The sequence below is a fragment of the Histoplasma capsulatum genome, genomic scaffold, assembly GCF_000149585.1.
Source record: "Histoplasma capsulatum NAm1 scaffold_2 genomic scaffold, whole genome shotgun sequence".
Lineage (NCBI taxonomy): Eukaryota > Fungi > Ascomycota > Eurotiomycetes > Onygenales > Ajellomycetaceae > Histoplasma > Histoplasma mississippiense.
This window is the reverse complement of record NW_001813981.1, coordinates 213,312-335,207: the sequence shown is the minus strand read 5'-3', so window position 1 is coordinate 335,207 and position 121,896 is coordinate 213,312. Positions and strand designations below refer to the sequence as shown.

Sequence of the window (121,896 nt, the reverse complement as noted above, 5' to 3'; positions counted from 1 at the left end):
CCGGCTCCCTGTTGGCTTCCTGCGCTGTGGAACTCTCCTCTGCCGTCTACTCTAAAGTTCTAACCATTCGGCAATTCAGCTTAGTTCGTGCTCGATGTTTTGTTTTGCTTCTGGCATTGGTTTATTTTACTGGTTTATTCTGGCCTGCTATTTGCTCATGTATTTTTATCACGGAGGCGAATAAGGCTATGCCATATTGCATGTCCCCGGGGGGTATATCGAGATATTGCAGATATATATTTACGTTGTTGTTGTTGTTCATTTGAGGGCGGGTATTTGTTTGCTCCGATTTTTGTTCACATCTTCTTCATTTCTTCAAGCCTGTACGAATGAATGCACTTGCTTCTACGAGCCGTGTTTCCCCAGTTACCTAAACGGTATTGTGATGAAAAACTTGCGAAAAGTATGTGCATTTCGAATGTAACGCCCGTGGGGCTCTCGTGGACATGGATATCATCTATCATCCACTTAAGCTGGCGATACACACAAGATAATTCCTTTCCCAAGAGGGGAGGATACATCACCGTTGCTTTCTATTATCTATTGCTAATTTTCATCCACACTGAGGTAATATTCCGAGATAGAAAGAAGTGTGTTGGGTTAGGTGGGGGGAAGACATGACGGCCATTCATTTTCCATCGATCGGTTTAGTGCATCCATTGCACGGGTATTTTCATTTTTAATCATCACTCGGACTCAGCTCGTCCCATGCTCATCCGTATCGCCATCCATATCGCCATCCATATCTGTGTCATCCATATCTCCATCCAAGCCCTCAAAAACCATAAACTTCTCCCCGCTCGCCTCCGTCTCTTCTGGAACAACATTCCCATCCTGCACCTCACATTCCTTCAGCACAGACTCGCGCCCAATCCTGCAACGTCGCCCAATAATACAGCCTGTAAGCTGACAGCGCTGGTCCACCACAGCACCATCCATGAGCAAGCAGCGCGTCAGTCGCGCACCCGTGGCAATGTGGCAGTTGGCGCCAATCACACACTCCTTGATGACACACTTTTCTTCGACGGTTACGTTCTCGGCGATCAGGCAGTCGGCTTTGGTGACTGTGCATCGCTGGGCGATGCCGGCTGGATGGGCGATTTTGTTCATGTGGGCGAACGGGGACGCAGCCTCGCGACCAACGTCGTTGATTGGGTCTAGTTTTGCCAGACGGAGTGAGGTCGACAGAAGGAGGGTAGAACTGTCCACGCGCCGTATTAGAGGGGCGGAGGGTTGTGAAGGGTGAATGTAGGCGAGGATTGGGGGTACGGAGAGTTTTTGTGGGGATGCTGGGTTAGGATTGACGGTATCGTCTAGTTGAAAAGGCAAGGTGTGTTGGGTTGGACGCGGTCGAGTCTGCTTATGTGTCGCGCTGCTGCCGTCCGGGTTGATGTTGGAGTGGGAACTTGATTTTGTTGTAGACATGGCTGTGATGTCGATTTCTTCCTCGACACGCTCTTCGGCTACGAAACCACGGCTATTTGTGGCCTGGTTGCTGAAAACTTCTCGTAGGCTTAATTTCTCGCCTAGGCCCGTTTGCCATTCGGCCTTCGCCCACCATCCTATCAAATCTTCGCTGACGCTTTCGAATTTCTGGTTTCTTTTAGCCATGTCTTTCACCCAGTACGGCAATAAGTAGATATGAGCATCACGGTAGGTGGTTAAGAGCTTCACTCTGCCATGGCTTCTAAGGAGTGAAGGGCGGATCAAGAAAGCCTTCTTCTCGGCCATTGTGTTTTTCAGTGTATCCATTGGCGCAGCGTACACAAGTTTTGATAATGAGGCGCGGCCGGATCCGTTCCCGCCTGGTCCGCCATTGACAACGGCAGCATCATCTGTATCCAGGGGTGTTATGGCCAAGAAATCGGCCACCTCCCCTTTGATCTTCTCTTCTTTGGAAGTGGGTATGGGGTACCATACCCCGAGACCGCCTCTCCTTCCACCATGCTCCCCGCCAACGCCAACCATGCTTGATACGCGGCTTGAAAACGCTTCACCGACTGACGAACCATCCAGAGCTCCTTGGCTTGACATCCACGCTTCGAGGAGCGATTCGCCAAGCAAGTCACATATTAGGTCGCAAGGAAGAAGCATAAAATCGGACCTGATACATGCTTGCACATCAGGTAGTCGCAGAAGCTCCGAAGTACCAGTAGTGAAGGTTAGGTCTCGAGGTGCAAGCACTGATGGGGATGGAGAAGGTAGCGATGTAAGATGTGGGTTTTGCGATAGGGCAGCCTCTAGAGCGGGCTGACTTGACTGAGGAGTAATAAGAGTTATATCTGAGGCGTTTATTAGAACATTTTCTAATGACAAGCAGCAATTGTATGTGGGATGTTGAATGAAATGATTTCCGCAGTTGATTATGACGAAATATAAGGTTTCCTTTGAATATAGCAACCTGGGCACCATATGCGGCATGTATCCGCAAGTCGATCCACCCTCAACATACAAAATTCATTCTTGTATCCCATGTTGATGGCGGTAAAACGCCCATTGGAGGAGATCAGGACTAAATAATAAATAAATAATCTGTGAAATATTCCAGAAGCACTTACTCGTAATGCCCATGCGATAGCACCAGTCTAGAGGGTACCAGACCATAGGGCGGTTCGCAATTGGAACAAGGGCTTTGGGGAATTCCTCAGGGTTTGAAGTAAATGTATTCAAAGAAACGCCAGGGCCACAGAGTATGAGAGCCTGAAACCCCGCATAGGGTACAACAGAGGCATGAGGCATGTTTCTAGCTGACAATTCGAGAAGCTGACAAGGGATCTCCTTGCCCCGCGACCTGCGTTGATCACACTATCCTTCCCAATCTTCAGGATGACACCCCGCCCACCGGCTCCGTGCCCTGAGCTTTCGGTGGAAATTTATATTATAAGCAGCTTCCCAGAACAAAGAAGAGTGAAATAGCGGGGATGCCAATCAATGCTCAGCCGAATTTGCTGAGGGTAATAGGAGCGTGTCCGCAGGAAGAGCCGTGCTGATTCAATGTCTGCGCGCTGGCGGCTTTTTTTTAGCTATATACTCCGGACAGCCGTTGTCCTGGATCGCAGTGGAGGGCACAATATCAAAATGTATATGATAGATCGTGTCGATCCGAGATCTCCGATCAATTTTTCCTTTTTGTTATGTCCACGTGACTTATATGCATGTATCGAGCAAACAATGCAAACACAGCTCGCGTCCCCAGCCACACGTTTAATCCCCGCAAACAGCGCACGGGAAACTACACAACGCGCTCGCCGATGTCCGAGGTTGAAATCTTATATACAATACGGGGTAGTTCATGGTTTATAAACACTGATTTCGTTGTCTACTCCCCCTTAGCCCCTCCACCTTTTCCCTTACCTCTTGTGGAGGACTACAATGTGGCATTCTTGCCATCTGCATTGATCGCCCGCTTGTGGATATACTTAGACATTGCGATTATTTACCCCCTTATTTGCACAAAAACCAATTATACTTCTGTTCCCATGTCAAACCAACCTTTTTCCGACAGTCGTCGTCGCCACAGTGGTCCCGGTGGCTTTAGTTCCACCGGTAGAAGGACTGCTCTCGGTTATTGGCTTCCTCTCGCTCTCACTGTCGGCGTCGCCGCCGTCAGCCTTGCTACTTGGGTATGGAGCGAACGCCGCGACGGTGAAGACGACGATGATTATTACGAGGATAAGGAACACCACAAACGAAGGGATGAAAATGTTCCAGGAGGATTTCAACCTGGCGCTGAGAGCAGCCAGCCGGAAAGTGGATACGCGAAGGCGACCGGGGCCCATGATGGAGCTCACCCGGAAGATGCGAGTGTCATATCGCGAGTCCAAGGTGCATTGCGACGAACCCCAAGTCCACAGCAACTGTTCGACGGCGCTAGCAGGAGAGTCGCTGCTGGAGTGGCTGCTGCTGGAGCTGTTGTTGGAGGTGCGTTGACTGCGATCCGCGAAGAGGGACCGAACGATTTTGAAGACCATTCCCGATGGACTGAGGAAGCGAATTCCCGAAGTGTTCTTGCGACTGCGGGACCTCGCGCCATGACAGGAGCATTGCCGCCTCCATCTGTGGCTCCAACGGCACATGCACCTAAAACAAAGTCTAGAAAAACCGTGGCCATCGTGGTGTCTTCTGTTGGATTTGTGGAGGATCAAGACGATTCGGAAGGGCAAATACCAGAACATGTAGGTTTATTATTCAAAATACTAGTCGATGCAGTTGGAGCTAATCCACCATTAAATAGTCTATCCTGTCCCATCTCCCTGAATACGTCGAACCCGATACTGCACGAGTTTTCGTCTTGATATATGCTCCTGGGTTGCAAGCTCACTCATCCAATTCCCCAAGTTCGTCTCGACCCACACCTTCTCTTTCCTCTTCCTACGCCAACATTTCCCCGGAGGAGGGAACTGTAGAAAACACACAAGATGTGTCCAGCCTCGATATCATTGAACCTCGTCCTGCAGGGGATGATTTCGGGTCGGCGTCGCCCCTTTTCAAGGCTCTCTACAACCAAGCCCAGTCACTGGTCGACAAGGAGACAATGATTCTACCCTTTAGCACACCAACTGGACACGTTCACATGCTTCGACACCTCTCTCCAGAAATTGTATATATCCAAGAAAGCATGACCGGCAATGACGGTGAGTCGGTTAACCAAATTACCGCATGGGTTCGACAAGTTGTTGTTGTAGTTGGTGCGGAGGGCGGGCGCGGTGGGTTGGTAGATAGTGACGACGAGTCTGCAATAGGTGCAGATAAGAGTGAAAAATGGTGGCAGAAAGAAGGAGTAACAGGCCTAGGCAAGCGACTTGATGTGGTTGATGGGCTAAGAACTGGGGAAGACTGGAGACGGCGTGTCTGTGGCCATGACTGAATGATAGTGCCGGATCCCCTTCTACTGACACTTTTTGTGAAATAAAACGTTTTGATGTTTTCCTAACTCACGATATGACCACCCTCCCAAACAATTTTTTATTATCCATTCTTGTACGATTTTATTCTATCTACGTATTTGAATAGGGCTCTTTTTATCTCGGGGTTGTTTCCCCTTTAGGCTATTCCATCTCTTTTATGATTTTTTACGTATTTTGTATTTTATTTTATGCTCCTTCGTTCAAGAGATAACGCATTTTCGTCATTTCGTCAATCAACTTATAACACCTTTACTTCCAATTTTCAAACCTCAACCAGTATGCTAAGTTGTCTGACACTCATTGAACACCGTTTTAATCGACTACGTCAGCGTAACTTTTGATTCCTTTTTCGCCGAGGTTGAACTAAATCAATTAGTCAACTACCTAGGTTGACGCTAGATCGAATCCGTGTAAATCACGTGATATAAGAGCAGGTGACATCCGTGGAGCCTCATCCTTGGCATCAACCAACGACAATTAACGACAGTTCATACAACGATGATAGCCATCAGACTGGCAGTATATCTCGACTCCATTAGCGTTCCGCCGTCTCGTCCAGTATACTGTGCTGTATAGGCATCTCCTCTTTCAATCTGTTGTCCACCGGAGCCGGTCGTGGGCGTGCCGGTCGCCGTTCCGTTATCCGCACCTACTCCCCACATGTCTCCCTCATCGGCTTTCTATCAATATTCGGGGGTTATAATATTCTTATCCGTCCTGTTTGATAGCGTCTGAACTGTCACATTCGGGCGCTAGCAGTAGAACCCTCCTTAACTGCATGGAAGCGTCTTCCAGCATGGCGACAGCTGTGTCCACGAAACTTCCCGCGCCCAAAATCAAACGCCCTCCTCCGTCCTACATCCAGACTGGGATCAATGGCGCGAAGCCTTCACAGCCATCTCCATCCCCACTGGGTTCGGCTTCAAATCGTGCTTCGCTCGCCAAACAGCCATGCTCGGTGACTCCGATAAGTGCTACCGCCGCAAATGGCGCAAATAATCGCCAGCCAATGCGCCCCAGGAAAGAGGCTCAGAAACCAGGAGACTCTGCATCTCGTTTACAGCGTCTGTCGATAAAGCATCCTGGCGCAGATGGAGCTATTACAGATCGGAATCAGCTGAAGATGTTTCCAGAGCCATATGGTTCGTGTTCCCTATCGTGAATTTTTCTCTCGACAAAGTATGAAACGCTGACCTACTCTGACCACATAGTGAAAACTACGTCCTATATCCTCAAAAAATACTCGAAAGTTCCGCCATCCTTAACTATACATTTACATCCCACCCACTTCCGTTTCGACCAGCAAGATGGCAGCTTTCCCTATAACTCTGAAATGAAGATTTTCATGAAGCACTTGAAGGCTGGCACAGTTCCTCACGACATGATGGAGGAGTTGGTGAGATGCGGAGTCCGCTTCTATGAGAGTGAGTATTTGTTATTATTATTTATATCTTTGAAGCTTCGGAGTTAATTTTGAATAGATTGCCTCATTGTCCGCGTCGTGGATCATAAATCCATCTCCACGCAATCCAACACCTCATCCAATTCCAATTCTGGGGAGAAGAGCTCACCTTTTTCCTTGCACAATTACAATCAGCACATCACTCCTTCACCATTTGTTCCATATCCGCAACAGAATCAGTCGAAGATAAAGCCTACCACCAATGGATCTTCAACAGGTAGCAGCCATAAAGCAGACGAGCAGCCGGTATCAGAAACAAGTAGTGACACTGTAGTACCCAATGGAGTGAAAGCGGGATCTAGCAATTCAAAACAACCAGCCATGAAACCCAAGGTGTTCACCACAGTATTACATCCCACACCTCAGTCTCTACTCGCAGAATTAACGTTGTTGTCCATGACGCCTGATCCACGAGTAAATCGTCGCCAGTCCCAAGCATATCCCGCGTCGCGAACTGGATCAGCTGTCCAAACGCCTAGTATATCTACACTTCCATCTTCTCCGATATCTGACCGTCCGCCTCCAGCAAAGAGACAAAAGATGATGGTTGAACCATCAGAACTTCTAGAAGCAGAGGCAAAACTTATACATGCCACAGCTCCACCACTCTACCTAGAGCCGGTTGATTCATTGACCGCGAGTGCGAGTCTTCTCAAGTTTTTAGAAGATCCTCGACATCGCAACAAACCGCCTTCACCAAAGACCAGAAGGCGGACTGTCGCAGAGTTAGCTGCGGATGAAGCATTGGCTGCTGAAGAGGAACGATTTATGCTTATCATGGATGAGAGGCTGGGGCCTTCCACTTCTGGCAACGCTGGGGGAGCGAAGCCTCCTAATGTTGATGACGAAAGTGGTGCAGCTCCATTCGAACCTAGATTTTCAAGATTCAAAACTCTCGAGAAAATTCGCCATGAACATGAAGAGAAAGCTAAAATCGAACATGAAAAGAAGCTTCAACAAGACCACGCTAAAAGGTTGCAGCAGGAAGCTGAGAAAGAGAAACGACGGGCAACAGAGCAGCGGTTGGCAGAAGAACAAAGCCGGGAAGATAAAAGAAGGGCGCAAATGGCGGCAGCAGCAGCACACCATGCCCAGGTGCAAGCACATGCCCAACTTTTGGTTGCACAAAATCGGGCCCGCTCCCAGTCCCGTGGAAACCCTGCTATGGGAATACCTCATCAGCCGCAGCCTCGACAAATGGTTCCAGCGTCTCAAGGTCAACAGTCATCTCCACCAGTCCGGAATGTAACCCCTCATAGTTCGTCACCTTTGGCAGGAAATTTGATGGGACCTCAGATGAACCAAGGAGTTCCAATGGCTATAACAGGTTCCTCACAAGGAGTGGGAAGTCCACTTCAAGTTACATCAGGTGTACAACATAGCCATCCAGCTGTTATGGCACATCCGATGGTTAATACACGAAGCCAACAGGGTCAGAGTAGACATGGCACTCCACAGATGGGGCAAGGGACCCCTGCTATACAACATGCCACACCAATAATGCGCAATGCAACTCCCACGCAGAGAATGACACATGCAAGTCCCAGCGCTTCTACCATGGCTCAGACCCCTGTTATGAACCATCCCATAATGGCCAATCCCCAGATGAATGGTGTGATGATGACCCCGCAACAACAGCAGCAAGCTATCCTGCAGCAGAGGCAGCAACTTATTATGCAGCGAAATTTGCAAGCCCAGGCCGGCACTCAACAGTTCACGCCTCAGCAAATGGCACAGCTTCAGCTCCAGGCCAATATGCACGCACAGCAAAGTATTCAGCATGCCCAGCCTCAACAACACCCAAATATATTTATGCAACAACAGGCGCAGACGCAGGCGCAACAGCAGCAGCAAATCCAACAACAGCAGCAAACCCAACCGCAGCAGGTGCAACAGAACCAGTTCCCAAATGCAGCTGCTTATCAAGCACATGTCATGCGATCTCAGCTGGCACAGCTGCAAATGTCACAGGCCCAAGCTCCTCACGGCCAACAGCAAGGGAGCCCGCAACAACTCCCACCGCAGCAAGCGATGCCGCAAGCAAGTGGTGTAGTTGGGCAAGGCCAAGGAGCACTTCCACCTCGCTACCGGTTACTCTACACGCAGCGCATGCTGCCACAAGCTCAAAACGAGGTACGCGCGAAACTCATACAGCAATTCGGTCATCCGTCTGGCTGGCACGATGCCGTTCGCCAGCAGTTCCAAGAACAAGTAGAGAAAATCGCCAAACAATATTTGTTTGACTTTATGAAAAGGGAGGGTCAACAACGGGCCCAACAAGCGCAGGCACAGGCACAGGCACAGGCACAGGCGCAGGCTCAGGTTATCCAGCATCAACAGCAACAGCAGCAGCAGCAAGGCATGATGAGTAACAGTATTGCTAAATAAATCGATTCTCATTATTTTTTTCATTCTGTCTTTGCTTTCCTGTTATCTTAGTTTGTGCTGGGCGCAATCTGAAAGAATTTTTACTTGGGGCATCTGGCCTTCCCTATTCTTACCCATTCTTTCTCACCTGTTTAATCTCCAATTCCCCACCCACCTTTATGATCACCACCTTCCCAACATAGTCGCCCACCAGTTCCCCATCTGCCATTAGCATCCTATACTGTATTTCGCTCTCTTCCTTTTCTTCCTTAATTTCTTTCGTATTGTACTTGTGTTAATTAGGCAGATGACCTACATGACTACTACGGATGGCTTTCGTGGCATACCTGGCTTGCCCAATAACCTAAAACAAAAGGTTCATCCATCTTTCCCAGATGTTGACTTTGTTTTTCTCTCTCTTCTCTCCCTCATCCTTCCCCTTACTTCCTACTTACCAATGGGCAGGCCTCGGGGTAGAGAGAAAAAATTTTTTTTTTTTTTTTTTCCTTTTTTCGATTTTTAATATGGTTGGGTTTATTCGGAATTTTTTCAATTTACTATTGGTAGGTCAGGTTAGGGCGGTTAGGGCGAGGTAATTCGATTTGGCTGAATTGACTCATGACATACTATTTTTTGTTTCCCTTTTTATTTTTTCCCTTTTCTATCTTTCGCATGATTCCACTTCTGTCCTTCCTTTGTTGGTTTAGCCTAATAACAATGGCTGTGTGCGGCTTTATAAATCGGTAATTATTACTTCCCTTAGCCTTTTTCTTCATCGCTGCTAAACCATGTTCATACAAGAAGTAAGTACGTCACCATTCAAGCTTAATGTATGTCTCCTTCTTGATCGATCTATCCAGATGAACTTCTCTTCTAGGGATAATACGCCTGACGAAGGTTTTATTTTCTAACCGCAAAGGGATTGCTGCAGGGCGAGATAAGAGCCCCGCATAAGCGTTTTCCAGCCTTGAATGCGAATGTCATGCATGGGATGGGGTAAAGCCTGGCCGCGGCCCGCACTGCGGAAGCAAACATATTTATGTCTATTGTTAGAAATATATTTATTGATTAGAATTGGATAGATAATATATACTGGATTTCTCATTGGATGAATTATGTATGTAATGTACAGAAAGTGTAGACATACCACTGTACGTTACATGCACACAGTATTGACTGGAAATTTCAAGGGCGAGAGTGCTCTGGAGAGCATAAAGTCATGCTGCATCCAACACACCTCCAGCTTCCCCGCTCATAATCTCAGTCAATGTCATTCCAGACAGCAATCCTCTTCAGTATATAATGACGACGGTCGCCTGGGACGGAGCGATATGCCAGTCAAATTGGGTTATGACGTGTGAGATGATGCTTCGCAGGAATATTGATGAAGTACGCAACACATTGTATCAGCAGGAGAATGGGTTCCTCCTTGGCAGGGCTCGATTTGTCAACGACGAAAATGGTTTCTTAGGGTAGTCAGAAAAATACGTTTTCGCGTAGTGTGCAGTGTGTTCAGTGCCCGTGCGAAAGCCTTATTGTCGCGGACCATGCGGCTTGCGTTGCCTAGTCAGACGCACCGGGGAAAAGCAAACAAGATTTCCGTAAGTAAACCTTAAGGTTGATGCAAGTTCTCAGGCAGAATTCCATCGGAAAGGTCCTCAAACCTCCAGCGCTACCCCACACCAACTACGATAGGCGTTAACGGTGGCTTGGGCATAGCTACAGATCCAGGACTCCACCAAGTACGTGCGCATGTCGTGGATTCCTGCAGAGGTGGGATCATTGGTCTCTGGGTCATGGCATGGTACATGCAGAGGCTTGCCGCCGAGATGCAGGAAACTGTCCGAATTAGGGTTATCGCGGCTTTACCGTCAAGACCTCATATTCTTCATCTCATCCTTCCGCCCTGAAATTTGCGTTGACTAGTTATTCCAGGTTTTGGTGGATTTCCGTCCATTGACTGACAATCATAGCAGCTTTTATAGAAAAGGGTTTGTAACGCTGATTTGACCTAGCGTTGAATGAAACACATGAGAATGGAGTGCTGTACTGTATATATGCTGTGCACATACATAGCAAACATATCCCTCAAGAGCTTCTGATACTCCTAGACATTGACCTAGAGTGCTTGACTTGTCAGCTTCAAAGGGGCATCATGAATCGTGAATGTGCAACAAACATGATTGGACATTTAGGGAAAACAATTGGGAGCAGCGGAGTCACTGCATGGTTTTCAGCCACACGAATCAGAGGAGGAGCAATGTAAAGCAGCATTTTGGTATGGATTGCATTAATTTCGGTACTCAAATTCACTAGACTTTTCACTCAGTCCCAGCATTTCGTTCCACATCAATCGTCTCGAGTCCCATGTGTAAAAGGCAAATTGGTCAGTTTTGTTGTGGCGTCCAGCACTAGCAAGAGACATACAGGGACACTGGGGGATCAGCATGCGAAAGGTCCACCTTTGGTCGAGCGCCACGAAGGTGGGATGCGAGCCAAGGTAAGCTAGATGCTAACTGGTGCGGGTGATGGAAATTTTTATGCGTTCAAGATTGATTCGTGCGTGCGAGTACTGGTAGTCGATGATCGATGCCCGGACGACAAATCACAAATTTAATCAGGGATTCATTCATATAAAAATTGGACTCCACGAAGTCCTCTGATTCATTCGCGGAAGAGCGAAAGAAGCCAACAGTAGCAAACTAGCTGTCCCAAAGTCTTTTGCAGGCATCTAGATACATTCAAACAAAATGCCCGATCTTAGAAAGATCAGAGCATTGAGTTTTATTGACGGGAGAAGCCGCGTTTTTTTTTTTTTTTTTCAAAGAAAATTGAGGCTTGCGTTTTGAACATTGTATTTTCACCTTGTTGGAGTAGTGAGAGTCTGCTGAGACATTCTATGCTTTGCCCTGCGTTTAAAAGAGCACAGCGGTTGATATCTGGTAGTCCCAGAACATGAAAAGGGATAAGGACATCTCAAGTGTACATGGGGCTGGAGTAACGCAATGTGCGCAATGAAATTAACCTCCTAATGGCCGGAAATTCTCTTGGGTACGAAGGGCTGAACCCAGGCCTTGAGAGGTCAACACCTAATGATATCTTCAACTGAATGTTGAATCATTTGGATTTATCACTTTCGGCCTTCCGGACCGCTTTAAGCTGTTCTTGGGCTTGGCAATAGGTCAATAATGTAGATATGAGAACTCGAACATGAAGGGATCATCTGTACCGATTATCTGTATCGGAAACGCAGACTAGCTCGCACCAATTGGAGGAAGGTTTACTGGAAAAAGGTTCGTCATCTCAGTCTGGCCCGAGAGTGACTAAATCGGGCCGTGCGGTAGCTAGCTGGTTTGGGTGCGGATCAGCATTTGTGGATAATTTAGAGATTCAAGCGAATCTACGGAGTACGCTGGATGCCGCGATCTCCAACTAATATTTTAGGCTGAAGCGTATCTATGGCACGTTGGAGTTGCGGGCCACTGGTAAGCACAATCAAGCCCTGCTCACTGCGTGCGGCCGTCCGGAACGAAGCAAAGTTTGTTTGACAGAAACTGGTTTGATGGAATGTCGTATCATGATTGAGGATGCTCGTATAGATTCGAACGGATTATAGCTTGATTTTGGGCCAGGGGAACGCAACGGCGCGGCAACATCCACAGTTGGAGGCCTTCTCTATAAACCAATTGTCCCGCAGAATTTTTGCACACTAGACTGATCTGTAGGGGTATGTATACATCCAGGTAAATTTGAAAGTCGGTAGCCGTGCCACGGGAGGAGGGGACCAGTTTTAAATTCTTCATACGCACAATCGACGAATTATGCTAAACTTTAGACTTCTCACATTTGTAGGGATATGGGATGCGGTCACCTTGCCACAGATGTGGCGTTGGTTTGACGGTTTTGATTTTGGCATGTATATTGATGCTATATAGTTCGAAGGGTTACTACCCTTTCCAAACGGCTCCGGTAGTCATCCATGGTTCAGGATACGAGTTCGGCGCTTTCGGGAAGGAGGAAATATCGGCTGTGAGTATTTACCTCACGAATATTTAAATAATTCTCCCACCACATTTGTAGAACAAATATCTTCCATGTGCAATTACTTTCTGATTTCTCCCAGAAATCGAGCCCCCTTTGCTATTGTAAACCCTGTATTCACCATTCAGCACGAGGACATCCAAATCGACGCAAATCCTTCGTGGCATTTAACTCCATTACCACGACGGTAGATATCTGGTATTAAGGTATCTTTAGCAGGTTCGGCATGGACGATAAACGTCTCCCACCTAGCACAAATGCTAGACGAGCTGGAATATCGAACTTGGTTTCCGGTAATTTGACACCCCCAAACTTAACAGCCCCAGAACAGCAGACGTATGCAGAGCGGGGAAACAATGTATTGATTCAGGAGCGCCGTTCCACCTCTAATACGGGAATTCAAGGATAGATGCTAGATTTTCAGTCATCACTGGACGAGAGACTAACACATCAATATCCAGGTTCCCTTGATACGAAGGGTTTAGCGCATTCTGTACCCGCTAGGGTGTACGACAGAGCCACTGCAGACCACGATACATTACAGGGTTCCCCCGGCACCATTCGTGGCGATCAACTGCAGAATGCGACGTCCTACGTCCAACCTCCTGGGCAAGCAGACTACGGCTTCGGGTACGAAGTCCCTGGGCGAGAAGACACTTGGTTAGCGACGACGGCGGAACGAATGAATGAAACTGAGTCTGGTTTAGGGTTTCCTACCTCGGGGTATTGCTCGGGCGTGGGAGGAACGGGAAACAACGCAGCGTCTAATCCAGCATACGCCGGAAGGCCAGGCCCTAGGGAAAATCCTTGGGGATACGACAGCAATGGATACTTTGCTTCCCCAACCCATTCCTCAGATTTGGGACACACAACGACGCTGGGATGGACGGACGAATCACCGGGCGAAACGACGCCGCTGCAACAGCCAGCTCACTCTCTTGCAAGTGTTGCCAAAAAAATACCACCACATCCTTTCAAATGTGACGCACCAGGGTGTGGTGGTAGATTTTGGCGGCATGAGCATCTAAAAAGGCATTTGAAAAACCACACCAATGAGAAACCATTCGTCTGCTGGGTTCCCGATTGCAATAAAAGCTTTTCGAGAAACGACAACCTTAGGGCGCATTACGTCACGACCCATGGGAGAAAAGGAGGTCGGAACCGTTATGTAGCAACGCTGGATGAGAAAAGTTCAGACTACGACCCAGAATACCGGGGCGACCTGACACCAGATGGCCGACCACTCAGAGAATAACTCTTTTGGATGCGATGGAAGGCTGAAGATGTATGGCGTGGGCGTCTGGAACAGGTTTTGTGAGGTTTGGTACTAGCGAATGGAATAGAAATACTCTGGTGATTTTGTAGGACATATCGATCGATGGTGAATAATGAGGCCGCCCATTCATATGATACCTTTCGGCTGGGTTTGAAATTTGACTTCGGCGGTCTGCTTGGGCTGTGGGATTTCTCATAGACATGAGAAGTACATGCGGAGGGATTTCGTTTTGAGGCATCCAAAGAATACTTCACGGTGATAAAATAAAAAATAGCGGACTTGGGGCGTAAATTAGGTAGGATTCATAATATTAGCCAGAGATAGGCTTCACTTGAGGTTTTTTCAACTTGTTTCCAGCTTTGTAAGGATTTAGTGGTGTTCTCTGCTTAGGCCATGAAAGATAACAGGGGTGGACCCTCATCGAAGAGTCGGCAGAGGTGAGTACGCAATGGTGACTCCTGCTGGACTATATATGTATATTGTTATGTAAATTGTTAGGTTCCTGGAGTACAAATGGGATCTCTCACCAGTACGCCTAATGGTAGCATAGAGAGAGGAGCCACATCCGTATGTCGTAACCCACCACCCCTTTGGCTTGTCCCAAACGCCATCTTCATGATTTTAAACATTGGCAACCGAATCAAGGAGCAATTATAAAATAATTCATTCGAATTCTTCAGTCTGCTGGCGATTCAAATGACGGATAAATATAGGCCCGATGCCGGATAATGACCTGTCATATGCGGCTTAAACTTTGCCATGTTCGTAGTCTAGAAAAACAGTTAGAATTGGGCTACTGTCTCTCAGGCCTAGGTATTCAACACTGGTTTTTGAAGGGAAGTAGCTTGTTTTTACATTGGCGAAGCGGGAGCGTGAGAGGAGATCACCGCAGTTGACACTATCGGTGCTAAGCATTAGCAGGAAGGCCTATATGTTGCTGTCTTTAAATTGGGAACTTGAAGTCCGCCAATGTTGTCCCGCATGCGGAGAGTAAGATCACCTAGTTGCCGAAGTGTTGTCCGCAATGTGAGTCCAACGTGTTCGGCATGTCTGGCCCCCGGTGCGCGGAATGAAGAAAACGGGTCCAAGGGCTGCCGGGGCGTGCTTTGGAAATAAGTGGAGAGAGAGTATTTTCGCGCAGGAGTAATATGCTGAAATGGGGTATAGCGGAAATTGCAGTGGTGGCAAGGGCATATTCTCGGAATTCATTGAAATGTGACATTGAAAATGAGTTTTCTGTCTGCCCAAATACACTCGTACACATAAATTAAGGTAGCTTGTTTGCGCGAACTTATAAATTCTTCAATCTCGCATTGCGTCGTTCCTCTTCTCGCTTCGCATCCACGCGACTCAGGAAGTCCATCCGGCCCAAGTAACCTTCCTTAGCTTTACTATGCACGTCGAGATCATCTTTGATGCCTGCCCGATCGACATATTCGGCCCAGTCAAGCTTAGATTTCATGACCGTATTCAGTTTAGGTCCCTTGGGCTGTTCAGCTAGTCCTGGACCACCGGGGACAGCGATTGTCTTTTCCCAGCTTTTCTGGATCGAGTTAGGCGGGTTTGGATCGAATCGAGAGTACTTGCGCAGGGGCCTCAACAGCGGAATATAAACGGCATCGGAGGAGGCGTTGAGTTCGCTATCCGCTTTCGCATTGCTTGAGGTCTTTTTCTCCTTCTTCGCTGCCTCGGATGAGAGATACAGTTTTGCTTCGGCGGAATCCTTCGGGACAGTTTTCTCCTCGGTTATAACCTCGCCCGCGAACTTGTAGACTCGTTTTATAGTTATACTTTCTTCATATGGAAGAGTCTGCGCTGGATCACGCGAGTAATCACTTCTTGTTGCGCCCACTTTTTGTTTGCCTTCCTCAAGAGCTGGAGCTCCACGCTTCGGGGGAATTGGACTGGGTCCAGCAGCTTTCATCTTTTCCCACAGCGCGTCCACATCCACCGTAGCACCATCAGCCTTTGCTAGCGGGCGCCGTTCCTCCTTCCTGCATTAAAATAGAGTCAGTAATCCATATGCAAGTATCGTCCGCTCATAAAACCAAATCCCAAGAGAAATTAGAGAAATCACATACATCCGCATCCTCATACCCCTCGTCCTCACGAACCCGCCGCCGCCACCAACATCATCATCTTCACCGTCGTCAATTTCAAAATCATCCCCTTCGTCAGCACCAACCTCTTCACTATTCTTCTTTTGCTTCTCCCCCGCTTTCCATTTCCCCTTCCTTCCGCCCTCTTTCCTCCTCCTCCTCCTCCTCCTCGCCTTCTCCATCTTCTCCTTCCCAATTCTTATCGTAGCCTCGTCACCGGAATCAAACTCAGCATCCACAATAGCATCCCCATCATCCGGATCAGGTGACAACTTCCTCCGCTTCCGAGGCCGACCGCCAATAGCATATGAACTATCGCCATCGCCACCGTCCCCGCCCTCTTCCTCTTCCGCATCGCTCTCAGCAGGTGCGTTGACGTCAAAATCGGAATCCTCTTCGGAGTTATAATCTTCGTCCTCGTCGTTTTGATTTTCTCCTATAGCCACGGCGCCAGACATGTGTTCGGGCTCGGATGGTATCGCATTCGACACGCTATCGTGCCTGTTTCCTGATAAGGTTTGTCGGGCCATATTCCGTGCTCTGCGATTTCGAAAAATCGGGGGTGCTACGAAATTAGCGTTTTTTTATATACGTTTGCAGGTATGGTTCCTGGACTGTGACAAGGTTTGCAAGTGACAAGTCGGATCAAACCGGGGCGAGAATAATAAGTTTATAATTTAGGCTATGAAAGACGTACGTTCTCAAAGCCATCAACTAAAGAAAAGCGAAAACAAGTAATCGGTAGTTAACGCAAACTTGAAGCTTCAAAATCTCGCGGATCACCAGTACATGTGATCGACGTCGGAATTACTGTTGTTCCGTTACGACTCAAGACGTCGCCCCTTATGTCAAATGACTTAACTGGGTCTCGTTATTGAAAACATGCATATGCATATACACGAGTGTTGTGGGAATTAATGAGATTACTCTGACGATGCGTCTGCCTTCCTTCTTGGAGTAGATGACGAAATATATAAACCACTCACACTGATACAGAACCAATAGGGGAAAAAAAAGGCCATCGAAATAAGATACATAAGACATAATCATAAGCCAAAAACTCCCACCCAACCAACACAAAGGAAACAAAGGGTGGGTGAAATAAAAACAAAATAGGTAGACATTCAAATAAAGATATCATCATCTGGAGAGCCGGCACCAGGCCAAGAAAAAGGGCCCCCTCAGTACCCAAAATCAATAAAACCTCGATACAGCCAGCCCCTTAGAACAAAGAACTTTTCCCATCATGATCCTCATCCCTACTCTGTTTGCGCGCTCCCATCACTCCAGTCTCAACCTCAACCACGACCCCTCTCTTCCTCTCCATCCCAAACTCCATCCACCACCCCAGCAACGACGCAACCCCCAGCGCAGCCTCAAGCACAATCAACACACACATAAGCGCAAACGACGCATGTGTGTCCCTGCACAGTCGACCAAATCCATCCGTGGCATCGACTGGTCTGCCCTCCTCGTCGAGCCCATCTGCATAACCCCATTTGCACGTCCAGGTGTGGATAGTTTCGCCAACGTTATCGTTGTTGTTCACACGGGGGTCGGTGACGACGGTAGTGAATGCGACGGAGACGATGGCAGCGATGAGGCCGCTGAGGGCCACGATAGCTATGAGGCTGTTTAGGAGAACGATACGGGCGTGAGGCTAAAGGGTTGGTTGTTTTTTAGGTTAGTTTGGTAGACATATGTTACACATATAAGTGACATAAGGGGAAGGAGGAGGAGGAAGAGGAGGAAGGGAATACGCACAGATGGGAGGAAGGAAAAAATGAGATAGGCCAGGGTGAGCAGGGCGATGATGCTTCCGCAGGCAATCAGTGCCGTGGTCGGACGTAGATCAAGTTTCTCAGGCCAAAGGACGAGCCCCCAGTTTTCGAAAGGGTTAGTTTGTTGGTAGAAGCGAAGAGAGCGGACTTCGCAGCCGATGACGGCCAGGGAAATGGCGAAAATGATGCCAGAGATGGAGACACGGACCCAGTGGAATATTTTGGCGCGGCGCAGGTAGGCGGATTCATCCTCATCGGAGGCGGTTAGGGTTGTGGCATGGGAACCGTTGTGGGAGTCCACGAGAGAGAGTGGAGGGGTCATTTTGGTTGGAAAATGATAATGATGACTATTATGATGGAGCGAGTAGTTGAATGAATTGAAGGCAGAGAGAACGGTTCACGCCTTGCCTTTAGAGAGAGTTTTGTGTATTGAATAAATGGTAGGTTGCTAAAGTGAGAAAATGTTTCCCTATTCAATGGGCAACCGTCACAAAGCACCGACAGAGCGAATGATGACCTTGCAGCAGTGTCTATGTGACCCAGCAAGAGTGCAAATGAACGCTTCTTTCTTTCTCTTTAATTTATTGAATAAGGAGCAGGATCTATAGCTGGATAGATCAATGAATGAATGGACCGAAGCAACAGGCCAAGGCACAGCCCAGACTCGCACGGCTGCCAACCGACTGGTGGTAGAAACAAAGTAGCAACAAAACGAAAGCAAGAAACGGAGAATGTGAAGGAGTAGAAAGAAATATTGGGGGAAATGGAACGATGGGAAGCGGGCGACAATATGTTTTTATTGTCCAATTTGCTGCTTCCAACTTCCAACCCTGGTGGAAGACAACAATCGCATTCTCTGTGGGACGAGGAGAACAGACACGGGAGGGACATGTCGCATCCAACAGGAACACCCTCCACGTCGGATCCACGATTGGCTCTCCCAACCGGTCGATCAGCGCATACAGGAATGCGCGAGAGTTTCACTGCGCACACTCTGCAAAAGCCGGGCGGCTGGATTGGCCACTTTGGACGGGCTCGATGGCCAGGATGGTGATGCCGGGGCGGGTACACAACATATCCGCAACCACACAACCAACACATCGATATCCAATCAAACCAGATCCCAAGGGGCTTCCGATTTCCCCAGAAGCATGGACGGGGAGTGGGACATGGCCTGGATATGCAGCTGATTCGTCTGGGGAGTTTGGCGCCGAGTGGTGCAGAATCCCAGTGCGTTTGTATACGGGAAGCCGAGAGCTTCAGCGCCAGGAGCACCGAGGTGATTGGACGAAGGTCGAGAATAGCTTAGTATATTGGCCCAGAAATACCCGTTGATGTCGAACCATGAACAACAAAACAACATCGTCATCTAAGTTAGTTGACATCGTAGGCGTCTAAACTCGAGTCCTTTCTCACGCCGGGTGGATGGCCCATGACCTAGCAGCGGCGGATTTTCTTGCGAGGGCGTCTCCAATGCATTATTGATTAGGCTGCTCTACAGATCTGTATATTGAGGGGCTTTTGAGTCGCCTCTCTGTGCAGCAATACCAATTCAACGTCAAGGTAGTCAGACTATGGCAACAAATTCAATTCAAAAGTTCGGAATAGGAGGATTTTCTCTCGTCTTTCGGTTTGCGCGTATATATATATATTTCAAAAAGAAAAAAATAATAAAAATAAAAAACCGAAAAAAACCAAAAGCCACACTGAGCCTCTTTTACGTTGCTTTCTCTCGTGTTTCCTAGAATCATGCACACTCTGAACTCATCTTTGGAAATGAAACGCCAGAGAACCGAGAAGTTCGATACGCCGATTCGGATATATGTATGTTTGCTTGCTGTAAACTGTGGACTGCGAGGAGCGCGGCGGTCTCTCCAAGCTTGTCTTCAATCGTACTACTCCGTAGGTTGATCACCAGACAACCAGGTATTTTGACCTTTCACAGGAACATATAATAGTATACATGTAATAGATTTCTTATTAACCGCCCGGCGCCCCCGGCCCCGGGCTCCCTATTTCACCATTTCACTCCTGGAAAATAATGGAAAAACCTATGTACATACATTGGACGGAAGGCTGGGGACATGAACCTATTTTACTAGGTTACCCCACCTGATGCAAACGCCAAACCAAGGTAAGTCAAAAAAAAAAAAAAAAAAAAAAAAAAAAAAAAAAAAAAACACGATAAAAGCGAGGGATGTATTTAAAAATAGGAAAGGGATCTTAAAATAAAAATTCAATCACTGCCCAACATCTCCACCACACCTTCCAACGCCCGAACCTCCTCCGCCTCAACCCTCCGCCCCGCCACCACCGCCCCGTGCCCATCCTCCGCTCCGCCCAGCTCCCCATTCCTCATCAGATGCATCCGCGTCCGACTCTCAATATAGTCCCTCCTCTCCTCACGTTTCGGATCTAGCTCTATCTCCCCTGCGGATCGGGGCAAGGTTGACAACTTCGGCCGTAGTTGGGTTAGCATCGCACGGAGAGCGGGGAGTTGGGAAAGTATGAACGTCGTGTTTGTTGTTATGGGTTTGTGGGACGGGTCTGCGGTGTCGCCGATGCGGAGGCGGCGGGCGGTTGTGTTGGCGAAGAGGAAGGAAAGGTCGGGGGCGTCTGCGATTGCGGGTTGAGAGGGTATGGCTGGTGTCGTTGCTCCTTTCCGGTCGGGGGAGGCCGGCGCATGGGTATCTCTAAGGAGGATTGAGCGTAGCTGGACGATTATTGCGTCATTGCGGTCTGCTTCTTGCCGGAGTGCGCGCTGGAGTTTTCGGGTTTCGCGCAATTTTTGGCGTTGGAGGGTTATTGATTCTAGAGTTGGAGCGTTGGGGGCGCTGGGGCCGAGGGAGAGTTTCTATCATACAGACGAAGGGATAAGAGTTAGATGTAAGCGTTATTCTAGGAAATTCTTTCTGTTTTGGTAAAAAAATTTCCCCCACCTCGTAATGCGTCAACCGCACCCATCCGAGCAGGTCCTCCGGTACTGTCAGGATATTCCTTAACACGTAAATTTCGAACTTATCGAAGGCCTTATCGACCGTCGCCTCCAGCAGCGTCTCCAATTGATGTAGCCCATTCTCTATTTCCAGCCTCGCTTCCGGATACTGGATGTTCCCATCATCGTCCGTGTCCGGGATGGAGTCGGCGGCATGAGAAAAACCTAAGCGCTCTGGCGGGGCGTTCAAGAGACCATCTTCGAGACTGGAGATGGCTTGGTAGATCAGGTTATTTATGGAGTTTATTACGTCGTCTATCAGAGACTAGATAAACGTGCAGATAAGCATCTTTTCTATACGAAGCGCTGCTAAGGTAATGTAAGCACACGAACTTACGAGTGGGGTGTAGCTGAAATGTTCTGTGAGGAGGGCGGTTGTGGTGTCATTCATTGTTGCTGAAGAGATAGCGAGGCTGGCATGTTATATAGATACATCTATATAATTTCCCTGAGCAATCCGCTTTCTATATTCCCCACCCCGCCGTTTGAGATGGAATATTTGAGGTGAAGACACGTGAGCCGCGTGTCGCGTCAAGGTTTGTCGATGACTAAGTACTTGGACAGGACTTTGGGAAATTGTACGATGCTCACAAGAAATATTATAAAAATGGATTGCTTGATCTCGCTATTATTTTCAATATTTTAGACACTCACAGGCAACCACATCCACACACATTACAATGAGGGGAAGGGGAAATCTGACTCTGGGGCCATTCGCAGACCAGCCGGCGGGTATATATACAATAAACAGTTCACGACAGGGGGGTAAAGGAGAAAAGCTCATATAGCATTCAAAACATGGAAGCAGGTACCTGGAAGAAACAGAAGAGAGAGAGAGAGAAAAGAAAAGAAGGAGAAGGAGAGAGAGAGAAGTTCTTTGTCCTGACGCCTCGAATCTCCTCTCCAACAAGGGCAAACGCCTATCGATATCATACACAGCTTTCATACATCATTTACAACCCGAAAATTGCAAAGGCAGCAATTACCAATCCAGAGAGGGTTGCGGCATGGGAAATTTTCTGGGGTGCTGCGTTGCCTGTAGCTAAGAACGGATCAGCGGTTTGGGTCGGTGTTGGCCTGGCTGAAGAAACGGTAGATGAAATAGATCCGTCGGAGGGGAGAGCTATTCCGCTACCACCGTTGCTGCCAGGAGTTGGGTATATACCCCCGGTTGGGAGTGAGCCGCCAGTTGGGAGGGGTATAGGGTTGTCGCCCCCTTCGCTGCCACCGCCGCTAGAACCTCCTTCTCCACTCATAGCGATGGATCGGAATGCTTCGATGTTCTTATCTTGTGCTTCAGGGCTAGAGGGAAGAGAAAAGATGTTAGAATATTACAGACAACACTTCGCAGCGTTTAGATGACAGATGATTTTTGTTAATGAAAGGTGGGGGAACGGAACAGGGAAACATAATACATACGGATTGATAACCATGACCATGCCATTCTGGCAATGATTTTTCTGGCCACAGAACAACCATACAGGGCTGTTATCGTTGATCATAATCGTGAACACGGGCATTTCCGTAGCATCGGCCGACACGGGTAGGAACCCAGACCGAATACCTGTTCCGCCGCCGATGGGCGAACAGGGGTTATCAAAAGTGGACTGCGCAACGGAGTGATTCTATTGTAGATATGATGATTATTAGAAGCCTGCTTTCCCGATTCCAGAGAGGACATTTCGCCCGGATTCCCAGCTTCTTACCGCTGGATGGAACTGAAACTGGACCATCGAGCCAGGTTCAGCTTTAAGAGAGTCCGGATAGAACCTCTTGCTGCCTTCTGCATTGCCAACTTGAACAGCATGGACGGTAACCATGCCCTCTGGCGACTGCCGTTTCGTCGGCGCCCATCCGGCAATGACTTCATCCTCGACTTGCGCATAGATTCCTGTTGCCAGAAACACAGTCGATGCCAGCACTCCCCTGAGCAACATTTTTGTCGATGTGTATTTTCTGTTTTATCTAATTTACGCTGGTAAACGGATGGACAATTCCCCGATATTGTATAAGGAGAAAGAGAGGGGGAAAGCAATAGATAATATATATATATAGATTTTTAGAATACAAGCGACTAGCGTTTTGATGCTGTGGAAGCGAACGAGTGAAAATATGCGTAGATGAGAATAAATATATAGAGAATATATATGAAGAAGCAAAATAGAAAAAATTGAGACAGAAGAAAAGAAATCAGCTTTCGTCTTCCAGAGAGTGGTGCAAGAAAGAATGGAGAGGAGAGTTGGATAAAAGGGAAGCTCCAGAAATGAGAGGGAAAATGGAGATTTAAGACGCATTGAGAATATTGATGATGCATGAAGAATATTGGCTGTCTGCACTCCTAGATTAAGGCTTTGCGGAAGCCAGGAGGTGCATGTAGGGACTCGGAGCCGTCGCAGATTCCCACTATGGTATCAGGAAGGGCAACATCACGGCCCTGAGAATTACTCAAACAGGAATGGAGAGGTGCCCAGGACAGGATATGCAGGCGGAATGAATCGTGTTGCCTTTCGGGTTTCGAGGCCAGGCGTCAGATGCAAGTTGCTGTCGCAGCCATTGCTGCCCGTTGTGCCTGTGGAAGAGAGGTATAGATAGCCTGGTTGCATGTTAGAGAAAAGTTTGAGGAAGTAGAAAAGCTGAGTATGTATGGAACACATTGCAGATTCGACAGATTCCACAGATCCTACAGGACAAAAGAAGAAGTCTCCAAGAAATAATCTCTCAATATCTACAGAGGAGACTTGCATCAATCATTGCGAAAGCCCGTGGCTCTGGAGCAAGGGTGGATAGAACGCCTGGGAAGTGGGTTATCCCGACTTGAGGGTTCTCTATCTTTCGGAGCGGGTCGCACGGCCTGTGAGACCAGGGGCGATCGCTGTTCCATGCATGAATGAGGATGTTGATGTGAAGCGTGGAAGGCTTTGAAAGTGTCGCATGCTTGTTTGAGGTTATCGACGCTCGGTGTCCTTCCAGTGGGCTAACTCCACCCCTTCTACCTAGGTAGCCCCACACCTCGTCAAATCGAGGACAGTCTTGCGGAAGTGCGGAAGCTCATTGTAATTTAACTGCCTCTGTGTCAGTGAAGGCCATTTCGAAATATTGCCCAATTGTATCGTGTGTAGAGGTTCGATCTCATTCTTTCCCCGGCCTTCACTAAGTCGTGGTCAGACGTCTACGGTACAGCAATTATAGGCTGTCAAATCAGTCCAATCAATTCCTGCTCCTGCTTCCATGATCCGCTTTCAATTTGCCAGCGATGCAATGGGCGCGGTTGAAAAAGAAAGCAATATTGCGAAGTCGTTTCTAGGTGGCTCCATAATCCCAGGAGTGAACGCCATAGTCCAAAACCCTTTTACATCCTCCTTGAAGTAATACATATAGGTGATTAATTGCAATTGAGCGCCCAAAACTCCCTACCACTACGCCACCGAACATAGCCTATCCGAAAACAGCGGCTCATAGCGAAAGTCGTAAATCCCAGCGTTTCAATCATTTGATAACTCATAGCTTCGTCTGTAGAATTCCGCCCGCCTCAAAAATCAAGTACTAGCTGCGGCGCCAGTCTCTCTAAGTCCTCAATCTAGAAAAAAAAAACCGACAAGTAAATTTAATACAATTCCCTACAAATTTGAAGAAATTAAATTAGAGAAGGGGGGAAGAAGCACACAAAACACATACCTCTAAATAATTATCAACCCTCGCCCGCGCTCCCCCCCTTGTATCCCGACTGGCAGATTTACCACTCTGCCCTTCCGTCCTCTCATACGACGCCCGCGCCAACGCCTCCCGTACGAAAATATCCACGTACTTGGCCAACGCCCGCACGGCGTCCTTCGTGATCTTTGTCTTGTCGTCTTGGAAGTGGCGGTGCAGGAGCGTCGTGAGAAGTTTGGGCTTGATCAGCGGGTCGGAGGATTCGAGCTCCTCGCGTGGATCTAGCGGGGCAGGCTCGGTGATTTCAGCCAGAATGTAGTCTGGTTCGTCGGAAGGGGATCTGGAGCGGGAGCGGGATTCGTAATCCGACGATGGCGTAACTCGCGGGGATGAGTTGGGGCCACTGGTTGAAGGGGTTCCGGGCGGTGTGCTTGAGGCGCGGGTGTCATCGTCATTGTCATTATTGTGGGCGGTTGAGGAGGTTCGACGGCGTGTAGTGGAGGAGGAAGAGGCGGACTTTTGTGTTGCTGTCCGGGCTGTGGACTTGGGTTTAGGTTTGGGTTTGGATTTTGATCTCGTAGAGGTCGTTGAGGGTTTTGTTATGCCGGCTCCATTTCGGGGGCGAGGAGGGTTGAATGGAGGGCGTTTCCGTTTTGGTAGAGATATGGGAGGGTCCATTTGGATTCGGGGTTTATGGGGAGGGGGTTGTCTATAAATCTCCTCAATGCCCCTTGGGATGCAACGGTGACTGCTGGGAACCGTAAACAATGCCACGTGACAGCGTCCATTTAGTGCTTTATTTTATTTTATTTTTCTTTTTCTATTTCTCTACGGACTCGAGATGCATCCCAACATCCGCAGTACCGAAACCCTTATTCGCATAAACATAGAATTGTCTTTTTCTGCTCATCGACCATGCATTCACACAATTCCACAGAATGGGCAACAATAGCAAGTGGAAGCAAGTGAAAGCAGTTATTCCTAACAAACTTTCACATCCCGATGGATAAAAGAATTCCGCCGCTGCAACCTCATTCATATCCACTCCCCGGCGGCTGAACAATCGTCACCGCCAATCCTGCCTCTTCGAGAACCGCCTTTGTCCGCTCCCACGGCACCTCAAAAAGACCCGCATTCAATCTGCATCCCCATAATTCGCCGAGCTGTTCTTCTTCACAACCTCCAGTCGCAGCCAGCGCTGTGGTGGTGGTGGTGGTGGTGGCAGGAGAAGTAGTAGAACTCGCAGCGGCAGCAGCGGCAATCTGCCTTTTCAAATCCGCCATGGCTGACATCGTATTTTCGAGAATGATATCGGGCGGGCTCCGACTCCACCGCCCATAGTGCCACGATGTAAATAGGCAGATGATCCAATGCTTCTTCCCTGCTGGTCTCGACAGTGCCGTCAGTTCCCTGGAGTTGTGTAGCGCCCCGCCGCCAGCTCGTCCACGTCCACGTCCACGTCCGCGCCCGCAATTTGATAGCGGTGCTGTTTGGGACTGTGGCTGTGGCTGTGGCTGGTAGTCCGCTGGCTGCGGTGGAATTATTAACGCCGTCCCCTCGGGCAACTTGAAGGCGCGTGACTGCTGGCGGCTTGTCTGCGTCTGCGTCCATGTCTGAGGGTGGGAGAGATATTGCTGGCAGTGGGAGCGGAAGATTCGGTAGGCAGCGGGGTACTACGGGCGGGCAGGGATTTCGTTAATACCGGCATGTATGTTCTCACGGCGTGATCGAGATTCATCCGCCCAGAGTAGTTACACTGTATACGCATAGAGCTGTAACAATACGTACCTTCTCCTTAAAAGTCGCCGCGATCCCCTTCCCCCAGGACCCCTGGCAGTTACACGCGTCTATTCGTCAGGAGTCAGTATGGGGGCTAGCACGGCAGAGAAGGGAGAATGAGGATAAAAGGATGAATGATTATACGTACGAATTAAAGCTGCACCCTCCGGTGCATCGAAGAGATCGCCTTGGATTTCAGTTATGATACTCATCTCTTTTCTTTTCTTTTCTTTTGTTTTTTTTTTTTTAAAAAAAAATTATTTATTTTGGCCAGCGTTTGGTTGTTTTGGTTGCGCGGTTTCTTAACGTGTTTAGCAGCAAGTGAAATAGGTGGATCATGGATGGATACAAGATCATATGAAGCTATTTGAAATGGGGAAAGGTAGTCAGACTGACTGACTGACTTGTAAAAGAAAGAAAGCAACAGAGAGAAGTAGTGCAAGTGTTGTCAAAAACAAAACATAAGTCAAAAAAAAAAAAAAAAAAAAAAAAACATTTATATATCAACCGAATGATGCCAGTGTTGAAGAGCTTGACTCATTCATGCCTACTGCTGTTAGATTAACTCAGCGCTCGGCGTTGAAAAATGCACAGCACCAGATATAGATAACTGTGTGTCTGGGAGATGACATATTTACTAGGCAAGGTAAGGTTAAAAAAAGGGAAGAAAGAAAGTAGTCCATCAAATTGGTGGTGTGGATCACCAAACCCATTCCATAAACCATTTAGATTGCCTTTCTGAGGATAGGTTTTGTTTCTCAAATCAAACTCCCTTTGACCATTATTATATTTAGTTAGTGCCAGGCTTTGGAAAGCCAGACAAACTCTGGAGAAAACATACCTCATTCACAATACATATTTAATGAGGATGTAAGGTCAGATATTTATTTCTACCAGAAAATAAGAAATCAAATCTGCTACAGAAAAAGGGCGAAAACCTTACATCAAATTTGCAAACCCTCTAGTAGAGGTCCTGGAGGTTTAAGAATCCACTGACATATGCACAATGCACCAGTCCTATCCCCTGTCTGCAAAAGTACGTACATTACAAATAATGCCTATTTAGCTAACTTACGACCGTCATTAAAATGAATTCCATGAAAGGTAAAAGACAGGAAGAGAACAAGTGCATAAGCCAGCAGGGAATCAATAAGCCATACGGCTGGACTGTTGTGTGTCCTAACTAGAAAGAAAAAAGAAAACGAACTTCTCTTGCAAGCTGCTGGGACGACGGAGAAAGAGCTATTTGCTATATGGATCCTATGGGGTCGTACCATACCCCATCTCAAAACTCAGGTTTTCAACGGAAGAAAAGTTGCCGGATACTCTGGCATTTCTTGATAACGCGGTCCCTGCCCCTGAGTGCGCCCTGTTTTGGAGAAGCTAGCTCCATTTTGTCTTCTGGGGGAACAGTTGATGAAGCTAAATTACTTTCTCCATAATTTTTATTGTCATTATTGCCATCGTTAGTGGACGGATTCGGCAAGTCGTGTACAGGAGTACCGGGTCGGACAACGCTATTATTACCGTTGGACGTGTTCGATTTAATCTTGCGAGTGACACTGTGCGAGATGCTCTTGAAGATGCTATGATCGTCATTAGAGGTGCGCTGGAGTTGGTCAATCTCATCGCGGATGGTTGAGCCGTTTGTGGCGAAGTTTTCCTCTGCCATGGATTCGAACTTGATCACGCCGCGGTTGCCGGGGATGTTGAAGATATCCAAGATGGCGGTTTGGATCAGCACGGTGTGGCGCAGGTTGGTTATTGGGGCGATTGAGCAAGGCAGCGCGGAGACGGTAACTAGATAGGCGGGCTCGTAGCTACTGGCGAGCATCAGACAACAGTTGTGCTCGACGTAAAGGAGGATGGAGGACTCTGGGCGCTGGAATATCAGGGAGAGGTTGAGGGAAAGTTCCGAGAGGTTCTGGAAGTCATTTTCCAGCTGCATTTGAGTTAGATATCGTTGGTTAGCTTGACGATCCGCTGCTGTTTTCACTCGCTATTCAGGTTTCCAAAAGTGGGACTAAGCAGGGAAAGGGGGGCATTGGATGCCTTACAAGGACATTCGTTTTGATCTCGACAACAACGACGGAGTCCTGATTAACGCGGTGCCGAGGGGTATGATACGGCTCTCTAGAAGTGAACACTTCGTTGAAGTACTGGCTTCTCTTTTTCGCGATGTCCAGCTGACTGGAGGATTTGGTCAGGAAGCGGTTGGGATATCCATCAGTGGGAGCCCCGCGAGTCAGCTCCTTGGTGATGCTGTTGCTGCTTTCATGGCCTTTGCCGGGCGCCTTGCGTAGGCGTCGACTGGGTTTTGGAGTGACGCGCCTGTCAGACTCGACTGGGTTGCTTTGCACGGAGGTGAGGGGGACCAGTGTTGGGATCTTTTCCATGGGAGTTGGGTCTGAGATACAGCCTGTATGGGAGCGGGCTGGTGATGCCATGTTGGATGAGAGATGACTGTTTATTTCTCTTAATGAAGCATGCAAGGAGTGATATTTGGAATGCGGGTGCGCTTGCTTAGGAGAAGAACCTGTTGTTTACTACAACAGACAAAAGGAAGGGTTGAGATGACTGCCCGGGTGTGGTTCTTGTTCTTCATGGGACCCAGGCTTGCCATCTGCACAGTTGGTGAAGACACCTGAACAAACATTCACTTGCTTGTCAATGGAAAGACAACCTGGGAGTGATGGCAATAACAGCAGCGATGGTGTCATTCTGTCATGGAGAACAGAACAGCAGAGCTTCCGAGATACCTGCCCTCTTCATGATGGGAAGGAACTGGCTGCCTGCCATAGAAAAGAATCTCAGGCAGAAGAAGAAGAAGAAGCAAAACATGAGCAAAGAGAAGAAATCGGCCCGCAAGTGTTGATAAGAACACTTCATTGATGGGTTGGAAGGGAAGAACAAACTGAATTCCATGGCATATAAAATGGTATGGGAAAATGGGGGAAAATGGGACAAAAACATGCAAGGACCTCCATCTAATGGTGCTTCCATACATTGAAATATAGGATCCCGCATCCCCTATATCTGGAACCAGAAATGCTGTATGTTTGTCTATATGCTGCTCTGTAGCGAAATAAATTCACTGGTTCTTATCTAACTGATTATATAGTAGTAACAGCTTCTAATCTTTCCACATACCAAATTGCGGATGGGAATGGCGACCCTCATTCGGGTACAATATCAGACAGCACTGTTCTATAGACATACTCCAACAAAACCAAATGCGTTGCTGATTCTCCCTTCTGTCCGAGGGCAGTGTGGTATGAGTAAAACGAAACGAAACATCCGTTCCTTTTTGTTCCCCATCTATCCCCCCCATCTATCCAAAAACACCTGATTCAGAGATTCGAGAGTCAAAAAATATCCGGCGTGGTACGGAATAGTGTTGGAGGTGTCTATAATTTAACGTCAACGTCGGTGGGGTCATGGTATTCCAACTGCGGATTCTCTGCATGGGATGTATGTATCGACCGTCGAATTTCACGTATGCACGGAGCTAAATTCCAGAGTTGACCTCCATTTCCCTTGCTCCTATTTCAGGAGAGCCAAAGGGACCATACACATGTAAAAGCTACCTCGCTCCGCTGGGCCGGATTTGTTCTCGTCGGCGGTTTTGTGGGTTGGCTCGATCAAATAAGACTCACAGGTGGTAGGGCACATACCCTCATTTTTGAGTATAATGTTAGGCCCATCCGCCCACGCCCACACCCACCCAAGGGATTGTATACTTATACACAAGAACCCGCACTCTCGTAATATGTCTGATCTAGCTCCGGGATGTAGTGATCCACATGTTCATCCACTAACCGCTGAAGGCACGAGGGTGCAATTCTCCTTATCAGACCCACTCGCGAGCCCATCAGGCGTACCAGCGATGGCATCGACATCACCATCGCCGTTCCTTTCCACCACCTTGCCAAGCTCCTCGTTCTTCCTGACGAGGATATCTCTCTTCTTGGGCTGCATCGCTCCAATCTGCAGTGCCTCCTCTGGCAACGGCCGCACGTACGGCTGACATACCCACCACGGTCGCTTGTATTGCGCCACCGTAGCCTTCGAGCTGGGTGGTTGGGCGTCCGTTTTTTCATCTTCGATCTCCGACTTAGTTGCTCTTTCTTCCAGTGGTGTTTCGAAACGCTCCGGGAACGCGTCGTGCTCCTGTATTCCGGATTGAACGGCAGCCTCGACGAGTGAGACGATGTTTTCGAACTCGGACATCCGGCCCGCGCGGCATTTGGAGAGCACGTCGCGGATGTGGGTGTGTTTGGAGATGAGGGGGCGGAGGAGTTGGAAGAGGTGGCCCTGGATGGAAACGAGGTTGGGCGAGGTGGGTTTGGCGTCCTCCTTGTTCCTTTTGCGTTTCTTTTTGGGGGGCTCGTCGCCTTCTCCGTTTTCGTTTTTCTTTTCGGCGTCTTCAACTGGTGGGGATGTGTGGATCGAGTCGCACGTTGCAGGGTCGCTGTTGGCGTTGTTGGCACTGAAGGTGGCGGTTGGGGAAGACACGTAGAGTGGCTTCCTCTCGGGTGGTGGAACCTCGAGGACGTATTTGTAAATAATATCCATATATCGACGCAGTACGAAATCAACACGATATCCACCCTTCCTATCCCTTCCCACCCAATACTCAGCCCCATCTCTCTCTTCCCCCCTCATACCGCTGCCACCCACCGAGGACGACGGCGGCGGCCCGCTAAATATCGTCGGATCACACAAATTGCCCTCCGCACTCATCACGCCATCCGCCCCCGTAGCCTCCAAACACTTCTCAATATCCCCATGATTCAGAATATTCCCATTCGCAAAAATAACCGTGTCTGCCGGTAGGTTCTCCCGCAGATAGCGAATGTACGACCAATCAGCCAAGCCGGTATTATGGCCCTTTTGCTCGCGCCGCCGGCCGTGAACGGTGATGATACTCGCGCCCGCGGAAAGGATCATGCGGGCATACTCCAGCGTCTTCTCCTTGGTCTCCTGGATGCGGAACTTCGCCGTGACAGGGATGGAGAGCTGTGTGTGGAGCGTGTTGATGAGCTCGTAGATCAGGTCTGGGTGCTCCTGGAGGAATGCGCCGTAGTGGCCCTTGCGGGCGATTCCTTGCGGACAACCGAGGTTTAGGTCAACGGCGTCGCAGAAGGGCTCGACGGCGCGGGCGGCTTGGAGGAGATCATCTGGGTTGTTTGCGCAAAATTGGACTATGAGCGGTCGGTCGAAGGAGGGGTTGCCGTCCAGGTAAGGGATGGTATTTGACTGTGGTGCTCCCCCATCAATGTCATTTGCGGCGGGGGGGTTATGTGTCTTCGACCTTGGACGGGTCGCTTCGAAATGTTGCAGGCGGTAATTGGGGCTTTCTTTGAAGAGGCGCGAATGGAACATGGGAGAGTAGGCGAGGAGGGGAGGGGAATCCGAATCAGGGTTCATGAAAGATCGGGTGAGCATGCGCCATGCCTATACAAAAGAATCCAATATAAAACATGATAAGCTCAGGGATCACGATATCGCGATAGATATATATCTGACTATATACTATGCACATATATATTTACTTCGCATATTGGCAGACAGGGCCTAGATCAACTTACAAACTCGGACCTATCCACCATGGGAGCCAGTATCATTGACGGGCTCCCCAGGCTCTTGTAGAATTCCCTACCGAACAACTTCTTCGTTGGGTGAGCTGCGGCCATGCTCGGCGTGAGGAGGGCACGCAGCTTCGCCCAGGATGGGGCCTTCAGAAGAAACGCTATTTTGGCGTTGCCCGAAAGACAGCTATCTAAAAAATAGCAAAGCAAACGGGGGGTGAAAGATTTCGCTGGGAGAGTTCTGGATTTTTTTTTTTTTTTTTTTTTTTTTTTTTTTCCCATCGTTCGCGGCTTGAATTTTAATCCGGATCCGAAAGTCCAGCACCCTAGGGTTAGTTCTCTCCCGACAGACTGGTTTGCGAAAAGGAGCCATAGCTGATGAACCACAATAAGGTTCAGAAAGTGTAACGGTAAAACTACGCTACGTTACAATATGTTTATCTCAAAACCAGAATGAAGGTGTTCAACGAGGTAATATATGTAAGGGTCAGAATCTAGCACGCAACCAGCTACTGCTGGCCCCTGAAATATAAGAGCGATAATAGTCTCATCACTGGGTAAGATGGTCGGTCACTTATAGAGACATCGAATCTAAGGCCAGGGCAATCCTCACATACTGTATGACTATGGCATTGCACAGAGATCCGGCGACTGAGCGTGTCTTGCGCACGAATGAGGATATTCAGGCAATAGTTTGTTTATCATATCCTGAACTACTCCTACAGAGCAACAAGAGACATGACCCCCTCCACCCTTCATCTAACAAGGCTGGTAATGAGAGAATGGCGCCGCTCAATCCGTCGAAGGAGGTAGACTCCTATACATCTACATAGCGGTATAGAGACATAAATGGCGCCGGTGGAGTTGCGCTGGCCGTACCATCCCGTCATTTTATCCAACTCTTGTGGGTTATTATTTAGTCTTGACTAGCTTTAAGAATTTGCCAAATCCAATAATTTCCATATTAATTGAGACTGAGGCAAGCCTGGGATTCATCCATCACTCTTATAGAAAGTTGATGAGCCAGAGCTTCCAAAGGTGGAGCTGGAACAGAATCCCTGCTGCAAAGATTCTGCTCTGCTGCGTGGCTGTCTCTGATGGTGGCTGAGCCCAGGAGTTTTCGTGGACGCTGTCTTGGTTGAAAAAGTATTGTTTGAAAGGACAGGCAGTTGAAGTTGAGTCCACATCCACGATGCTGGCTGCAGACGCATGCATGTCCATCCACGGAGATAACGGGGTGTTTTTTCTCCATGATGAACTGGAATAGGCCTTGGAAAGCTTATCCACTGAGAATTGTCTCTGTGAACATTGCGTAAAGGAACACAGCCAGCGGGATCTTTCTCCGTCGGACCAGCAGAAGAATTATTCAATGGAATCTGAGGAATCTAAGGAATCTTAAATGGGGAGGTGATTCGAATCTTGGGGACGGGGCAGAGTCTTCTGGGCCCATGGACGTTGGGAATTTTCCTCACTTGTTGATCTGCTCTTTTTACTCGTTTTTCTTTTTCTTTTGCTTTTCTTTAATATTCTTCTTAACTTTTTTTTTTTTTTTTTTTTTTTTTTTTTTTTTTCTTTCCGTTGCGATGCCGCTGATCCGTCCGATAAAAAATGCAGTTGCCCGCATCCCTCCCCATCGCCAGGATCAAAGTTCGCGCTGATGGGTAAGCAGCGTCGTATGCCACCGCAGTCATGGTAGTCGTGGTGGTGGTGAATTGGCCGGAGGAGTCGAGAGATACAGCCGCCGCCGCAGGTCTGGAAAGCGCAGAGAACAATGATACCATGATTATGCAGCAGATCTCACCGTTGCCCCAAAAGGGCGAATCTCTGGCAGGTTTGAAGCGTACCTCCAATGTATATCAATGTATATGGACGCTTGGCAAGGCTCTTCGAGGGCTTTGGTTTGGATTCCTCTGTTGTTTCTATTTTAAAACCGGTTATTTCATGCGCCAGCTGTGGCACTTTTGGCAGTTGGACCAGGTTGGACTCTCGACCCGACGAAGGTTTCTGACCAGCGAAGGAGGAGGGAGAACACACAGGCTGCACAGCCCCCTTGGGTCCCTGAAAGCCCCCCAGCAGCAGCCGATTGGATCTGGGAGGGTAGAGGAGACACCTAAGAACCTGGCTATATCGGATATGGGATGACAGCCGAGACGCTGAGGAGGGCAATTTTTCTGGGCCAACAACATGCAGTCCATGCAGTCCATGCAGTCCATTCTGCACAGGATTGTGGTGAAAATAACGGACAATACCGTGTCTATACGGCCTTGGCAAGAGGACGCGTGTCCTAGGTGGAGGCTGGATGACTAAGGTCCTGGTTAGTCATCGGGTCAAGCCAAGCCATCGTCAACCAACTCTCTCTCTCCTCACCACCACCACCACCACCACCACCACTGCAAGAACACTCCACTCGCCTCTTCATCCCCCCAACAACCCACCACCGTTCGTTTTGATATCTCGTCTTTTGCCAACGATCCGATCGATTCTTTTCACATCGTCACTCCGCCCATCGATATTTTTTTCGCATCGAGTAGTTCCTTCCAGCGGCGTCAGTTGGTGGGATTCGAGTCGAGCACACTATTCCCTTTTCAACCTCCCGTATCGCCGGCTGAGGCCGTCTCGATCTCGAAGGGTTCTTTACCATCTTTATACACCGTCTCCTTTTGTCTCCTTCGCCATGGCTACGACTGGGGAGTTACAACCGCCAACTTCTTCGACGTTGAACAGTTGTATTGATCCAAACGATATCGACTCGTTCATCAATTACGACCAGCCGATCTATCCTTCTCCATCCCTTTCTCCCGCTTCGGCCAGAGCGAAAACTACAGCCAGCACCAGTTCTGTGTCAACCCCTGCGGCAAGTTCTGCGCCAAACGCTCCCAGCTTTTCATCCGCCAGCAGCAACAGCCAACAATCCTCTTCTTCCCAAGTCTTCTTCTCGGGACCAAGCCATGAATATGATTCCTACAAACAGCAGACTGGCCTCCCACCAGGCGGCCTGGCCAACACGATGGCTATTAACCGGAATATTGAGTTGGATTTCACGTTTGGGAACCAACATAATTTCGCCATGCCATCCGAAGCCTTTATAAACCCCACTCAAGAGATGGTTAACTTTGGCTCCTCGCCCCTGCCGACTATGCCGACATTCAGGAATTCGGGGATCGGACTCGATCTGGATCCCGACACACCAACTGACCTCATGGTTAACCCGCAGTTTACTTCCACGACAAGTAAAGCCCAGTTCGTCGATCCCAATGCCTTGGGTGGCCATGAACTATCACCACTCGCCCAACCGAGCCAAGTGGGGCGCATGTATCCTGGAATGCATCAGCAGCAAGCGGCTATGGCGAAGGCCGCTCAGCAACAAAGGCAGCAGGAGATCATCCGTCAACAGCAGCAGCAACAGCAGCAACAGCAGCAACAACAACAGCAACAACAGCCACAACAGCCACAACATGTCCGTCAGGCATCGAAGCCCCAAAACAAGGCCAGTCGTCCCAGCGATCCAGCTGTTGAGGAACGAATTTCCCGCCTCCTGCACCAGATGAGACAGAGCAGCGTGGCCACTTCTGTTGTGCGTGAAGAAGATTCCAAGCCCGTGAATGTTTCGCATAACTTAAAGCCGAAGAAGGACGAGGACGAAATGGATGAAGATGAACGTCTTTTGGCTAGTGAGGAGGGGAAAAAACTCAGTAGCAAGGAGCGCCGTCAATTGCGAAACAAGGTCTCTGCTCGTGCATTCAGATCCAGACGCAAGGGTAATGTTCCCCAATTACTTGTGTTGGTTGTGGATTGCTTCAACTAATGGCTTGAATACAGAATATATCGGCCAACTCGAAGGAGAGGTTGCGGCCAAAACTAACGAGACCAATGATCTACGTCTTCAGAATCGTGCGTTGGCAGAAGAAAATGCTCGTCTCATGGACCTCACACGCATGCTTCTTTCGTCTCCGCACTTCTCTTCATTTCTTAATGACATGTCCATGAACGGCCTCCCAGCTTCTCAGCCAGGACAGCAGCAGCAACAGCAGCAGCAGCAGGCCGCAAAGGATCCGAACCCGTCCCACGTTTCCGAAGATATCCAGATGCAGAATCAGCAAGTCGGATTAGCCATGGTTCCCGAGCAATCAGTTGACTTTGCAGGAATGGATATGAATACCCCAGGCTGGAATACCGGCATCGACATGAACTATAACAACACCCCCGTCTTCGCTGTTCTGGATGTCCCTCGAGGGCCCGATCTCGATAGTGCTGTTTTGTCAGGCAAATCATCCAACTCTGTTGGGCCCATCTGCACAGATGAAACTAAGGAACAGATTCCGTCGATCCAAAGACCACCGCCCCCAGTGGCTGATAGTTCTACTGAGGAAGATGAAAAGAGGAGAATGAAGTTGGCTCCAGAGGTGGAAATCGATGAGTCGGATCCCTCTCTAGCCCTATTCTATGATCAGCCAATGAGCAGCAGTTCTCCAGCAACGTCACCAACAACTTCTCCGACATTTGAGGATACGTTCGGCGGTATCACACCGGAAAAATTATTTGCTCGAATCGATCTTTTGGTTGACGATTATTACAGTTCTGCGACGACGGAGGGCCAGGGAGGATCCACCGGCTACACGGGTGTTGACTCAGCGACGATGGTACGGTTTGATCAACTTTGCATGAGCATAGAAGGTGCCTACCAACGTGTTTCGTTGGTAACTGCACACCTTGAAGACACACGGGACAACGATTCAGCATCGTCTTAGATGAAAAGGATCCAAAATTGGTTGAAACCTTTGCAAGCCGCTACTTTCCCGTTCTTCGCTATGCCACGACCGTCCTTTCTCACTTGCTGCTAATCCCATCCTTTTACTACTCCTGGTGTTGCCCCTTAGCGTATTTTGATCAGAACTTTGGCCTCTGCCACCATCTACCGTCTTCATTGTTTTTCCAACCATAAGTTTTATTTTTATTTTCCCCCCTTTTTTCCTGTGTTACTGGGCGTATAGAAACGGGACATAAGATTGCCTCATGCGCCTCGTGTGTTTTTTCCTCTTTCCGTTTTTACATCTCCGTTGTATCCCGGCTACTTCTGAGGGTTTGTCTGGGAGGAGTTCAGGTTGCTGTTTTTCAAAATTTACCTTTAGAGATATTTATATATACATACACGTGTATATATATTTGTGTGTGTGGGCGATTGCGTTTGTTCCGGTTTCCGAATATGTCAAGACTGTCCTCACTGGCTGTTCCCCGACCTTCATTTGCTGATATAATTTCCTATGTCCAGGCTCTTTTTTTTGTTATTCTTTTTCCACTCATCACGCTCATCTCTCTTACATGTTTATTTCATTTGTCCTGGTTTCCAATTTGACCTCGTAAATATGGATATATACATATATAAAGTTACACCTTGGCTCAGATATGGAAGAAAACTGCTCGGAATATAATACAATAATTTACTAGTTATAATTTATATACAGAATATATTTTCTTGCATCTGTGCAATTGAGTTGGCTGGTGCTGTTGGGCACTAGTTGCCCAGGTGGCCCTCCACCGCACGTGATTACCCACCTATACCACCACGGCGCTGCTGGTGATTGAAGCTCTTTTGCCCTAGTGGCCTAATAGGTTAACCATCCCACAGGTGCGACCCTCTGGGCTTAGTCATACCTGACTCATTCCAAACTCGACGTAAAAAAAAAAAGTTGTAACCTCCAACTGAATCAATGTAGATTCGTTAATCGTTTTCAACTTCATTTTTATGTAGAGAGTTGTTATCTTCATACTGATTCCTTCCCCTCATAAACTATTTTGTTTCCTGGCTATGTTTTAAATAGAAGTTGTAATTATCCTCTTTTCCCCTGCTATCCCACTCACGCAGCTGGTCGACTCGCGTCGGCCTGGAAGGGTAACATTTTGGCAAATTGGCGTCCCTCCGCGCCGCTGGAACGCTTCTGACGAATGCAATTCGCAGAAATTCCTCGTTCCCCGTTCCAGCACCTTATTTATGTCCCCTCCTGACATCCACTTTCAACCATAATACCCGCCATTTCACCAACAGAGCCCCGCGCAAAACTCCCAACCGGCTCCCATACAGAACCTCCGATTTCCCCAGAGAAATAGACCTCGAGCACCCCATTTTCCTCGCCCCAAAACTCGATCCCAAGAAACTAGGCGGCGTCCATCGGGATAGATACCTCTTCCGCGACCCCGACAACATCTCCCTGTACCCCGGCGAGCAGTCCTTCGATCCCACAACCGCCGCCCACCATCCAATGAAGTTCTTCTTCGAGTTCATCACCACCCCCACGGCAGACACGCCGGGCACAACTCTTATCGTCCACTTCGATGACAAGCGCTACCTATTCGGCCATATACCCGAGGGCCTGCAGCGGGCCTGCGGCCATCGCAATATCAAGTTGACACATGTCACGGACATTTTCATGTCCGGCAAGACGTCGTGGGCGAACAATGGCGGCCTGCTCGGGATCATCCTAACGCTTGCCGAGTCGGCGAATACCTCTGCCTGGTCGCAGAAGGAGGTGTATCGGACGAAAGCAGAGCGGCTAGCGAAGCTGGCGGCCGAGACGGCGGATCCGGTGCTGGCAGAGTCGTACCGGCGGCGGCTGGAGCATTTCCAGGAGCGGAGCAACAAGCTTGCCGTGGAGTTTGAGCGGAGGGGGAAGCTGGCTATCCATGGCGGGCCGAATTTGACGCATACGGTGGCGACGGCGAGGAAGTTTATTTTTCGGACGGGGATGCCGGTTTATATCCATGAGTTTAATGGGTTTTCCGAGGGGGGAGGAGAAGTGGAAGGGGAAGGGGAGGGTGGTGAGAGGAGGAATGTGGCGGAACCTACGTGGACTGATTCGCATCTAAAGGTGTGGGCGCTCTCGATATTGCCCACGTCTTCGCTTGGATCACCTGCTGGATCTGTAGGAAGTATGAAAAGTGCGCGGAAGCGAAGTCTGGATGAGTTCCAGGAAGGTTCTAATGCTGGTGCTGTAGTTGCTAGACAGGGTTTAGAGAGCGAGAATGCTATCGCCCTCGATAAACGTGCTCAGGACCAAATAGCCCGCCAGGCGGTGGTGTCTGACATGTTCAACTCCGACTGGCGTTTGGATTCTTTGGTCGAGATGCCACTTAGTGAAGTTCGGTACCCTGCGAAAATCTTCGTCCGTAACCGGGAAACTCACAAGCTCGAACCGTATACGGGCCCTGGGCCGGATGCCACCGATATCGTTCCCGATATGACGGTTTTAGTTCGGAAGCCATGGCCTGGTGCTCTGACGGAGACTCTTCCCCCCACTACCCCGTCGGACATATCGATTTCCTATATTATTCAACATTATGATGTGCGGGGGAAATTCAATGCGGCGAAAGCCAAAGCCTTGGGTGTCAAACAAGGTCCTAAGTTTGGCCAATTGACTGCGGGTCAGAGTGTGGTGTCCGAGGATGGGAAGATAATCACTCCGGAGATGGTTATTGGAGAATCTCAGCCGGGTGGAGGAATTGCTTTTTTGGATATCCCCACGGCCAACTATGTCGAGAATCTCGTCAATAGACCTGAGTGGACTACGCCTGAAGTGATGAGGGGGCTTACAACTTTTGTCTGGATCCTTGGTCCAGGCGTTGGCAGCCATCCGCTTTTACAGGAGTTCGTGGTCAAAATGTCCCAGTACAAGCACATCGTCTCCTCTATGGATTACTGTTCAAATTACCTCGCTTTCCCGTTTGGTTCCACAGAGACCACACACTTCTCCGTCCTCGACAACGAACGATTCCACGTGCCACATCATGATAACGTGGAACTTCCACAAAAGACGTTCCTTACGCCACCTTCATCGTCGCCACTATCACGACCTGCGAGTGACCCTTTGAAGTCGGTGTTCCTACCTGCACTTCCCAACTTACAAGTCGAGCTGCAACCGAAGTTTCTGATCAATAGCGATGGTGTCCATAAACCGCTCAATACAAATAGCATCACCAAACAGATATCTTCTCGTGTCCTCAAGTTAGCACGCGAGGCCAAGGAAGACATTAACAGTCCCGAGTTTCAGGATCTTCTGAAGAAAGTTCGCCAGAACATCCCCGATCAGGATGCAGAGATTATCACGCTCGGAACCGGCTCTTCCCTGCCATCGAAATACCGAACTGTTTCTGCAACTTTACTCAGGGTTCCTGGGGTTGGGAACTACTTATTTGATTGTGGTGAAAATACTCTTGGGCAGCTGCAGCGCACGTTCGCGCCGGATGAGTTGCAGGACGTCCTACGAGATTTAAAAGTGATATGGATAAGCCACTTGCACGCAGACCACCACTTGGGGACCGTGTCTGTTATCCGGGCCTGGCATAAGGTCACGCACGGAACTCAGTCTCGAACAGCGCCTCCGCCGGAGCAAGAGTGCGATCTTACGAAACTCATAAATGAGAAGAGGCTTTTCGTTGTCTCTAACGCGAAAATGCTCGAATGGCTGGCCGAGTACTCCAGCGTAGAGGACTACGGCTTCGACAATCTCTTACTCCTCGCGGCTGACCCTACGGTTCCAGATAGTTTCCACTATAACCATCTGGGCAGCGATGGACAACCCATCCTCGACGACCGTGGGAAGCCCCTAACAACATTCCTCTCTTTCAACCCTGACCGGTCACCGCTTGCCCTGCAACTCCAGCAAGCCACAGGCCTCAGCACTCTCCTCACCGTCCCCGTCATGCACTGCCAAGGTTCCATGGCTACCTCTTTCGTTTTCCCCTCCGGCCTGAAAGTCTCGTACTCCGGTGACTGCCGCCCATCGCGCGACTTTGCCAGAGTCGGCGCAGACTCGACCGTACTGATCCACGAGGCAACCTTCGAAGACGACATGCTGCAGGACGCTCAGGCCAAGCGGCACAGTACATGTGGCGAGGCATTGCGGGTCGCCAAACAAATGCGCGCGCGTAATGTAATCCTCACTCACTTCAGTCAGCGGTATACGCACAAACCCACCATTCCGCGCTTGAAGATATGGGCTTCTTCCCACCTCTACTCGCCCCCCCGCTCCCCATCCCACCCCCGCGCCCGCTCCGCATCGGGATCCCCACTCTTCAACAAGCTCCCCGCACGCATCGCGGCGTGGCGAGCAAATAACCCGCCGGACGTCCCCGTTTCGGAGAATGATGCGGCCAGTAATGGCAGTGACAATAACGGTGACATTGATAGTGACGATGACGGTGGTAATGCCCATGGCTTGGATTCCGAGTGCACAAAACCAATCTACGGCGCGCCCACGCCGGACGTGATGCAGCTGGACGGCGGGGTGCCCGTGCCCGTTGTCGTCGCTTTTGACATGCTCCGTGTCCGTGTTGGCGATATGCTGTGCGCGCAGCGCTATGTTCCCGTTCTCAATCGATATTATGATGCTAAGCAGGTGATGGCGGTTGAGCACGAGGAAAGGAGGGACAGAGCGAGGGCGCTGGCGGGTAAGGATGGAGGTGCGAGTGGGCTTGATGTCGGCAGGGGGAAGCAGAAGCAGGGAAAGAAAGTGCCGAAGCAGGAGGGCGGGGGGAAGAGGGATAAGCAGCATGGCAGACGCCAGTCCGGGTCTGGCGCTGCTGATGTTCCTTGGCTTGATCAACGAGGTCATGATAGGCAGGATGAAGCGCAGCTCTCTACGGGTGGTATGGGCGGTTAGACTTACTGGGATTTTTCATGTTCCCCATCCCCTCATCGCCTATCTATCTACTTTTTGGGCTTCCCGACTTTTCATGCCGGGATGGATGGCTATGTAGATTTTTATTTACATTATTTTTATATATATATTTTGAGGTTTTCTCGCTTTCTTTTTACACCATTGGGTTCTTTTCTCTAGGCGTTTTTTGAGGCTTGTTTATGCATGGAGGTGCTGTACGATAGATCGTTGCTACTTGACACCAAAAGGGCAAAGATGAGTATTGAATAATCGGGCATAAGTACGCCAGTTTCTTCCCGCTTGGCTTACGAAGTGATCGCTGGTTGTATGCCTTGGTAACTAAGCGCTAATCTTCTAGCCACGCTGAACTCGGTGTCCCTGGGCAAATGATCTTCTTCACTCCAACTCGCTTGAAGCTAGGACATTCATACACCGCCGTGCAAGACTCATAAGCAGTATGTATGAAACTACGAAACTGAAAACGTTCCCCACTAGGCTCGATGAGAAAATTTCCCGCGCAGCACTTGCAAAATCATGCTCTTCGCAACAATATCGACCGTTGGCACTGTGAATAAACCGAACTCAAGTCGGCACTATGACAACCTACAGTCTCCTGAGGAGCTCAATGCTTGCTTGCTCGTAAATGCTTCTTGCTCCATGCTCAAAATTAACCCGCCTAGTCCGAACGGCGCACGATATGTGGTAGAACTGACTTTTGGCTAGCAAACTGAGCGAAGTATCCACCGCTTGTTCAAATATTGCAATCTTCAAAGGAAACGTGCTGCTGTAGCTAAAAACAGCTTAACCCCAACCCCACTTCATACGAATATCCACCTACCAGCTACCCCTTTACATGATACAGCTTCCATTAAATAGATAGTACATCAACACCGGTTGTTTTCTCCTGGAAGGTCACTCGGCATGGTAGCGTCGGATATCTCCCATCACTCCACTTGGCGGTGGAACCGATTAGATGACGTATAACTCCTACATACGATAAGGAACTTTACCGCAACAAGTAACTTCGCTGTTTACGGGGCTAAGCAGAGAGAAACGAAAATATACCGGTTTTAGAGACCTTTTTGTCCTTTTGTTGGTAACAGGGTAAGGGGATGGGCTCGGGTGAGGCGGAAGCCGAATCTCCTTCCTATATAAAATAGTTCCCCGCAGCGTGCATTTCTGGAAGAGTTGATAGAGGTCAATATCTTGGTATCCGGTCAATATCTCTGCTGAACTCCGCGCTTCGCTCTGAGCGTGTCAAGTTTATTTTTTTTGTAGAGGCGTTTTGGGTTGATTGATGTCCTCCGATCTCGCGTCCCATCTGGGCTCAGTGCTTTGATCCTGCCAAACCCGTAGCTATGAGAGAGACACGCACTGCTTCCACAAAGACCTATACACTTAGCGATGGTATGTTGATTGCCTTGGGTATGGTTTCAAGAACCTGCGACTGACTCCGTGGTTTTTGGCCTATAGGCAGAGTAATTCCTGCCATTGGCTATGGGGCGATGCAGTGTTAGTTAGTCCTATCTATCCTGCGCAGTGTTGCTTACCTTGTAGACAACAAAAAATAAACTAAGACGCCCCAAAGATGGCATGGTTTTCCCCGACGAAGAAAGACCCAAAGTCACCGAGATCCTCAAACAGGCCATTCTCGCAGGCTACCGTTACCCGTTACATAGACACCGCACCAGGGTATGCCACAGAGGATCTCCTTGGAGAGGCCATCCGTGCCTCAGGCGTGCCTCGCTCTGCATTTACAGTCGTGACCAAGCTTCTCCAAACCCAGCATCACGATCCTGAGGCTTCGTTCCGCGAGTCCCTGGCAAAGCTTGACGTCGGCTACATTGATATTTTCCTCCTCCACTGGCCCAATGCTTCGGGCCCAGACGGGAGGTGGAGGGGCATTGACGAAAGACCGACGTTCGTGGAGACATATAAGAAGATGGAAAAGCTCGTCGGCCCTAAGTGCAGGAGTCTGGGTGTTTGTAGCCTTTCGCAGAAATCAATGGATGTGCTGTTGAAGGAGTGCACGGTCAAGCCGGTCATCAATCAGATTGAAGTGCATCCGTTCAATCCAAGTCTGAAGCTTGTGCCGTATTGCCTGGACAAGGGAATTCAGGTGATCTCTTGGGGGTAGGCCGTTTCTTAATTTTTTATCGACCCCAATCCATCTTTAGGGTTAATGGCCTTTGTCACTAGTGGGATAGAAGCGTATGCACCCGTATCGGCAGGGCAAGCCGATTGCTGACCATTTCATCATGTATCTTGAACCGGTAGACCGTTAGGTGGTGGACCGAAGAGCCTCTACTTCGATACTTCGTCCATGTACAACCACAAAACCCTGACCTCGCTTGCATCTCGATATAATGTCAGTATCGAATTGATCATGATATCCTGGCTGGTTCAGCGTGGGATCGTTCCGATTCCACATTCGGCCTCGCGCGCCCGGATGGACGATAATCTGTCCCCGGTTTCCTTGACGGACGAGGAGGTGGGGCAGATCAACGACGTTCATAAGGAGATCGGGCAGCGTAGGTTGATTGACTCTGTCGGATTTGTTTGGGGGGATGTTCCTGGAAAGGGACGTGCGATTATGGGGTGGACTGTGCAGGAAATGGGATGGGAGGACGCAGAGGGCAATGTATTGATTTAGTCCTCTGGCATGGGACTACACAGTATGTAAGTATATAGCTCATGGCTAGAACAAGGGAGCTAAATGTTCAAGGATCATGGATATTGAGGGCCATCCATTCTTGGTGTTTTAGAATTTCCGAATCTGCCGCGTATTGGAACCCATGACTTCCAACGAAATGCGTGCTCAAGAGCAAGAGGGGATCAGCTAGCCGATGAGCGACTCTTTTTTTCATTTATTATTATTTTTTTATCCCTCCCATTTTCTCATACCTTTACACATTCTACTCTGACTCTCCACATCCAATTCAGAAATGTGATAAGGCGCAACACACCCCGTTTCATAGAGGTATCAAATAATGTGCTAATTGGGAAAGCCGGAAAAGCATGGGAATAGAGATACCATGGGAGAGGAATCTCTCAAGAATGCAAGCCTGCGTAACTATGTAGGTGCGTAGTTGTTTGGGAGAGCGGGTGCTGCATTGGGCGAGAATGGCCAGTTCAAAAAAATTCGTGTAGATGCTCCCGATTTTCCGTTGATGGGTGAGAAGCCAAATAAATTGCTGTCTCAGGCCCAATATCCCGTTGGTTCCGGTTCCTCAGGAAGCCCTAAGCTCCCTGTAGTTAGATGTACGTTGGCGTGACTGAGAAAGGCTTTCGGATACTTCCATCTGCAACCATACCCCCGTATTGAGCAGTTTTTGCTGTTAGCAGGGACGAGGCAACTTCTCCTAGCGCGCAGTGCACTCTGTACTAGAATGAGTTCGCATCAGGGACTTTGTATGCGAACTTCGCCCCTTAACCGACTGCAAACAATCAGCCAAGCTGGAATATTTAAGAGAATATCAGCTCAATAGACTTGGCGGATGTTGTTGTCGCTGTTTCCGAACTGGATATTTAATCCGAACCATCTGCTGGGGCCGTATAGCCGTATAGCGGTACCAGCTCGATGCCTTGCAAATGATGACATTTAATGTCTGTGGAGGCACGATGCAGAGGTCGGAAACTAGTAACTATAAAGCGTCCCAACCCACGGGAGAAAGCATTCGACGAAAGAAATCCCCTGTCATTGTGCCCACAAGCGTCCACAGTAGCCTCAACAAATGCACAATGCCTATTCAAGAATGTAATAACGCAGAACTTCGTCAACAATGTCCCGGCTGGGGATAAGCAGTTCAATGCGGTTAGAAAATCGACGATTGGATGGTGGTTTTTCCTGTCGGCCGCAATCGTGTCAGTTAGCGCTGGTGCTTGCACCCAGAGTTCAAGGATTACGGCGTATACAGCTTACGCTGTATGCTTGGAATAATAGTCAAGACCCTCGCAGCTCTTGTTGTTGTTGTTGTTGTCTTGTAGTGTGAAGCGAGATTCCGTGCTGTAGTAAAAAGCAATTCTCATCACTCTTGCGCAGCGTAAAGAGCTGGAGCCAGGACTCGCAGAGCCACGGAGACAGGAACGAACGATATGCAATCAGAATCACCAACCCATGTCAGACCGGCCCGCGGGCCATCTCTGTCTCCAGCGCAAGCCGTGCGCAGAACACCAGCACAGGGGCTTCGGCAGGGGCGCAAACTGGGGCTGGCTGGCTGGCTGGCGAGCTGCCCAGCGTGGATGATGCTTCCTCGCCCTCATCCATGGCCATCCATGTGTCCATTCCCATTGTCTGGTGCTGGCAGGCATAAATATACAGAGGCCGCACCGCAAAGCAGCCCAACCGGGCGTTGAGTTTGCGGATTGATTCCGCCAATGGGTTCAAGTTTTTCTTCTTCCTGCCTGCAACACCCTTGCTAATGATTGTGGCCTTTGCTGCTACAGGAAACCAGTTTTCATTTGATCATATTGTCCAACTCGCGTTTCAGAAAAGCAGAAGTCTGCTTGGTTGAAATTGTGTAGAGAAGCAAGATCTGTTTTTTCTTTTTTTCAAATAAAAATCCTGCGCCCAATATACAAAAAGCCGCTGCTTGCCGCCTGATCTGTCTCGCCGCGAGCAATGGCTCAACCGGCTCAACCGGCTGAACCTGCTCAAGCCGCAGCTCACATTGTCGTCGACGACAGTGAGCATGAGGTTGAAGCATTTGACGATGACTTGTAGGTTACTTAAGAAATGTGACCAAGGCAGCGTGTTCGCTGTTCGCTAATCCCATCGCCACGGATATAGCTCAGAGACCAGCTCAATAGCTTCACCGATCTATCAATTTCGCATGTAAGATTTCGCCCGTTTCTTAACAGAACTCCTGATTTGAAAATAGCAAGCAAAGGCAAAATGGAATATAGATACAATGCTAATAGCTACAAAAGAGAGCATGGGCGACGATATCACGCATATAAAGACGGGGCGTATTGGGGACCAAACGACGAGATCGCTCAGGAGGTCCTAGATCTTGCACATCATGCATACTTGTTGGCCATGGGCCAGAAACTGTATCTAGCTCCTCTCAGCAAGCCCCAGGTACTGCCATCCTGCCATTAGATTTTACTACATCCGGAGTCTTGTATCTAACCACCTAAGTATCCCACAGAAAGTGCTTGATGTCGGAACTGGCACGGGTATTGTGCCTTATTTCTTTCTCCAAAACCCCCTTATTCCATTTATAACCTCCTGAGTCCCAAGATTCCTTTTCCTCTTTTTTTTTTTTTTCAATTGAATAATATATATTTGTTTCTTTTCTAATTTGCTCCAATCCAGGCATATGGGCTATCGACTTCGCAGACCAACATCCTGAAGCCCTTGTCATCGGCACAGACCTTTCCCCGACCCAACCAAGCTGGGTCCCCCCAAATGTGAAATTCCAAGTCGACGACGCAACCGACTACCCCTGGACCTTCCGCACCAACACCTTCGACTACATCCACGTCCGCGACCTCTTCGGCTCCATCCCAGACTGGACAGCCTTCATGAAACAGTGCCTCACCTGCCTCAAACCCGGCGGCTACCTGGAAGTCAGCAACGCCTCCGTCTGTCTCGAGAGCGACGACGGCTCCATCCCGGCCGACGCCAAGCACCCCCTGCGCCAGTGGGGGCGGCTGTTCCGCGAGTGCGGCGAGATCATGGGCAAGACCACGTCCATCAGCGAGAACCAGCGCGACGTCATGATCGACGCGGGCTTCGAGGCCGTGGAGGAGACCCGCTTTAAGCTGGTGGTGGGCCCGTGGCCCAAGGACCCCGTGCTCAAGCAGCTGGGCCGCTACCGGCAGCTCGAGTGTCTGCAGGGTTGCGAGGGGTGGGCGCTGGCGTTGCTGACGCGCGTGCTGAAGTGGGATGTCGAGGAGGTGCAGGTGCTGCTGGCGAATTTCCGCGCGTGTGTGAAGGATAGGAATATCCATTCGTATACGCCTGTGTCTGTGGTGGTGGGGCGGAAGCCGTTAGGCGATGGGCAGGGGGTGTAATTACTGCTTGATCCTGAGATTTTTTTTTTTTTTTTTTTTTTTTTTTTTTTTTTTTTTTTTTTTTGTTAGGGGAGAGTAGAGAATACCGCCATAGTTTTCGTTTCCTTCCTCATTTATTTGTTCGTTCGTCTTTCATCTCGTCGCACTGATGATGGCGAGGGTTCGGCGCAAGGTGGAATGGAGGCGAATCCATGACCTTTTGCGATATGTGATTACGATTTACGATTTCTGAGGGGAGGTCATTTATTACTTTTGTTGTTGCAAGAGATTTTTCCTAGGGAGGTCTTTTACTAATTTCCAAATGAAACAATCACCAGGCTACAAGGTGTTTTGGTACTTCGAATTTCTCTATCCACGAAGTAGCTATCTGGACTTTTTATATTACAACATAATGAAGTTTTACCATGTCATGAAATAATAACGATAATGATAAAAAAATGAAATTAAAAGTCAAAAGATCCATCCCCTCTATCCCCTTTTATGCCGTGTAACCATGAACTCAATAGCCAGCAGCATCATTCCCCTCCGCAAACATCCCACTGTCCAAATTCTTCGCGCACTCCTCGTGCCAGTTGCGCGGAGTGAATTTATCCGCAATATTCTTGAACGCCTCGAGGGTGCAAAACGTGTCATTGCCAGGAAGGTGGTTGCTGGGTTTCGATGCACAGCCGGGGATACGAACGGGCTGATCGTTATATCGAAGGCGGACGTAGTAGTCTTGAAGCGGAAGTGTGGGAATACCTGATGTGCTGGAGCGTGCGATTTTGGAGGGCTCTCGGAAGGATGGTGACGATGAGGATTTGCCGTGGAAAAGCTTAGACATTAGGCTGGATGGTTTCCGCTTCGCTGATGAGGTTTCTGCTTCTGGAACGTTCAGCTCTTCAAGGATATCGCCAGGTTTTTGGGCGTGGGGTCTGTTGGTGGCTTTGAAGAGTTCAACTGCTATCGAGGAGGTATAGGGCGGCCACTTTCCGTCGTTAAATGCACCCAGGCTGGTCAGGATTGCGGCGATTGTGGTATCGTGACAGCCGCTTATGGCGAATTTAACGACCTCTTTGGCGTCACCAGCTCCGTTTGTAGTCGGTTGCCAGCCGCCATGGACCGATGCATGGACCATACGATCGACTATATCACCCATAAGAGCGCCAATACCTAGTTTACGATATTCGTTGCTCTCCCTGTATCCGGTAAACCATTCGTCCATGGCAATTTTATCGATTATTTCAAGGGCCTTCGCGTCGTAGAATTCCGCAGGAAGGCGTGTGTTTGGGCCATGTGCTAGAGTGGAATTGATTGTGTCCAAGATACCCGAGAGGCGAGGGTGGGAATCCACCGCAACGCGGGGAGAGCTGGAAGGCATCCATTTGGACCAGAGGGAGTTGAGGTATTCCATATCCGCGGTCTGGTTCCCTATATCGATCAGAATTCAACCACCAAACCGGCAGTAGTTCCAAAGTTAGTCATGAAATCCTTATTACAACGGCTCATCACACATAAAAGTGTATTCTGTAGGTAGGGGAATGGGGCTGATGTTAAAAAATACATTTATCCGCTGCCCGCTGGGCAAAAAGGCGGGCCAACTGCCTGAAACGGTGGCAATTACTTTCATTGGGATAGAGCGTTTCGTCTGCAAATGACCGGGCCACAATGGTAGGAGGGCGGAAGTTCGCAGTTCGTGTGTCCGGAGGATACATTCCCCAAAAGGTCTGCTGCAGTGACTCGAGAGCTCGGGGGATGGGGGTTGTGCGGAGGTACATGTCATCGGTGTTCGACCTAACTTTGGGCATGAAACCTAGCTGGTCGACATAGAGGTATCGTAATCGTCGACCCAGAGCAAACGTGGACTGGCGACCTTTATCGGTCAATTCTCCTGGTAGGCTAAATTTTTACGAGGTATAAGCCGCTGGACCGGGGGGTAGATCCGTAGTAAAACTATATAAAAGTCCAAGACTTGCCAGATGCCTTCAATCTCTCCCTTAGGGCCTACTACCATCGCCGCCTGGTCGTTCTCTCCAAAGCTCTCCATCCTTCTCCGCCATTGAAAACTATCCCAGCTGGTCAGATCTTCTGTTGAGCTGGCAATTTGGGTGAGTCTTCGTGCGGCGTTGCAATATGGCCAATCTGGGGAGGTGGCATCAGCGTGTGCACTGAAATGGGGGTAGGACAGGTACGGAGGCGGGAGGCATTACATGTAGCCAGGCCGGTCTAAGCTATAAATTAGCCACGGGGAAAACAGGCAGATGGAAATTGATGATATTTATGAGAGCAGCAGGCGTACGTTTTGAAAACGAGAGGATACGGGCGTCCGTTCGCCTACAGGTGTGGGTTCAAATGTGAATACTAGTACCTCAATTTGGAGATTCAAAGGAAACAGCAACGGGTGATGGATTTACCGTGACGGAGAAACTATATAAAAAGCAGACAGGGGAGGTGTTAGAGTAGGATAGTTTTAACTCATTTATCTGTATAACGAGACTCACCACCTGGACCAATTGCAGCTGCAGGCCGTCTGGATAGAGCTTGTGTAGCTCTTCTTTGGAGTAGGGTTCGCGGGGCACAAGGGACGTCATTTCGTGGGGATCGAGCAGGGGACAGTAGAAAGAAAGGTAAAGAAGCAAGGGCTAAAGTGTTAATGTTGTAAAGAAAACTAGCCGAGAGAAATCAAGCATGGGTTGGTGGCGACATACAGGAGGAGTAGTGGTTGTGGTATAATAGGTTGCGATAGATGCTGAAGGTTTGGCGATAAAGGAGTTCACTTCAAATAAATAATCGAGGAATGAATTGAAAATATCTCGAATATTGAATATCGAATACTGTATCAACAAGAATTCTTCCACCGTATTGTGCCGCCGCACTGCGTCTGTTCCTATTTACTGCTCTAAATAAATACACGGATCCTGATGACTCCATTCCCGAGCTGCGTGGTTCTGATTGGGCCGTTGTGCTGGATTCCTGACCTCATCATCTCATTTTTCCTTCAACCCCCATTCAACCTCGCAAATCTCCAGCTTCAACCTGCCATGGTTTGCCCAACTCCTCTCCCAGCCCGCTGACGTTGTTGCCTCTGTATGGTGTGTCCACAAATCATCCATTCGTGATCTCTCTTGGAGGGAGACTTCTCAGCAACCCAACTCAAAACTCCAACTTCACCCCCCACAATGGTCAACCGCCGCTCATTCTATTCCGCGCCTGAATGAAATCCAAGGCCGATTCGTCCCCAGAGCACAGATAACATTAGATTGCTATCCGTAACTGACCCTGTTCCATTATACCTGCTCCTCCCGGAGACCCTCCCTGCCCAATTATAGTGGTCCGATCCCCGGCTGGCTCCATCTCTCTCTTGTCCTCTGGTTCAGTTTATTTTATTTGAGGGAATAAAAAAAACAGAGAACCAACAACAAACTCTTCCTCTCGATTTGATTTGTGACTGGTTCTGACGTCGCACACCGAGGCAATCCAGCGGCGTCTGGCGGTGTCCAAAGCCGTGTGTGAATCGGTGGCTTCCTGTAAGTTCCCTTCACCCCCAGATCCCCACGCAGCGAGGGTTAACAATAATAATATAATTAACTAATTATGGATTGGCTTTCGTAATGTTCATGTTGTTATTCTATAGACGCGTCCAACCTCCGGCCCATACATGCCAGTACAAAGCAAACCACTGATCTGGATCTGGATCTTACGGTCAGCATTGTTGGCGCAAAATGCAGGTGAGGACACCGCTTCTTCACTCTTTTTTTCCTTTTTCCTTTTTTTTTTTTTTTTTCACCCCCCCTCCTTCACCCATCCGTCCAATGCTATTATTTTTCCATTTCATTTCATTCTGTTTAATGATTAAATAATTATAATTTGGTTCGTTGGATCGACAATCATATGTTCAACGATCCCTTTCGGCGTCTTGTTTAGCCCATTTATTTGCTTGCGTGGGTCCCGGGTACTTGCGGGGCTGTCATTTCTTATACTTCGTCTTATATTTGCTTTTCGAGTAACATAAATCCTACCTAGGGTAGTTTCCCTACTTTTTATTTGTTTCGGCGTTATTTGACTTTAGTACTACATGCCGGAACCGTCCTTTTGGCCTTTTGCGGGCATTTTTGTTTCTTCTCTTCTTTCGTTTTCTCTCCTCTTCTCTTCTTTCTTCTCTTCGCTATTTATTTTGTGCGCACAAACAATCCCTTTTGTCCCTGATTGAGCTCCTGCTGGTTTCCCCAGGCAATTTAATTGCTATCCCCTGGGCTGGCTTCACTACTTCCCTTTGCGATAATGCCTTGGCTCATGGCGAATCTCTCGCGGAATTCGTGTCGCCAGCAATAATATCCGTGTTATTTGAGCCTTCGAGGGCGGTCGGCTGCTCGCTTTTTTGCGAACCTTTTTCTGCACCTGAGGCAACACAGGAAAAAAGAATAAGGAAAGGGCAAAAGGCAGTAAGAAGAGCGATTGTCAGCCGAACTAGCGCAAGGAAAGAAGTGAAAAGGATGTTCCTGGTTGTCCCGCGACGTCATGATGTGATGTGACTGTTTATTACACTTGCTGTCCTCAATTCTACTGTTGTCGCAATTGGCTCCCAAAGGCGCGTTTCTCATTCACACCGACTCTGCCTTCGCCATGTCGCGAATTGTCCCATCGCATCACCACTCTGTCGATCCGGGACAGGATCGATTCATCTATTCTGACAGCTCAATCTTGCATGGCTGCCGTCCTATAATCAGAACCAGAGCACAGCTAAGCCTCGAGGAAAATCTACAGGGCTCCAGTCGTTTGCACCCGCATCCACGTTCTCCAAACGCCAAGCCGCGGCCGCAATCGCATGCCAAGGCTGGACAGCTTTCCAGCAACAAGTTTCGTGATGAGAAGCCACGGTTATTGCTAATGGGTCTCCGTCGGTGAGTACACTTAAGGGAAGGAAGTGAGGGGGGATTATATTATTTGTTCAATGAGGAAAATGAACAATCCATTGCTGATGAGGAGAGACAAGGAGCGGCAAATCCTCCATCTCGAGTGTCGTCTTTCACAAAATGCCCCCAACAGAAACGTTATTCCTCGAATCGACAACTCGCATCCACAAGGACTCAGTCCAGTCAGTTTACGTCCTTCTTTTCCTGTTATATTGGATACCTCAGTTATATATATGTGTGTATGTATTTATTAACTCTTTTATAGCTCTTTCATGGACTTTCAAGTTTGGGATTTCCCTGGTCAGTTGGAATATCTCGAGCCATCCTTCGATCTGGAAGATATCTTCGGTACTCTAGGCGCATTGGTATGGGTTATCGATGCCCAGGATGACTATCTAGAAGCCGTCTCGAGGCTAAACAGAACCATACTCCTCGTCCAACAATACTATCCTCACATCAATATCGAAATCTTCATCCACAAAGTCGACGGCCTATCTGATGAATACCGCTCTGACACGTTCCAAGATATCGTTCAACTCATATCAGATGAGCTCAACGACGCTGGCTATGAGAACGCGCCTGTACATTATTACCTTACGTCGATATACGACTACTCCGTTTTCGAAGCTTTCAGCAAAGTGATTCAGAAACTCATCCCGCAACTTTCCGCCCTCGAAAACCTCATCAACATTCTGGCCAACAACTCCGGCATGGAGAAGATCTACCTGTTCGACGTGCTCAGTAAGATTTACATCGCGTCGGACACAAAGCCCGTAGACATGGCCTGTTACGAAATGTGCTCAGATTATATAGACGTTATCGTCGATGTGAGCGAGCTGTATTCGTGGGAACACCCTGAGCGCAAACCCAACGGTCCGCAGATCCCTGAAGCGGAGAGTCATATAATTTTGCATGATAAGAGGATGATCCATCTTATGGAGATGAATAAGTATGTTTTGCTTTTTTTTGCGTTTCTCTCATTTTTCATTTACATCCCTTTGCCATCAGCTTTTATATATGTAGATCTTTCTGGGGAGTGGCTAATTTAAGTTTATTTTTTCATTTTCTTTTCCGCCTCTGGCTTATAGGTATTTATGTCTCGTTTCCGTGATAAGGAATGCAGACGCGAGTGAGAAAAAGGGCCTTATCGATATGAACTGCCGCACGTTCCAGTCCGCACTGAATGAAGTCTTTGCGAAAACCTGGGAGCAGAAGTCGTGAAAAACTCCTACGGGATAGAGGAAGAAAGAATTTATCCTCAGAACATACCCCTCCTCCACGCATGCACTCATTATGTGATTCAACCGGTCCGATAGGGGGCTTTTGGGCACTTGCCTTCCATTGTCTAAATAGTTATGCCGATTGACCCCTTCTAACAGTTTTCTCCTTCTCGTTGCTTTTGCGCTCCTTGTATGACTTTTGTCGCAGCGACATACTTGCTCTATGGGGTGGCCTTTATTTACTGATGTTTTTCCACTATCGAGAGGGTATAACTGGGAGACAGGGGGGACTAGTAGTTTGGGATAAGTTTTAGAAACCTCAATGCAGCTCCGAAAGTGGAAAAATGGCAGAAGCCGTTTCACTTGTTGCATCATAATGTATTGATCAGGAGACTATATATATAACATATAACTATACTATGTGTATAATATAATCGCTCGGATTATTGAGGTTATTGACAATAATAAATTCAGGGGCCTAGATGAATATAACACATTTTCAAAGAGCATATCTCCATGCTCAAACCAAAGAGGTGTCAGGCATAGGCTGATGAATCACGCAACGACTGCCGACTTTGTGCTAGGCGATCCAGTTGACAATATCTGGCCAACGTTGGATGAACAATAGCGGTGTGTCAATCTGAGAACGGCTTGCAGGTCATTTAAGGCCCGTTACATCATGCACGCAGCCCATATATATTGGGATTGGACGTTCAATCGCAAGCCTTCGCGCTACCCCTACGAAGGTATTGGGATCAGTTTCATAGAGCACTTCAATTTCCAGAGGCTGAGTTCGATAAGATAAGTGGAGTCTCTCCCTCAGACGGAATATGTCTACAAGAGATAATGTGGAGGAGAACACTTGCAGAACCACGGAGGAACCGTCAGTCGAAGTTTGTTCTCACATCACGGCGGCGTCTTTCCACGGAATATCCTTGTCAAAGGCAGAAAGAACGAGAACAGGTATTGAGGACTGGGTGTGTAGTGGGTCTATGAGGAGTATGTCGAGTACGCGCCTTTCAGCGGGTCTGTATGGCTATGGAGGAGGGCGGTGGTGGAAGCATTGCCGCGTTGTATTCCAAGCCGAATAGCGGTGCAGAGATCAATATACAAGGGAGGATGTTGAAAGTAATACTGTAGTAGTCCTGGTTGGGGAGGTACTAAATGCTGGTAACTAAGGGCGACGGTGAAGAGCCTCGAGGATATCTTGGGACAGCACCCTCCCGCGAAGGTCTAGGAGCCTTTTCCAGACCTTGAATTGCCAGAGCTCCCTGCAGTGGGTAAGAAAAAGTACGAGACAGAGAGGTTTGGGGAAGGGTAGATTATCACCGTAGGGGAACTTGATGGTTACTTCCAAGGACTCTGCTATACCATGTGCTACAGACCTTCAGGACATCTAAGAAACCTAAGTTACTCTGACAGCGAGAGCATGGAAACACCTTAAATAAAGTTCAGGACCTCTCTTCTCCCCGTCAACAGCAGATAGACAATGATACACCCCTCTAGCACGGCAAATAGCCTGTCTACATGCAAGACATCGTTCGCAAAGCGCGAGTGATTGCGACTGGGACGGAAGCCAGCTGGCGAAGCTAGCTGTCTGAGCTAGCTACCACCGGCGCCACAGACACTCCAAGCACAGAACGATTTGGAACGCAAACAATGGCAGCTCTCCGCCAGCGCCCTGGCAAAGGATCCCCTCCTTCATCGAAGAGTGGGATGAGCGAAAATGAATACGACCACATAGATTACACGCCCACCTCGTCAGGGAGCGAGGAGGAGCTGTCTTCCGGCTCAAAGAACAGAGTCAAGGCGGAGGATGCAGGCGAGGCAGGGCAATCCAGACGCAGATGGTCCATCAGTGTCCTCGATCTCTGCCGGGTCATATTTTTGCTTGTTCTCACCTCCTGCGCGCTGTCATACTATATCACCACCGACTCTGTGCTCTGGGGCTATAAACCCAAGTTCCTGCGCTGGGCTGCTGTGAAAACCTATCTCGTACGACATTTACCTACCCCTACCACCCCTTCCTTCCCTTGTCGCCACTTTTCGATATTACCATTTCTACGTGAATGAAGGAGCTCCTTTGCTAATAAACGCCAATTTATATTGCAGCGCGGGCCCTTGGAACTCACACCAGCACAACTCGCCCTCTACAACGGCACCGACCCCTCCTTACCCATCTATGTCGCCGTCGACGGCGTAATCTTCGACGTCTCCGCGAACCCGCGCATCTACGGTAAGGGCGGCAGCTACAACAGCTTCGCCGGTGCCGATGCCACGCGCGCCTACGTCACTGGCTGCTTCTCGGAGGATCGCACGCCGGACATTCGCGGCGTCGAACTCATGTACATCCCCGTCGAAGACGACGATGAGAACCCCCTCGAGCTGGCGATGAGTAAGAAGCAGAAGCAGGCGCGGCGCAAGGAGGAGTGGAATGCGGCGGTGGAGAGTGTGTCGAAGCAGGTGATGCATTGGAAGGAGTTTTTCGCCAACCATGAAAAATATGTGCAGGTTGGCAGGGTTGTTGGGATTGAGAAGTTGATGCAGGGGCCGGAGAGGGAGTTGTGCCAGGCGGCGCAGAAGATGAGGCCGTTGAGATCGAAGCTTAATGCTGCGAAAAGTGCGCAGGTGGAGGATAAGTTGTAGAGGGTTCGTGAGCTGTGGCGGTGTGGCGGCTTCTTGGGTTCGGATAATATGATAAATAGATATATGGAGATTTATATAGTGAAATTTCTAGAGCAATTTGGTGAATTTGTGCTAAGGTGAATTTGGGGTTTGTGTGTGAAGGTCTCCAGCTATGAAAAGTGCATTTCACGACATGTTGGCTGTGGTTGTTTATGGAGTTACATTGTTACAAGCCACTATACTAGAGTCCATCAGGGAGATTGTGGAGGTTATGGTCAAAGTAAATCAAGTAGGTATTAAATGTTCTTGAGGATCATATTACATTTCAGCCCTCCGAAAGCGAAACTTGGGAACACCCATCGACCTGAAAGGAAATATCCCCACGGAGAACATCGCTTGAGAATAGATTCTATTGGGAAATTTTGATGGTATATCTGAAGTTATCCACCACGATATGGGCTACAATCGAGGGCGTATAAACCAGCAGGTCGATTCCCATACAACAGAAAAACCCGGGCCAACGTTTGTTTACTTGGAAATTTTGGATCCTTGTCTCCACAATGCAGATATAATCGTTTTTATTTCTTTTTATATCCATACACTCATGACGACGAGCTAAACATGGAACAGAAGGGGGGAAATTGATAAAGACAAGAACATTCAGAAGGAAAGTCAAGAACACCATTTTGACGAACGCAAAACCCCGGGGACAGAAGAGGAACCGGAAATGGTTCGGAGAAATTCGTTTACTCGGCTGCGGTAACGGCGCGGGCTGGAGAGGCAAGTTTGTTAGGATACATTTGGACAGTATATGCAAAGATAACACCGAACCGATGAAATATCGGCTACATATCCAGTCCAACAGAAAGAAGGGGAAACGAAACGGGCTTTTGACGTACTGTAGATGTTCATCTTTGAGTGACCAACAACCTTCTTGATTTGGCCCTTCTCCTCCAGGTCGGCGAGGGCTTGCCGGGCCAAGCTGCCGTTGATCTTCAGTCTGTCGACGAGGGTAGCGACGGTGATGAGGCGGTAGGACTGCACATCCTTGTAGAGCTTCTCGGAAGTGGCCTTGTCGAGGACAACGGCATGGTTGGCCTTGTCCTTGACTGTATTGTTAAAGACATCATGTCAGTTTCATTTCGCCTCTCGTTGCCTTTTTGTGCTTGAATCCGCAGGTGACAGAAATATCTGTCGAAGGGTAGCTATCCAAAAATCGCCTTCCCCCGAACCTAACACCTCTATCTTTCCCTTAGGGGCGATATTCTTCCGTACCTTTGCCCTTGGACCACTTCTTCTTCTGCTTCTTGCCGCCGGAGCTTGCTGCGGGTGCCTATCCCGATCGCAATCATGAATCCATCAGTACTAGAATACAATGTCTACCGTGCCAAGTCTTTTCATCACATAACATCCGGCGCTGGCTTTCACATGACCACCGGAGGAATAGAAGGGGAGGACAGGAAGATTCACTTACCATGTTGGGTGGTATATGCGGTGGTTGTCGACGACCAGGTGTTCAACGACCTTCACGAACTTCTGAAGAGGAACCAAGGTGCGAAATTGCGAGTGGGGTATGACTAAGCGTGGATTTAGCCCTAAGCCCTTGATTTGGCTGAATAAGGCTAGATTAGAATGGGATATCCGCTATACCATAAAAAGCAAGTTTGAACATTTCAAGTCCCATTTGATATCACATCAATGAGGAGTACTAGGTTTATGGTGGAATATACCCGCCCTTGGAGAAATGGTTTGAGTAGAATATTTTCAAATAGGCCAGGTAAATAATTGCGTTAGCCGTAGATCATATTGTTCGCATAGGGAAATCGGTTCAAATGCCCGCTAAGAACCAACGCAAAGTGGGCCAAGGCAAGTAAACGGATTCCGCAGCTCATGTTCCTGTAATGGGGAAGTCATCCATATTGAAAGCCGGATGCTCATCTTCAATATTCAGAATCTGAGTAAAGCCTGTTTCCGTGCCATTCCCTACGACGTAACCAAACGTATACCCAGTCTGCCATCCAACCCATATCAAACCACTCTGGCGACAGTCTGCTCTGACCCAAGAGACGGAGTACTTTCCTCCATCCGCAAGGGGTATTCGAGCGATTCGCGGTCTACGATTGCATATCCATTGGTGCACTGTGGGTATGTCATCTTCGTTGGCTGTCATCAGTAGCTCCGGGAACGTGGGACACCAGAGCAGCTGGCGGACACTGGATTTTTGGATCAAAGAACCAATCAACTTGGGGGTTTGGCTTTTGGTTGACCACATCCACACGATATGGGGAAGGCTCTGGTCGATTGTTGCCAGCATATGTCTGTTTCTGCTGAAGGCAATTGAGGATACCGCGCGTGCCCCACCACCAGCGCTGCTGAAAGTATATGGGAAAACAGGTGATTTCGGAGCTAGGACATACTCACTCGTCCCGTTTGTGACGCTGGACTGTTGTTCTACGAAGATATCGCGGCCTATAGACCCAAATGAGAGAGGGTCTGGAAGAACTGAGAGTAAAGAGAACTGGGAGGTGAAGTGAGCATCGCCGGAAAATCCCCCCGTTGTAAATTATGGAAGGAATCGGAACTTACTGTCTTGCAGTTAGTCAGTGCAACAGTTCCATCATGCCTCCCAATAGCCAAAAGTTGCGAATCTGGACTCCATTCTATCGTTTTCACTCCCAGATTTGAATCGTTGGCTGCCTCACTATAGGTCCTGTAATACTGCCCATCCGCAGTGTAAATCTCAACCCTGGGCGTCGTGCTCGCAGAGTCCCACACACCCAACCACGCGCCATTGGGGCTCCATTTTAAGCCCTGGGCATCAACGGTGTTAAGAGTCACCGTAGTGATGGCTTCATAAGTTTCCGGCTCATGGATAGTTAGGGTATCATTCGCGTCAAGTTTCAGCAGCAGCGCCAGGTGGCCCGTAGCCGGACGAAAACCGTAGCCGGTCGCATTGGAAAACTTGGGTGATTTTATCACGCGCTGACCACCAGTCGACAAGGAGAATATCGTTAGGTGGACGTTGAATTCCGAAAAGGCGATAACTTCATCATGCGTGGCTGCAAAATCGACATAGGTGAAATTGAATGTGTCGCCAGCTTCGATTTCGGCACACCAATTCTCATCGTGCACATCCCAGACGGAAATATAGTTTCCGCTCGCGTAGAGAATGCGCTGGCTGTCAGGTGAAAATGCATCAGGTTCAGCAATTGAGGGCCCAGGCGGTTTTGACCATCGAAGAGCTTTAACGCAACCCGTAATGCTCTCTTTGAGAGCGATATTTCGAACGATGTTCTGGCCTTCCGGCGCGAATATTATGGATAGTTTATTGCCGGAAAGAATGCATATATATCGGCAATACTCAGACGGAATAACACACGAGTCTGGGTATATATTAGCAGAAATCTTGAAACTCCTAGTTGGAATTCATATTTTAGGGGTTCTCGGCTTGAAATAGTACTTAGGTTTTTCATGAGGCTTTTGGTAGACATCGCAGGTGCAAATGCGAAGTTAGGCTTGGTGTGTGTACCTGTTGAACTTAGTTATAGCCAATTAAATTGAGAGGAGCCCAACATTCGTGCGGCAGACTATAGTGACAAATGTCTCATTTGTGTTTTTATGTAGGAGGGTTAATCTTTTCAAGTTATTATCGTTGTGGGAGCTAGCTAACTACTGCCTATACAACTATAACTACGCCTAGTCACATGCGCTGGGGCAAATGCCTGGCCCAACACCCACTACTGTGTTTCATCAACTGCCAACTTCTTCATGAGAATATAACAAATCACGATAACACCTTCATTCGACTGCATATGAGAATAGTAGAAATGAATGTTGATATACTTACTGTGTACTGTGGTTCTGCAATAGCAACTAGATCAATTTAAATCTCTTATTATCTATCTTTATTGATAGAGAGTTCCTCATTATTATTATTATTTATTCCTACACCGCCTAACCTATATAGTATGCGGGCAGCCTATGTTACATGAAAGGAAAACCTTGTGGTCAATACCACTGGACTAAAAACCTCTTCCCAGCTAATTGCCTTCGCTCCAGTTCCCTCCCTGCAGTTTTACCAAGGATCAGCCAGCGCTGTTCCTGAGAAATGAAGAAAACAACCCCCTTTCCCCTCTCTTGTTACATCCCCCTTCCATGTCTGCCGCGCGCACCTCTCCCATACTCACGCCTGTTGCAGCTCCCCCCCCCACCATTCGTGCTTTAAGCACCACTGCATGTCCCATTGGCATGCATCAACTACCCACGAACGTAGGGGTACATTTGAATTTTCCACTTTTCCAACTGTTTTTCGTATAATTTTAACCCCCCAACCCGTTCAATATCATCGCACGCCCTCTGCAATTTCTCTATGTGTGTGTACTGCACAGGTTGAGTGGTCATGGAGCCCTCAACGCCCTCCCATCCGCCCAAGGACATCGACACGGCCTACACCAGGCCACTGGAGCCGGAGTCACCGGCCAATTTTGTCACTGAAAAGACTGGCAAGAGGCAGAGGAAGACTGTCACAATGCCTCCCCCAATCCTCAAGAAGCCAGCAATAGCATCCTCACAGCCACCTCTCAGCTGCAGAAACAGTTTGAGGAGGCTCAGCAGCAACAGAATCTGTAGCAAAAAGCTCTCATTAAATTGATGAAGACTCTGAACAGCTGAATTGAGAAAGAGAAGCAGTCAATCAGTCAGAACTTTGCTCAGATCTTCTGTGAGAGATTTGTCAAATATATGACAGCAGATCTGAATGTAGCATCAATTCTGAAAGAAAATGCTGCTCTGAATACTCATCCACAGTTAAATGCAGCAAAGACAGCTGTGAAGGAGTTGGCTATCTGAGTAGATATTGTTTAGAAAAGGAAAAACTCTGCTCTTTCTAAGATTACTTCTGTCAAGACTGCAGCTTCCTCAGCAGATAGAGCTAGTGGAGCTAGTCTGCAGCTCAAAAATGCCAGTCAGTCAAGAGGCTTCACAGAGAGCATAAAGCAGCAGAAGAACTCATGAATCCTCATCACTTTTCAATCAGAGAAACAAATCACCCAGCTACAGTTATATGCTATGCAGCAGACAATCATTGCAAACATTCAGAGAATGGGGGATGTGGTCAATGTGTTGAAAATGAAGCCCATCAAAACAGATTGAGTGATTACATCAAGTAACAGAGGTATACACAACACTCTGATCATTGAGAAGACAATAGCTACTCTTTGTGAAGTTCTTGACACCACAAAGATCCGGCTATCAGAGCATTGGTATAATTATGCTGTTTCAGAGATCTCAGAATTTATTCAGAACTGAAAAGAAGCAAAAATTCTCACAGATAAAATGATTGAAAGAGAGGTTTTGATTCAAGTAAAGATAAAGTCAGTGAGCTGTCGACCCTCGCGTCATGGGGTGAACCTCAAAACAGGGAAGATTATATGGATTGTTTTCTTCCTTGCCCCAGTAAAAGACTTCTCACTCTTCAATGTTAATGAAAAGGCCAGGCTGATTGAGAAAAGGCTTTTAACAGTGAAACATAATTCAGAATGTCAGAGGTTCTGTCGCTCATCAAAGTATGTGCAACTGACAAGATGCTTCAACTGCAGTGAGCCCACAAACCAGCATGAGGGGCCAACAGACACAGAGTGCAAGAGAGTGTCAAGATGTGTCAACTGCTGTCAACTCTACTCAGCTGAGCATCAGCACTGCCCTACTGCACTCAGATACATGAATGACATTCTCAGACATTTAATTCAAAAAGAGCTAGCAGCTGTTCACTGCCTTAGCAACAGATGTCACGGAGATGCTCAGAAATAGCAATCACTGCTAACACAGCCAGCATCAATGATCACAGTGATGATATCTACATCAACCACTCAGTCAACTTAGTCAACACAGCTCACTGAGCTAGCACTTTGCAAGTGAGTGACTATTCAGAGTTTCATCAGTAAGAAGAATACCATCTGATAGATGATCTGCATCAGACAACACTCAGTTCACACAGCAGTGCAGCAGCACAGTCAAGCAATTAAAAAACAATCTGATTTCAGCATGCAGATAGTAGATTTAAAGCTCTTCAATCTCATATCATAAATGAACTTTAACAGCAGCTCATCAAATAACTTTTCATATTATAATATCAACATCAGTGATGCAGCTGATGCTGCAGAAACAATTAGTAAAAAAATCACTCTCTGCAGATCTTCTGAGCAAATACAATCAGAGCAGCTCTTTATCACACAGCAGCTCTACAGCTTGCTTTCAAACAAAGCTGTGAAGTGATCTGTATACAGAAGTCATACACACACCCTGACATCAAGACTTTTAGCCACTCAGTATATGAGTGCTTTGCATCTATAGACCGCTGAAATACCACTAATCTAGAGCAGTGAGAGAAGAAGAGGCTTCAGATCATGACATATATATGTAAGAGCTTAAAGATAAGAGCACAGCAACATCAGTCTGTGTAAAACAGAAATCTACTATAAGTCAGTGTAAATGACTGCCACATTCTCAACGTGTACAAACAATCTGAAATAGATGCAGTCATAAATTATCTGATCAATCTAAGCCCATCAGCCCGCTATCTGATAAATGGAAATATCAACATACAGCATGATGCCTTTGAATCAGAGGCAGTGAATCTGCACTGAGGCGGGGAGCTTGTTCAATGAGTCAGTGAACATGAGATAGACTTTGTGGGAGAGATAGATATTTCAACTCATATAGTAGATTATATGATTGATCTCATCTTCTTCAATGTGATCTTTGCTTCCATTATAGTGCATCAAGATTTACACTGCAGCTCAGATCATTAGTCTATGATCATTATATTGTTAATAACATCTCTAACACAGTGTAAGAAACCCGCACTAAGGTGCCAGTGCTAGGCCGGAATTAGCGATAGCCCTAAAGATATGACATCGCCGAACATAACAACCACCAACGTCATATCAGGATATGACATCGCCGAACATAGCTCCACCAACGTCATATCAGGTTTGAAATCAAGGCATTATCTTGCCATTTGCATCATACTACGCCATCTACATTATAGCAAGTTCGATCTGCTTATGATACTGTGTGTATATAGCTAGCAGCTGGTCCAACCTTCTAGGGACCAGCGGATCATTCTGTTATAATCTGACCCCTACGTTCTACACCCTCAATATCTAACTACTTGATCTGAATCCTCTCCGATATATCACCGTATTATCTCCTACTGCTTGATCCTCGTAGAGTCCTAAGGACCAACCCGGAATATAAGCAGCCATTTCCAACATCGCTGCTTACACACAGCTGAGTAATACTCAGATCAATATCACAGACTCTCAACTGGAGCTCTTTATAGATTTTGTCAGAGGTTTCATGATGAACATGTTTTACTCAGAGAGGGTTAGAAATATGGTATAGTTTGATCATCTGATCCAGCATTTCACTCAGAGTCTTCTGACTGCAGCTTAGACAATCAGTAAGCCAGCTCAATAAAAGCAGACCACAGCTTTCTAATGAACAGCAGACTGCTGAAGAGCACACTGAGAGCTCATCACTCATCAGACAGAGGCCGCGAAGCACCAGTTCAAAAACACAGTGTATAAAACCAAGCATGTATACTGAAGACAGATGATCAATGAAGTCAGAAATGGTAGAGATCTGTACTGAGTGGTGGTATAGCATCAGCTGAAACTCAACCTCAGAGCACCCCCTCTGATGATTGAGAATCAGATCATAGAAGAAACAGCTGTCAAAGCTGAAACACTTCAACAAGCAATTCTGAAGTGATACAACTCAACTGATGATGTGAAGTATAACTCATTGAATGATGAGCACTGAAATGGCATGAGAAACCTGCTCTGAAACCTCTGGATTGAAATGGAGGAGATGGAGTGCAACATCATTGAAGTACAGAGTACCTCCTCACGCACAGATGGAATCACAATGCAGATGCTTAAAGCATGCTGGCAGCATGTGTTCCTCTTTATACAGCAGCTATACAACTGCTGCCTCCAGCTGTGCCACTTTCCATGAGCCTAGAAACTGACAGAGATGACAATGATATTCAAAATGAATAAGAGGGATAGAAGCTCAGTTCACTTCTGAAGACTCATTGCTCTGCTTTCAGTAATCTTTAAAGGGCTGAAATACATCATTGTAAGGCGACTGGTGTACACAGCACTCATTCATGGTATAATCAGCCCATAACATGAAGAGGCACTGCTCAGAATGATCTGCATGTATGTATGTATGTATAGGTTTAACGTCCCGGAGAAAACACGGGCAGCGCCCGTGTTTCAGAAGCCTCCCGAAGGGCATGGAGACGTGCTACGCTGGAGAGATTTCTATGTACACAGAGAGAGAGAGAAAACAGAATCCAGGTGGCAACTCTTGAGAAGACTCAGCTCATTGCAAAGGATTTTTCTAAGCTGCGCATCCACTTCTGGCCCGACGTATGGCCATTCATGGTGGGGCTATAGTGTGGTTCCCTGAGGGGACCGCCGCTGCCGTGCCTGGAAGGCTTTATAGTGAGCAGAGAGGGATACCTCTCTCAGTTGATCAGAAAGCTGTCTGTGCTTCTAACATCAGAAGAAAGACAGACAAGATAAATAATGAAAGAAAGAGAGGGAAAGTGTGTGTTCTGAAATGAAAAGAATAAAAGAGAGAGGTGAAGGAAAGACTGTGTCATCTGCAACACCTTGCAGTCACGTGACATGGCACAGACCCGGGGGAAAAGAGAGGAGAGAGCACTACAGAAGGTTGTGAAAGGAAAAGAGCAGAGAATGACAGAGAGAGCAAAGAAAAGAAGGAAGAAGAAGCATTTGAGCCGATAGAGACAAGGGCAAACGAGAGGAAAACAAAGCAGAGCACGCGTAGATACAATGCCGGCAGTCAAACCATATCAGCTGAGTCAGACACGTAGACTGTACTGATTACACCACAGCTAATTGAGACAGATGAGCCTAGTTGTGCTATCTGTACTGTCTGCATAGACTGTGATGTCCCTGGCAGTTGCACTAGCTACCGTGGGTGTACTCAGCAGGCCGGCCTCGTGGAACTGCTGCGGGGGTTGTCAGATGGTTTGCAGCCAGCCGGCTGCGTTACCTTGTGCAGTACCGTGTGTAGAACTGCGTGCAGTCCAGCAGTTCTACAAAGTCTGTAGGGGTCAGAGACCCTAGATAGGCAACAGCTGTCGCCTGGTTGTGTGGCCGTGCTGCTGGCCTCTTGGGCCAGTGAAGAAAGTGCCTCTGTGAGTGTCGACAGAGCACCAAATGTTCTGGGCTCTTGTTGTGTCCACAGACACAGGTGAGCCTCGCATCTGCATGCTGGAAACGCCTGTGGTACCAGGAGAAGTCCCCATGAGAGGAGCGGAGTGCGAGCCAGCGGTGAAGGGCATGCCGTGGCATGGTGAGCTCCGGAGGGGCCTTCACTTGGTATTCCACAGTCGGCCTGCTGAAACTCCAGCCCCGGTACCAGTCAGAGAGCTTGCCACAGGCTCCACTCCACCACTTTCGCCTTGCCTCTTGGCTGAGCTGCTTGGCCACTGTGCGGACCCCACTGACTGTGGGTGTGGCCTCGAGACCATAGGCTGGGGCTGCAGTGGATGAGACTGCCCGCTTAGCCAAGCGGTCTGCTTCCTCATTGCCCTCTATCCCCATATGCCCAGGAGCCCACTTCAGGCCAACATTGTGCTGTCTGAGGAGCTCATGGCAGCGGTTGTAGGCCCAGTTTGAGGAGGCTGCTGCACTGTCCCGTATGCCCCAGATGACTGAGGTGTTGTCGAGGCAGAGCCAGATCTGAGGGTTGCTGCTGTCCTCTGTGACACAAGGTAGGAGCTTCACGGCGCACTCCAATGCCCGGCAGGCACCAACTGCCTCAGCGTCGAAGACATGTGACATAGGGCTCAGCGCAGCTGAGAAGCTGGCCAGCTGTTTATTTCCCTGATAGACTATGAAGCCATAGCCCACCTGCCTGCTGTTGTCAAGGTTCCGTTCTGATCCATCTGAGAAAACATATAGATCTGTTGAGGGTTGACTTCTCCACCATTCCTTGAATGCCTGAGCAGCACTCTTTTTGTCTACACCCTCTGTGGGGTCTGTCCCGCATCCCTCTGAGTAGTGTGGGATGGCAAGTGTGGGTCTATTGACTGCAGGTAGCAGCGCCCCCAACCGCTGGATCTTGGTCTTTGAGCGCTGCCGGGTTCCAGCCCCTCTTCCTCGTGTGATCATTGGAGGTGCTATCCGTGAAGCCAGTGGGTGCTTCTCATCCACCACCTGAAGCCTTGTCGCGAATCGAATTTTGGCCTCCTCCAGAGCTACCATTGCTGATGGGAGCCCAGCATCCCGGTATAGGGTAGCGATGGGCGTTGTACGGAAAACTGGGAGGACCCCTCTGGCTGCCATAGTAAGCACCTTCTCAACTGTCCCCACATGCCATCCCAGGCGGGAGCTAACCTCCCCACTCCTGCCCGTGTGCCTTGCTGGCTGCGTGCGGCCGCCGTACCAGGCCTCTGTGCCATAGAGCAGTGAGGGAACCACGCAGGTGGTGACCGCCTTCCGCAGAGCGTCTGCTGGGGGCCCGTCTCTGGTCTTTCCCAGACTCCGGATGTGCTGGGCCACGGCCCTTGCCTTCTTTGCCCGGGTGGAGACATGTGGTCTCCAGGTGAGCCTTCTGTCGAAGTGTACACCCAGCCAGCGAAGTGCTGGCTCCTGTCCAGCTGGGGCAGTAACAGGGTGAACAGTGAGGTCCTCAGACACAACTACTGCTGGTGCCTCATTGTGTCGCTTTCTTGTAAGATGGATCATCTCAAGTTTCTCTGGTGCGAAGGCCACCTTGTTTATCTCCCCCCACCTCAGAATACTCTGTATATCCTGTCTGAGAAGGGTGGCATTGTTGTCAAGTGAGTGGGTCGCCCGCCAGATGTTCAGATCATCCGCATAGCCAAAGCGCAACTCCGAGTTTTGCCTCAGCAGCTCTGCCAGGTACAGAAGGAACAGTATTGGTGACAAAGGAGACCCCTGTGGCGTGCCACATTGCATCTGATGTGCTGCTGTGGTGGTCCCCTCCAGCCGGACCTGAGCTCTGCGTTCAGTGAGGAAACTGTCAATGAGCTGCAGCAGCTCGCGTGGCCACCCCTGCTGCGCCATCCGCTGAAGCAGCCGCCTGCGCAGCACAGCATCAAAGGCACCCTGCACATCCATTGTGACCATGGACACTTCTTTGTTTTGTGCGAAGGCTGCCTCCACCTCATGAGTGAAAGCAGCTACCAGGTCCATTGCAGATCGTCTGGGCAGCGCCCCCCCATGCTGTGGGCTGACTATGCCGTGAATGAGTGCCATGTACGCCAGTCGCCTTGCAATGATGCGTTCCAGCCCTTTGGAGATTACTGAAAGCAGGGCAATGGGCCTCCAGGAGCGGACTGAGCTTCTATCTCTCTTACCCACCTTGGGTATCATTGCCACCTCTGCCAGTTTCCAGGCTCGTGGGAAGTGGCAGAGCCGGAGGCAGCAGTTGTATAGCTGCTGTATAAAGAGGGACACATGCTGCCAGCATGCTTTGAGCATCCGCACTGTGATTCCATCCGTGCCTGGGGAGGTGCTCTGTACCCCAATGGTGTTGCGCTCCATCTCCTCCATCTCAATCCGGGGGTTCCAGGGCAGGTTCCCCATGCCGCTCCAGTGCTCATCATCCAGTGGGTCATACTCCAGATCATCAGCTGAGTTGTATCGCTTCAGAATCGCTTGTTGAAGTGCCTCAGCTTTGGCGGCTGTCTCTTCTATGACCTGATCCCCAATCACCAGAGGGGGTGCTCTGAGGTTGGGTTCCAGCTTATGCCATGCCACCACCCGGTACAGGTCTCTACCATCTCTGGCCTCATTGATCACCTGCCTCCAGTATGCACGCTTGGCCTTGCGCACTGCATCCTTGAACTGGTGCTTCGCGGCCTCTGTCTGGTGAGTGGTGAGCTCTCGGTGTGCTCTTCGGCAGTCTGCTGTCCACCAGGGGGCTGTGGTCCGCCCTTGTTGAGCTGGCTTACTGACTGCCTGAGCTGCAGCCAGAAGACTCTGAGTGAAGTGCTGGGCCAGATCATCAAGCTGTGCCACATTTCCAACCCCCTCTGGGCAAGGCATGTCCACCATGAGACCTCTGACAAGATCTGCAAAGGGCTCCAGCTGAGAGTCTGTGATCTTGATCCGAGCATCACTCAGCTGTGTTTGAGGTGTTGTTGGCAGCATAGTGATCATAGACTGGTGATCCGAGGCGCAGTGTAGATCTTGACGCACTGTAGTGGAAGCAAAGGCCACATTGAAAAAGATGAAATCAATTATATGACCTGCTGCATGAGTTGAAACATCTATCTCTCCCACAAAGTCCATCCCATGTTCACTGGCCCATTGGACAAGCTCCCCGCCCCGGTGCAGATTCACTGCCCCTGGTTCAAAGGCATCATGCCGTACGTTGATATCCCCACCTATCAGACAGCGGGCTGGTGGGCTCAGATTGGTCAGATAGTCCATGACTGCGTCTGTCCCAGGCTGTCTGTACACATTGAGAATGTGGCAGCCATTTACACTGACCCATAGCAGATCCCTGCTTTGCACAGACCGGTGTTGCTGTGCCCTTGTCTTTGAGCCCTTGCGTACATATGTCATGACCCGGGGCCTCTCCTCCTCTCGCTGCTCCGGGTTAGTGTCATCCCAGCGGTCTATAGGCGCAAAGCACTCATACGCTGGGTGGTTAGAAGTCTTGGTGCCAGGGTGTGTGTATGGCTCCTGTATACAGATCACTTCACAGCCCTGCTCGAAAGCAAGCTGCAGAGCTGCTGTGTGACAGGGGGCTGCCCTGGCCGTATTTGCCCAGAAGACCTGCAGGGGGCGATTTTCCTGCTGGTTGTTCCTGCGGCGCCAGCCGCGTCGCTGGTGTTGGTGTCCTAGCATGAGGAGTCACTTGGTGAGCTGCTGCCGAAGTCCACCTGCGGGATGAGGTTGAAGGCCTCCAGACCTGCCATCTGCATGCTGGAGTCAGACTGTTCTTTAGCTGCTTGGCTGTGCTGCCGCACTGCTGTGCGAGCTGAGCGTCGCCTGGTGCGGGCCATCTGCCAGGTGGCAGCTGTCTTTGCTGCATTTGGCTGCGGATGAGTATCCGGGGCAGCACCCCCTCTCAGAATTGATGCTGCATTCAGATCTGCTGTCACATACTTGACAAACCTCTCACAGAAGATTCGGGCAAAGTTCTGACTGACTGGCTGCTTCTCCTCCTCAACCCAGCTGTCCAGAGTCTTTGCCAATCTGATGAGAGCCTTCTGCTGCAGGTTCTGTTGCTGCTGAGCCTCTTCAAACTGCTTCTGCAGCCGAGAGGTGGCCGTGGGGATGCTGTCGCTGGCTCCTTTGAGGACTGGGGGAGGCATTGTGACATTCTTCCTCTGCCTCTTGCCAGCCTTTTCAGTGACAAAATTGGCCGGTAACTCCGGCTCCAGTGGCCTGGTGTAGGCCGTGTCGATGTCCTTGGGCGGACAGGAGGGCGTTGAGGGCTCCATGACCACTCAACCTGTGCAGTACACACACGTAGAGAAATCGCAGAGGGCGTGCGATGATATTGAACGGGTTGGGGGGTTAAAATTATACGAAAACCAATTGGAAAAATGGAAAATTCAAAGATACCCCTACGTTCGTGGGTAGTTGTAAGGATGTACAGTCTATGCAGACAGTACAGATAGCACAATTAGATTCATCTATTTCAATTAACTGTGATGTAATCAGTACAGTTTACATATCTGACTCAGCTGATATGTTCTTGACTGCCGGCATTGTATCTACACATACTCTGCTTTGTTTTCCTCTCATTTGCCCTTGTCTCTATCAGCTCAAATGCTTCTTCTTTCTTCTTTTCTTTGCTTTCTCTGTCATTCTCTGCTCTTTTCCTTTCACAACCTTCTTCAGTACTCTCTCCTCTCTTTTTCCCTGAGTCTGTGCCAGGTTATGTGACTGCAAGGTGTTGCAGATGACACAGTCTTTCCTTCATCTTTTTCTTTTATTCTTTTCATTTCAAAATACACATTTTCCCTCTCTTTCTTTCATTATTTATCTTATCTATCTTTCTTCTGATGTTAGAAACACAGACAGTTTTCTGATCAATTGAAAGAGGTATTTCTCTCTGCTCATTATAAAGCCTTTCAGACACAGCAGCGGCAGTCCCCTCAGAGAACCACATTATAGCCTCATCATGAATGGTCATATATCAGATCAGAAGTGAATGCGCAGCTCAGAAAAATCCTTTATAATGAGTTGAATCTTCTTAAAAGTTGCCATCTGAATTCTATTTTCTCTCTTTCTCTGTGTATATAGAAATCTCTTCAGCATAGCACATCTTCATGCCCTTCAGAAAGCTTCTGAAACACGGGTGCTGCCCGTGTTTTCTCCGGGATGTTAAACCTATACATACATACATACATATCTTATGCAGTACTGTGTGTAGAACTGTGTGCAGTTGAGCAGTTTTATAAAATCTGTAGAGATCAGAGACTATAAATAAACAATAGCTGTCATTCAATTATATAGCTGTGTTGCTGATTTCTTGAATCAATGAAGAAGATGCTTCTGTGAATGTTGATAAAGCATCAAATGTTTTGAGTTTTTATTGTGTTCACAAATACAGATGAGCCTCACATCTGCCTGTTGAAAATGTTTGTGATATCAGAAAAAGTTCTCATGAAAGAAGTGAAGTGCAAGTCAATGATCAACAGCATACTGTGGCATGGTGAGCTCTAAAGAAGTTTTTACTTGATATTCCACAGTCAGTCTGCTGAAACTCCAGCTTCAGTACTAATCAGAGAGCTTGTCACAGACTTCACTTCATCACTTTCACCTTGTTTCTTGACTGAGCTGCTTGGCCACTGTGTGAACCCCACTGACTGTGAGTGTGGCCTTGAGTTCATAGATTGGAGCTGCAGTAAATGAGACTGCTCATTTAATCATACAATCTGCTTTCTCATTGCCTTCTATCATCATATATTTAGAAGCTTATTTCAGATCAACATTGTGCTGTCGGAGAAGCTCATGACAGTGATTATAAATTCAGTTTGAAAATGCTGCTGCACTGCTCTGTATGCTTTAGATAATTGAGATGTTGTCAAAGCAGAGTCAGATCTGAGAGTTGATGCTGTCATCAGTGACACAAAATAAAAGCTTCACAATACACTCTAATGCTCAGCAGACATCAACTGCTTCAGTGTTGAAAATATGTGATATAAAGCTCAGCACAGCTGAGAAGCTGATCAGCTGTTTATTTCTTTAATAAATTATGAAATCATAATTTATCTATTTGCTGTTGTCAAGATTTTATTCTGATTCATCTGAAAAAACATATAAATCTGTTGAGGGTTGACTTTTTCATCATTTTTTGAATGTCTGAACAACACTTTTTTTATCTACACTCTTTGTGAAGTCTGTTCCACATCTCTTTAAGTAATGTGGGATAACAAGTATGGGTTTATTGACTGCAGATAGCAGTGCCTTCAACTGCTGAATCTTAATTTTTAAACACAGTTAGATTTCAGCCTCTCTTTTTCATGTGATTATTGAAGATGCTATCTGTGAAGTCAGTGATTTCTGACTGGGATTGATGCTTTTGTTTCAAAGTATGATATTGTTGTATATGCTCAGAAGGTTTTGATGCTCAAATTGCTGGAGATGTTAATTTAAAAGAATATAAAAGTTGACTCTAAAGAGATCTGCTGAATTCTGAAGAAGAGTAACAAGATTGAAAAATTGCTTAATTGTAAGTAATTATATGCATGCAGTTATTGTTAACAGTAGTGTTGTAATATATTATTTGATGCAACACAATGATCAGCATTGCAGATGTTAAAATGTAAGAGAAGATTCAGTTAAAATCAGTATTATTCATCTGCAGAAAATTTAAAGCCTGTTCAGTGATTTTATTCATACAATGTCAGAGCTGTACAGAAAGTGGATATTTATCTTTTGACAGCATAAACCTTCATTATTGCCATTTTTTTTTATATGAATATTAATCTGCTTGGCATTCTAGCATTACTTTTATTACTTATCAGCGGTTTTTATCATGATGATTATTGTGTGATTTCAGTGAATGTGTTGCAGTTGAAAATCCTGTTATATTACTACTTTCTCACATCAAATATCAGTGAAAAATGGAGCTCATTTTCTGTGTTATAATATACAAGAGTATGAGAACCTTCTGCTCAATCTTTATGGCATGTATTGTTTCAGATTCACAAATATCAGTATTACTTCTCAGCCAATCAACCAGTGCAATGAACATACTGGCACTCGTCCATGTCATATTTTTAATACACAGTGGGTGGGAGGTAGGATTCAACAACTGAGTGATAAATTGAAATCCATGAAATGGATCAGAATACATGAATCATATGTCAGATGAGATAGTTGAGATGCTCTGATGAATCACTTCTACAGCAGCAAGTCTGATTAATTGTTGTCTACAACATAGATACTGTCATTTGCCTCCTGGGTTGCATTGTCACTGTTGCTCGCCATGATTTTTGATTTTTGATGATATTTGCAGGTTCCAAGCCGGCCAGCGCTGGATTGAGTCAGCACAAATCACGACTTGTTCCAGTGTATACTGTACAGATTTAACTTGATTAGGTTTAAATTCACCACTTTTTCAACTAATTACACTGTTGAACTCTATAAAGTGGATTTTGAAGCCAGCTTGGCACTCTTGGTGAGTTATACAGGGTTATCCCCTCGTGGGTAGGTTTTTGCAAAATTAGCGTGGTTTCATTAGTGTATATTATACGAGATCCCATTGAATAATCAGTGTATTTTTGAGTATTTGTTGGTATTAGTGTAATATATAAACCCTAATTAAGGATCCGCGCCAATACATCTATATTAGGATATATTATGAAATTCCGCCCAACATCGAGTTTTCAAACATAAGGGGGTATTTTGACATCCTGAACAACCAGAATTTGATCTCCCTGCCTGTTTACCTTCCTGCTGGCCAATCTTTCGTTTATACTGACACCAGGCACAAACACGCTGTTTTGAAAGAGGAATTCGTTGATGATTTAGATCAGGATTTGATCGTTCGATAGGAAGATTATCATGAATCTTAGGTGCAAATTCAAAGAGCTGTTGATAAAGCTTCTCATGAAAGCTTATATGAGAAGGAAGATCCTTTGCCGGAATCCCTTGCTGCTTCATATATATATATTGAAGCCGGTATGCATTGACAGCCGCGGAATCGATAAGCCAGTAGAGAATAGGAAGCCAGGTTCGATAGGTGACTCTATGGCTAGTATATGCTGCCCGGTATTGATTTGCTAGGTCTACCCCATTCATATTATGATTATAATCATCTATAATCAATGGGATTTTCAGCTTCTCTTGTGGTTGACCTTCAAAGACTTTCCTAACAATATTGGCATTGGTTGAGAGTTCCCCTGGGCATTTACGAGTACGTTCAATAACTGCGTCCAATGAATGAATCGTAGTTAGTGCCAATACCATATTATTATCTTGCCAGGCAAGACAGAGAACATTCTCTTTTTCAATGGCATGCAGGGTATTCCAGGGTATGGAATTTGAATGCTCTCGAAGCTCGCCTAGTACTGCTGGAACCTGGTTTGGACGAGTGGTTCCACATGCTCCATACCCCTGTTGACGTAGTTCTTTGAATAGAGGAACTGATGTAAAGTAGTTATCCATATAAATTGAATAGGATGTGACCGGCTGTGCGATAGAGATTTGATTAGGGGTGGCATTCGGCGTGGCATTCGGGGGGTTGATATTCGGCGTGGTATTCGGGTTGATATTAGGGCCGATATTAGGGGTGATATTAGGGGTGATATTAGGGTCGGTATTAGGGGTGGCATTCGGCGTGGCATTCGGCGTGGCATTCGGCGTATTCGGCGTGGATACCGTAGGAAGCCGGTTCACCAGATTCACCACCATAGATCCGGTTTTTGTTAATGTAGGGAATTGAAACATAGGCATTATACCCTGCCGGCGGCTAGACCAGAAAAATGTCCATAAATAGCCATGTTCTGATAGGCCAAATATCTTATATCCCCGAGGAATTGGTTTATTAGGCATCTTGTATGTATGTTGACTCCGTCCAAAGCATTTAACCATAATCTCATCAATAGAAATCTTGGAGCCAGGGGTGTAGTATTTTCGGCATGCCATATGGAACTCAGTAGCCAACGGCTCTACCTTATACCACCAATCATCCTTATTTTTGGCCCCCGGGCGGCGGGCTTCACGGGGGTTAGATATATGGATATATCGTTTAAGCTGTTTAAAACGCGTATGGGTCATATAGGATTGAACAGAATGAATAGGGCCCTGTTTCAGATCATTCCGCCAGTATAGATCAGTTCGATGGGATTTATGAACCCCCATATAGAGAAGAATGCCTATAAAGACCTTTATCTCCGCTGGATTGGTATTTTTCCATGAATATTGTTGGATAGAAGGCTTTGAGGATATAGAAATTTCAGAAATCTCTATATCTTGAGCTTCCTCATCCTCCTCTATTTCTGAAAGCTCTGGAGCTTCATCATCAGTATCTCTAGCATCTTTCTTTAGTTTTGCATAGAGATTAGTAGAATCACTGATATTTTGAAGGCTTTCCTCAGAGAAGAATAGAGTAAATAAGGCATAAGGACTGCTAATATTGATATTCGCTGGAATATTAAGAATTGGATCTCGTGAGGCAGGCAGTATTGGATGGAATTTCACTGATTCTAGAGGTGGAAGTTCTGCAATAACCTCTTCAATAGGCCGTTTTCGTTTTCTTGACATTTTTGTATGAACTAGAGAATAAATTAGTTAGCTAGGTCATTTGAATTGATTAATATAACAAAATTACCATTGGATTTAGTAGGTTTCTCAGTGGATTCCACGTTCGCAGGTTGAGGGGGTTCCATATTCGCGAGGGGGGGGTGGGGGGGGTGTTCCATATATTCCTGAGTAGGGGTTCTTTATATTCGCGGATAGGGGGTTCAAACGCGTTGGATTCTCAACGCGTTGTTGAGATCTACATGGGATTGTTCATCAGTAGATCTGAATGACCAATTATCATTCATATAAAATTATATGGGATTCTATTGGTTATGCCCAGGCCGCCGGTGCAGAATTCCATACACTAATTGAAACCACGCTAATTTTGCAAAAACCTACCCATGAGGGGATACGCAAAATTTACCGAACAGCAGGCCTTTTTCGGCCATGCCTGCGTTTTATTGGGTTTGTAATAATATAACCATACCGGGCGCGATGCTGCTTCATGTAAAAATTGAGCTGCGAGAGAACCTGGTTTCCGGGGGACCCAATTGTCTGTATTACTAGTCAGTCATTTGTAAACTAAGAGGTCAGCGTTGACAGATATTAATGGTGCAGTTGTTACCACGACATGTAGTGGCTCGGAAGACGACGAGGTTTTATTATTCATTTATTTTGATAATAGTTCGTTAGTTACTTATGAGGCAGAAGTACTACCTGATCTTGGCGCGTTTGCATCGTCTGTTTGCTTATACGGGGTCAAACTACTAAGGGAATGGTTATTTGGCGACTGGACTTCCCTACCACACCCCTGAGTCTTCCTTGTAACTCTTATGGCATCTCTGATTGCACACGAATGCTAGACCATAAATTTTATATTTTGGTCATTATTTATTCATAATATCTCCGCGTCCTCAATCCAGCGCCATAGTTTTCTGTCCGCTACAAACCCTCTGCTCATTACCGAAGCTAGAGTAAGCTTTTTTGACAATGTATGTCGCACGGGTTCCACATTAGAAAAGTATGCCTTCTCATTCCGTTCAATATCACTTGATGATTGATCATCTGCCGCGAGAATCTTTTCCATATCCAAAACCGCTGGTTCGCCATACTGTTCTTTAAACATGGTCGGTATGTCCGACATTTGCTGCCCGTATATTAATCTGTAAAGCTCCGCAAAAAGGTTATAGTCCTGTAAGGCATCCAAATGGGTCAATCGTGTAAAAAGCCGCACCTTTCTGGTCATCTCCCAAACTGTCTGATGAAGCGTCACATTTTTCTCTCTCATAAAATATTTTGCGACCCTAGCTCGGAATGCGGAGTCAAGGGCAGGCTCTATCTCATCCCTTGGATGAGGTAAGCCCGGTGTCGCAAGAAGCATGGCAATCGGCACAGACGATGAGAAAGCCCAGTCGATAATACAAGTGATATTGTAATCTTCGTCAACAAAGATGTTATTAACACTAAGATCAGGATGGTGGAGAGGATATCCAGCTTCAAAACTGCTCATGGTCGCGTCGGATTCGGTCGTAAAGGACGGTATCATACTCTCGAGAAACTGGCCAGCGATAAAATAGTCCAATCTGTTCTTGCTGCTATCAATTTTTGAGCCAAGTGTGACGAAATCGTTCCATTTATCAGTTGCAGATAGATAACTGTCATAAGAATTGTATTCCGCCGGCACGGGAACGGGAGCGAAGAAGGCGTGATGTTCTAACGTGAGAAACTGTATATGCTGGAGAAATGCGGATAGAAGTGACTTATAGTAGTCCTTCTCACTGCAGAATGGTCCCCGGAAGAATTCTTGTAATGTATGTCTGTCTTGCAAGAGCAGTCCAGGCGAAAGGCATGTCTTCACACTGAAACAACCCTCCTCTTCAAACAACGAGCCCATCGTATCAAACCGAAGGTGTGACAGTTGTGATATAATATCCCCGAGTTGTCTCATAATCTTCTCTTTTTCCTGTTGTTTAAGACACTGGCGCCGAGCGGTCTTTGGGATTTGGTAAGGTTGCGGGTGCCAACTGCGAGTGCTAAGGGGAGAGCCTTGGGCTTTGCTCATTAAAATGAATGGCACTCCGATTTCATTTAACCTAGTAGGGCTTTGTTCCATTCAGTAAGGTAAGTTAAAAGGAGCAAGCGGATGACATACCTGTAGTAGAACACTTCTGGAACAGGAATGGAGCTGTTCTCTCGAATGTATTTGATTGTGGCTGCCTCGCTCGCAAGTACAACTCCAGCAGTCTCCTCATCTAAACTGTAACATGTCCGAGGGGAGCGGAATACCCATTCCACACCATCATCAAAGGTGAGAAAAATCACCCAATTTAGGCTACCGCTTCTGGGTCTTTGAGTCAGGTCACAAGTGCAAGGTACATTTCGTAATCGCTGGACAAGGTGAAGAAGTGCAGAGACATCGAATTTTGCATGTAAGAAGACTGGCGCGTTATGTCGTTGATTCGACATTTTTGAGAATTTGGGTTGAGAGGAAGCTGGGGGTTCGCAAGTGTTCGACCTTGTCACCAAGTTATGCTTCGCAAAGGTCGAGGACAACAGGTGTGAGACAACCAGGTCCTACCGCTTTGGAAATTCTGCCACCCTAAGACCACTTCGCGGCCTTGGTGCTTGGCAGCTTGCTGTCGCGAAATTAAACACGATTGTCTCCTCAAGAATCGGAAGAGGGTTGGCAAAAATCAAAATGCCTCGACGACAGCAGCCTGGGACCCCTCCAGGTCTCCCTCCCATTCCTGCTGGTGCGTACAAGAAATCATATTATCCGGCTCTAGATACGGTCTATTACTTAAAAACTAGTGAGGCTCATCATCTCCTTAAGTGATAATTTTATCTAACCGTCGCACAGCCGACGACGATGAATGGAGCAGAGGAACAATAAGTAATGATACGCAAAGCACCAGCCTCCACACAGTAAGGACCAAGCCCACCAAATGGGCACAAAGAATCAAGCTTATCCTTCCAGGTGATAGACGATGCCACGGGAGAAACCTACTATGTTTACGTGCAGTATATTCGTAAAAGAGCCTCATGGGATTGAAGTGAGACGAGCTTCAGTTGTTACCGATGCGGAATATGTCTCCTACTCATCCAGATCGAGTTCCAGTTGCCCTTTCTTATTATTAATTTTACTGTTCCAGAGTGAGGGTAGATGAAAATCGACTTCTGCTGTCATTCTTAACTTGACAATTTCTATGACTCACAGGCCATTGCTCTTTTCCCACATTCTTAATGATGACCGAGTAAAAGGTTTCCTAGTACCAATGGTCGCTTCATATCAATTTAAGAGAGCATCAAGGGGGGGGGATCACGTAGCAAGGATGGAGAGAACCATGGGTGGCCCGGGTCAGTCCAGTATCGCAGCATTGCTTGATGAGATCGTCGGAAAGTTTTCATTCCGAGTTATCCCTGTCATGCACTCTGACAAAAAACGCGTTGGGGCCTAACGTAGCGCTTAATCCATCTCGCCCTTTTTCCATTCAGACGAACTCCCATCCAGCAACATAAAACGACTCACCCCTGTTTGCATTTTGAACATAATACTCCGCTCTCCGCCCACTTTTAACCACCTCTTACCCTGTCTCTTCTAGTCGACATGGCCCAACGTCAAAATCAAGGTGTGCGCTATTCATGTTTTGTTACCGGCCTACTTTGACTGACCATTGATAGGAAAGCAACCTCAAGGGATCAGGAAACGATCACAAGAACCTGTCCGCAGGAGCTCGCGCCTTAGAGGCCTCCACGAGCAAAGTCTATTCAAGTACAGGAAAACTGAGCCAACCCATCCACGTCCTCTCCGACTCGCAGCACTCTCAGAGAAGAGGCATGTTGCTTTCCTCGTGCTATACTACGCCATGAAACTAACTCAAAGCTAAGGTCCCACGAAACCCGCCGGCACCTACGCAAGCTAGTATACCTCAAAAACGAGATCGCGAGAAGCTGAATTTCCATCCTTCCTTCCAGCTAAGCACCCGCAAAAGCGACAGCGAACATCTCTTGCAAGCGACACTTGTAAGGACCATACCGTTGAGGACACAGCTGGCCACGAGGCGACAAGTGGCATCAGTAATACCGATATTGACCCAATTGAGTGTTGGATACAGAGAGGACATTGGCCCGAAAAGTATTTTAAGGAGCACGGCAGTATGAATTCTCTGCTTGCAAGGAGAAAATCTACGTCTTCTCTTCGTCGCCGTAAGGGATCGGAATCAAGCGATGCCACTCCCAGTGACCAAAAGCCTAGAGAGCAAAAAAGTGCTCCATACAAGAACCCGCGTTACCGAACTTTCCTTGAAACAAAAGGCAGCTTCATGGATAAATCCAGTCTCGGCATTACGGATGTGAGCAAAGCACTCATAAAGGCCTTACTTGATACGGATCAACCAGTGCATGACGAGTCGTTATTCCAAGGTCACCTCTTTGATGCAACCTGCCGGAAGCTCGCAGGCAAAAACGAGACTAGAGTAATGCTAGATATTATGCGATTGATTGTTCCTTCTGCGGAGATTCTGGCAACCTATGGCGCCACCAAGCTGGAATGCTTGGTAGAAGGTGTCAATGAAGGCTGGAATAAGAGCATACCTTTCTACGGACCCCGTCCACAGCCTGACTATTCTGTGGGGTTCAGGCGGTCGGCATTCACAGAAGACCAACTTGAAAGGCTCAAGCCCCTTTGAGGCGACTGGGATTGTTATTCGTTCTTTATGGCAACAGATACTATGCACTTTCCATTTCTGACGTGCGAGGTAAAGTGTGGTGAGGTGGCGCTTGATATTGCAGACCGACAGAATGCTCATAGTATGACTCTTGCTGTGAGAGGCGTAGTTGAACTCTATAGGGCTGTGAAGCGTGAAGAGGAGCTCCACCGGGAAATCCTCGCCTTTTCAATATCCCATGATCATACAGCGGTGAGGGTCTACGGCCATTATGCTGTGATTGAAGGAGACAAGACTACCTTTTACCACCATCCGATTCACAAATTTGATTTCACGACCTTGGATGGCAAGGAGAAGTGGACAGCCTGTAAGTTCACAAAGAATGTCTACAATATATGGATGCCGATTCATTTTGAAAGAATCTGCTCGGCAATTGATCAGATACCGCTGGATCTCGATTTTGATGTCTCACAGACGGATCTTCAGTTTGCTCAACAGTCAGAAACCGACTCTTTCAATGAGAATGACAGTCAATCAAGTCAGGCAAGTTTTATCAGTTCGACAGATGTTACCCCGACAACCTCTTTCAGTCAGCAAATAGTCTTCAAAAAGCCAAGGAAGAGGCGGTAGTGCGGAACGTAAACAAGTTCTTTTGAATAAACTGATGCATGAATTTTAAACATTCAGTCAATAGTTAATGAGAGATGTTAGAGTTATCAGCTTGTGTGAGCTCCTGGGCATATGGGGATAGAGGGCAATGAGGAAGCAGACCGCTTGGCTAAGCGGGCAGTCTCATCCACTGCAGCCCCAGCCTATGGTCTCGAGGCCACACCCACAGTCAGTGGGGTCCGCACAGTGGCCAAGCAGCTCAGCCAAGAGGCAAGGCGAAAGTGGTGGAGTGGAGCCTGTGGCAAGCTCTCTGACTGGTACCGGGGCTGGAGTTTCAGCAGGCCGACTGTGGAATACCAAGTGAAGGCCCCTCCGGAGCTCACCATGCCACGGCATGCCCTTCACCGCTGGCTCGCACTCCGCTCCTCTCATGGGGACTTCTCCTGGTACCACAGGCGTTTCCAGCATGCAGATGCGAGGCTCACCTGTGTCTGTGGACACAACAAGAGCCCAGAACATTTGGTGCTCTGTCGACACTCACAGAGGCACTTTCTTCACTGGCCCAAGAGGCCAGCAGCACGGCCACACAACCAGGCGACAGCTGTTGCCTATCTAGGGTCTCTGACCCCTACAGACTTTGTAGAACTGCTGGACTGCACGCAGTTCTACACACGGTACTGCACAAGGTAACGCAGCCGGCTGGCTGCAAACCATCTGACAACCCCCGCAGCAGTTCCACGAGGCCGGCCTGCTGAGTACACCCACGGTAGCTAGTGCAACTGCCAGGGACATCACAGTCTATGCAGACAGTACAGATAGCACAACTAGGCTCATCTGTCTCAATTAGCTGTGGTGTAATCAGTACAGTCTACGTGTCTGACTCAGCTGATATGGTTTTGACTGCCGGCATTGTATCTACGCGTGCTCTGCTTTGTTTTCCTCTCGTTTGCCCTTGTCTCTATCGGCTCAAATGCTTCTTCTTCCTTCTTTTCTTTGCTCTCTCTGTCATTCTCTGCTCTTTTCCTTTCACAACCTTCTGTAGTGCTCTCTCCTCTCTTTTCCCCCGGGTCTGTGCCATGTCACGTGACTGCAAGGTGTTGCAGATGACACAGTCTTTCCTTCACCTCTCTCTTTTATTCTTTTCATTTCAGAACACACACTTTCCCTCTCTCTTTTATTCTTTTCATTTCAGAACACACACTTTCCCTCTCTTTCTTTCATTATTTATCTTGTCTGTCTTTCTTCTGATGTTAGAAGCACAGACAGCTTTCTGATCAACTGAGAGAGGTATCCCTCTCTGCTCACTATAAAGCCTTCCAGGCACGGCAGCGGCGGTCCCCTCAGGGAACCACACTATAGCCCCACCATGAATGGCCATACGTCGGGCCAGAAGTGGATGCGCAGCTCAGAAAAATCCTTTGCAATGAGCTGAGTCTTCTCAAGGGTTGCCACCTGGATTCTGTTTTCTCTCTCTCTCTGTGTACATAGAAATCTCTCCAGCGTAGCACGTCTCCATGCCCTTCGGGAGGCTTCTGAAACACGGGCGCTGCCCGTGTTTTCTCCGGGACGTTAAACCTATACATACATACATACATACTGAACTTTGAATTAAAGAGAAGAAGGCTTGGGAAGAACAGATTTATCTTTTCTAAAGAACTTTCAACAGCTCAGATCAGTCTGAAGCACTGTAAAAAATTACTTCATCAAAATTCCATCTCAAAGTTCAAGAAAAATAGTATCATAAAAGCAACATTTCAGGGTGTGAAGAAGCAGACTCACAAAATTATCTTGTTTGAAAAGCTGTTTGATTTTTTGATAATTAGTGCATATTTAAAGATTTTAATATCATTCAACTTTCAAATCTAATCTCATAAAACATAATCTTTAAGAACTTTTTTGATGATTTTAACAATGTATAACTTCTGTTTTTGACTCAATCAAAGCCATCTTTTTCCAGACCTTTATCTGTAATAATAAATTGAGAATTCTAAAAGTATTTTCATCTTGATAATGTTAATGATATTGCTAATTATATTGCCCTACAAATGAATATCGGATATTAATTGCTTCTATTTTGCTTCAGATTTGCATAAGAAGGAGATAAAAGAATGGAAAAAGAGAATTAGTGATCATATATAAATCTAAAATATGCAGATGACACAGAAAGCTGAAAGCTGGTCAGTTGCACATTATATCACTGTTGATTGAGTTACTTTCTTTTTTTTTTGCTCAGATATGAGCATTTAGATACGCAGATTCTCTGTGTTGAAAGGTTCTCAGATCACTGATCATCGACCAGTCTTTGAACTGAGTCATAATATACTCAGAGCAACAGCCTAGGCCTTCAGACTCGGTGAGATGAGTTGTGTATAGCTTGAATATACTATCATAATAAGTTGATTTAAGAGTATAAACATTGTTGTCATAAGTTGATCTGTCTTGTTGGTATGACTGAAGAGCATCCATACCCCGAGCTTCTAATGCGCAAAATAACATCACAAAGTGCTGGTGTGAGGTGGAAATAGATGTGAGCTATGCAATTTCATGCTAAGCTGATTAATGACTTTCTGTTGTTTTCTCTACCTTTTCTCCTATCAATGTCCCTATTACAAAACTATGATCGTACGAATCTAGTACTGCAGACAAAGCATTTGCTATCTAATAACTCTTTATATAATCAGTGAAAAATCTCAACTATATGATCCACAGATCTTTGACTCAGAAGAGAGATATTTTGAACAGAATCTGTGTCCACACAGAAGAGTTTTCCACTCTGAAGAAATGCTATAGCATATTGAGCATTGACATCAATGCTCCAGCTCAATGACCTTAGCCTTAAGCCTGTGGATATCCTCATTGTTCCCAATCAGCTCTGCAGAGTGTTTGATTTTTAGCTCAGTGTTCCACTTCTTCAAACACTGCACTTCTTCTTGTAGATCTGTGATCTTCACAGACTCTGCTTCAAATATGGTGTGAATTTCTTGATTTGCTGTCGCCTATTCTAATATCACCAGAACTACTTTCAGGTTGAGCATTGTGCATTTCTTCAGCAGCTATAATGTTGTGGATGCGGAGGAATTGAGGAGCGCTGAGCCATCAAACAGAGCCTCATACTCCGGGAGGCTTGCGTATCAGGATGGTGGAAAGGGGCGTTGATGCGGGATGTCGCTCCGGGCTGCCAACCAGGGCCGGGGACGCTCGGGTATACCAAGAAATGGGGGGCAGTCACGGGGTGCTCGTCTCGGGTTCCAAGGTTGCTCTCCCCAGGCATTGAGGGCGAAGACTGAAAATAGAACTCATGCAGCAATGGCGTCCCTTCCACCAGCTGTCGCATGCGGATCACCGTGGGGAGGGACAAGAGGGTAGGTATCATTCGGCTGTGGCTGCGTACAGTAGAAGAGGAGATTGCATGACAGTGTGATGGACAGGCGGGCTCGGCTTCTTCAGTTTTATTCAAGGCCACCCTACCCTCACCTGCCTACCCAAGGGCCGTTAATGAACGGCTAGGAGAGGCCACCTTAAGGCCACCTTATGATCGATCATGATATCACTTTCATGTACATGGACATGGAGTAGCATTACGTCTCACCCGTTGCAGATTCGGCTGTGACACTGGTGGGTTTGACTGTATGCATTCCCCTCTCCTGTTTCTGAAGTGTAGACACCCGCTGGCGCAGTGCTGATTCCGTCCTCTCTGGAAAACACCTCTCTATCTCCGGCCAGGGTCGGCGCTCCTCCATCATGCTCAGGAGCTGTGTGTCATCCTCGGGGAGCCATCACCACAGCCTGTCTCTGTGGCCCTTTCTCCCCTCACCGCGCTCATGCTGAGTTTTTCCAACCTTGTGAGGAGCTGAGCGACCGGTTGGCTGCACACTCTCATGCAACTTGCCAAAGCCTCTTCAAACAGTTAAGAAAAGAACTGCAGATGCTTGTTGAGCTGTAGCAATAAAAAATAAAAATGAAGAGCTGTGGAGAAATCTTTTATAACTGATGCAGAGGTAATATAAAACTGCTTTATAATTAATTTTTTTAATTGTTGTGGCTCTTACTTGCATTTTCTGAATTGTTCATTGCTGAGAAAGTCATCACTTATGCTGTAGAAGCAAAGCATATCAACATCAATATTACAACAAACAGAGTGAATCTGCTGATGATTCAGAATATGAATGTTATCATTTATTTAAAAATTTCTATTTCAATCATCAGACCTCTTTTAGAATTTTTAATAATATTTAAAAATATCACAGAATATAAATGAAAGACATTCAGAATATGAATAAACAGTTTTTGAATTTGCAAAATCATCATCTTGCTGAATAAACTGATGAAGTTCATTAATATTTTAAAGCATATCATTAATAAAAATTGCTAAGTCAATGAAAATATTGTTTTGAAGATTTAAAAGTTTGAAAAAAGCTTTTAAACTATCATCTGAATTGATTATATTCAGTGATAATGAATCAGCCTTTGTGGCACCTCTTTCAAGAGAAGGCAGTTCAGTCAATGTATTAGAGATATTATTTTAAACATTATAAATAAAGATGGAAGGTGAATTCTGAATGTGATATGTCAGATCACAGAGAGATAATGCATCATATTAAAAATTCTCTGAATTGAATGGTGATATGAACATCTTTTTTGATTGAAAGAGGGCGTTCAATAATACACACAGTTGATTATTACTGTTAATAAACATGTAAATTTCAATCAGTGGCTTTGAAGAAAGCTTATACTTGAGAAGCAGCAGAGTTTTGAGAGAAATATCACAATATAAAATTGAGAGAGAGGGTTTTCTGAATTCTGAGATGTGAGAATTGAAGTATTTACACAGTGAGAATGATTTAAAATGCTACAGTGTTCACAATTTGAAATTGTTTGTATAAAATGTGAAAATCATCTGAGTAGAAGATTGAAAATATGAGAGAGAAGAGAGATCATAAATCAGAAATGAATTATGTAATGAGTATACTTCAATTAACAATCTAACACTATTTTAAATACAGATTATGAATTGATTAAGAAAAGACAGAGAAAAGAGATCAGAAGAAAAGGTTATATAAAGAAGATTTTTATAAAAAAAAGATTAAAGTAGAAGAATATCAGAAACCACTTCATAATAAAATGTGAAGTGAAAGAATGTTAAGAGCTACATGAAAAAATCATTAGAAATTACACAAATGCAGAGTATGAAATAAAAGAACATTAAAAACTACACAGAAGAATTGTTAGAGACTATACAAATGCAAAGCATGAAGTGAAAAAACATTGAGAGTTATATGAAATCACGATGACAGAAACAAATAGGTGCAGAAGAGGAGTTGATTGTGTAAATTAACTATTAATAAATGTTAATTCATCACATTATCCTCTTCAACTGAGATGAGTGTAGACTTGTAGATATTGAGAGTGGCGGTGTTCTTCAAGATGAATACAGGTTGTCAGATCGGACGATTGTATTCTACTTATTTGATGAGATATTCACAGCAGTGGTGATTGGTTTTATTATCAAGAATTGCTTTGATTTCTCATTTGAACTTGTTATTTTCTTCTATAATGATAAGTCACAAGTGGCTGGCAATTGAAGGTTCTCTGTGAGGGGAATAGATCCTCAGCCGCAGGTTGGAGCAGGTTTATATGAAAGACATTGTGAATGTCAGGTGAAGTGTTGAGTTGATAATTATATATATCTAACACTTCCTTCGCTGTATACTTGATATGACAGTAACTTAGTGTATGCAAGAGATGGTCCATTTTTATATTTCTGAAATTCAATCAGATTTTATTTTTTATATGATATTGAATTGCAAAATTTATTTTGATATTTATTTGGTTTTCATAATCTTACTGAATGCTGATTATTGAAGCTTCTGCTCAATTATAAGCTTTTTTTAACTTGCTCAAAATATTTTTTACTGTTTGTATAAGGCTGTGAGTGTATGCAGTTTATCAGAAAATTTCAGAGAAGTTCAAAACCTCTAAATTATATCTGTGTAGAAGGAAGAATAAGCTTATGCCTGTTGTGACAGAATCTCAACTGTTAATTGCAATCTCAGTGTATTATGCAAGCTCAAAGTGTGCTGACGAATTGACTGTCTTTATCTGACACAATGAATGAAGGTAGATCATGTATATGATAAAATGAGTTTTTGATGAAAGCATCTGCAACTACTTCAATGTTCATCTTGACACAGAGCTATAGTATTACACCCTTGCTGAGTCAGTTGACAATAATTAGAATGTTTGTAGAATCTCCACTTTCAAACAAGGAAACTGCAAAATCAATAGCTATATCACATCAAGTTCATTCAGAGATAAGTAAAGGCTTCAGCATCTCTTTTCACTATTCATATCATACTATCACTGAGCCACAATAATCACAGTTGTATATGAATCAGTGTATATTCTTCAACATATCTGATCAGTAATAATTTCAGATGATAATGTAATATATGATTTCATATTCTGAGTGCTCAGTCATCAGTGAATCATGACTTTCTTGCATGATTCATATTTGTAGAGGTTTTGAATCAGAGACTCATCATCTATTTTAAAAGTGTAAGCAATTGTCATCATCAATTGAACATGTTGAGATATTTGTTTTTAAGTATATATCTGTGGGGAATTGAGATGCTCTGCTTTGTATGATTTCAGCAGTCGGTTGTCAGAATTCATCTGCCTGTGCTGTTAATCTTCATTGTTTTTTAAATGAGGGCTTTTAAGTTTAAAATTGATTGATACATATACAAGATTCATCTGGTTGTGTAGAATCTTTTATAATTGCAAAGTTGATTAATCAATGCTTTTAATGTTTCCATTTATCATTCAAGTCATCAGATGATATATTTTGTTCACAGCAGAATAAAGCATTCATAAAAATGTTCTCTACTTTAGATTAAAAATGAATTGTGAATAAAAAATAATTAAAAAACAACAATTAATGCATATGTTTTTCAGTGAGCTTACAAGTGATTGTGAAGTACTCTAGATTTTTATAATTAATAACAATCTCAAATCTCTCAACATTTACGAGTTCAGACTTTCATTTTTCAAAATATTATATAATCATTAAAACCTTCTTATTGTAGATTTTATAATTGCATTCAGCAAATGATATCTTTTTCAAAGTGAAGACACAAAATTGTAGAACATCGTCATTATTATATTGCATCAGTATCTCATCTACTATATAATCTGAGATATCTATTTCAAGAATTATATATTTATCTGAATTGAATGATTATAGCATTGAAGTGTTTATGAATATATATTTCAGCCTTTTGAATGCTGCGTCTGCTTCATCCATTCATTGAAATACAGTGTCTTTTCAGATCAAATTCATTAGTGATTGTATGATATCAGAGAATTTCTTGATGAATCTTCAATAAAAGTTAGTGAACTCTAGAAAACTTATAACCTCTTATACTGAGACTGATGTCTCTCAGTTGAGAATTGCTTCCATCTTCTTAGAATTCATATATACACTTTTTTCAGCTTTAATGATGAATTCTATATAAGTTGTAAATTTAATTTCAAAGTTGCATTTATCAATGTCCATCTGCAGTCCAGCTTTTCATAGACAGTCAAGCACTTATCATATATGCTTACAATACTCAGCAAGCAATCCATCAGTGAAGATCAAAATATCATTCATGTACAATGAAGCGATCTCATTGAGGAGATCACATAAAGCTCAGTTAATGTATTTCTGAAATGTACCCAAAGTATTCATCAATTCAAAAAGAGTTACAACCAATGCTAGAGCTGATTTTGAAAGACTTCAAAATATTCAAAGAAAAATCTCATTCAATTGTTCTATTCATCTTCACTGGGTGCCTGCTCATATGGGTATATATGGCAATGAAATGGCTGATAAAGCTGCAAAAAAAGCAACTGAATTAGAAGTCTGCTTTCAAAGAATTATATTATGAGCTTATATTAAGAGAAAAATAAGAGAATTATATTTGCAAAAATAGCAAGATATCTGGTTTTTACAAAAAGAGAGTGTACATTATTCCAGGTTTAAAACTAAGCCAAAATGGAAAGCTTGCTCAATAAAATATAAAAAGAAACTTTTTGCTACAATAATGCAGCTAAAGCTTGGACATGGTTATTATAAATCATATTTAACAAAGATTAGAAATGATTTAAATAATGTATATTCAGATTGTCTGTTATATGAAAATCTAAAGCATCTTCTTTTACTTTGTACAAAGCATACAGAGTTAATTTGTACAAAGCATACAGAGTTAAGATTGAGATTGAGAGAGAAGTTTGAATTGAGACAGTTAAATTTAAAACTTTTATTCAATACAAAAACTGGAAATGAATTTTTGATTGAATATTTAAAAGAATCAAATATTGCTACAAGATTTCAATTAAATAGCTTGATCTGATAATGAATTCAATTTTTATTTTTATTTTTTTCTTTTATTTCTATGTATTTACTTTAATTATTGTTCTTGTTTTTATTTTTATTTTATTACTTTTGTTTTGAAATTTATTTCATTTTGATTATTTTTAATTTTGACTTGTTTTGAAAAGTTTGGTTTGTGAATGCTTTCTTTTCTTTTAATAACTGCTGTTTTTTATACTCTTTATTTCATTTGTTTTAAATTGAATGTATTGATCTGTTGTTATTCTTTTGACATTCTTTTCTATATTGAATAGTTTGAATAGTTGTTTAATTCTGGGCTAGAATTCTACTATTGCATGTATTAAATTGATTTTGTATATTAGCTTATTTTTAAGTTGAAAAATCCTGAAGTATTTCAGGTAAATGTCATAGTCACTGACTGCATACATCTATTGTGGCGTACTTACGCCCCTACCCACCCCTCGCTGATTCCCAGAGCTTCCGCTCCACCCCTTCCTTCTTCCGCCCCTACTCAAGGCTTCTATCCTTCCTTTTATAACCCTGCGATCGCTCCTTCCGCAGGAATCAATCACTGTAAATAAACAAGCATGTATATATAAGGGCGTCCGCCCATCTTCATCTTTTAGAGAATCAGACGTGTATTATCCTACTGAGCTGCGTACGCTACATCTATAATGGAATAATAATAATAATAATAATGAGATGTTAACAGCAATAAATACAATCTCAATATTAAAAAATATAATAGTAATTTTTTACATCTTTTTAAATAATCATCAAAAATCTCTTTTTATAATGTGAATGAGATTTAATTCAGTTCATATATTCTCATTAATTTATTTGAATAAACTTTTTTTAAAGATTCAAACATCATCAGATTCAGCAGTTGTAAATGATAAATAAAATAAAAAAAAAAAACTATCAATAATATTCAAATTTGATTTATATAATTGATGAATTTCATATTGATATGAGAAGAATGATCATTCAATATAAATAATTATCAGCTGTAATCTGTTTTTATTTTTATAAAAGAATTGAATATTTACTGCAGTCAAATAAACTTATATTCATCATTATTGCACTTTATTTTCCGAGACAGTAAAGTATACTTTATTCTTTTCATCATCAAAATCCTTCAATCGGATATCTTACATATCACATAATTCTTCTTTATATATAAAAACAAATGAAAAAGCTATTTCATCTATGCAAATGATTGTAAGTAATGAAATGAATTCTCTACTTTCATTTTAAAATACATCCTTATTGTGTTTGAATTTGAGAGGTTTAATTGAGACAATTCACTTAACAACTTGTAAAAAATCTAATAAAAAATCTTTTTCATCAAAATTATAAATATTTAAATATTTAATTTTATATTTTATGATCTTCTTCTGCAGTTGAATAACAGACAGTAAGTTAATCATCAATTACATTAAAAATCACAAAATTATAATTAAATGATAGTAATATAAATATGAAATAATGATTGAAATGTAAAGAGTTATTTACAGTTTTTTTTGAATGATTAATTATTTGTAAATAAATACTCTGAATTTGATTCCTATAGTGTTGATAGAAATGTTACATTCAATTTTATTTAATTGACTATTTGACAATCTCTTCAATTAAATTTACAAGGATTTGAAATGTAACAACAAAGTCACACTTTATTAGATGAATTATATGAGATAGAAGGATTTGCTTTTTGAAATCTGTAAATATTCAGTAGAAGATTGAAATAGCTTCTGATTTTAAAATCTGCTGATCTTTGAACTGCTGTATCAATGTAATACAATTGATTTCATATTTTTTGACAGTAGTAGTGTAATTAGAAATCAATTCTTTATTAAGTTCATCAATTGCTAACTGAATAATGTGTTCATTGATCATATTACATGTTGATGAAGAATATGGATATGAATGTTGAGGATGACAAAATTAGTGATCGTTAGGTGGGAGCGGTCGTTAGGTGGGTGATCACGTTAAGCAAAACCGCGATCGTTAGTGATCGTTACCTAGGTAGGTGGGTTGATCACGTTACTATAGTTAGGCACGTTTTCTATCTCCATTCAAAATTGAGTGGAAGATTCAAACCAGATAGCATCCCAGCTCCTGGTTATTGGATAGTGTCCATAGCACGCTTAAAATGCCTCCTGATAAGCCTAATATCGATCGACGACATTTGCAAAGCAATGGGATGACTTACACTAAAATGATTCTCCCTAAGGAAGGAAACGGAGATCTTCCAGATGATGTTGAACTATACAGGCAAGCCCTTTTAGACTTCGGTGGCTCGATACCTGACTGGGCCGAAAGTCCCATCAAAACAACATCAAAGGCACGTCTAGTTAGAGGTTGTGGTGAGGACATTAAAAACCCCCAAATATCTTCGCATGATGACTCCACCCAGAGCCCTGTATTGTCTGCGGATTTGTGGCAGCAAATAGAGCACTGCTTCAGCATAGCAAAGAAAGCTCAGAATCTAGCCAAGGTACATGCTCCGCAGCCCGAATGGAAACATCTGCTGCGAGGCATTTTCAAACGGTATAAGGACATTTCCCCGGCTGCAGAGAATCAACAGTAAGTAAGCCTTCCACATTCCGAGATAGCACCTTTGTCCATCTAACGGCTGAATAAAAAGGAAACTGTTTGAGCAATTTTCTCTGTACGTATCCTCTCTCCCCCAGAGGCTGTTGGGAAGAGACCTTTAATTGTTTTATCTACCCAGGGAGGAAAACATACTGTGGGATGATCAGAAGAGATCCACGGAGGATTACCCGAAGCCGGATTTTACCTACGGATACACAATTAACAACGATATCCCCGTATCCCTCCGTTCAACAGAAATTGTGACGAACTTCTCCCTTGAAGTGCTCGGTGACCTGCGATCTGCTGGCCTGATATCCTCTCCGATTAGAGGCCTTCGTGAATGGGCAAAGGACAAGGCCACCAGCCTATCTCAAGATCAGCTCATTTGCTTTCCCTTCGCAGTGGTTGAACTCCGTCCCTGCGGTATTTCATTCTTGTCTGAAAACGAGTCCTGCTATTCTCAAGCGGCAAATGGGGCATTAGCTGCCCTACGGCTTAATGAGAAGCTCTGTAACTGGGCTACGGCCAGCTACGATTCTGTTCCACCAGTAGTGGCCTTCACATGTGTCGGAGAAGAGATCAGAGTCTGGCTGGCATTTTCCGAAGTAAAGGATAATATTCATCTGAGTCGTGTAAGTAGTGCTCCTTTTGGTTGCATAGGCTTTATATTGGTACTTTTGCTGATATCTATTCATTCGCATTCAATAGAGGATGGTGTGCATCTGGGAAAGCAGTCTGTTTTCAGGCTGGGCTGTAGTCAAGACTTGCTATATAGTAAAAAATATGTTACTTTGGGCATCCAGAGTATGGAAGCCGAACGTTTCAGGTCATATCAGCCGAATACAGCAAAACAAAATTTCGTTCCTGCTTGATAGACATGTCACTCAGGCGTCCTTCGATACAAGACCATTTGAATTTTCAGCCAAGAGCACAAAACCTACGTCTCCCAAACCCCTTGCCGCAACGAAGCCCCTATTGTTTGAATTTGGTTCTCAACGGCCATCGCGTATACAGGAAAATAACCAGGGCCCTCGATTGGATAGCTCGGAATTTAACTTTGGCGCGCGGCCATTCATCCCCCCCAAAATGAGCAAAGCCATGGATCTGACAATTTGTTCCCCGGGAAGCATTTTCACGAACACAGCTGAGAAATCTATAAATGACAAACCACAGAAGAATTTCCGGCGTGTCTGGCATAGGAACAAACATATCACCGTTAGATTGCCGCCGAGCGTCAACCATGACCGAATTGTGGAACCCAAACAAAAACAGAAGGATAACGAACAGCAGCTATCGCACTCTAGTCCCGCTGCAGAAACGAGAAATACAGCGGAAGATCAACCCACAAATAAAATATTTGGAAACTTTCATAGTTTGGGGCATGCTTCCATGCCGGAATCATCTGCTGCGGTGGAGAAATTAAGTGGGCAAATCAACTTGTTAGGTTTGAATGAAACTGTGCAGACCGCCTCCGGTATTCAACCAACTAAAACAAAAAAGAGTCCGCCATCAACAGATGTAATCTCAGAAGCACTCGACAGGGATAGTCGAGGAAAATCCCAAGGCAAGCTTCCGATGATTAACTTGGGGCAACCACAGCGGAAGACATCGTCCGTTGGTACCCCTAACGCGGAAGCAGATTCTAACCGTCCGAGGAAACAGGGCGATGAAGCCACCCAAGGGGGTTCTGAGCCATTGGGCAAAGCATATGAACGTGATCACTCCCCTCCGCTCAACACCAAGGCGGCAGTTGATGGTAACTCTTCGTCCGCTGGACCGTCCAAACTGAGCGCTGGTGAAGGACAAGAAGCATGCCCTGACATCATCGAGGATTTTCGAGATTCTCCAGACGAGCCTGAGCTTATGATTGGCGCATGCCCACACTATGGAAGCATGGTAGCTGAGTCACTCCAGTTGCTGCGAGGCAATGAACTGCTGCGACTAAACGTAGTATCGAAAATTACCCTTGAGCTCCAAGGCCTCGAGCTCCTTGATGTGACTTGGAGTGTGCTGGAGCTTTGGGTTGCCCAGCATACAAATGCCCCGTCGTCGCCATGTGAAGCGCTGGAAAAGATTATACGGGAGCTCAACGACGCCCTGGATTTGCCAGGTGCTATTATTACTGTGGAAAATATGTGGGCAAGCGAGCCAAGTACGTGGGAGAATATAGATCGTGCTCTGCAAAGCATCCTACAATCGGATGAGGCGAAATTAAAGAATATAATGGCCTGGGCAATCGAATGCATGGATCTCTTGGAAGGCCTCGAGCTTTGTGATATCCTGAAGTTTGGGGAGCTATCTTGCTTGGAACTGAAACGCATGGACCGGGAGATTATTGATATTCTTCGTACCGCGGAGGCAGATGAATGAGGCCTCCACGGTTGTTATTTAGGCTCAATAAGCACAGTCAGCGTTTCGCTCAACTCTTATGGACATACAAACGAGCGAGACCAATCCTTATTCGCAGGGTTAATGTGAACTGTAATAATGACAGGACCTGACGCAAACGTTTGTGACTCATTTGTGACTCATTTGTAACTATGTGCGTACGAACCTGTTGAATGTCAGTGATGAAGGGGGGGTTTACGGATATTGGCCAAAAACAGAAATGGCTGCACGCTGCGCGTTGCACTATATCATTGCACAATATCCGTTTAATAAGCCTTTCTTTTAACCCTGTTCTCGCACGAAGCTTTACAAAGTCAGCCCCCCGCAAGGCTTGTATTTTTTACACCAATGAAGGACAAAGATAATGTGAATCCTACGTATATATATCTCTCTTGAGGAATAGGAGGCTACCTTAAGGATTGATCCTTTTTGGTATAGTGGTAAAGCCTTCCTACAAGATTGCATGTTTTACAGATGATGCCGACGATGCTGTCCATGAACCAAGTCCGCTTCGAATTTATCTAAATCTAATTTCTAACCCCTAATCACTAACCCCTAGGCACTGACTCTTTTATCCTCAGTGGGTGAACAAGATCGTGGTAATTTGCTTCGATGTAATATCATATACATCATTCACACACACACACACACATATATATATATATATATATATATATATATATATATGGTACATAAGCCGGTGCGCGCCAGACAAGCATATTTGATCAAATATCCCAAAATTTCGATAGGGCCTTGATACAAAGTCGACTACCAAGATGGCATCGCAAGCTACCGCTCCCGCCATCATCGCCAGCTGCAAACAGACACGCTTCCATGTGCGAGGAGATGCGGATTCAACAGAGGTACGAAAGCCCACTAGGCCCAAATGGAAAAAAGGGAAACCAAATAACATAGTTACCGCGTAAAGATTGACATCCAAGGCCTCAATATCACCATCATCCCTTCTGGCCCTGACCCCGCCATCTCCGAACCGGCCGACAGCACAAAGAGCAAACCAGCCAAACACCGCGGGAAGTCGAAGGCTAAAAGTGACGGAGTTGAGATTCTGTCAAATGCTGATTTACATCTGAAGGCGGGCGTCCATTATGGTCTAGTGGGGAGGAATGGGACCGGGAAATCGAGTTAGTTGGTGCTTCTAATTCCCCACCCCAACGCATACATGACTCCGATTCAGTTGAAGCTATTATGAGCATCTAATACGGCAGTGTATCTGGATGGATGCACGGCCGTGCTTACTTTATTGTTCTCATGCATAGGGTTGCTTTTTTTTTTTTGACTGGTTTGTTGCTAACTCTATCCACGAAGCTATTCTTCGTGCACTGGCTGAAAAGCTCATTCCCAGTATTCCAGACTCCATCCGGGTGTCTATTCTTCAACAAACAGATGGTAATCAGGATGCGCTCACTGAATATGCCTTATTCGCAACTGATGATTACGGTGAAACTGGGACAAATGGCAGAAGGACTGTTTTACAAGAAGTCATGCGAGGTGATGTGTTGAGAAATGATGTCGAGAGGAAGATCAGGGGTAAGCACTAATGTGAAAATTTCTGCGGCCGTTCAGATGAGGGTGAATTATCCCATCTTTCTTAGACGACGACTACATACTAACATGTACTTGACGTGCCCCATATTTCTTTGGAAATAAAAGTGCTTTCGCATGCTTTAGAAGAGACGGGGGACTCCTTAGAACCGGTACGAGCGATCCGACAGCTTCGTCATGAGGAACTGGAACGGGAACTGTTTCTGGCGCAGAAGAACGCGAGCCTGAGAAGTGGTTGTCGAGGAATGCAGGCGAGAAAGGATCTAAAAGTAATTGAGCAAAAGGTTGCAGAATCTGCAGATTTGTAAGTGGTAATGTCCCCGAGCAACTTTTCGTGAATTATAAATAAACGAAGGCATAGATTGACTGGAAAGGAGTTAGGGTGGAGAAGAATCGGGATGCAGGTGAGCCTTCAGAGATTAAGGAGGAGACGCAGGCAGCTCTAGATCTCTTGAATGAATTGCAATGCCAATATGAAGCAGTATGTTGACCCTAAAAAGAGGAGAAAAATAACGCCCTGGACACATGATATATTAACCACCATCTGCAGATAAAAATCACAAACATCGAGGCCGAGGCACGACGAGTGCTTCTAGGCCTAGGGTTTAAAGAATCGTCCTTAGAGCAACCATTCGAATCGCTCTCGGGTGGTTGGCGCATGCGTTGCATGCTTGCTGGAAGCCTGGTGCAGAAAGCAGATATTATGATTCTCGATGAACCGACCAATTTCCTCGACCTTCTGGGGATAGTCTGGTTGGAGAATTATTTTTCTCATTTGCGTGCGGTGGATGACGATAGAACCGTCATACTTGTGTCCCATGATAGAGACTTCCTCAACAACGTGTGCGAGGAAACTATTATCCTGAAGGACCAGACACTTGCATACTTCAAGGGCAATATTTCAGCGTACGAGGAGGATTTAGGAGCGCAGAAGCTTTACTGGGGGCGTATGAAAGCAGCTCAGGATCGCCAGGTCGCGCACATGGAGGCGACCATTCGAGACAATATCAAGCTGGGCAAGAAGACTGGCGATGACAACAAGCTTCGCATGGCGAAATCTCGCCAGAAGAAAGTGAATGAGAGGATGGGCGTGCAGGTTAGCGCCAAGGGTACAAGATTTAAACTGAACCGTGATCGCGTGGGGTATCACGACTCCATGAGAGACGAGATAGAGGTCCCGCAGGATGAAAAGGGGGTGTCGATTAGTATTCCCGATCCACAGGAACTGAGATTCCCGGGACCGCTGGTCTCTTTGGAATCCGTCCACTTCTGGTATAAGCCCAAAAGCGATCCGATTCTCAACGACATCGACCTGGTAATCCACGTGGGGGACCGAGTTGGAATCATGGGCCTCAATGGGAGTGGGAAAACGACTTTGCTAAAGGTCCTAATGGGGTCCATGCAACCGACACTGGGAACCGTGTCCCGCCATCCTAGAGTAGCTATTGGCTACTATTCTCAGCAGTCTGTGGATGAGCTCAAAGCACTGGGGCGGTCCGAGCCGGTACTGACTGCTCTTTCATTAATTTGTCGCGACGCTAATGGGAGTCTTGGGGAGGGCGAAGCTCGTGGATTGTTGAGTTCATTAGGCCTGATAGGAAGAACCGCATCGGATGTCCCAATCACACAGTTATCAGGGGGCCAGCTGGTTTGTGTTTCCTGTTCCGTTTCATCTCACTCCATTCCGTTTATATTCTCTACGCAAGTAGACTATTTGCATAAGTACTTCTACTCAACAAGATTTGGTTATCTAGGTTCGACTAGCAATGGCTAGGATAATATGGAATCTGCCACACCTATTAGTCCTGGACGAGATCACGACGCATCTTGATTTCCACACTGTAATAGCGCTGATTGAAGACCTCTCATCTTTCAGCGGCGCTATCCTGCTCGTTTCTCATGACCGGTATTTGGTACGGGGCGTTGTTGAAGACAAGCGAGCCGTAGCGGGCCAAGATGGAAGTGTAGAAATGACTAGGGAGCCAGGTGACGACGACGAGTCGAGACGGCGCAGTGTATATATATTGAGGCGAGGGAAGCTGCGTATCCAGGAGAATGGCGTGGAACAGTTTGAGGAGAGCCTGCAGAAGCGGGTACAGACGCTGATGCGGGGACACTGATGCCGATGCAATTGCTAAGTTAGTAGTATTTTGTGCCAAAATAAATCACCGGCTAGCATCTTTCTCTCAGTCTTCGCCATTTCAGTTCCCCTTATTCAAAGTTGAGTGCAAGTAAGTTGTCTATATGCTGACCAACTAACTAACTCTCCCACTCTTGACATGACTACTCGGAAGTGAAAGATGGGGTGGCACAGAAGGGCCGTGATAACCGGCTATGGGCCATGTCCGCTGTTCCGACCCACACAACGCATACTGCAGAAATTGTTAGGCCACTGGGGCAAAAGAGCTTGATCACCACCAGCGCCATGGTGGTTTATACAGACGATCCAATCCAAACCCGCAGCAAAAATACACAGCAGCAGTCACGTGGAGTGGGTCGCTGGATGCGGAGTTGCCTGACTAATCCCCGCATCTCCACGCGGAAGTCGGCCCGGCGTTGGCATCGCAGATATAAACATGGACAGGCTCCTCTACGCCTCATCTCCTCACCGGCAGCTGCTGCGTGCATCCTCGCAGCACGCCTTTCCACAATGCGCCGGATATTGGGGATATAATCAATACCACAATGGCTGAGCTACTCCAGAGACGTTTTCCTCTGCTGTTGTCTTCGTCAGCCAATTTGCGCTGTCGCTTCTCCGCCCCCTGCTGTGTATCTCATTTTCGGCGTCGACGACGGTTCCAGAGTTCTGCAGCGGCCCTTGGTATACAGAACTGTCCGACAGCTCATACGCTACCATCACCATCACCATCACCATCACCATCACCATCACCATCACCTTCACCTTCACCTTCACCGTCGCCTTTGCCCTCGCCATCGCCGTCACCACTTCCATGTACTCCTGACTCGATTCCTGCCTCTCGCGCTTCGAGGTCATCCACGTTGGAGCATGCGAAACCCTTCTCCGACTTCCTGACAGACACCTTCAACAGGCAACACGACTACCTCCGCATCAGCGTTACGGAGCGTTGCAACCTGCGATGTCTCTATTGCATGCCCGAGGAGGGAGTTGAGCTTTCTCCAGCTGTCAAGATCCTCACAACTCCGGAAATCATCTATTTGTCCTCCCTTTTCGTCTCTCAAGGCGTCACTAAAATACGCCTTACCGGTGGCGAACCGACCGTCCGCAAGGATATCGTACATATGATGCAACAGATAGGGAGCCTACGTCGTGATGGACTACGCGAATTGTGTTTGACCACTAATGGTATTTCACTGCATCGAAAACTGGATAGCATGGTAGAGGCTGGGTTGACGGGTATCAACCTAAGTCTGGACACGTTGGACCCGTTTCAGTTCCAACTCATGACCCGGCGTAATGGGCTCGAAGCTGTGATGAAGAGTATCGCCCGTATCCTTGAAATGAATAAGCAAGGGGCGGGGATAAAACTGAAGATTAACTGCGTAGTTATGCGTGGGATGAATGATGGGGAGATTCTCCGCTTTGTCGAGCTCGGGCGCGAGAAGCCACTTGAAGTCAGGTTCATCGAGTACATGCCGTTCGACGGGAATAAGTGGAACCAGGCGAAAATGCTACCGTACAAGGAAATGCTTACGATCATTCGGGAGAAATACCCCAACCTAGAGAAAGTCGCTGATCACAAGAATGACACGAGCAAGACATATCGTGTTCCAGGATTCAAAGGACGTGTGGGTTTCATCACAAGCATGACGCACAACTTCTGCGGAACTTGTAATCGTTTGCGCATCACCAGCGATGGCAACCTCAAAGTGTGTTTGTTCGGGAATGCAGAGGTATCGTTGCGGGACATGATTCGAAAGGAAAACGATGGGCAACCGATCGATGAGGAAGCCATGAAAGCGCTCGGCCTGTTGGAGTCTGCCAAAAGGGCTGGTCAGGTCGAATATGGAGGTCTCGTCAATGAGCGGGAAAGAGAGCTACTCAATATCATTGGCATGGCTGTCAAGCGGAAGAAGGCGAAACATGCTGGCATGGGAGAGTTGAAGAATATGAAGAATAGACCTATGATTTTGATTGGTGGGTAGGTTTTGCTTTTATATATACCTGTTTTGTTTATGGGCATCTTTTTTTTTGGTTCTTCCTGACAGGTCCTTTTGGGTTTGAAATACTGGGACAACAAGGGTCCATCGCATAATGTGATATTGTGTTATGATGAGGCTGCATTGCGTTTGGCTCATGTTTTTGAGACTTGATACCATTTCCATACTCTACTTATGATTTAATGGAGATATGTCCGCTGCCTTGTACCACGCTTTGCGTTGCTCCCACTTTATGTCATCCATGAATCAGCCGATAGTGCTAATGGATGGCTTTCTTATTCAGATGAACATGGTATTGCAGTCAGTGAGACTTCCAGACAATCCCTAGGGACCGCGCGCTTAAAAGGCAATACCCATGGGCATCTCGGTAAAACATGCCCGAGTCCGCTTTGGTCTGCGATTCCCACCTATCTACTCCACAACACTTCCCTCCCACCACCGCATTTCCGCCTCTTTTCAACGAAATGCTCCGACAACACAGGCACACCACTACCACCACCAACCACACAATTACCAAAAGCCCACTCGTCCACCAAACCCTCCATCCCTGATCTCCCAGTGGCCTCCGACCCGTCCCTGCCGCACCTCACCCCTTCCCAAACTGTCCACATGACCTCCATCTCACATAAAGCTGAGACTACCCGCGTTGCCACTGCCATGTGCCGCGTCATCTTCTCCAATCCAAAGCCGTACTCCCTCCTAACGACGGCGGAGGGCTATACGAAGAAAGGCGACGTGCTCTCTGTCGCACGCATTGCAGGGATCATGGCCGCGAAGCGGACGGCAGATTTTATCCCGCTGGCTCACCCAGGGCTGGGGATTACGGGAGTGGAGGTTGATATTCAGGCATGCGCGCCGGAGGATGCCTTTGGACATCCAATGTCTGATGGGGAGGTTTTGTCCGTGAACAACAGCAGCAGATCAGCGCCAGCTGCTGTGATGACGACAGAGGAGTTGATAACCTCCGCCGCTCACCCGCACGGCAGCATCGTGATTACCGCGACGGTATCTTGTCATGGACGGACGGGCGTGGAGATGGAGGCGATGACTGCGGTGATGGGGGCAGCATTGACAGTGTATGATATGTGCAAGGCGGTGGATAAGGGGATGGTGGTGGGCGAGGCGAGAGTGGTGAGGAAGACTGGGGGCAAGAGTGGGGGGTGGGAGTGGGGGGTCAAAGTTGAGGATGAGAGCGGGGAGGGCTAATGGTTTTCTTTTGACTCTGGGGTCTGGATTTAGATTGTGCTGTTGGAGGTGAGGGTTGTCTTCGATACGCCAGTGTATATAGTAGTGAATGCTTCAAGGACGTGCGCGAGAAAATGAGGCTGCGTGATAAACCCTGTATATTTTTTAAAAGGGGAATATGCATTTCTCGAACTGAAGCGGTCCTTTCCTTTCTGAATAGTGAAATCCCCATCAATAGAGATCGAAAATTTAATTGCAAAAGGCCATTGCCACTATCGTTAAACAAAAATATAAAATCATCAAGTTGGCCCATCTATCCCGCTCATCTATCCCGCTCACTCTTCATCACCAGATGATTCATCCATATCCACATTTCCATCCTCCTGTTCATCTTCCTCAACCTCCTCCCTATATACACCATCACTATCGCCATCGTCATCCCCCATCTTCACATCCCCCTTTTCCGCGCGTTTCTTCTCATCATCCCTCCGACTCTGCTCAAGCAACTTTACCCGCTCATCCTTCTGCTTCCTCTGCGTCTTCACAAACGCGCCAAGCGGCGTCGTTTCCCACTCCGCATCTTTCAAGAACCCCTCAACCTCCGCACGATCCTTGGGTGCAAAAGTCACTTTTGACCGCCGCTCTTCAATCCACCGACTATTCGCCTCCAGCTTCTGCACAACTAGCACGATCATCTGGTTGACTTTTGTATTTTTGTTTCCAGAAGTGCGGGAGGACATCTCTTTCAGCCAACGCTTGAGCATGACGATTACAGGAAGCGAGAGTTCGGGGAAGGCAATGTTTTTGGCCCATAGGATGAAGAATTCCGAGAGCAGTTCTGCAACTTCAGCACCCACTCCATCCTGGTAGACGCGGGTTCGTAGGTAAGATTTGGGGGCACGAATGCTTGTAGCGAAATCGAGGGGGCGGAGGGTGGTGGATTTTGGAGGCTTTCTCATTTCGGCGGAGTTGAGGACCTCAACGAGTGCGGCTCCAAGCGGGATGTAGGTTCCTGTCGTAAGAGAGATACGGAGGAGGGATCTCGTGAGCTGGAAACGTAACGGGAAGTATTGTGCTGTGGGGATCAGACGCATCGCTCCGAGGGTGATTTGGACTACGGGGTAGATAAGCGGTCGAAGCGGCGATGCTTTGCCCGCAGTGGCTTCTACAACGGAGTCGCAGTGAGACGACAAAACTCTGGACCAGAAGTCCAAAGAATGGATGTACTGCCAGTTATACACAGTCTTGTAGGAGTCCTTTGAAGGCTGCGTTATGCTGCTTCTCAGATGCATGGCCAGTTGTCTGATGAAATTAAACCCGGTGGTATACGAGATATTCTGGTCGATCCCCCAAATCTCAGCTGCAGAGTTTTTGATCAAATTTACGCCGGGGAGTGTGTGCGAGGTTGTATTTCGGCTGCCTTTAACCACCCCTTCGTACGTTGCCTTCAGGACTGCAGAGCGAATTCCAGCATCTCCAATCACCATCAGGCGACGGACGATCAGAAAGGCGGTGACTCTAGTAGCTTCTGTGCTAGCGGAATCCGACCAGATGCCGACGACGGTTTTGAGAATAACCCTTAAGAGCTTTCTGAATGGGAGGAGATAGGGAAGCATTGGCTCAAATGATGCTAAGGTCAACTTCAATGCGGCTGTGTCGGACAGATTTGTAAGAAGCTGATGGATAGAAGATGCGTAGGACTTGATTAGAGGGGTCAAGGTTTTGAACTTTTTCGAATCCATCGAAACTCTGATTTTCCCACCGGCACTCTCTTTGGTAGGGAGGTGGTGGCTTAGAATCCTAGGGACGTATTCCAATGCCGTGAGAAGCACCTGGTGGTAAACATCTGCGTCTGAAATCGTGTATTTCCGTTCTTTGGAATCCGCTTCACTCATGAACGCAGCTGATCTGAAAGCTAAGACCACTTGTCGAGTTGCCCTCATGGAATTTTGCTCAATCATTGATTTCTGCCATTGTTTAATCGTCAACAAATTAATCGTATTGACCGCGTCACCGGCTTCGGTGGCTTCAGATGCCTTGGTCTTCTTTTTCTTCTTGGGGAGTGCGTCGTCTTCCTCTTCCTCACGATCACTGAGTGCATCAACTTCAGCGAGGTCTCCATGGTCCCCAAATTCTAGTAACTCCGCATCGTTTTCCTTAAGGTATTTGTAGAATTCGGGATCTTTATCCTTCAGACCCTCCAGCTGTTCCATATGTGCATCGATGTCGTCTGCATCGCTGGCCTCTGAAGCGGTATCATCCTCTTTGTTATCGCTCAGTGCAGGTGATTCCTGATCTCCTTCTTGTTTTTCTACCTCCGCAGTGCGTTTCCTCTTCCCAATCTTCGGCGCTACCTCCCTTTTATTGGAAGATTTCTGCCTCTTGCCGGGAGTGGGGTCTGGTACATCGAATCCACCAGCGAAGAAGTCATCCACGTTCATATCGGCAAAGGAATTTCCCCCGCCAGCTGCTGCAGATTTCCGGCCATCACCATTCTTCTGTGTCTCCTCATCATCAGATTCGCCATTTCCTTGTTTATTCTGCCGTCTCTTTTCTTTTAGACGGTGTCGTTGCTTGACCTTTGCGAATTCCTTGCGGCGCTCGATAGTCTCCCTGAGATGCTTTTTCTCAAACTTCTTGGTGGCCTTTCTCGCAGAACCTACCATGGCTAAATAAAATGGACGGGGACACCGAGGTAATTGGCCTTATCGATCGCTGTGGATATTCAAGTATGACCAATATACCTAATTGTTGTGTTGTGTTGTCTTCCGCTCTTAATCAGAAAAATATTTTTTTCTCGGCGCAAAACTTCGCACGGACCACTGGCCATCCTTAGCTAATCCGGCAGAATTTCCTCATCCAACACCAAACCTTCCATCACAACTCCGTCCACGAATGCAGACAAATTCAACCATGTATCAACGCCCGTTGTCTTATGCACCTACGCCATACAGTTATACTCCCAATATAGCGCTATCGGCGTCTATTAATCTGGATGAGGTACGTTTCTGATCCATACCTTGGTTCTCATCCTGACCGGTATGGTGCATCGGAACAGGAAGTAAAGCTATCATCCAGCTCCGCAGAAAGAGACCTCTTCGAATCTTTAGCAGAGATATATAGTATCATTCTGACTCTGGATGGGCTGGAGAAAGCCTACATTAAAGATGCAATTACGGAGTCTGAATATACCGAAACATGCGCACGGCTATTGAAGCAGTACAAGTCCAGCCTGAGCGATGAGACCGTTGCCAAAGGGTTTGTTGATTTAGATACATTCAAGCGGACCTGGGGGGTATGTGGTCTGGCATTCCCCCTCCTGATATTCATTACAATTCCATACATTTCCTTGCGTGGCTAGGAGAGGGAAATCTAACTTCGCGGTAGCTAGAGTGTCCCAGGGCAACAGAGCGACTAAGAATTGGTGTTCCTGTCACCGTTGAGCAGGCATCTCACAGTGCTGCATCTGCACCCAGCAATCCCAACACGAGTACATCAGGCAGTCTGATTCTGGCGGCAACGGAAAATTTTATTACGTTCCTAGATGCTCTGAAACTGAACATGGTGTCGAAAGATGCTCTGCATCCACTGCTTTCTGAGATTATACAATCTGTGAACAGAGTAACCGATCAGGACTTCGAGAACAGAGGGAAGATTATACAGTGGCTTATTGCCCTTAATCAAATGAGGGCGACGGAAGAACTGAGCGAAGACCAGGCCAGGGAACTGGCGTTTGAAATCGAACAGGCCTATCAGGGCTTTAAAGATACATTGAGTTGAAAACATCCTCAATTTGATATTCCTACTTTATTACACAGCCTCTACCGGTAACTTATGGGCTTCTCTCCATCTAATCCCAGAGGTAGAATTGATGGGGTTCCGCTTTGCCTTTTTGAGAATATCCCCTCCTTGGCGAATTACGAATTATTCACCCTTACCATAGCCCGCCGTCATAATAGTCTGCCGCGAAATGCGGTGCCCGACTTCCAATTTGAGTGTCAAATACAAAATGGATATATTTTTTCTCCGTTTTTGTTTGCTTCCAACCACCACCACTCTCCTTCATTCTTGTGTGGATTCTACAGATGTTAGATACGCCCATTGTCATTGGGGAATATCGAGGTTCGGGCCGTCATGATAGGATCTCAATTTCCCCCAATTACGACGAGCACATGTGGCCGGGGGCTTAGTGTTAGGAGTTGTAACAATATCAACTCTGGGAGCTAGATCATTAGAACCAGCGCTGATTGAAGATGACAGCGTGATAGCGGAGGTATGGCTAGTTGGTAAAAGTCCTTGAATCGGTGATGATTCAGGAAAATGACGAACAGATGTGATCGTACTTCGTACAGTCTTCTTGGTGGGATCTGAGGACTTAGTCTGAGCTTGATGTTATGTCTAGGACCACATTTCAAGAGTTCGGAGAGCCACCGCTTGTGGAACTGTTTCAAGACGGTATGAAGGGGGTTAAAAAGGCGTAGACAGATTCGTTCAATTTTTTTTTTTTTTTTTTTTAAAAAAAAAAAAAAAGAGCCAAGTTGCGACAATGGCTTCTTTTTCAAGTGCCACACCATTGTTTGGGACCTCCCGGTCCAAATACAGTGGTTGTTCTAACTTGCAAATTGCTTCAGAGTGCGATCGTCGCCGTTTTTTTGTTCCTGAAATTTGTAACCCTTCGCCCTGATCATGAAAGCCGCTGATGCTTGTATTCATGATTGCCGGTTTTGCAGGGGTCCGCTCTGGTGCCAACAATGCCCCCTTCTCTCGCAATATGATTGAGAGGCATTAAAGTCGCGGCAAGTGACCTAATAGCCGCTCAGGGCTTCTTTTTGATGTTGTTCCCGCATATTCTGCACTGTGGCACCGGGCGATCGCCAACTTATCGATAAGGTTTCCACGCACGGACCACATTTTATTTTTGGCAGCACTATAATTTTTTTTTTTTTTTTTTTTTTTCTTTTGGGTGTTGGAAAGTAATACGTTGAAATACCAGTATGCGCTGTCCTGTTTATACTAGTATTCTCTGGAATATTACTTTCTTTCAATATTCCCCAATCGCCAGGTTGCGATAATCTGTTTGATTAGCCAAGTTCTGCTGCTCAACGCTCGGGTACATACCACCACAGAATGAGCAAACAGTTACTTCCCAGCGATTCGAAGCCACAGATGCCGCTTCATGGTAGGTATCTTGGATTTGGTGTTCGTAATTGGTGACTAATTGTTCCCGGTTGCCTACCTGTATAGTCTTCGACCTCCCACAACTTTACACAAAACCAACGGCAACCGATATCCTGCGAGCTTTAGAACGACTGGCTGTTAAGCCACGCAGCTTCAACTACAACGATGGCAACGCTCAACTATCGATCCTCCAAACCGGAATTTCGCAGTACCTAACGTCCATCATCGCCAGCGCATTATCATGGATTGACTCCGACGAGCTCCGTGAATCCATCTGGGACGCCGCCAGCGCTCGCCTCTGTGAACGCTCAGGAAGGGCTGGTAATACGGTTGCTCTGCCGTGAAGCAGTAATGAGTATTAGCTAATGTTATACTAACAAGATAGCTATGCCATCCATCTCCCGCGTCTTCACCATCCCCATGACCCAGCAAACAAACTTTCAGCTAACTCTCCACGAACCCTCCCTCACATCTGATAACTTGGGTATGAAAACTTGGGTCTCCTCCTACCTGCTCGCCAAACGCCTCCATTCCTTCCTCACAGTACCTCATTCAATCGTCCCATCGATATCTAAGATCGACCGCCGCCTCCGCGCTCTCGAGCTGGGCTCTGGAACGGGATTGGTCGGACTCTCCTTTGCGGTCCTTTGGGGATCCGCGGCCTCCATCCGCCTCACGGATCTGGACTCCATCGTACCCAATCTAGCTCACAACGTTGAAATAAATCAAGAGCTGTTGCGAAAGACGGGCGCGAGCGTGTCGACGGGTGTCCTGAACTGGTCTTTGGAAACAGATGCGCGCCCTGAGCCAGATAGCGACAAACGATGCGATGTTATTCTCGCTGCAGACCCTCTGTACTCTTCTGATCATCCGCAGTGGCTTGTGCAGACAATCCAGCGCTGGCTATACCCTGATGCCGGGTCAAGGGTGGTAGTTGAGATGCCATTGAGAGATGCTTACTTGCCGCAAGTTGAAGAATTTAGGTACCGGATGGAGGAGGCGGGTTTGGTTGTCTTGATGGAGGGCGAAGAGATCGGGTTTGATGATTGGGAGGGCAGTGATGGGACGGCGCTGGAGGTGCGGTGTTGGTGGGCCATATGGGGGTGGCGAGTGAGGAACAGGACACTCCCTGAAGCCCAGTACGTACCATGATACGTGATTCTGCGTGATAACTTCCGGGCCGTGTTCACTAAAGTATTCCTCAGCGATGTATAGGGCAATTTGGTAGTCCTCAACTTGTTGGCAAATGGGATGGCACAGAGCCTAATTGCCTAGTACCATGTATTTCTGAAAATAAAATAAAATAAAATAATCGACCGGGAAAAGGACACTTCCGCTTCGGATTTTATTTTAAGAAACCAGGACACTTTCGTTCGCAGGATCCCTTCAGAGCACTGAGAGCAGTGACACTCTGAGAGAGTGAGTCGCAGTTTCTAGACGCAAGCGTTAGATCCAGCCATAGTCTTAAGACGTTCATGAGGAGAGATGATTCAGGCCACCGATGCACGGAATCGACAGCTTAGAAGTTTTGGCATCAGACCTACTATTACTCGAAGAATCTCTCTGCAATGATCGGGACCTCTATCTTCCAATTGCCAACTTCGCGCCATCTTCGAATCGGTGTCTGCCTGGATGGAGCATGAAGCAGCCTTTGAAATTCATCCCTGGGAAACGTCCGGCCTCCATAATTCAAACGAACCCACTAATCTAACTAACGTTTGCCCCACATAGCCGGACCCTTCATCAAGCTCCTAAGGAAAGGCTTCAAGTTGGTAAGAGGTCCCAGCGCTGCTTACGGAGTAGTGTTGCTGATGATTTCTTGTCAAAAGATTCAGTAAAGACTTATAGCAATGCATATTCCTTCTCATAAGCTGCCTTCTGCTCCATCTTCATCTGTACAAATAACTCTAAGCCATCTCGTGCCTTGTCGTCAAGCATGTCAACATGAGCTTTACCCCCGTAATAAACCCTGCCGGGTGATAAAATATTGCATCCACATCCAAGCTCTTCAAATCGTGAAATTGGACCAGAACTCTCCGCTCATCCAGGAGTTGCGCATTAACTTGGAAATGCATTGCAGAGAAATCATCATGAAATATTGTGGAGCTAACTTCCTCCACTCAGAAAAGTGGGATTGATCACCTCTTCCACTCAAGCCACAATGTTGGTGAAACGAATCTAGAAGTTTCTCAGCCTTGGCACATAGGTAGCCTTGTAAACAGATAGGACGACTGTTCTGAAGCAATTGGAGGAGAGGAACAGGATGTTTACTAGTAATTTTTCTTCTCTTGTTTATATGCGGAGACAATGAGGTTGTTCCAGCACAGGGAAATATGGTTGTTATGAACCACTTGGTATCCAGTGTCTATCTACAGAGTGCTCCGCAAGTCATTTTCAATCAATCGTTATATATATTCATAGAATATTAAACCATCTGACTTGATATAATATCTCTTTCATAAATCACTTTATCAAAGAGAAACAGTACGAGTCATAACTCCAACAAATTTCCGCTGAATCAAGCACTTGTACCACCGAGCTATGGTTATAGGTCTCCTCACCCATATCTTTCATCCCAATCGTCATCAGTGTCTGCGAACGAGTGAGCGACTAGAAGAAATCAAACGAACGCAAAATAGACGAAAAGCGCCTCGAGAGATTTTACTCGATGTCCTCTGTAAGGAGAACTCTGAAGAAGCAACGCAGCTGCATAACCGGCGGATAGTGTTGAGTGACACAGGTTTGGGCTAACGGTACAGGATATCAGGGGGTTTGTAGCTGTGCAGGAAGCATAACTGGTCTGAGCAGCGTATGTTGATGGGAGGGAAGATCAGTAGAGGTGGAATGTTGGAGGTAGAAGAGGGGAGTTGTGGAGATTAGTTTTGGAGAGGCGGTTGGTAAAATTGAAGGAAGATAAGGAGGGAAGGGGAGAGGGAAGGAGAAGGAAGGCTGAAGGCGGGAAAATTTCGGTTCATTTGTAGGAGTTATATGAAGTAGTTGAATTCTGGGGATCAGGTCGGGGGCAATATATGTACGTTGCATATATTCGGAATGTTTACTCTTCGATACCATCCCAAGATCCATTATCATTTGAATTTCTTCCATCTTCTGTTTGGCCAGCATGCATCCGCCGTCTGCTTGCCTTAGCCGCATCTCTCCGATTGTGCTCCTTTCGCCTCTCAAACCCACTCTTCGTACTTATCCGCGTGCTTCTGCGCGCCTTCTCATCCTGCGCCCCTTTTTTCGTCATCGGTCGTCGAAGTCTTACACCGTGTTGCTTTAGATCCTTCTTATCCTTCTTTGACAGATTGGGTAATGAATTCAGCAACCATTCCTGGATGCCTTTATCTCCAGAAACTCCACGCAACTTCTCGCTGGCAGCGATAACATTCGCAATATTTTTCACATAGGGGATGTCCTCCTTTGTGTAAAAGGTGACTGCTACTCCACCCTCACGTCCAGCTCGTCCTGTCCTGCCTACGCGATGGACATATGTCGCACTAGAGTTGGGAATGTCATAATTCACAACGCCGTTAATCCCGCGGAAGTCTACACCGCGCGAGAGAAGATCAGTTGTGATGAGGATCCATATTTCGCCTTTGCGGAAGGCCGCCATGATGTCAGATCGTTGCGAATCAGACAGATCAGAATGTAGAACAGCGATACGTGACGAACCGCCAGCTTCAGCAGGGATGTCGTATTTCAATTCAGAATGTAGTGCCACAGCCCTAGAGATGGTTTGTGTGAATACCAAAAAGGGTGCTCGTAGATGGGTGTCTGAGGTGGAACTTGCACCCTTTGGATTCAGAAGTTGTCGTAGCCCCAGAAGTTTCCCCTGTTCGGTCGCAGCGTAGACGAGCTTATGGGAGATATTGGGAATGGCAGTATCTTTTAACCCAACAACTAGCCGGACCAGAAATGATTCATCGCGTAGTCCTAGCGATCGCCGTTGCTCGTTAATTGTTGACATGGCAAGCTCTTCGATACTCGAACCCATGGTCGCAGACCATAGTCCAACTCTGAGTCGCGCATTTGTGCACGCACGCCATACCTCTAGAGTTTGGTCACGGAATAGGGAGTCTAGGAGCACATCGGCCTCATCTAGGACAAGACTTTGGATTGTTGGTAGAGGAGCGATAGAACGGCTTTTGTTACCAGAAAGAGAATTTGCAAGTAACAGGGGAGTGGAGACCAGAATGTCGCTTTTCGTGACGGGAACCTTTCCTCCAAGCCGTTTTGCCTTTGCGGCTTCATCGTCTGCGGCTTCATCGTCTTCATCTTCGGAGATCCCACTTTCTTCATCTGAAAAAGCTTCTTCCATTTCCATGTCTTCCACAACCCGCATTCCTTTCCGCATGGCTGTAATCTTCACACCAGTACCCACCATGAGCTTTCTGCCCTCGTTAACGATTTGTGAGACAAGCTCTTTTGTCGGAGCCAAAATGACCGCAAACAACTCCCTCAATTGCGATTCACCTAGGTGATGATGACATATTATTTTATTAATGAGCGGAATCATGAACGCAAGTGTTTTTCCACTCCCTGTAGGTGCAACAACCAATAGATCTGGTTCAAGCGTGGATTGGGATAACTGAAATCCGTCCTCTTGATTTCTCGCGGACGAGCTCTGACAATCCCCAAGCAACAATGGGAGTGCGCCAAGCTGGACCTCAGTAGGCACAGCGTATCCCTGATTAAGAATGTTCTCCGAAAGCCGTCGAGAAATCCGATATCTTGTTCGCAACTGCTGAAATGACATTAATGGCCGTGGATACATTCTCTGAGATTTCCTCTGCTGTTTCCGGCTTAGGAAAACAGGCGCCTGTTCGCCCTTCTGTTTCTTTTTCTTTTTCCCTGACTTTTTGGTATCTTCCGCAATCACCGGCGGGGTCCGAAGATCCGTTACTTTGATCTTATGCGCCGTTAAAATTGTTTTTCGCTCTTTTATGCTCAATGGGCCCTCGCTGATAACAATCTCATCGGAAACGTTTGTCTTCTTCCCATCATCCTCGTTCTGATTTTGTGTTTCGGTTTTCGCCTGGCCGTTGGAAAAATCATGAGCTGAGGAACCAGAACCAAAAAAGTCTGGAGTTATGGCAGTGGCATCTGCAGATTGTTTATTTCCATCTGATCCTCTCTTCCGCTTCCTTCCTTTTATTTCGTTTTGTTCGTTATGAGCTTCTGCAGCATCCGGCTCATGACGACCAGAAAATAGCTGAGGATTTGCAGCTGCGCCCGCGGATGGTAAGGAATTTGATATCGCTGGCCTAGAAACCGGGCCCGTTTTGAGTTTTGTTGACCGCGCGAGGAGCTTGAACGTATCCATCTCCACACTTACTGCCGCCTAACAACGTTGCATTGTCCTGATGGTTGCTTCCGCTATGGTTTTGCTTCCTAAGGGATCCTGGTCATGGTCCTAAAATTCCTTCGAATAATCCTATGATCACGTGACCATGGTAAAATGGTGAAAATATATCGACTGCTCTGATCACTGAAGCTTGAAGCATTGCATTTGATATCAGATAACCATTGGGCCATCAATCTACTGGAAACTAGGAATTGTGGAAATAATTATTTTAAATGCGAGTGATGTGTGCAAGCAAAGGAAATCTAATTTTGAAGTATTTAATCTGACAGCAAAATTACGTGAGGGAATCCATGGCGACTTGGCAACAGATCGCCTTAGAATTCTATTATACAACTGCAGGAAAATATGGGAATGGATAAAGAGGGAAAAAATGGGAGGAAGAAAGAAAGAAAGTTCGAAGTAAAATATGTTGCAAAGATTTTTAAAGGAAAAAAGCCCAGTTTATCTAATGCGCATGTGCAGTCTCGCCCCGATATCCAACAAGCTTGAATCGGCCAATTATTTCGCCAACGGAGAAAAATCCTATCAACTCTGCAGTCGTAACACCAAGAACGGCTAGTTGCTTTTTATCGAGACTCTGGAGACGGAGAAGAGTTTCTGTGTTGAAAGATTTAGAAATCTGTGACATCAAGGCCCTTGGTTGACGGAAATATTTAAGGAGAGGTTGGTAGAATTCTGTGAAAGTGGTCAGGCCCCTAATTTGTAGCGCGTTAGCTTTGCAACAGAATGCCATATTCACTCCCATTCGTAAGAACGGATGCCAGTGAGACTTACGGCGGGTACATTTTCTGGCCTCTGAATACTATCTTTGACAACTCCAAGCCAACTTTCGAGTAATAAATCGTGGGGGGTATTAGTGCTGGTTCGAATTTGTCTAGGTTAGCATTCCAGCTGATGAGAGGTTGAGACCGGGATCTCAAGTAAAATAGCGAAAGTGACCATTGACATCCTCAAGCATGGACGATGAAATGGCGATGCCTGGATCAAAATATTGGGTTCTTACAGTCGACGAACGCGACGCATTTTCCTGTTCGTCCACCGACTCTCTTGAGGGCTCCACCAACACCTGTGAGAGCCTTGATAACAGCAGGGCCAGCGGTCGAAGCAGCCTTAGAAATCCCCTCAGAAGCTTTTGATGCAGCGGAAGTTGCGGCGACTTTGGATTTGGAAGCAGCCTCGGCAGTTGTTGACGCAGATCTGAAGGCGGGTCTTCGGATCAGACATCGCGATTGTCGCCAAACGGCTCGGGATGTTGTGGTAGACATATGGGCTGCGGGGATGTGGGGGGACGACCGTAGAGGATAATGAAAGAAAACTGTGAGAGAGGCCCTGGAGGCGAGGATGGCTCTCAATTGCGGCGGGGTGGAGAGCGATGACGGGCTTCGTCCAACGGCCAGAGTTGGATCAATTCGATTTTTTTGAGACTCGAAAGCTTTTGCTTTGAGTCATCAGTCACGTGATTAAAAGCTGTTTATATTTTGTTTCTTCAGACATTAACTTAATCTTTATTTACATTCGGCTATGACTACGAGTATCTTCTTCGGAGCTCAGAAATGTTGAGTCTCGCCCATATATAGCAGCAGAGAGCCTCATTTTCTAGGCTTCTGAAAGTCTACTATCCAAGTGTCTCCGTCAATATCGTGGCATCAGCGTCATAGTGCAATCACATCACTCAAAGTTACTAGCATCCACGCGCAATGACCGGGTATCATTTCGAATTTGGGGTTGGTTCATTTCTTTTTGAAGCACCAAGTTTAGGGTCTAGCTTGGGAATGAATTCTATACAATGGGAACAGGTTCCACCTGAGCTACCAGTGTTGTGGGGTTGTGCTAAGGAAACGGAGCATTACACAAGGACGGTCCCTCTGGGATAGCCGGAGATTGTTAAATCTCGTGGCTTTCTTCTATTGAACAAATATTGATACGTCAATGTTAGAAACTTCGTTATTTTTGCAATTAATCGTTCAGTTTCCGAATGCTCAAGGGAAGCTAATTCCATTCTGGAAACTATTTTTCATCAAGGGATTCTTTCAAGCCTATTCCTGTGGCTCTTTCAATGTCACTGATGCTCTGTCTAGAATATTCTTTCAAATTCATTCTTTCAATACGACACTCACTAGACATGGAATTTTAAGAGGGGTTTTCAATGAGAAAACGGGGTTGTGTTTCTCATCACCCGACCTTACTTCGTATTAGCACGTCCACACCACAGAGGCCACAGAGGCACAATTACACTTTTGGACTTCGGTGATAGTTCAAATGTCCCAAGTAGTATTCGACAAACCGTATCCAATGCCGCGGAAGCAGTCGTGGAAGTTGACTGCACTGCAATGGCTACTTAGTCGGTTCGCTCAAAAAGGCAGAGATTCACATCATGAACATACAGGGCTTCCTTCCAGAGGCAGACATCGAACCCCAGGAGTGACAAGCACCTCACAACATTTCCTTTATAAACGGCAGATTTTTGAATCACCATTAGGTTCGGCTTCATTAGAACCACGCCGGAGAAGTCAAGATCGCGATTGCGGGACACGAAAAGGAAGCTCTAGTTCAAGACTACCTGCTGAACCTTCTATAGGACTGTGCCCTTCGACGCTGTGTATTGAACTCACTGCCACGACGGATGCTTCGCAAAATACGGGGTTACGAAGGAGAAACGACAGTCAAAATCTGAGAGCCCTAGTACACAGAGCAGCTATTGCCGCGAAGACCAACGCGAAGGATACATGGAATACAGGTCCTGTTTCTTCAGTCTCTGAAATGCCCACACAGTTTTTAATGGATTTTCTCGATGGCAGGGCCGCAATCGAAAACCTCGACCATTTTAATGCCTTCCTCATTGTCAACCCAACTGTCCAAGGCGACCGTGTCCTTTACGCATCTGAGAGCCTGTGGTCCACTGAAGATTTCGAAAATGATGAATTCTTCTTGCATAATAAACGCTCTGTGGACCAGACAACGGACATCATCACCGAGATCACAGGCAATGAGAATGAGGGTGTACATCTAATGCTATTTGGCGGGCTTGCTTCCATAGGAGGACGCTCCGGCCTTGTTCTCGCATCGCTCATTGACGTAACCGAGTTTCTCGACGCTCTCACTATTAGTGACCTTGAAATTGAGATGCTTATACGGCAGATAAATTCTACCAATTCTCAAGACAAAGGCCCAGCAACCAGCCTGGAAAATCTGTCAGAAACCTCTGACGTCATGCAGCAGCTGGTAAACCATGTCGCTAAAAGTATTCTGGCGCTTTACAAAGATTACTTCATCCTCTCCCAGTCTGCAAAGGCGCCGGGATTTTACGAAATGTCCCATGTGTCGCCCAACATATACGTCGATGGAGAATACGTGACTGACCACTTGAACCATACTCCGCGAGAGGCGATAAGTCGAATTGGTCGGTTGATGGGACAAAGCAAACGGTTTTTTATGGAAGTCAAATGGGGCAGGCATGGGGAAGCGAAGCGACTTTACTGCACCCCTATGCTGTCAGGCAGTCGTCGGCTCTGGCTCTGCTTGCTGGTTGATCCAGCCCATCCAATTCTCTGGAAGGAAGAGTAGATAAAGATGTCCCAGAACGCTGTTGGGCGCTGTCGATAAACTTTCTTAGTCACAATGGGAAATCCCCAAATGAGGATGAATCAGGGCATCTAATGGTGATATCGGCCTTGTTCAAATTTCCCTCTTGTTTGTGTTTCGATTCTCAACATCCCGAATGTTACTCTTTCCCTGATATTGTGGGTCAAAGTGCGAATGCATCGCGATTATCCTTCCATCCTCTAATTTTCACCCCACCACACACCTCCGCACTATCTCTTTCAAACTATGAGTCCGCGATTCTAGAAATAGTTGAGAAAAAATACTTCCGAGTGATCTTGCAATGAAAGTGATTGGTTTGAAGAAGTTACTAAGCCATTGATTTAGTTACACTGGAAGATGTCGCAAAGATATTTCAACCAGCCGCGGATCTGAGAACTGCGGCAATTAAAGCGCAAATAATAAGTTGTGAGGAGCGTGCTGAGGCAGGGTGATGTTTGTATCTCTGTATATGAATCGTGTCTGCAGAATCTGTCACAAGTATGGCCCAGCGTTCGCATGCACCACCTCTCAATGGAATAGGGGGAACATAATTAAATACAGAATCTCCGACGATCAATCGGGGGCGGGATAGGGTATATGGTACGGAGTAGTCGGCGCTGGGTTGAATTTTCCCCCTGCATCGCGGGCGCTGACTTGGACACGACGAGCTGCGAAATCAAGGAGATTCTCGGGGCGGAATGTTGCGTATTTAAATGCGGGTTTGTCAAAGATGTTTTCTTTCATGAGTTCTTCCAGGGTTCGTTGGGATATATATCACTTCCACTTGAGAGAAGGAGGGTTGGCCATGAAATATCATCTTGCGGTCTTGGATTTGGGAGTTGATGGGAAAATGGCGAAAACTGGCCCAATCAATGCTAGGATAAGCCATCCAATTTCGTAGCATCCCGCCCTTGGTAGACATTCCGCTTCTGTAAATTCTCACGGGTAAAATGATAAGCAATCCCACTGGAGCTAGTAGGGGAGGAAGAAGGGGGGAAAGATTGGAGTTATTGGCGACTCTGCGTATGCCTCAAATATTCTATCGACTTCCGACATCCTTTAGGAAAAATTACTCTCTGGACAATAAATAGTTGATGGTGCATCTTTGAATTTCAAGCGTAACATCTAGATCCATACATAACTAAAAGAAGTTACCTACCACGACAGAGAGGTATCAGCAACGAGCAACGAGCAACGAGCAACGAGCAACCTCGGCAGCTAAAAGTTATATCCGTGGATGTATTCCATCGTCTGCTCCACTTCAACGCGGGAAGAAAACACCCCGCCATTTCATATTGCATATTGCAGGTGGGGAGCTGAATGACGGATCAACGAATCATCCAGACCAAGCCATGGCAAGAGTAAGCATTCCTATCTTGTTGGCCAGAGCTTGTATCCCCAACCCTTTTCCCTAGGTCCTCTCCTTGGGTACGCGATCACCTGTCACACGGACGGATGGTTAGTTGCCACCTTGTGGAATCCATTTGCTATGTTTTCCAAACCTACCTTACTGGCCAAACAATCTCCAATTTTTTATTCAATCAATAATAATGCGTTGTACGAACTTTTGCAGGATCATTAAGATAGCTAAATCAAGCAAACAAACCAAACGAGGAAAAGATAAACTTGGCTAATCCTGGAATCCATTATGAGCAGAAGAACTGGAAAAATGGTACACGTGGGAGAGAGCATTTACCGTCCATGTTAAACGCCAGTCAAAGATGACTTTTATTTTTCCACGTTTCCCCGCCCTCTAATTTTTTTTTTTTTTTTTTTTTTTTTTTGGCTTCTTTCGCCATTCTCACCCTCTTCCCAAGAAAGCTGCATTCCCAACAAAAACCACCACCCATCGAACATGTAAGAATCGACATATCGATTTCCGAAAATTTTTGAATAACGAATTTTCAAAGCTCCCCTTCCCCCCCTGGAAGAAAATGCTAACAAGAATAATAAAATAAGAGCAGGATCCCAAAGAAAAAATGGCCAATTGGAAGACATCCGAATTAACACCCAGGTCATCCGTATCCGACCTATGTAGACAGACAAAATGCAATTGATATGTCGAATCAAAAGAAAAAGAAAAGGAAAGGCGCAGAAAAGAGAATAACACAGGATTGAGAAAAAGAATCAAGGATATTTCCGTCAGCCGTCATGCTCCCCTGGAGTGGATCATTTTTTGTTTCCCGCATTTGTGTTAGCGGCAACCCAAAAAACGCCCCCCGCTCACTCGAACGAGCGAGGGTGCTTCTTCTTCTTTCTTTCCCCTTTTCCTCCTTGTTCCCACTCATCTCCTTTCAAACTTCGAAAGAAATAAAATGAAAATTTTGCACCCCTTACCTACCAGTTGCGGAATCTTTTCAATTCAGCAGGAATCAGTTTCTCAGTTCCCCACCCATCTCTTGCTATTCTTCTTTGTTCTCTTCTTTTAACCCTTGGTGGCTTGAAAGTGACCGCGCTGCTGCTCCTTGACTATTCGACAGGCGCGCCAACCAGTTGAGGTGATGTCGATTTTGTGTTATTGATGTTGATGATGTCGCTCCAGTTCCTTCTGCGGTCAAGGCGCCATACGAGGGAGCCGCTAATCGTGGTCCGCGCGGGTGTGGGTCAATGGAAGCACTCCACTGCTCAGCGTTTAGTTGCTTGGCCGTCATGATGCTGTTGATGTTCGCTTCGTAAGCTTCGGGGTGTGGGGTGCTGGTGCCAGATACATCCACAACATCGGTCGCCCCACCCTCATCGCCGTGCATCTCCATAACAGCGTTCCGGATTTCGCGGCTAATTCCCTTGAAAGCATCCATTCCGGCCTTCTCAGCAACATGCACGTGCGTTCGGTGTTTGCCACCCTGTTCAGTTCGGTGGAGGTAAGAGCGCACGAAGAAGCGGAGAAAAAGGAAAGTCAAAGGTAGGAGGTAGATGACGTTGAGCGAGACGGCGAAGGCTTGGCCAGTGGTATCTAAGCAGGTAAAGGTGCGAGACTCCAAGCCATACCGAATTTCCCGCTTCTCCAGCACGGCCTGTGCTGCGCGACCTCCATCTATACCAAATAGTTTCCCATTAGTATTGAGGACATTCTCCGCGATGCCTTGAGCTCCAGCTGCGCGGAGGGCCAGTTTTTTGAGCCAGGGGCCCATACCGCCAGCAGTATCATTTGGTGCAGCGGTAAGGGCGCCGGGGATAGCGGAAGCAAGGGGGCTCAAAGCGACCGGGTGGAGGTCAGGGACAGGGAGCGTATACGAGATAAACAGATAGGAAGCAGCCAATGTAGTGCCAATTAAAAATTGGGTGATCTGCATGGTGGTTAGGCTGCGTTTGATGCTGAAGGGGACGCGAACGGATAATGCAGTTAATGTGTAATAGAAATACTCCAAATCGGTTAGCTTTTCGACAACCCTGTAAGCCTAAGGAGAAGGACGAAATATACATACCATCATAGCGTGAATAGCAGAGTTGAAGAGAGCGAAGATCCAAATAGGAGCGGCCATGTATCTCATTCCAGCCCACATACACATCATGGCGCCGGCGTGGTGGTAAGTCTGGAGAGTTGAACTCTTCTTCCCCTTGGCGAGGATAATGGCGGTATCGATAACTTCATAGAACTTGGAGAGATAGAAAAGCCAGCCGAAAAAGGCCAATCCTTTATTCCAAAGACGGCCGACATCAGTGGGATCTGGAACACCATCAGGGCCCAATGTGTATAGCGGGCTCATCATAGTCCATTTTTCAGCGTTGCGATCATATATGGCAGCATTCCCCAAACCACGGGGACCGTTGACTTTGCAGAGCATATCGACGATGTTCACAAAGTTGTGCTTTTCGGCTCGATCGGGCCAAGACTGATAGAAGGCTTGGGCCATGCCAGCAAAAGTCCAAAGAGAGTAGACGGTCAGGAAAACATTGTGGATGATGACGAAAATCTTGAAGGCTTTTGTTTTACTAAAAGCCCATGGTCTGTTACCCCTTTGCTTATTGACATGGTTCATAGAGGCAACGGTTGTTGCATAGATGGCTGCAACGGTCAAGGGAACCCGCGGTTCTAGAAGTTTGCGGTAGAGGGTCGCAGGGATGTTGAAGGGCTGATTCCATGTGGGCTGAGGAACAGTGGGTGGCGGGATTGTTTCTGGGAGAGGGGAAGGCGGGAAATGGAAAAAGGAAGCGGGAGGGAGGCGTATATGGATGGAGGCGCTCATGGCCGGGAGTTGTTGATAGAGAGATCAGTCAACACAGTCACGGTATAGGAGCCGACTCGAATAGCTTGTTTATCTTGCAATTAGATAGTCGCGCAGCTGCACCGGTCTTGGAAATAGAAAGACGGTTATAGACGAAGACCAGGAGACGAGCAGGTTGCACTGATCAAAAGGGAAGAGTGAGTTAGTGATGATATGATTATGTGATGCTGTGATGATGTGATGATGTTATGATGTTATCATAGCATCATCGTACCTTGGCGGGCGAAGTCAAAAGTCAAATGGGTTCAGCGCAGCTCTCACTGACTGAAAACAACAAAAAAGTAAACAAGTTGAAAGTAGCTTCGAGTCTCAGCAGAAAACGGAGGCGGCTGCAGCAGGAGGGACGGTGAAGAGAGAATGAAAGCAAGAGAAGTATGCAACTTCGCAAGGGAGCAGGAAATGGCGACGCGTAAAAAGATACAATAAAAGTAAGAAGGAAGAGAGAGAAAATCTGCAATCACAAGCCCATCAGGCCAGAGAAAAAGAGAAGAAAAAGAATATGAAAGGAAAGAGGGAAATAAATTTGGGGAAATGAACCAGAAAGCGGGCCCAGCTATCTAAGGACCAGCGGGGACAGCTGGGGAGGATTGTTGGGGCAAGCAAGGGGAGCAAGCATGGTCAGAGCGATTCCATGTATTATCATGATAATACATATAGTATTAATTCAAGAAGAACGAAGCCAGGGATGGGGCCATCTGAGGAGGAGCAGAGACATTGTTGAATTGCAATTAGTAGCACGGAGGAACCTGCAGATATCATTCCCACCAGCAGCATGTTAGTAGTTCAAGGAGTGGTTTCGAAGGGCAGCAAGAGGAGAAAAGAACGAGATAATCCGGGCTTATTGGCCAATCGCGGCGAACGTTTTCTCCTAGAGAAAGGATATTTCTTTGCCTCGAGTTTGGAGATGGTGGAATGAGCGCTGGTGTCTCCGCCAGCTGCTTGAGCCTGTATATCTAACCATCCCATGCAATGGCTTGTGATGTTGGTCTGATCGATGATGGTTTTGTTGAATGGAGGCTGCCTATTCGAGACTAGCGTGGCAGGTTTTCTGCCACACAGCGTTGGCCCTAGGCTACCTGTTACGGACTAGCGCACCGCACATATATCCCACAAAGAGCCCTAGCCGCTGTGTCACCTGACTGATCTCCAGTCTTGAGGGAATGTCGAAGGAAAAAATTAAATATAAAAACGGTGAATTTTGTACCATATACCGCCAAAGGAGACCCTGATCGTCCAGTTTTCGATTTTGGGATTCTGTTGGGGAACCCGAAACCCACATTTTCCGGCAAACTGGTACACGCGCCGGTGTGGTTCCGCGGCGCCTCTCCCGCCCGCGGCCATGGCAATGAATGGACCTCCAAGTCAAGATAAATATATCTTGTTCAGCACAACAAGTGCTTCCTGCAAAACCACAGCATCTACGGAGGTCGGTTTCAAAAGTTTCGTTCAAGCACTAAAAACGCCACAACAGCCACTAGAAATTTATCCCCTCGTCCGTAGGTTTGTGCAAAATTAGCGTGGTTTCAATTAGTGTATGGAATTCTGCACCGGCGCCCTGGGCATAACCAATAGAATCCTATATAATTTTATATGAATAATAATTGGTCATTTAGATCCACTGATTGAAGATCCCATGTAAATCTTAAGAATGCGTATGGAATTCAACGCGTTTGAAGCCCTGCCTGTCTGCCTGCCTGCCTGATTCTCATATATTCACCCACCTATCCCCCTACCCGCGAATATGGAACCCCCCAAACCTGCGAACGTGGAATCCACTGAGAAACCTACTAAATCCAATGGTGAGTTCCTTATATTAATCAATTCAAATGACCTAGCTAACTAATTCATTCTCTAGTTCATACAAAAACATCAAGAAAATGAAAACAGCCTGTTGAGAAGGTTATTGCAGAACTTCCACCTCTATGTATGTATGTATGTATAGGTTTAACGTCCCGGAGAAAACACGGGCAGCGCCCGTGTTTCAGAAGCCTCCCGAAGGGCATGGAGACGTGCTACGCTGGAGAGATTTCTATGTACACAGAGAGAGAAAACAGAATCCAGGTGGCAACTCTTGAGAAGACTCGGCTCATTGCAAAGGATTTTTCTGAGCTGCGCATCCACTTCTGGCCCGACGTATGGCCATTCATGGTGGGGCTATAGTGTGGTTCCCTGAGGGGACCGCCGCTGCCGTGCCTGGAAGGCTTTATAGTGAGCAGAGAGGGATACCTCTCTCAGTTGATCAGAAAGCTGTCTGTGCTTCTAACATCAGAAGAAAGACAGACAAGATAAATAATGAAGGAGAGAGCACTGAAGAAGGTTGTGACAGGAAAAGAGCAGAGAATGACAGAGAGAGCAAAGAAAAGAAGAAGAAGCATTTGAGCCGATAGAGACAAGGGCAAACGAGAGGAAAACAAAGCAGAGCACGCGTAGATACAATGCCGGCAGTCAAAACCATATCAGCTGAGTCAGACACGTAGACTGTACTGATTACACCACAGCTAATTGAGACAGATGAGCCTAGTTGTGCTATCTGATCTGTCTGCATAGACTGTGATGTCCCTGGCAGTTGCACTAGCTACCGTGGGTGTACTCAGCAGGCCGGCCTCGTGGAATTGCTGCGGGGGTTGTCAGATGGTTTGCAGCCAGCCGGCTGCATTACCTTGTGCAGTACCGTGTGTAGAACTGCGTGCAGTCCAGCAGTTCTTAACCCTAAGCTGTTAGCTCTGAAGTACCAACCAATAATTTCTCATACTAAATTCTATGTAATCTGATTTGTTGATACCACTCCACTATCTCGCGTTTTCTGCTCTACGCGTTCTACAACCTTGGAATCTTCTCATCTTGATCCATATTCATATCCACCGTGGATGCGATCACCCCCCTGGCCA

The 121,896-nt window shown here is 46.7% G+C and overlaps 38 protein-coding genes across 38 annotated transcripts in view; 20 read left to right on the top strand and 18 right to left on the bottom strand.

Annotated features, from left to right (window-relative positions):
• Nucleotides 1-696: 696 nt before the first annotated feature.
• On the bottom strand, nucleotides 697-2,739 carry HCAG_02205 (conserved hypothetical protein; the record flags this gene model as incomplete). Its single annotated transcript, XM_001541984.1, has 3 exons — nucleotides 697-2,282; nucleotides 2,453-2,512; nucleotides 2,559-2,739. The coding sequence occupies 3 exons, from the start codon at nucleotides 2,737-2,739 to the stop codon at nucleotides 697-699; spliced, it is 1,827 nt and encodes a 608-aa protein (XP_001542034.1).
• A 740-nt stretch (nucleotides 2,740-3,479) lies between these two features.
• On the top strand, nucleotides 3,480-4,867 carry HCAG_02204 (predicted protein; the record flags this gene model as incomplete). Its single annotated transcript, XM_001541983.1, has 2 exons — nucleotides 3,480-4,175; nucleotides 4,235-4,867. 2 exons carry the CDS (start codon nucleotides 3,480-3,482, stop codon nucleotides 4,865-4,867), a joined length of 1,329 nt encoding a protein of 442 aa, XP_001542033.1.
• Nucleotides 4,868-5,703: 836 nt separating this feature from the next.
• Nucleotides 5,704-8,757, top strand: HCAG_02203 (predicted protein; the record flags this gene model as incomplete). The annotated part of the gene is made up of 3 exons (XM_001541982.1): nucleotides 5,704-6,049; nucleotides 6,119-6,331; nucleotides 6,389-8,757. The coding sequence occupies 3 exons, from the start codon at nucleotides 5,704-5,706 to the stop codon at nucleotides 8,755-8,757; spliced, it is 2,928 nt and encodes a 975-aa protein (XP_001542032.1).
• Nucleotides 8,758-10,891: 2,134 nt separating this feature from the next.
• HCAG_02202 (predicted protein) lies at nucleotides 10,892-14,032 on the top strand (the record flags this gene model as incomplete). The annotated part of the gene is made up of 8 exons (XM_001541981.1): nucleotides 10,892-10,998; nucleotides 11,053-11,236; nucleotides 11,683-11,743; nucleotides 12,188-12,221; nucleotides 12,589-12,624; nucleotides 12,672-12,765; nucleotides 12,969-12,996; nucleotides 13,239-14,032. The coding sequence occupies 8 exons, from the start codon at nucleotides 10,892-10,894 to the stop codon at nucleotides 14,030-14,032; spliced, it is 1,338 nt and encodes a 445-aa protein (XP_001542031.1).
• Nucleotides 14,033-15,344: 1,312 nt separating this feature from the next.
• Nucleotides 15,345-16,682, bottom strand: HCAG_02201 (predicted protein; the record flags this gene model as incomplete). The annotated part of the gene is made up of 2 exons (XM_001541980.1): nucleotides 15,345-16,047; nucleotides 16,135-16,682. The coding sequence occupies 2 exons, from the start codon at nucleotides 16,680-16,682 to the stop codon at nucleotides 15,345-15,347; spliced, it is 1,251 nt and encodes a 416-aa protein (XP_001542030.1).
• Nucleotides 16,683-17,374: 692 nt separating this feature from the next.
• On the bottom strand, nucleotides 17,375-18,255 carry HCAG_02200 (predicted protein; the record flags this gene model as incomplete). The annotated part of the gene is made up of 2 exons (XM_001541979.1): nucleotides 17,375-17,812; nucleotides 17,917-18,255. The coding sequence occupies 2 exons, from the start codon at nucleotides 18,253-18,255 to the stop codon at nucleotides 17,375-17,377; spliced, it is 777 nt and encodes a 258-aa protein (XP_001542029.1).
• A 1,914-nt stretch (nucleotides 18,256-20,169) lies between these two features.
• HCAG_02199 (conserved hypothetical protein) lies at nucleotides 20,170-21,319 on the bottom strand (the record flags this gene model as incomplete). The annotated part of the gene is made up of 3 exons (XM_001541978.1): nucleotides 20,170-20,787; nucleotides 20,873-21,193; nucleotides 21,266-21,319. The coding sequence occupies 3 exons, from the start codon at nucleotides 21,317-21,319 to the stop codon at nucleotides 20,170-20,172; spliced, it is 993 nt and encodes a 330-aa protein (XP_001542028.1).
• A 562-nt stretch (nucleotides 21,320-21,881) lies between these two features.
• HCAG_02198 (predicted protein) lies at nucleotides 21,882-22,865 on the bottom strand (the record flags this gene model as incomplete). Its single annotated transcript, XM_001541977.1, has 3 exons — nucleotides 21,882-22,230; nucleotides 22,348-22,553; nucleotides 22,635-22,865. The coding sequence occupies 3 exons, from the start codon at nucleotides 22,863-22,865 to the stop codon at nucleotides 21,882-21,884; spliced, it is 786 nt and encodes a 261-aa protein (XP_001542027.1).
• Nucleotides 22,866-25,610: 2,745 nt separating this feature from the next.
• On the bottom strand, nucleotides 25,611-26,570 carry HCAG_02197 (predicted protein; the record flags this gene model as incomplete). Its single annotated transcript, XM_001541976.1, has 3 exons — nucleotides 25,611-26,252; nucleotides 26,368-26,426; nucleotides 26,507-26,570. 3 exons carry the CDS (start codon nucleotides 26,568-26,570, stop codon nucleotides 25,611-25,613), a joined length of 765 nt encoding a protein of 254 aa, XP_001542026.1.
• Nucleotides 26,571-27,658: 1,088 nt separating this feature from the next.
• On the bottom strand, nucleotides 27,659-28,805 carry HCAG_02196 (predicted protein; the record flags this gene model as incomplete). Its single annotated transcript, XM_001541975.1, has 2 exons — nucleotides 27,659-28,300; nucleotides 28,416-28,805. The coding sequence occupies 2 exons, from the start codon at nucleotides 28,803-28,805 to the stop codon at nucleotides 27,659-27,661; spliced, it is 1,032 nt and encodes a 343-aa protein (XP_001542025.1).
• Nucleotides 28,806-30,165: 1,360 nt separating this feature from the next.
• HCAG_02195 (conserved hypothetical protein) lies at nucleotides 30,166-32,054 on the bottom strand (the record flags this gene model as incomplete). Its single annotated transcript, XM_001541974.1, has 2 exons — nucleotides 30,166-31,815; nucleotides 31,950-32,054. The coding sequence occupies 2 exons, from the start codon at nucleotides 32,052-32,054 to the stop codon at nucleotides 30,166-30,168; spliced, it is 1,755 nt and encodes a 584-aa protein (XP_001542024.1).
• Nucleotides 32,055-32,327: 273 nt separating this feature from the next.
• HCAG_02194 (predicted protein) lies at nucleotides 32,328-32,782 on the top strand (the record flags this gene model as incomplete). Its single annotated transcript, XM_001541973.1, has 2 exons — nucleotides 32,328-32,353; nucleotides 32,530-32,782. The coding sequence occupies 2 exons, from the start codon at nucleotides 32,328-32,330 to the stop codon at nucleotides 32,780-32,782; spliced, it is 279 nt and encodes a 92-aa protein (XP_001542023.1).
• Nucleotides 32,783-34,623: 1,841 nt separating this feature from the next.
• HCAG_02193 (predicted protein) lies at nucleotides 34,624-36,697 on the top strand (the record flags this gene model as incomplete). Its single annotated transcript, XM_001541972.1, has 2 exons — nucleotides 34,624-35,707; nucleotides 35,769-36,697. 2 exons carry the CDS (start codon nucleotides 34,624-34,626, stop codon nucleotides 36,695-36,697), a joined length of 2,013 nt encoding a protein of 670 aa, XP_001542022.1.
• Nucleotides 36,698-38,206: 1,509 nt separating this feature from the next.
• Nucleotides 38,207-41,602, top strand: HCAG_02192 (predicted protein; the record flags this gene model as incomplete). Its single annotated transcript, XM_001541971.1, has 1 exon — nucleotides 38,207-41,602. The coding sequence occupies one exon, from the start codon at nucleotides 38,207-38,209 to the stop codon at nucleotides 41,600-41,602; it is 3,396 nt and encodes a 1,131-aa protein (XP_001542021.1).
• Nucleotides 41,603-42,957: 1,355 nt separating this feature from the next.
• HCAG_02191 (predicted protein) lies at nucleotides 42,958-44,442 on the top strand (the record flags this gene model as incomplete). Its single annotated transcript, XM_001541970.1, has 5 exons — nucleotides 42,958-43,006; nucleotides 43,279-43,732; nucleotides 43,877-44,240; nucleotides 44,276-44,278; nucleotides 44,365-44,442. The coding sequence occupies 5 exons, from the start codon at nucleotides 42,958-42,960 to the stop codon at nucleotides 44,440-44,442; spliced, it is 948 nt and encodes a 315-aa protein (XP_001542020.1).
• A 1,778-nt stretch (nucleotides 44,443-46,220) lies between these two features.
• Nucleotides 46,221-47,617, top strand: HCAG_02190 (conserved hypothetical protein; the record flags this gene model as incomplete). Its single annotated transcript, XM_001541969.1, has 4 exons — nucleotides 46,221-46,318; nucleotides 46,529-46,679; nucleotides 46,750-46,777; nucleotides 46,917-47,617. 4 exons carry the CDS (start codon nucleotides 46,221-46,223, stop codon nucleotides 47,615-47,617), a joined length of 978 nt encoding a protein of 325 aa, XP_001542019.1.
• A 499-nt stretch (nucleotides 47,618-48,116) lies between these two features.
• On the bottom strand, nucleotides 48,117-50,187 carry HCAG_02189 (conserved hypothetical protein; the record flags this gene model as incomplete). Its single annotated transcript, XM_001541968.1, has 4 exons — nucleotides 48,117-49,027; nucleotides 49,161-49,495; nucleotides 49,896-49,930; nucleotides 50,098-50,187. 4 exons carry the CDS (start codon nucleotides 50,185-50,187, stop codon nucleotides 48,117-48,119), a joined length of 1,371 nt encoding a protein of 456 aa, XP_001542018.1.
• Nucleotides 50,188-52,629: 2,442 nt separating this feature from the next.
• HCAG_02188 (conserved hypothetical protein) lies at nucleotides 52,630-53,730 on the top strand (the record flags this gene model as incomplete). Its single annotated transcript, XM_001541967.1, has 3 exons — nucleotides 52,630-52,691; nucleotides 52,775-53,458; nucleotides 53,598-53,730. The coding sequence occupies 3 exons, from the start codon at nucleotides 52,630-52,632 to the stop codon at nucleotides 53,728-53,730; spliced, it is 879 nt and encodes a 292-aa protein (XP_001542017.1).
• A 1,658-nt stretch (nucleotides 53,731-55,388) lies between these two features.
• HCAG_02187 (conserved hypothetical protein) lies at nucleotides 55,389-56,495 on the top strand (the record flags this gene model as incomplete). The annotated part of the gene is made up of 3 exons (XM_001541966.1): nucleotides 55,389-55,724; nucleotides 55,842-56,349; nucleotides 56,455-56,495. The coding sequence occupies 3 exons, from the start codon at nucleotides 55,389-55,391 to the stop codon at nucleotides 56,493-56,495; spliced, it is 885 nt and encodes a 294-aa protein (XP_001542016.1).
• A 605-nt stretch (nucleotides 56,496-57,100) lies between these two features.
• HCAG_02186 (40S ribosomal protein S25) lies at nucleotides 57,101-57,831 on the bottom strand (the record flags this gene model as incomplete). Its single annotated transcript, XM_001541965.1, has 4 exons — nucleotides 57,101-57,126; nucleotides 57,254-57,463; nucleotides 57,630-57,687; nucleotides 57,829-57,831. The coding sequence occupies 4 exons, from the start codon at nucleotides 57,829-57,831 to the stop codon at nucleotides 57,101-57,103; spliced, it is 297 nt and encodes a 98-aa protein (XP_001542015.1).
• A 411-nt stretch (nucleotides 57,832-58,242) lies between these two features.
• HCAG_02185 (predicted protein) lies at nucleotides 58,243-59,845 on the bottom strand (the record flags this gene model as incomplete). The annotated part of the gene is made up of 3 exons (XM_001541964.1): nucleotides 58,243-58,797; nucleotides 58,941-59,737; nucleotides 59,815-59,845. 3 exons carry the CDS (start codon nucleotides 59,843-59,845, stop codon nucleotides 58,243-58,245), a joined length of 1,383 nt encoding a protein of 460 aa, XP_001542014.1.
• A 1,843-nt stretch (nucleotides 59,846-61,688) lies between these two features.
• On the top strand, nucleotides 61,689-62,076 carry HCAG_02184 (predicted protein; the record flags this gene model as incomplete). Its single annotated transcript, XM_001541963.1, has 3 exons — nucleotides 61,689-61,730; nucleotides 61,891-61,918; nucleotides 61,952-62,076. The coding sequence occupies 3 exons, from the start codon at nucleotides 61,689-61,691 to the stop codon at nucleotides 62,074-62,076; spliced, it is 195 nt and encodes a 64-aa protein (XP_001542013.1).
• Nucleotides 62,077-65,440: 3,364 nt separating this feature from the next.
• Nucleotides 65,441-69,876, bottom strand: HCAG_02183 (conserved hypothetical protein; the record flags this gene model as incomplete). Its single annotated transcript, XM_001541962.1, has 3 exons — nucleotides 65,441-69,045; nucleotides 69,288-69,458; nucleotides 69,579-69,876. The coding sequence occupies 3 exons, from the start codon at nucleotides 69,874-69,876 to the stop codon at nucleotides 65,441-65,443; spliced, it is 4,074 nt and encodes a 1,357-aa protein (XP_001542012.1).
• A 1,144-nt stretch (nucleotides 69,877-71,020) lies between these two features.
• Nucleotides 71,021-71,489, top strand: HCAG_02182 (predicted protein; the record flags this gene model as incomplete). Its single annotated transcript, XM_001541961.1, has 4 exons — nucleotides 71,021-71,096; nucleotides 71,160-71,252; nucleotides 71,369-71,442; nucleotides 71,478-71,489. 4 exons carry the CDS (start codon nucleotides 71,021-71,023, stop codon nucleotides 71,487-71,489), a joined length of 255 nt encoding a protein of 84 aa, XP_001542011.1.
• A 1,717-nt stretch (nucleotides 71,490-73,206) lies between these two features.
• HCAG_02181 (predicted protein) lies at nucleotides 73,207-77,599 on the bottom strand (the record flags this gene model as incomplete). Its single annotated transcript, XM_001541960.1, has 7 exons — nucleotides 73,207-73,232; nucleotides 73,339-75,165; nucleotides 75,533-75,688; nucleotides 75,851-75,992; nucleotides 76,137-76,325; nucleotides 76,368-77,226; nucleotides 77,286-77,599. 7 exons carry the CDS (start codon nucleotides 77,597-77,599, stop codon nucleotides 73,207-73,209), a joined length of 3,513 nt encoding a protein of 1,170 aa, XP_001542010.1.
• An 878-nt stretch (nucleotides 77,600-78,477) lies between these two features.
• HCAG_02180 (predicted protein) lies at nucleotides 78,478-81,164 on the top strand (the record flags this gene model as incomplete). Its single annotated transcript, XM_001541959.1, has 7 exons — nucleotides 78,478-78,490; nucleotides 78,736-78,764; nucleotides 78,815-78,905; nucleotides 79,109-79,485; nucleotides 79,897-80,167; nucleotides 80,531-81,095; nucleotides 81,140-81,164. 7 exons carry the CDS (start codon nucleotides 78,478-78,480, stop codon nucleotides 81,162-81,164), a joined length of 1,371 nt encoding a protein of 456 aa, XP_001542009.1.
• A 683-nt stretch (nucleotides 81,165-81,847) lies between these two features.
• HCAG_02179 (predicted protein) lies at nucleotides 81,848-82,356 on the bottom strand (the record flags this gene model as incomplete). Its single annotated transcript, XM_001541958.1, has 2 exons — nucleotides 81,848-81,984; nucleotides 82,320-82,356. 2 exons carry the CDS (start codon nucleotides 82,354-82,356, stop codon nucleotides 81,848-81,850), a joined length of 174 nt encoding a protein of 57 aa, XP_001542008.1.
• An 8,579-nt stretch (nucleotides 82,357-90,935) lies between these two features.
• Nucleotides 90,936-93,748, top strand: HCAG_02178 (predicted protein; the record flags this gene model as incomplete). Its single annotated transcript, XM_001541957.1, has 4 exons — nucleotides 90,936-91,369; nucleotides 91,431-91,454; nucleotides 91,518-92,010; nucleotides 92,087-93,748. 4 exons carry the CDS (start codon nucleotides 90,936-90,938, stop codon nucleotides 93,746-93,748), a joined length of 2,613 nt encoding a protein of 870 aa, XP_001542007.1.
• Nucleotides 93,749-94,542: 794 nt separating this feature from the next.
• HCAG_02177 (conserved hypothetical protein) lies at nucleotides 94,543-97,449 on the top strand (the record flags this gene model as incomplete). The annotated part of the gene is made up of 7 exons (XM_001541956.1): nucleotides 94,543-94,629; nucleotides 94,695-94,908; nucleotides 95,093-95,314; nucleotides 95,621-95,633; nucleotides 95,711-95,810; nucleotides 95,880-96,833; nucleotides 97,084-97,449. 7 exons carry the CDS (start codon nucleotides 94,543-94,545, stop codon nucleotides 97,447-97,449), a joined length of 1,956 nt encoding a protein of 651 aa, XP_001542006.1.
• Nucleotides 97,450-98,014: 565 nt separating this feature from the next.
• On the top strand, nucleotides 98,015-100,675 carry HCAG_02176 (molybdenum cofactor biosynthesis protein 1 A; the record flags this gene model as incomplete). Its single annotated transcript, XM_001541955.1, has 4 exons — nucleotides 98,015-98,058; nucleotides 98,172-98,282; nucleotides 98,380-99,450; nucleotides 99,658-100,675. The coding sequence occupies 4 exons, from the start codon at nucleotides 98,015-98,017 to the stop codon at nucleotides 100,673-100,675; spliced, it is 2,244 nt and encodes a 747-aa protein (XP_001542005.1).
• A 314-nt stretch (nucleotides 100,676-100,989) lies between these two features.
• On the bottom strand, nucleotides 100,990-103,320 carry HCAG_02175 (conserved hypothetical protein; the record flags this gene model as incomplete). The annotated part of the gene is made up of 1 exon (XM_001541954.1): nucleotides 100,990-103,320. The coding sequence occupies one exon, from the start codon at nucleotides 103,318-103,320 to the stop codon at nucleotides 100,990-100,992; it is 2,331 nt and encodes a 776-aa protein (XP_001542004.1).
• Nucleotides 103,321-103,567: 247 nt separating this feature from the next.
• Nucleotides 103,568-104,434, top strand: HCAG_02174 (conserved hypothetical protein; the record flags this gene model as incomplete). The annotated part of the gene is made up of 3 exons (XM_001541953.1): nucleotides 103,568-103,654; nucleotides 103,713-103,949; nucleotides 104,042-104,434. 3 exons carry the CDS (start codon nucleotides 103,568-103,570, stop codon nucleotides 104,432-104,434), a joined length of 717 nt encoding a protein of 238 aa, XP_001542003.1.
• A 1,386-nt stretch (nucleotides 104,435-105,820) lies between these two features.
• On the top strand, nucleotides 105,821-108,627 carry HCAG_02173 (predicted protein; the record flags this gene model as incomplete). The annotated part of the gene is made up of 8 exons (XM_001541952.1): nucleotides 105,821-105,833; nucleotides 105,899-106,153; nucleotides 106,218-106,971; nucleotides 107,061-107,113; nucleotides 107,564-107,604; nucleotides 107,957-107,999; nucleotides 108,384-108,509; nucleotides 108,611-108,627. The coding sequence occupies 8 exons, from the start codon at nucleotides 105,821-105,823 to the stop codon at nucleotides 108,625-108,627; spliced, it is 1,302 nt and encodes a 433-aa protein (XP_001542002.1).
• Nucleotides 108,628-108,887: 260 nt separating this feature from the next.
• Nucleotides 108,888-110,189, bottom strand: HCAG_02172 (conserved hypothetical protein; the record flags this gene model as incomplete). Its single annotated transcript, XM_001541951.1, has 1 exon — nucleotides 108,888-110,189. The coding sequence occupies one exon, from the start codon at nucleotides 110,187-110,189 to the stop codon at nucleotides 108,888-108,890; it is 1,302 nt and encodes a 433-aa protein (XP_001542001.1).
• Nucleotides 110,190-111,645: 1,456 nt separating this feature from the next.
• Nucleotides 111,646-112,465, bottom strand: HCAG_02171 (predicted protein; the record flags this gene model as incomplete). The annotated part of the gene is made up of 3 exons (XM_001541950.1): nucleotides 111,646-111,895; nucleotides 111,975-112,059; nucleotides 112,204-112,465. The coding sequence occupies 3 exons, from the start codon at nucleotides 112,463-112,465 to the stop codon at nucleotides 111,646-111,648; spliced, it is 597 nt and encodes a 198-aa protein (XP_001542000.1).
• A 1,495-nt stretch (nucleotides 112,466-113,960) lies between these two features.
• On the top strand, nucleotides 113,961-114,764 carry HCAG_02170 (predicted protein; the record flags this gene model as incomplete). The annotated part of the gene is made up of 1 exon (XM_001541949.1): nucleotides 113,961-114,764. The coding sequence occupies one exon, from the start codon at nucleotides 113,961-113,963 to the stop codon at nucleotides 114,762-114,764; it is 804 nt and encodes a 267-aa protein (XP_001541999.1).
• Nucleotides 114,765-117,184: 2,420 nt separating this feature from the next.
• Nucleotides 117,185-118,969, bottom strand: HCAG_02169 (conserved hypothetical protein; the record flags this gene model as incomplete). Its single annotated transcript, XM_001541948.1, has 2 exons — nucleotides 117,185-118,069; nucleotides 118,208-118,969. 2 exons carry the CDS (start codon nucleotides 118,967-118,969, stop codon nucleotides 117,185-117,187), a joined length of 1,647 nt encoding a protein of 548 aa, XP_001541998.1.
• Nucleotides 118,970-120,749: 1,780 nt separating this feature from the next.
• HCAG_02168 (predicted protein) overlaps nucleotides 120,750-121,896 on the top strand; it is a gene marked incomplete at both ends in the record, with an annotated part of 3,024 nt that continues 1,877 nt past the window's right edge. The window contains 4 exons of the mRNA XM_001541947.1: nucleotides 120,750-120,807; nucleotides 120,883-120,932; nucleotides 120,980-121,141; nucleotides 121,584-121,680. Of these exons, the coding sequence (XP_001541997.1) occupies nucleotides 120,750-120,807; nucleotides 120,883-120,932; nucleotides 120,980-121,141; nucleotides 121,584-121,680 (367 nt within the window). The remainder of the gene's footprint in view (nucleotides 120,808-120,882; nucleotides 120,933-120,979; nucleotides 121,142-121,583; nucleotides 121,681-121,896) is intronic.